Source organism: Rattus norvegicus, chromosome 2, assembly GCF_036323735.1.
Source record: "Rattus norvegicus strain BN/NHsdMcwi chromosome 2, GRCr8, whole genome shotgun sequence".
In the NCBI taxonomy this organism is placed as follows: domain Eukaryota; kingdom Metazoa; phylum Chordata; class Mammalia; order Rodentia; family Muridae; genus Rattus; species Rattus norvegicus.
In genome coordinates this window covers 92,240,556-92,384,734 of record NC_086020.1, presented here as the reverse complement: position 1 = coordinate 92,384,734, position 144,179 = coordinate 92,240,556, and the positions used below count along the sequence as shown (strand labels likewise).

At 35.8% G+C, this 144,179-nt stretch overlaps 1 protein-coding gene across 3 annotated transcripts; it reads right to left on the bottom strand.

The window, feature by feature from the left end:
- Nucleotides 1-40,942: 40,942 nt before the first annotated feature.
- On the bottom strand, nt 40,943-114,554 carry Tgap1 (GTPase activating protein testicular GAP1). Of its 3 annotated transcripts, none has more exons than XM_039101957.2 (29): nt 114,407-114,554; nt 102,526-102,705; nt 99,481-99,630; nt 96,423-96,464; nt 95,750-95,831; nt 92,136-92,213; nt 90,458-90,521; nt 87,273-87,455; nt 84,974-85,152; nt 84,405-84,566; nt 83,331-83,440; nt 82,750-82,939; nt 81,077-81,335; nt 79,998-80,137; nt 78,575-78,733; nt 75,544-75,653; nt 74,053-74,239; nt 70,569-70,806; nt 65,466-65,599; nt 64,066-64,224; nt 61,308-61,417; nt 60,035-60,221; nt 56,494-56,731; nt 50,660-50,790; nt 49,262-49,420; nt 46,749-46,858; nt 45,465-45,651; nt 41,899-42,136; nt 40,943-41,134 (listed from the first exon to the last, which is right to left on the bottom strand). In XM_039101957.2, exons 2-29 carry the CDS (start codon nt 102,666-102,668, stop codon nt 41,100-41,102), a joined length of 4,164 nt encoding a protein of 1,387 aa, XP_038957885.1. In that variant the 5' UTR covers nt 102,669-102,705; nt 114,407-114,554; the 3' UTR covers nt 40,943-41,099. The 3 variants fall into 3 exon arrangements, with proteins under 3 accessions (XP_038957885.1, XP_038957886.1, NP_001007636.3); XM_039101958.2 differs by lacking the exon at nt 114,407-114,554 and adding an exon at nt 104,526-104,668; NM_001007635.3 differs by lacking the exons at nt 99,481-99,630; nt 102,526-102,705; nt 114,407-114,554 and adding an exon at nt 97,417-97,516 and having other exon boundaries at nt 40,948-41,134.
- Nucleotides 114,555-144,179: the final 29,625 nt, after the last annotated feature.

Genomic DNA, 144,179 nt, shown 5'->3' with positions numbered 1-144,179 from the left:
CTTAGTTTTGCAGTTACTGAAACTATGTGTTCTCTATGAATGACATAATGGGTATATTTTTCTCAATGCACTTTTAACTAGCTGATGAAATAATGATAAACATGTAAGTGAATAGTAAAATTTTGCTCTTTAATTGTCTATAGAAGAGTTATAAATGCTTATCACCCTGTACAAAGCTTAAGTCCAAGTGGATCAAGGACCTCCACATCAAACCAGATACACTCAAACTAATAGAAGAAAAACGAGAGCAGCATCTCGAACACATGGGCACTGGAAAAAATTTCCTGAACAAAACACCAATGGCTTATGCTGTAAGATCAAGAATTGACAAATGGGATCTCATAAAACTGCAAAGCTTCTGTAAGGCAAAGGACACTGTGGTTAGGACAAAACGGCAACCAACAGATTGGGAAAAGATCTTTACCAATTCTACAACAGATGAGGCCTTATATCCAAAATATACAAAGAACCGAAGAAGTTAGACCGCAGGGAGACAAATAATCCTATTAAAAAAGGGGTTCAGATCTAAACAAAGAATTCACAGCTGAGGAATGCCGAATGGCTGATAAACACCTAAAGAAATGTTCAACATCTTTAGTCATAAGGGAAATGCAAATCAAAACAACCCTGAGATTTCACCTCACACCAGTGAGAATGGCTAAGATCAAAAACTCAGATGACAGCAGATGCTGAGGAGGATGTGGAGAAAGAGTAACACTCCTCCATTGTTGGTGGGATTGCAGACTGGTACAACCATTCTGGAAATCAGTCTGGAGGTTCCTCAGAAAATTGGACATTGAACTGCCTGAGGATCCAGCTATACCTCTCTTGGGCATATACCCAAAAGATGCCACAACATATAAAAAAGACACGTGCTCCACTATGTTCATCACAGCCTTATTTATAATAGCCAGAAGCTGGAAAGAACCCAGATGCCCTTCAACAGAAGAATGGATACAGAAAATGTGGTACATCTACACAGTGGAATATTACTCAGCTATCAAAAACAATGACTTTATGAAATTCGTAGGCAAATGGTTGGAACTGGAAAATATCCTGAGTGAGGTAACCCAATCACAGAAAAACATACATGGTATGCACTCATAGATAAGTGGCTATTAGCCCAAATGCTTGAATTACCCTAGATGCCTAGAACACATGAAACTCAAGAAGGATGACCAAAATTCGAATGCTTCACTCCTTCTTTAAAAGGGGAACAAGAATACCCTTGGCAGGGAATAGAGAGGCAAAGATTAAAACAGACACAGAAGGAACACCCATTCAGAGCCTGCCCCACATGTGGCCCATACATATACAGCCATCCAATTAGACAAGATGGATGAAGGAAAGAAGTGCAGGCCGACAGGAGCCGGATGTAGATCGCTCCTGAAAGACAGAGCCAGAATACAGCAAATACAGAGGCGAATGCCAGCAGCAAACCACTGAACTGAGAATAGGACCCCCGTTGAAGGAATCAGAGAAAGAACTGGAAGAGCTTGGAGGGGCTCGAGACCCCATATGTACAACAATGCCAAGCAACCAAAGCTTCCAGGGACTAAGCCACTACCTAAAGACTATACATGGACTGACCCTGGACTCTGACCTCATAAGTAGCAATGAATATCCTAGTAAGAGCACCAGTGGAAGGGGAAGCCCTGGGTCCTGCTAAGACTGAACCCCCAGTGAACTAGATTGTTGGGGGGAGGGCGGCAATGGGGGGAGGATGGGGAGGGGAACACTCATAAAGAAGGGGAGGGGGGAGGGGGATGTTTGCCCGGAAACCGGGAAAGGGAATAACACTCGAAATGTATATAAGAAATACTCAAGTTAATAAAAAAAAAAAAAAAAGAAATGTATATAAGAAATACTCAAGTTAATAAAAAAAAAAAAAGAAATGGAGAAGAACCTGAGGAAAAGAAGGTCCAGAAACAGGCCTAAAGTGGGATCCAGCTCAAGGGGAGGCCCCAAAACTTGACACCATTAATGAGCATACGGGGTGTTCACAAAAAGCGAACTATCATGACTGCCCTCCAAAAGACCCAACAAGCAGCTGAAAGAGTCAGATGCAGATATGTGTACCCAACCAATGAACCCTGACCCCTCTAGTTGATTTACGGAAAATGTGGAGGAAGCTGAGGAGGAGGGCAATCCTGTAGGAGGACCAGCAGTCTCAAATAACCTGGACCCCTGAGATCTCTCAGACACTGGATCACTAATCAGGCAACATATACTAGCTGAGATGAACCTCCAACACATACATCAGAGGACTCCTGGGTCTGTGTTCAGTCAGAGAAGAGGCATAACCCTCAAGAGATGGCAGGCCCCTGGAAGTTTAGAGGTATTGTGGAGTGGGTGGGGTGGTGACATACTTGTGGAGACAGGGGAGTGCAGGGTGAATAGTCATGGGATAGACTGGAAGGAGAATAAAATCAGGAGTGTAGAAATAAATAAACAAATAAATAAATTGTCTAATGGACAGGTTTTGCTTGAATATGAATGCTAATAAGGAATCATAAGATGTTGAGAGCCACTGAGATCTGATAAAAATAGTAGTAATCTGCTTTATATGGGCTTTTTAGGGTAATTTTCAAGTTATTAATTTGATTTTCCCATATTAGAATGCCACTGGGGCATGCCTAATATAGAGGTAAGTGAGCCTCTGAGAGTAAAAGACTTTTGAAGGCTTTCTGCATTATCAGAGGAACCACGTAGACAGAGGCCAATGTAGTTTGGTCAACTTTGTCTTAGGATGAAAAAGAGACAAATCGGGCATATATATAAAATTCCATCATTCCAGGGCTGTCTGAGGTGTGGCTGTCTGTCTTGCTGACTTAGAGGATTGATACAACCTGGCATATCCTAGGTTTTGAATTGCTGCTAGAAGACAGTTCATTGTATCCTGGAACTTCAGAGGAATTCCACAGTATTGTATAGATGCAAATGAAGGAGAAAGAAGAATAAAAGGAAGAAATAAGGAAAGAATCAAAGAAAGAGGGAAGTTTTCCATTTGAGAATATGAAATATATATATATATGTATATATATATATATATTACTCTCTGAGAATCATTAGCTGTCTTAGTTGATAAAAGTATTCAAAAGACTTATCAAGAGAGAGTTGGCTCTGTATTTCCAAATGCATAGACCAAACCATAAAATATATATGATATCACAGACACATGGAAATGCAGTCTAAATAAAAAGCAAAATGATTTTTTAGAAATACAGCTAAAAAACAGACATGTGAGTTGTGTTAAAAATGTTTTAATATAGCTACCATGAAAACATTCAATTAGCTCAAAAAAGAATCATGAAAAAACCACAACCAGAGAGATAGATAAAAATAATTACACAGCAATTCTGGATTTCAACACATCAGATCAATTATCCATCATGATCAAGTAAGCTTCATCCCAGGGATGCAGGGATGGTCCAATATAAAGAAATCCATTAATGTTATCCACTACATAAACAAAAGAAAAAAAATAACCCAAATGGTTATCCAATTAAATGCTGAGAAAGCATTTAACAAAATTCAACACCCTTTCATGTTAAAAGTGTTGGAAAGATAAGTAATTCAAGGCCCAAACTTAAACATAATAACAGCAATGTGTAGCAAACCAGTAGCCAACATCAAACTAAATGGAGAGAAACTTGAAGCAATTCCACTAAAATCAGGGACTAGAGAAGGCTGATCACTCTTTTCCTACCTATTCAGTATAGTATGTGAAATCCTAGTCAGATCAATTAGACAAGGAAAGGAAGTCAACGAGATACAAATTGCAAAGGAAGAAGTCAAATTTATCATTATTTGCATATAATATCATACTATACTTAATTGACCCTAAAAATTCCACTTCAGCAAAGTGGGTAGATATAAAATTAACTCAAACAAATTAGTAGCCTTACACTACTCAAAGAATCAATAGGCTGAGAAAGAAATAAAGAAAACGAAACCCTTCACAATAGCAACAAATAACATAAAATACTGTGGTATGATTCTAACCAAGCAAGTGAAAGATCTTTATGACAAGAACTTCAAGCCTCTGAAGAAAGAAATCAAAAAATACCCCAGAAGATGGAAAGATCTCCCATGCTCATGGACTGGCAGATTAATTTATTAAAAATGACCATTTTACTAAAAGCAATCTGCAGATTCAGTGCAATCCTCATCAAAATTCCAACTCAATTCTTCATAGAATTAGAAAGAGTCATTTGCGAAATCATTTGGAATAACAAAAAACCCAGCATAGGGAAAAATATCCTCAACAATAAAAGAACTTCTGGGGGAATCACCATCCCTGACCTCAAGCAGTATTACAGAGCAATAGTGATTAAAACCTGTATGGTGTTGGTACAGAGACAGACAGATAGATCAATGGGATAGAATTGAAGATTCAGAAATCAACCCACACATCTATGGTCACTTGATTTTTGACTAAGGAGATAAAACCATCCAGTTGAAAAAAGACGCCATTTTCAAATGGTGCTGGCTCAACTGGTGCTGGCAGTCATCCTATAGAAGAATGAAAATAGATCCATTTTTATCTCCTTGTACAATGCTCAAGTCCAAGTGGATCAAGGACCTCCACATAAAACCATATACATTCAAAGTAATAGAAGAGTAAGTGGGGGAAAACCTTGAACACATGGCAGAGGGGAAATTTCCTGAACACAATGCCACTGGCTTATGATCTAAAGAATTGACAAATGAGACCTCACACAATTGTATATATTCTGAAGGCGAAGGACACTGTCAATTGAACAAAATAGCAAACAACAGGTTGAGAAAAGATCTTTACCAATTATACATCTGATACATTGTTGAGCTAAAACCCAATATATACAAAGAACTCAAGAAGTTAGACTCCAGAGAGCCAAATAACTCTATTAAAAATAGTGCACAGAGACAAACAAAGAATTCTCACCTGATGAATATCTAATGGCTGAGAACTACCTAAAGAAAGGTTCAACATCCTTAGTCATCAGGGAAATGCAAATCAAAACAACCCTGAAATTCCACCTTTCACCAGTTAGAGTGGCTAAGGTCAGCATCTCACATGACAAGAGATGCTGGCGAGGATGTGGAGAAAGAAGAACACTGCTCCATTGTTGGTGGCATTGCAAGCTGGTACAACTGCTCTGGAAATCAGTCTGGATACTCCTTAGAGTATTGGACATAGAACTACCTGAGGACCCAGCTATACTACATCTGGGCATATATCCAAAAGATGCTCCAACATATAACAAGGACAAATGCATAGCGACCTTATTTATAATAGTCAGAAGTTGGAAGAACCCACTTGTCCTTCAACAGAAGAATGGATACAGAAAATGTGGTACAGTTACACAATGGTGTACTACTCACCTATTAAAAACAATGACTTCATGGAATTCTTAGGCTAATGGATAGAACTAGAAAATATCATCCTGAGTGAGGTAACCCAGTCACAAAAGAACACATATAGTATGCACTCACTGATAAGTGGATATTAGACCAAAAGCTCTGAGTACCCAGGATACAATTTATAGACCACATCAAGCTCAAGAAGGAAGACCACAGTGTGGATGTATCAGTCCTTCTTAGAAGGGGGAACAAAATATGGGAGGAAATACAGGAACAATGATTGAAGCAGAGACTGAAGAAAAGGCCATCCGGAGACCCCACCTTGGGATTTAGCTCATATATAGTTACAAACACAGACACTATTGTGGATGCCAAGAAGTGCAATGGTGACAGGAATCTGATAGCTGTTTCTTAAGAGGCTGTGCCAGAACCTGACAAATACAGAGGTAGACGCTTGCCACCAACTATTGGTCTGAGAACATCGTCCCCTATGGAAGAGCTTGAGAAAGGACTGAAGGAAGGGGCTGAAGGGGTTTTCAACACCATAGGAAGAACAGCAATATCAATCAGCCAGACACCCCAGAGCTCTCAGTGACTAAACCACCAACCAAAGAGTACACATGGAGTGACTAATGGCTCCAGCTGCATATGTAGCAGAGGATGGCCTTGTTGGGCATCAATGGGAAGAGAGGCCCTTGGTCCTGTGAAGGCTCAATGCACCAGTGTAGGGGAATGCCAGGGTCATGAGGAGGGAGAGAGTGTGTAATTGGGTGGGTGAGTTCCCTCGTAGAAGCTGGGGATGGGAGAAAAGGGTTAGATATGGGGTTGCTGGAGGAAAAACCAGGTAGAGGGGATAACATTTGAAATGTAAATAAAAATATCCATTAAAAGAAAAAACAAAAACCAAAAAGGTCACCAGAGTTATTGGGCATCGACATTTTCAACACGTAGTATGATCGGCAAACAGAAGGGCAAGGCAGGTTAGCATCTTCTGTGTAGACGAGCTTTTTAAAAATGAGAACAGCAGAAAGAGCCTTGAAGAGCAATAAGATAGACTGAAGTAAAGTGTGTTGTGTTAGTCAGGGTTCTCTAAGAAGCATAGCTGATGGATGGAGTTTGTCATTATGGAAATAGTTGTTACCAGAGTGGCTTACAGGCCAGGACAGTGTGGGGTGATAAAAGAAAGTATTAAAAGAAGAAGTCTGCCAAGTAATTTAATAAGAAAAATGAAAGGAATTCTTCTAATTTAAATCAAAGTATTTTACATGGCAGCTAAAATAAAACATTCACCTTTGGGAACAGCAAATTATAGAAATTTGTAATACTGAAGTACTAACATGATAACACACAAATTATCTTAAATTTTAGATAGAAGGCAAAAGGTCAAAAGGTAAAAATATGTTAATGGTTTCACACATAAAATGATTTAATTTGTGACATCTATAGAATATACTGCTATAAGAAAGAAATACTATGGTATCAATAGAATATACTTCTATGAAGAGTATGTGTGTGAGCTTAAAATTGAGTTATTAGTTTGAGATTAGGTGCTAAAATTATAAAATATTTTATATATATTGAACACAAGCAAAGCACTTATAGAAGATAATAAAAATGGTAATTGGGTAAAAATGTCATAATAAAAAATAGAATCTCTGGAAAGACAAAGATATACCAAGATATATGTCAATAACGTCAACTCAGAAAATTTTGAAAATCCCTTGAACATATGTGTTTTATAGTTAGCTTACATAGCAGACATATCAAAGGAAGTGATTTAATGATTAGTGATTAAGGAAGTTATAGCAAAACTATCTAATGCTTTTAAGAGTATCTTTTACTATTTGACAATTCACTTGACACAGCTTTTGTTATTATGGAATACAATTGCAACAGAAGGGGATCTTGGGAAACCCATACTTCCACACTATACCCCTCCTCTGTACCTATCCTCTCTGAATCTATAGGATGTAGCTTGATTATCTTACTTAACAAGTAATATCCACTTAGAAGTAGAAATTAAGGAAAACTGCTAATTAAAGTTGAAGTCTACCATTGACTAGATAGCCTTCTAGGGTCTAGTGCATAATGGAGGACTCCCTTCCTTAGCAGAGTTTCTTCTTTTCTGACCTTTTGCATTGAGTTCTAAGCCTCCATACTTGCCTCCTTCTGAGGAAGGTTATTTAGCCTCAATTCGTTCATAGTACCAATTTCCTCCTCTTGACAAGACTTGTTCAGCCAGCAACTGAAATTCCTGAAATGCATCCCCAAGTTAATGAGGCATTCAAAGTACCCTAAGCCCCCAGCCAATGACATCTGCCCATTCTAGATGTTCCTACCTTCAGCCCCTCAAAACATTATAAGCCATCTATCACCCTAAGTAAAGCTGATCTGCAAACTGACAAATGGTCTCAGTGTGGTATAGTCACTGTACAAGCTCACAGGGCTTCTTACCTTTCTGTTCATTTCTGTTCCCACTGCCCTTATGGACCCAATCAGCCGATGGGTCCACAAGAGTGGGGAGACTTACACCATATTTGTCTTTCTGAATGGAAAGAGAAATAGAATAGATTCTACAGGTTGACTGTGAGTAAGTGGGGTCAGGAGGGGAAGGGTCAGTTTGGGTGGATAGGGAGAGTGTACTGGGAGAGTCAGCTGGAATTAGGGGACATTTTGGAGATGGTGTGAAAATACAGTGCAGTGGAAACTTTCTGGGAACTATGGTGTTGACTCTAGTGAGGCCTCTGAGTAATGGAAGATACAGAGTTTGGACTGGTTGTCTTTTGTATCCAAGCATGGATTCCAGTTGTGCAGCTGGGCTGCATTTGGTTGAGTTGTTCATTGAGAGGTCTCTGTAGAGATCCCTCTACAACTAGGCTGATGTTAGGACACAAAATCCCTCTTAGATAATTGATAGTGGTGAGTGTGTGTGTGTGTGTGTGTGTGTGTGTGTGTGTGTGTGTCCCATTGCTGAGGATAATTATCATGCACATGCTCCTTGAACTTAGAGAACTGAGACTGGTGCCTGTAAGAAGCCTTCAATCTACTTTCTAGTCTTTTTGGCAGGGAAAGGTACTCTGCAGGATAAGGAAAGATAAACCTGGACACCAACCCAGTCACAAAGGCCTCCACCTATAATCTGTACTGCATACAAGATGTACTGGGGGCAATATTGGCTCAAAACTCTTGGGAGTAGGCAATGGTTGTTTTAACTTGAAGTCTCTGTCACAAGAGTAAGCCTATGCACTCTACTGGCAGGATGGTAAGAACCATAGTCTGGATGAGTCAGTTACATAGCTAGAATGAAACACGACTGGAAAGAAAATCAATAAAATGATTCCTAATGGTAGTCTGCTATGCTCAAAGATCAGCACCTTGTCCTCAGAGCATCATCAGAGCAACTTCTACCAGCAGATGGCAATGGGTGCAGAGTTACACAGCCAGATGTGAGGTGAAAAAATAGTCATAATTCAAGGTCTTGACTGAGTTCCTCCCCTTGGAGAATCCAGTAGAAGAGGGGAAGAAAAAAACTGTAAGGTTCACAGGGAATGGAGGACATCAGGAAAACATGGCCTACTAAATCAAGTAAGCAGTGCTCATATTAGCTCACTGAAGTGACAAGTGTGAGGCCTGCATGGGTCTGTGCCAGGTCTTCTGCATGTAAGTTATAGTTATTAGCTTGATGATTTTTGTCAGACTACTAACAGTGGGAGGGGGTATATCTCTCCTTCTTTTTCCTGTTCTTGACAATTTTTTCCTCCTACTAGATTGCCTTGTCCAACCTCCATATGAGGGATTTCTCCTTGTCTTATTGTATGTAGCTTTGCCCTATTTGGCTGCCATCTCTTGGAGACTTGCTCTTTTCTGAAGAGGAAAACAAAAACAAAAACAAAAACAAAATGAAAAAGTAAAAACAAACCTAGTGGAGTGGGTGGGATGGGGAGTATCAGATTTGGGTGAGAGAAGAGTTGGGGTTGGGGAGATAGGAGGAGTGGAGGGAGAGAAAAGGAGAGGGAAAAAATACACCCAAAGAAACAGATCTTAGAATTTCCATGGAAACTTCTATAAAATCTCTAAAGAAAATGGAACTCAATAATTTATTCTTAACGTTATGCTTTGATACCTCACAAATGCTAATATGCCAGTGAGAAAATTTCACAAGACAAAATAATGAATAAGTACGTTAATCCTTAAAATTTTAATCCTTTAAAATTAATTTTTAAATATTCTATAGCCATAAGTATAAGAATGCTGGTCATGCTTTGTTAGTTTTATTTTCAAGCACACGTGAGTGCAGGAGTGTGGTATGGATGTGTGCAAGTGTGTGCTAGTGAGCTCATCCAGAGCACAGGTGGACAGCAAGTGTCTGCCTCTAACAATTTACAACTTACATTTTGAACACTACCTTTCATTGAACCTAGAGCTAACCACTGTGGTTTGAACAGCTGGCCAGCCATTTCCTGGAACCTGCCTGCCTGCACTGGTGATACGCATACATATAACAATAGCCGGCTGCAATAGCTATATGGGTGCTGCAGATCCAAAGCCAGGTCCTCATACTGGCAAAGCTCTGACGGTTGCAAAATTCCACCAGACCAGATTTTTCTTCATTTTTACAACTGTATAAAGAGTTTATAAATTTTGGCAAATAGGGGTTGGGGATTTAGCTCAGTGGTAGAGCACTTGCCTAGCAAGTTCAAGGCCCTGGGTTCCGTCGCCAGCTCCGAAAAAAAGAAAAAAAAATGGCAAATAAAATATTTGGGAACAAATTGTTGACAGGTAGGGAACTGGAGGACATTTTTGTTGAGAATACTATAAGTAAGTATTCTGCACTCCTCAGGAAGAACAGACTCAACTAACATGGACCGTTGGGGTTTTTCAGACACTGAACCACTACCTAAAGAGCATACAAAGTCTGGACCGTGGTCCCAGCACCTAAGTAGCAGGTGTACATCCCAGCCTTCATAAGGAACCCCCAATAATTGGAGCGGGACTGTTGCCAAACAGTTGCCTGTCTGTGGAATCTGTTCCCCTATCTGGGCTGTCTTATCTGGACTCAGTGGGAAAGGATACACCTAGCCTTGCAGAGGCTTGATTTATCAGGATGGGGGATACCCCTCTCAGAAGAAACGGGGACAGTGATGAAGGGGAGGGGTTGTGTGAGGGGGGAGCAAGAGGGAGGCTGATATAGGATGTTAAATGAATGAATAAATAAATAAATTGAAAAAATATATAATTATAGAGTCCCAGATTTTAGGTAACTAAGGAGACTTAAGGCACATAAAATATTACTAGAAAGCAAAAGTGGCCATTTATGCCATTTCATGAAAATATGAGTGACTCTATAGTGTAATTGTATCAGTAAATGCTTCTTCATTTTCACTTTACAAAGGATTTTTCTCCATGATGTTGGTAATTAAAGGCAATGATTGTTTTTTTACAAAATAAAAATAATAAAAGCAATTAAGTGATAGGTAAATAAAGTGTTAAGACAATAAAGGTTGTGAAAAGATCACCCACGCTATCAGTTTATTTCCCAGAAAGGGGGGGGGGATAAAAATATTGATAGCATTAACATTCATTAGTATTAGCAACCTCGAGTTTTGCTCATTCAAGTAGAAGTTTGCACAATAATTTGGCTTTCTAAACTTTCCTCTAATTAAGTCTTGGGACCTCACATTTAAAATGAATACAAAGTTACTAATAAATAATAAATATTTATTTATCTGACAGTTGGTTGGCTTGATAGATTTGTTGGTTATAATCCATAGATTATATCATATCAACAAAAATGTAAAGATTTCTATTAAAAATAAAATAAGTAAATAAAAATTTTAGCCTCATTCCTGTAGCTGAAGTGGGTGAGACTTTCAAAGATATATTAATAGATGTTTCTAAAAGTGTAATATACTATTAAGATTATTAAATTTACAAACATGTAACAAGAACAAAACAAAAATAGAAAATTGGCATATGGATAATTTTTAAAATAATTATTTCCTGCCCTAATTGCTGCAATAACTACAATTTTAAATAAAATTTCATTTTAGAATTGTATTATGTAGAATTTAAGTAAAATTATATTATAGAATCCAGAAATTTTATCCTTACTGTTTTTGCTTTTCTATATATTTATTGTAGAAATATGTGCACATATGTTGGGACATCAACTAAACAGCTCTCCTTTGGATGCTAGATGAAAATCTGTAGTTCTCTCTTTGTACCATATGACTTCCAGAGATTGAATTTAGGTTGTCAAGCCTGGTAGGAAGAAACTTTACCTACTGGGTCACCTTACCAGGTGGTTCCCATAAATTTTATATTTAGTAAATTATAGTAATGTATCATAAATAGCATGATTAAATATATTCATTCTACTAACATCAATGATTTAAAGAAAAATCACTTTACTGATATTTTTAAAGGTTAAAAGTGATAAATACACAGATATACATATTTTCTTTTTCTTTCATATTATTTATTTTATTTATGTGTGTGTGTGTATGTGGTGTGTGTTTGGTGGTTTGTCTGTGTGCATATGTGTGAACCACATTCATGTCTCCTGCCCAAAGAGGTCAGAAGAGGGCTTCAGATCCCCAGAACATGGTTTTGAGAAACCATATAGATGTTGGGAATTGAACCTACATCTTCTCCAAGTATAAACTCACTCTAAACCACTGAGCTATCTCTCTAGATACTACTATAATTACCTCATCATTAAACAAAGCTATTATTTTATTTCCATTTAGACTCCCTTGAAGTCTAGAGATAAAGTTTGAATTTCATCTGATAATTATTCTCAATTGCCAAGACAAGTATTACGTGCCATCTAACTGAATACATCCTTCATTATTTGTAGATAAAGCCGAACACAGTATACACAACAGCATATTAGAGGCATCAACATCTATAAGGACTATAGATTAATTCTGTTTTATCTTTTGATTCAAATTCATATAGTCACTAAATACATATGCATAGGATTTTAAAGGCATCCAAAACTTTAAAATGACCAAGAGGAATCTAAATATATTGAATCAGAAATGAAAAAAGGCCCAGAAGTTTCTATAGTTTTATCAGAGTTGATAGCAGGACCAGTTGAATGGAAACATGAACCCTCAGCCCTGGACAGTGCCTTTGGCTTCTCCTTGCTTTTGTTTTGCAACTGATGAAACAAAAGAATAACTTCCTGTGTAGACATGAGATAAATTAACCTAATAAGAAGCAACTAAAATGTTGCTTTTTCTGATGGTGCCTTGAGATCCAAGCACAGGTGACCAGTACTCTTTCATGAAGTGAAGAGTTGGGATTTACTCTCTAGGCCAGAAACAACCTGCTTCTGAGGAAACATGCAACCACAGATCTGGAACTTCTTTCTTCTGAGCAGATAACTGATTGCACCTGTGTTTTTATGACGCTCTAAAAGGTTGATTGGCTTGTGTTTAAAATTAGATTCACTATTAGTAGTACTTCACAGTTCAAACTTGACTCTCAAATATTACATATCTTCTATCTTTAATGATGATCTGGATTTGAAAATATTAAAATTTAAAAAGTAAATCATGTTTCAAAGACTATTTTATGAGTTTAGTTGGTGAGTAGTATTTAGAAATCCTGGAAATAAACAGTAAAAATTAAAAAGGATGGACATAGAAAAATGAGAACGCAGAGTTCTGTGGACTCACAGTGGAGGGTGGATGTGGAAGGAAATAAGGGAGAAGGTAAAATGTTCAAAGCAAAATGTGTGGAATTCCACCCAAAATGATAAAAGCATCTTGAATATGACAATATCACCTGCTTCGTTCTATTCTCCTTGAGACTTAGGTGGGTTAATTTAAGCAGTTCTTGATGACAATGTTTGCAAGTTCAGAAGAACAATTTTTTCAATTACCTGTGAAGTCATAGGCAGAACACTGACCAATGAAGAATCTCACACTGGAGAACCAGGGGTAAAGTTTAAATACCAGACATTCTGTTTAGAGCAACTGGGCCTTGGTTCAGGGGACAGGATCTCTTAGAGCCAGATCATACCTTGTTCAGATACTGGATACTCCTGGGCCAGGTTGGTGCATAATACTGGCCATTGAAAGTCATATTTTAGGTCCTCAAGTTTTTCTGTTTAGTATGCATAAGAAAACTCGACTCAAAGTTATTTAAAGTGTTCAATGAGATTTAACACAAAAAATAATCTTATTGATTTTATTTCATAAAAGTATTAATTTTTCTTCAATCAGTTTTCTACATAACTTTATATGTTTTTCTTTTATTTCAATTGGCACATATTCACAGTATGTAGTAGCAGACTTCACAGGATGTTCTCATTCAAATACACCATGTATCTTGACCCTATTAATGCTGCATACCTTCATACTACCTATGGTGATTTTAATGAGAATTGCTCCCATAGCCTTGAATGCTTTGTCCTCAGCCAATGAACTGTTGGGAAAGATTAGGAGATATAACCTCATTGGAGTAGGTATGACCTTTGCAAAGGAGGTGTTCCAATGTGGTTGGGGTTGCAGTTTAAAGAGCACACGCCTGGTAGAGTAGCTCTCTTCCTATTCCCTGAAGATCAGAATGTAACCCCTCTGTACCTCCTACCAAGATGATTATGGACTAATTCTCTGAATCTGTCAGCAAGGCCCTCCAGTAAAGTGCTTTGTAAGAATTACCTCCATCATTCAAGATGTTGCTTCACAGAAACAGAAGAGTATGACACTCCCCTGCCTCATTTCTGCTAATAGCCTCTTTTCTTCAGCTAATCTGACCTTTTTTCACATCAAACACATATGTAGTGGAAATTTCTCATTTCTTTGGAGATTTGGTTGTGTCATGTGATGTATAGAGGACGTTGAGTTGAAACAGAGGATGTTTTTCTGAGAAGAGACATGTGGTGTTTTTACGGAAGCCGTCACATGAAAGGGCATGTGATGTTTTGCTAGAGTGGATATTTGAGAGGACACATGCTTGGAAAGAGTATAAGTACAACCCAACAGACAATGACTGACACTCTTGTAGTGATCTGCCTTGCTTTGCCTCACTGGTCTTCACAGGTGACATTGTTGCATTGCTTCACTTTGGAATGCTTTGCTGGTCTTTGCTGGTTTTTGCTTGTGATTTCAAATGTGGTTTTCTGGCTGCCTTCCTGGACTCATGCCAATTTGGCAGAGCCTTCTGGGTTCTATATCAAGCTACTGCTACTGATTCATTGTTTTGGACTGGACTGGTGAAATTGTGACAATGAATACTGGAATTACCTGAAAGACCTACTTCTAAAGAAGTCCATGTCCCCTGTTTCCTGTTAACCTTTCTTTCCCCCTACCTCTGGCAGACAGGCTAAAAGTGGGGAGAAAGCATCTACCTTTATTCAAGTAGGCTTTGAAAAATCTAAGCCTACAGACTTGCTTTGTTTTTGCATTTACATAAAATAAGGTTGATAAATATATTTGTCCAAGTTTGATTTATTTCACTTAGTATTCCCAGCTACATCAGTTTGCTTTTGAAAAACACAAGTTAACTTTTTCTTGTTACATAGTTTTCATTTTCCTTTTCTGTTTCTGTACCAACATGTATATAGGACTATCCCATCATCAGGATAAAGTGAGCAGTGGTACAATAAGCTTTGATGGGCAAGTATTACTGAGGTTTGCTTACTTGTGGTCCTCTGGGTATAAGCCCAGCAGGAAACAAATCAGTCATAAGGTAGTTCTACTATGTTTTAAAGACCCTCTAGCAAGATGTCCCTATTTGTGGGAGTAATCTACTTCCAACCAACAAGGTTAAAAGTTCTCTGTCCTTGAATCTTCACCACATTTGATAATTTTTTTATTATGATAATCATATGAAAGGGTTGAGGTAGGATTTCAGTGTGGGTTTTAATTTTTATTTTTCCTTACAGCTAATGTTATCAAACCTTTGTCAGATATTTATTGTTCATCTATAGTTCACTTTTTGAAAACTATTTGTTTATTTCATAGGCCCTTTATTGATTGGGTTGTTTGATGTTTTGTCATTTAACTGTTTTCCTTATAATTTCTAGACATGAAAAGATGCTGTCTAATGTACAGCAAGGAAATATTTTACTTCTATTCTATAGACTGTCTTTTTTTACATTAATTTTTATAATAATTTTGTTGTACATTAGCTTTTTAACTCAATATCTCATTTGTCTTATCTTTCTGTTATCTGAAACATTGGAATCATTTTTGAAAGCCATTTGTAACCTTGTATTTGGAAGTATTTTCATTAAAAGTATCAGAGCTTCAAGTCTCAACATTAACTTCTTTAATCTATTTTGGATTTCTGTGTAAAATGAGAAATAGAGATCAAGTATTACGCCTCTACTTTGGATGCCCATCTTACACAAAACCCTCTCTTTGATCCTCCAATTTCTTTTTTATTGTCTGAATGGGTTGACACATTTATCTTTTCTTTCATCCTTTTAAACATATTTTTATATTTAATAATTTTTAAATTTGAACATTTTGATCATATTCCTCTCCTGCCCCAAGTTCTTCAAGACCATCTTTCCCCTCCTTAGGGTAGCCTAAGCTTTTTCTCAAAACCTAACAAAAACTCAATACAATAGTGGTTTGCAACATTCCTAATGCTGAGACATGTTAATACAGTCCCTCATGTTGTGGTGGGCCCCAAAAGTAAAATTATTTTCATTGCTACTTTGTAACTGTAATTTTGCTACTGTTATGAATTATCATGTAAACATTTTTGGAGATAGAGGATTGTCAAAGGGGTTGTGACCCTGAGGTTGAAAACCACAGCAAGACCACACAAACTCCAATCAAACCAAGAAAACAAAATCCCAGTCCCCCACAAAAGACTTGTTGAGTCCAATTATATGTTGGTCTATTACTCTGGAATACAAAGTCTATCCTGGATATACTGTACCACTCTATTGAGAAAACTGATTTTCCCGCTCCCAGCAGGTGTAACAGCTCAGTTGTTAAACTTTGCTCCTATCAATTCATTCAATCATTTATTCATTTCTGTAAAATATAACAAAATAGTCCACTGCATATATATTATTGATTCTAGTTCGGCATTTCTAATGGGTGTGTAAACTGGGTCTCTGATTCTTGTGTCTTCTCCTTGGATCTTTACTTTCTGTTTGTTTATCTTGTCTAACATTCTTTTCTTAAAGTCCTGGTATTCACTCTTAGACATAATCATCTCTTGGTGAAGTTTTTCTTGAATTTTATTTTTGTTTAATAGACCTTGTCATTTCCAAACTTCAAATTCATTTCTTCATTATTTCTTTCGGCTGGAGGTACAGGGGAAGAGTGTATATGTTATATTTATGTTCCAAATGTCTTTCAGGGAGAACCAATGGGAAAATTCAGAAAGTAAGAAAGAGGAAACCATGGTAAAAGCAATATACATTTACCCTGTAGGTATGACCTTTAATAGAGTAAAAATGAAAATATATAATCCACAATGCTAATGGTGGCATTAAAAATGCCGCAATGCCAGAAACTATGGCTATAGGGTAGTATTTCGTGCCTGAGCTTATGAAATTGTGGGATGCTTTTAAACAAGCAATGAGGGAGTCTGTTGAAGTCTGGCTTATGAGGCTGTAGGACCTGGGAGAATATGGAATCAAACTGATTGCTGTGAAGGTAGAAAACCTGAGTAATATAACTATTAATACCTCCTTTAGACAAATGGGGCATAACCTGAGACAATGTGACAGAAATCACTCCCTTAATGGACTGGCTTATCAAAGCTATTAAGTACATTTGGTTATCTCTGAAGTCCTCATAAATGTCTTGAAATGGAAAAAAAAATTGGTGTCAGCCAGGTGCTATTGAGAGAAAAACTGTGTGTGGTCCTGAAATTTCTTTGCCATACTGAATTTAAGGGAGAATTAAAAAAAAAACAAAAACAAAAAAAAACAAAAACAAACAAACAAAAAAAAAAACGAAAAACAAAAAAATCTGTTGCTTTAACAGGGGCCTTGAAGGTTGGTATAGGGCTTTAGTAGGTATGCAGTCCTGCATGATCTAAACTGCTGCATGAGTTCATAAAGTGCTAAAGCACAAGGAAAGACATGAGGAGAATAGTAAACAGACAATGAGTACTGTCTGATTCACCTGAAGGTAAATGTTGACAGGAAGCAGTCTTCTATGCTTGTGTGTCCTTGGAAGACATTAAGGCCCGACTAGCACTTCACCACAGTATGAGAAGATGAGGAGTTTCTGGTGGTTCCCACAGTAACTTCTATTTAAGCAGAAGGCACTCCAGGATTGCCTACCAGTAGGGGCCACACATGGAAAATGGAGGCTTCATATTGTGTTACTGATCTATTGGTCCAAAACTGATGTTTAAAATACTTGGGCTTTGGCTTTGATGCATTCTGGAGCTAAGTGTGGCTTACTTACATGGCAACCCACAAAAGCATCTATGGACATTTGGCATCAGTAGATGAATATGGTGATAAGACAGTACAGGTGAAAAGGATTGAGTTGTTTCCTGGGGCAGGTAGTTTTTACCCACAAGAGTATACATTGTGGGGGTGGATATATGGGCACACTGTGTTTATCACTGTTCAAAGTTTTGTTATTCATAGCAGTGAAGCCAGTCATGAATGATCAGGCAACATGGGAACAAGCAAAATTGCCTATTCAAAATGGGGTGTTTGAGGTCAAACCATACAGAGTGCTTGGGGTGAGGGCATGATCAAATTACAAGAGTAAGGATCTGAAAATCACTAAAGGAAGACCACGGACTCAGACAGTATGCAAAGACCTTATATTCTGTAGAAACATCTAGCATGCAAGGGTTACTATTGTTTCTCAGTGGCAACAGAGATGAAGATATTTGAGTCCCTTTTGTAACAGGACTGCTTAGTTGCTTCTGAGATAACAGCAGACTTCTAAAGCTGAAGGCACATTCCAAGGGTTAAAGAAACCATTAACTGAAGGTCATAACGAAGATATACACCACAGGACCCTAGGTACTAAAACAGGTGATAAGATACTGACTGGGTTTGTCTAAACAAAACTTCAAGGAGGACTTAGATACAGTCTTAAGCTGTCCATGACCTGCAAGCTAGTAACAAATGGTGAAAGTTAAGCCAGATAATTGCTCCTAGTGTACATACATGTAGGCATTCTCTGTTATAACTTCTTATTCGATTTATAATCTGAATATTCAAATGTGCATTTTTACCATGTGAACACATTCTCTGAGAGGCTGCAAAAGTACTTTACAAATTCTGAGAACAAGTTCTCCCTTAGACTTCAACTTAGAGTCTTGCAAGTCCCACAATTCCCACATGATACTCCCTCTAGCCTCCCTCTGTGTCACTTTGAGGCACTTACTGGAGGCTGTCAGCTGCCAGAATAACTCAGACTGCAGATCAGTTGCTGCTGCTGCTGCTGCTGCTGCTGCTGCTGCTGCTGCTGCTGCTGCTGCTGCTGCTGCTGAAGCAGAGTATCTTACATCCTGGACAGATCACAAATGGTTCATGGCCTAGTGGAGATAAAATGGGATACGAAAAATAGACTCCTTATTCTTTCCCTGAGTCCTGCATTATCTCAAATCATTGAGACATTTTTCCTGAATGATCTGTTGTTAAAACCAGGCCATGAATGAATGGGGTAAGCCCCAGATACAAGACCACCAAGAATTCTCTGGGGGGGCAGCATGTATCCTGCAACAATAATGGTAGCAGTGTAGTCTCAGAGGTGGGAGCAGGCTAAGGTAACTTTATTTTCAATACAGAGTATCTGTCCTGTTACTGACTATAGGGTCAGTTCACCTCTACTGGTTGCTGCCATCTACACTGAGTACTATCTGCAGTCTGTAAACAGTCTCCAGGAATAGCTATTCCTTCAAAACAGGCAAAACCAACAGTCCTGTGTTAAGCCTTGGAGGGAGCAGTTAGTGGCTTCTAATATTGCAGGAGTCGTGACTCAGGTGATGGAGCGGGTGATGGAGGAAGTAGCATGGTTTTAGGGAGCAGTCAGTTAGGTAAAGTGGGACCTCATTAGGGCAAAAGGGTGGTGGGTCCTGGTGAGAGAGTGAGAGTGGGCAGCGATAGAGGTTGGGGAAGTGGTTAGTTTGGCCTTCCTAATGCCTTGTTGCAGCCTAAGGGAACCACAGTTCTCACAAGACTATATTGGAGCAATTGAGCATTCAATAGGCATCCCGGATCATAGCCAGGATAGGAGAGGCAAAAGACACTCTCATTAGGACAAAATGACAACCAACATATAGGGCAAAGATCTTTACCAATCTTACATCTGATAGAGGGCTAATATTCAAAATATACAAAGAACTCGAGAAGTTAGACTCCAGAGAGCCAAATAACTTTATTAAAAATGGGGTATAGAGCTAAACAAAACTCTCTCGGCTGAGGAATACCAAATGGCCAAAAAGCGCCTAAAGAAATGTTCAACATCTTTAGTCATAAGGGAAATGCAAATCAAAACATCTCTGAGATTCCACCTCACACCAGTCAGAGTGGCTAAGATCAAAAACTCAGGTGACAGCAGATGCTGGCAAGGATGTGGAGAAAGAGGAACACTCCTCCATTGTTGGTGGGACTGCAAACTGGTACAACCATTCTGGAAATCAGTCTGGAGGTTCCTCAGAAAATTGGATATTGCACTACCTGAGGACTCAGCTATACCTCTCTTGGGCATATACCCAAAAGATGCTTCAACATACAACAAAGACACATGCTCCACTATGTTCATAGCAGCCTTATTTATAATAGCCAGAAGCTGAAAAGAACCCAGATGCCTTTCGACAGAGGAATGGATTAAAAAATGTGGTACATCTACACAATGGAGTATTACTCAGTTATCAAGTTCATAGGCAAATGGATGGAACTAGAAAATGTCATCCTGAGTGAGTTAACCCAATTACAGAAAAACACACTTGGTAAGCACTCATTGATAAGTGGATATTAGCCCAAAAGCTTGAATTACCCATGATGCAATCCACAGACCAAAGGAAGTTCAAGAAGAAGGATGACCAAAATACAGATGTTCCTACTCCTTCTTAAAAGGCGAAAAAAAATATCCATAGGAGGGGATATAGAAGCAAAATTTAGAGCAGCGACTGAAGGAACGGCCATTCACAGCGTGCCCCACATGTCACACACACACACACACACACACACACACACACACACACACACACACACACAGCCACCGAAACTAGATAAGATTGATGAAGCTAAAAAGTGCTTGCTGAAAGGGACCGGATATATATCTCTCCTGAGAGACACATCCAGAGCATGTCCAATACAGAGATCAATGTTAGCAGCAAACCACTGAACTGAGAACAGACCCGCTTTGGGGAAATTAGAGGAAGGATTGAAAGAGCTGAAGGAGCTTGCAACCCCATAAGAACAACAATGCCAACCAACCAGAACTTCAAGGGACTAAACCACTGCCAAAAGACTATACATGGACTGACCCAGGGCTCCAACATATGCATATGTAGCAGAGAATAGCCTTGTTGGGTCACCAGTGGAAGGGGAAGCCCTTGGTTCTGCCAAGGTTGAACCCCAGTCCAGGGGAATGTCAGACTGGGTAACAGGTGTTGATGAGGGGAACACCCATATGGGGGAGGGGATGGGGGCTTATGGACAAGAAACTAGGAGGGGGAATAATATTTGAAATGTAAGCAAATAAATATATATAATTAAAAAAAAGAAAGATGTGAAGTCTTAGTTCCCATGTCTAACCAGTGGTCCAATAGACCTTCCTGCCAGCTGCTGTGAACCTGATGACAAGATTGTTGCTTCTCTGCTCCGGGGTTACCCAGATAGTAAGGGGGCCTAAAACAAAGTTCACAGGTTTCTTTCCTAGGAGAGTGGATGTCCCTTCTCCATTATCTTCTTTGCTGTTGTGGTCATTATGTTGGCAGTCACCTTCTTGGTGGAGTTTTTACTGTATTAGGCCTTACTAATGTGCTCTCTCACTCCCCCCTTCTCTCTATGTGTCTCTGTCTCTGTTCTCTCTCACTCTGTCTCTCTCTGTCTCTGTTCTCTCTCTCTCTCTCTCTCTCTCTCTCTCTCTCTCTCTCTCTCTCTCTCTCTCTCTCTCCCTTACTTGCCAAGTAACAAGACCAATTCGCATTCACATGGAGTAGTCAACAGTGGATATTCAGAGTACTTCTTCAAATTTACCTTCATATTCCCAATACTTGTAATGGGCTGATGGCCAAGGACTTTGCTCTGCTATTTGTTCATGCTCTGAAAAAGACAATGTTAAGCATCTGCAGATCTAGAATGGACATATACGTGCCTTTTAAGAAAGGAGGAGGTGAACACAATATGTGCAAGGCCAGACACAGCTGTAAAATTCTTGAGAATATTATGGTCCAGTGAGATGTGCGTGATGCCTGACACAGTTATTGACAGAATCCTCCCACAATCCACGTCTATAAATCTAAAGGAGATACAGGCATGTTTGTACCTCTTGGAATATTGGCATATTTCCACAACCCATTTTGCCCAGGCTTCTTGTCCTCTCTATAAGTTGATAAAGGACAAAAACTTAATTGGCACAGGAAGTCCCAATCAGTAGGCTTTTGAGCAGGCTACCATTTCTGTAGGACAATCAAAATAGCCATGTCCTCTACTACCTCAGTATACCTCTCTGTTAGGAGTCACCAGAAGGTCAGAAGGCTATGATTGGGGCAAAAACAATCTGAGTAAAGGGTTCCTGTATGGTTTTGATCTGAGTCCTCGAAAGGGGCAGAAACTTGGTGCAGAGCACTAGAAGAGAAACTATAGCAGTGCAAAAAATAAAGCATCGGGGCAGGTAGAATCTATACGTGATCCCACCTCAGTGATTATAAAACCAGCTTAAGCAGCTGGATTGAAGTTCTCCCCTTATGTGTCAGAGAATCAAACTCCAAAGATGGCATGCATAGTTACAGCAATGAGGTGTGGAAGAAGGGGCAGAAAAAAATGTAAGGGCCAAAGGACCGAGTGGTGTTGAGTGTCTGTTTCCTCAGAGATCTGAACTTTTCATCATGCAGGGTAGCTCCTTGAGTAGAAATGCAAACCACTCAAAACAGCTTCACAATTTCCCTGCAATTGATGATATAGATTATCCAGGTCTCTCCTTTCCAAGAGGCTGCCAAGCTACAAAGAAGACTCTTCGGCTAGCAGAGCTGCCTGGAAGAGGTTTAGAACTAACTGACTCACTTGGAAAGGATATTCCCCAATATTATGAACTCCCTGCAGGTGGCGCAGAGTGCTCCAATTTCCACCTTCTGTGCCCTGTTACATGTTCTGGTGAGCTGTGGTGATTCAGCTCTCTTTGAGACATTGTTGCTTCTCACTAGTGTTCTTATAAATAACCTCAATAAAAGCCATAGTTCACAAAGTCAAACAGTAGTGGCGTCTGTACTTTGGTGTGTTGTAGGCTTCCTATTTTGATAAGTAGATGTGGGTGTAACATCTATCTAAGAAAAGGTTTGTCACTCAACAGGAAATCAACAAGCTTTCCACTAGAATGTCTTCAAAGCCTAGATCCTTCAGGCATTTGCTTCTGCTATCCAAACCATGAGTTATCATAGTTTAAAATGCCATCTTGCCATTTATTCACTGATATGGCTAACAAGAGGATTTTCCCAGTATCATGATGATATGCAGGTTCCACTATTTCTGTCAGCTTTCTCCATATCTGTGGACCCAACTTCCAGGATAGCTTTTGTATTTTGCACTACCTTTAAATTATCTGCTAATAAACGTAAGGTAAGAATTTCTGGTCTCTGTTTTCCTGCAGCTGTGGTTCTGGATTTCTTGGGCTACATTCTGTATTCATTTGGGGTGCAGCTTGCTGGCTTGGGTGCTCTCTCCCATTCTCCTTTATAAAAGCAAATTGGACATTTTGAACTGTAAGAGGAATAAGACATAGAATATAGCGAAGAGTAAGAGAAAGATGGAGTTAACTAAATGTAAAACTTGTTAGAAGTTACTGTCTTCTCATTCTTAATTTAATGTAATTAAAACAGCCAGCTTTAAGATGGAAATACTCCCATTTGTTTAATACCTGAAAAGGCAGGATAGTGAGAGAAATCATTATATAATAATATGTATAAGACAGCAGAGAGAGGTGCAGACAGACAATAACAGTAGCAGCCTTGGTTTTAACTACTGCTTTAATATTGACCATTGTATAATTCAGTATAAATTGAAGATATTTTATGAAAACTGTCCTTTTTTATTTGTTAAACATTTAGATATGTCATTTTTAGAATGTTACCTCACATTAGAAAGATGATTTAGAATAAATGTAAAAATGTGATGTTTTATTTAGATAAAAATCATAATAGCTCATTCAAAGTACATAAAAAGCAAAAATATATCTACATATGAATATATCATAATATGAAAATTCATATTTAATTATCCTTAAAAGTTATGTAAATATGTAATACTCTATAAAAGTATGTACTATAGATTTGCTTCATGAATCAAAAATGAGGATTAATAAATAATTTCTGTTTACAAATGGTCTAAATGAAAGTTCTTACTAATAAAATATGTAATAATATTTTAATCTCTTAGTCTGTAATATTGTTTACTTTATTTCTATGATATATGAGGTTATGTGAGGGCAAAGGTATACATTGCTTCTGTCTTTTCCAACTGGGTTTAGCCTAGAGCTAAACTGGCATCCAGCAAGCCCCAGTGTTCCCTCTGGCTCTGCCCATGAGCATTAGGTTATAGATTTGTGTCTTTCCCAGCCATGCTCAGCAGTTCCTGGCTATATCCAGCACTGACTTTTTTTTTAATTTGTTTTCCATTTTAACATGGATGATGGCATTTGAAATTAGACTCTCCGATCTTTAGAAAGCACTCCTTTGGTGACCTTTCTGAGTAGTGCTTCTTTATCTTTGAGACATTATACATTCTGTTTGTAGTACAGTCTGGCGTCAAACTCTGCATGCTCTGAGTACTGAGATGAGAGGAGTATAATGCATAGGAGAATAATTCTATATCTAAATATAAATGTATGTTGGCATAGATTAAGAACAGAGTTAAAGTAAGCTGTTCAACCACAGTACAAGTGTCTGAATCTTCATTCTGATGTGTCGTCCTCTAATTCTTTGAAGTAATATAAATTCTCTGATACCTGGTTTCCCCCATGTATTAAATGAGAAGGCAAGGGCTGGTGAAATAACTTAAGGGATAAAAATGTTTGCCTTAAAGGCAATCCCCAACACATTCTGTTACCTCCAAACACACACAAACACACACACACACACACACACACCTGCTTATCTATCATCTGTCTGTCTATCTGTGTATAAATATGATACATACATCGTAAGTATTCAAACATTCTCCTCCAAATTATGAACATGTGGGAGTAAACTGAAATTATATAATTATCAAATCACAGGTTTGAAGGAGAGTTCCTTGAGGCAATATGGAACACAGAGGTCGAAGCAAACCATCCCGATAGTCCAATTTCATGCCATTTCCTTTGAAATGAATGTCCACTAACCACAGACAACATAAATCACACTCCCTCTGGGAGGCCCCAGCCACTTAGTCCTGGCAAATTACACTCTACTCAGTCACGTGAAAGAACAACTCCTCCATTAGACTGCACATTCCTCTGAATGAGTCCATTATTCCTCGTTTTCTCAGCATTTAGCCAGTTTGTGGTACTCTGTAAGCCAGCAGTACTGTTTATTAATCCTACTGGGAGGTTAAATATAAATGACGCTAATGTACAGAACAAAAGTTTTCAAATGAAAGTCCTTCCCAAATCCTTCTAACCCACACGCCACAGTGTCAAGGAAAAGTAGAACCAGTTACAATAATTTAAAGATTTGGATAATGAATAAGAGGTGTTTCAAATGACAAAAGAGGGTAGAAATGATCATATTTAATTTTATATGTGTGCTAATGTTCAAAAATAAGAAAAAAATTAGAAAATTTGAAAAGCAAATATTTTCTAATAATTTCTCTCATTACAGAGATGACTTATTTTCACCTATAAACTGCATTATAAGCTACAGGTATGAGGATGATGTATCTGGAATACTATGATGTCACCATAAACCTAGGAAATTTTAAATTTTTTAGGTAATACTGAGTTAGAGAGTCTTTTTTACAAAGATTCCTTTTATTCATTACAGTTACTGCCCCACTGCTTCTTTGGAAGCCTCACATTTCACTTGTTTTAGAGTTATTTTAAGCTTATATCCACTGCGTTGCAACACACGTTTATTTACTAAGAATTAATTCCACTGTGTCTCCTTTATTTAATGATTATGCTGATACAAAGTGAGATAGATGATTGAGGTACATGCTTTAGATGACAGGAAAACCTTTCAGACATGCATACCATGCATTCAAACCCACACATCCAAAAGTAACGCTACACAAACATTCTCTACTGTGCATAGCTGATGTTAAACTAGAAGAAAAATATTTCACATTTATATTTTCCTCCATAAAATATGAATTAATAAATAGATGCATTTCTTTATATACAATGATAAGTCATATGTGAAAGTTTAAAAGATTTGAATGGTCCAATATTTTCAAAATTATTGGATGGTTTAAGCTGCATGAGATTAAAGAAGCCATCACAAAGACACTGAGGGTGTTTTTGCTATTTTGTTTTCATTTCTATAACTCAAGAGTACAAGAAATTCTTCAAAGAACATTAAATTTAATATTTCTGTCCTATGTTTTATGGCTTTTATCTCTTATTGAATATTTCTTTTAATTTAAAATAGATAAAAGAGTTTATTTTGTTGCTTTTTCTAGAAATCTTTTTACTTGATTATGTTTTGATAAAGTTAGAATTTGAAAATATTTTGAAAATTTATTAATTTATGGGAATAACTATTTTAAAATAATAATCTATATATGTTATTACCTTGGAAACAAGAAAATGCACATTTTGAAGGGATTTGAAAAAGTAATTACACAACCCAGGAACCATTTCTAATTTTTTGTGGGATCCAAAACAGTCAAGGCTTTAATACCACAGTGTCCTCCTTTTGTAGATGATTGCTTTCAATGATGTTTGCAGATGAGGAAAAATGGCAAAAGTCAGCGGGAAGAGAGGAGAGTGAACCACGACCAGAAAGCCATTTAAAGGTCAACAACAAAAGATAATTCCCGTTACAATGTATGAAAAATAGCTTCTGCTCATGCATAAATGCCAGCGTTTGAAGAGCATTACTGTGATTATCAAAGGGGAAAAATGTTCTTTTTGGTCCTGTCAAAGTACTGAACAAGGAGTTTCTTTCTACAAAGTAAACCAGGTTTTTAAAACAGATGAATGAAACCTGGGAGATTTTAAGTTTCAATGTTTCTAGCTAGTGCTTTACAAACTGTAAGGTATATGGCAAATTCCTTCACAGATTAATGCTGTTCACTGGTACTTTTGCCTTAACTTGCATGGAAAATACTCCTGTAAACCCAGGTCAACATCTGTGAGCTTTTCAGGTAGATATGGCAAATGTAGACTATTTTCAGCATTCTCTCTCACCTTCTCTCTTTCACATGTATTAGACCAGAGCAAAGCTCTGGTTTGAACAGGGACCAAGGGTTACCTTCATTACATGAGCTCCATACCACACTTCAGGTCAAGAGCTGTCAGCAGCATTTGAAAGCACAGACATAAATTGTGCTCAACTTGACTGAGGGTCATCCTTAACCATGGTATCAACGCCCTTCTAAACCCTTCTAATCTTGTGATCTTGGGTAAAAATGTGAGGAAAATTATGTCTGCCAGCAGTGATGCTGGGAGCAGCATGGTGTGTTAACAATGGAAAGAAGCAAGAAAACTATTGAAGATTAGTGATTAAAAGAATGATAATCCATTGTAATTTCCTGCTCTGTTACAGGAATGCTGACCTCTTCAGATCACGTTCTATAATTATTTTAAAATTAAACAATAAATATGTTACTGTGTACATATGAACAGGAGTATACATGTGTGGGCATATATGCCACAGGGTGCAGGTGGAGGTCAGAAAACAACTTGAGGGTGCTCTAACTACTTTAACCTTTCCATGGATCCTGGGGATCAGATTCATGTCACTGGGCTTCCTGAACCAGTGCTTGTAATTCACTGAGCTATTTCTGCAGAATTTCTCCTAATTATTGAAACTAGTAGTATTTAACAGATTATTTTTCAGCAAAATGGTTTATAATTTTAATTGCATTCCTGCTCTGTCTGTCTGTCTGTCTTTCTGTCTATCCATCCTAACTTTGGATTTAGAAATATCCTCCGTTTTTTAAATCCTAATTGTAACATTTTATCAAGGCATTAATTATAGTTATATAAAAATCACAACACTTTTATATGAGCCATGTCATTAGTTTTCTTTCAAGATATTTTCTTTGAGGGATTTTCCATTTCCCTTGTCTTTGCATCTCTTTAGTGCCTGCTTCCTTCGATTATCTTGGAAACGATGCTTCTCACATACTTTTTGAGTATGATCTCAACGTTTGAATGTACTCAACTTGAATTTTGCTGATGTGTCCCATGACAAGAACTTACTTGTTCATGGATTTTTTTCCCAAGAATAGAACAGATATGAGTTATTCTCAGGAGATCCTACCAGAGATTAATTCTTCCAGTCTCTTACAAGTGGGGATGAGTACCTTGGTCATGTGATATAGGTTGCATTGGCAGAGACTCTTGCTTTATGTTTACTAACTGCAATTTGACCATTATTGAATAAACTAAGAGAGATGTTTCATCCTGTGTAAACTCAGTTCTTGTTTGCTTTCAAATTTATGATCTATTTTCATGATTGCATGCATATAACAGTTATATAGATATAGATCCTAAATATAACCTATTTAGTCTGTAAAGTGCTACTTACATGTATGTTCTCAGGGCCAAATTTTTAATGAAAGCATTAATTTGATTTTTAAGAAATGCATTTTCACACACAGATATGTGCTAATATGTATTCCTTTGTATACTTATGATGATCATCACAAACATACACACAGAATCTTGCTATAACATGCCAATTGTATTGTATAGACACAATTTCCTTTTGTGCTCATGGCACTCGGTCTCATTGTTACTTTTCTGATACAGATAAAATTTCTTGATATAAATTTTGTATATATGTGAAGTAGTTAGTTATTCATACCATAACATTAAAAACTAGAAATGGCAGGATATTTGACATATTGATTCAGATATACAAAATATTTGCAGGAAAAGAAAAATTATTTTCATAATCATTTGCTTAGTAGACATTTGAAGAAATAATTGAACATAGTTCTTTAGATATATTTTACTGAAAGCATATGTTTATCTCTTTCAGATGGCTTTTTGTATTTTTCAGTTTTGTTAGTATAATGACATGGTTTTTCTAAGTAAGAAACCAGCAATGAATATATGGATATTAACTATTCTGTATTAATAACTATGTCCCACTTTTTGTCTTATTTTGAGTTCTACTAACTCACTGAAAAAAAATAGAATCAAGGCTTTACTATATTAAAGAGTTGTGAAATAATGTAAAACCTTTCAGAGTTAGACTTCACATGAAACAGTCATTATTTATGAAATATTGTAAATATTCAATCTCTTTGAAATGTCAAAATCTTTAAAAATGTTAATTCCATATTTCAACATATAGTCTATGAGAATCATTGCAATGCATTGAAGTCATTTGTAAGGAATATTTATGATGTATCTCATGAAGAACTAATTGAAATTATTACTCAAAAATTCAAATACTCAAATACCCTGAAAGGAATAAATTCGCTCACTTCAAAGTGAAGAATTTTCCTTCTGTCTGTATTAAAACACTGTAGATACTTTTCACATATTTCAAAAGCTGAACCAAAGTATGGTAGTTTTTAATTTGAAAACAACTTTACATAAAAATCAATCATTTTACTAATAAAAATGTTGGGAAAGAATTTAGAACACATCTGTTTAATGTAAATTCACTTTGGTGAAATATTTTTTATACCTTGGAAACCTGAGCTTGAGATGGTTCTATTATCTCATAGTTAGAATATTTATTAGCTAATTTGAGGTTGTAATGATACTGTAGATTTGTAGACCTCAGAGACTGCAATTTTAAATTCTAACATCATAATAGAATGTGTCCCTTGTTTTGTTTCCCATGTATTCATATCAAAGCTTAATGATACTCTCTTGTTTATCTAGGTATGAAGTAGTTCATATCAAAAGCCCAGTGTGTTAACTTAGAAGTTCTATATTGCTAAATATGATAGTGATGATAAGACGATTGGATGAGTTGTGTTCTATCAATGTCTCCAATGAAAGAGTCATAGACTAAGAGACTGGATACATAAAGAGGAACCAGAATTTTGTTGCATACAGGAAACATAGCTCAGTGACAAAGACAGACACTACCTTGGAATAAAAGGCGGAAGAACAATTTTCCAAGCAAATGGTCTGAAGAAACATGCTGGAGTAGCCATTCTAATATCTAATTCAACCAAAAGTTATCAAAAAAGATAAGGAAGGACACTTCATATTCATCAAAGAAAAAAATCCACCAAGATGAACTCTCCATCCTTAATATCAATACTCTAAATGCAAGGGCACCTCCATTCATAAAGGAAACCTTACTAAAGCTCAAAGCTAACGAGATAGTAGTGGGAGACTTCAACAACCAACCGTCAGCAATGGCCAGATCATGGAATGGGAAACCAAACAGAGACACAGAAAAACAACAGATTTTGAACCAAATGGATTTAACAAATATCTATAAAGTATTTCATCCTAGAACAAAAGAATATACCTTCTCAGCACCTCATGGCACATTCTCCAAAACTGACCATATAATTGGTCATAAAACAGGCCTCAACAGATAAATGAGAATGAAATAATCCCATTCTTTTTCTCAGACCACCATGACCTAAGGCTGGACTTAAATAACAACAAAAATGACAGAAAGCCCACATATACATGGATGTTGAACAATACTCTCCTCACTGATAACTTGGTAGAAGGAGAAATAAAGAAAGAAATTAAAAATGTTTTAGAATTTAATGAAAAGTAAGGCACAACAAACTCAAACTTATGGGACACAATGAAAGCAGAGCTAAGAGGAAAACTCAGCTCTGAGAGTATCCAAAGAGAAACTGGAGAGAGCATACATTATCAGTTTGATTACAAATCTAAAAGCTCAAGAACAAAAAGAAGGAAATACACCCAAGAGGAGTAGAAGGCAGGAAATAATCAAACTTAGGGTTGAAATCAACTAAGTAGAAACAAAAAGAACTCTACAAAGAATTAATGAAACCAGGAGCTGGATCTTACAGAAAATCAACATGGTAGATAAACCCTGAGCCTGAATAACAAAAGGACACAGAGAAAGTATCCAAATTAACAAAATCAGAAATGAGAGGGAAACATAACAACAGAATCTGCAGAAATTCAAAACATCATCATATCCTACTACAGAAGTTTATATTCAAGAAAACTGGAAAATCTGGGTCAAATGGACAATTTTCTATACAGATACCTGTTACCAAAATTAAATCGGGATCAGAGAAAACATCTAAACAGTCCCATAAATCCTAAAAAATAGAAACAATTATAAAAAGACTCCCAATGGAAAAAAAGCCCAGGACCAGATGATTTTAGTGGAAAATTCTATCAGAAATTCCTAGAAGACCTAATACCAATATTGTCCAAAATATTCCACAAAATACAAACAGAGGAACACTACCCAATTCCTTCGATGAAGCCACAGTTATGCTTATACCTAAATCACGCAAAGACCCAATAAAGAAAGAGAACTTCAGACCAATTTCCCTTATGAATATCGACAAAAAATACTCAATAAAATTTTTGCAAACTTATCCATGAACACATCAAAATAATCATCCACCATGATCAAGGAGATTTCATCCCAGGGATGCAAAGATGGTTCAATATATGGAAATCCATCAACATAATCTACCAGATAATCAGACTCAAAGAAAAAAATGACATGATCATCTCATTAGATGCTGAGAAAGCATTTGACAAAACAAAACCCCTTCATGTTCAAAGTCTTACAAATATAGGAATTCAAGGCCCATACTTAACCATAGTAAAGGCAATGTTCAGCAAAACAGTAGCCAAAAATCAAACTAAATGAAGAGAAACTTAAAGCTATCCCTCTAAAATCAGAGACTAGACAAGGCTGCCCAGTCTCTCCCTACTTATTCAATATAGTACTCGACATCCTAGCCTGACCAATCAGACAACAAATGGAGGTCAAAGGGATACAAATAAGAAAGGAAGAAGTCAATATATCACTATTTGCAGATGATATGATAGTATACTTAAGTGACTCCAAAAGTTCCACCAGATAACTAGTAAACCTGATAAACAACTTCAGCAAAGTCCTGGATATAATATTAACTCAAACACATCAGTAACCTTTCATGAATAAACAGACTGAGAAAGAAATTAGGGAAATGACACCCTTCACAATAATCACAAATAACATAAAATATCTCCGTGTAACTCTAACCAGGCAAGTGAAAGCTCTGTAGGAAATTAACTTCATGTCTGTAAAGGAAGAAGATCTCAGAAGATCGAAAGACCTTTCATGTTCATGGATTGGCAGGATTAATATAGTAAAAATGGCCATTTGTCAAAAGCAATCTACAGATTCAATGCAATCCCCAAGAAAATTCCAACTGAATTCTTCATACAGTTAGAAAGAGAAATATGCAAGTTCATTTAGAATAACAAAAAACCCAGGAAGTGCAAACTATTCTTAACAATAAAAGAACTTCTGAGGGAATCAACATCCCTGACCTCAAGTTGTATTATCCAGCAATAGTGATAAAAAGTATATGGTATTGGTACAGAGACAGGCAAGTAGAACAGTGGTTTGGTTCAGCTAGATGTCAGCATGTATAATAATGCAAATCCATTCATTCTTATCACCCTGTACAAAGCTGAAGTCCAAGTGGATTTAGAACCTCCACAAAAAAACAAAAACAAAACCAAAAACAACAACAACAACAGCAACAACAACAACAACAAAAACAGATATACTCACAATAATAGAAGAAAAAGTGGGGAAAAGCCTTGAACATATGGAAACTAGGGAAAATTTCCCAAACAGAACACCAAACCGATGGCTTATGCTCTAAGGTGAAGAGTTGACCAGTTGGACCTTGTAAAATTGCAAAGCTTCTGTAAGGCAAAAAACACTGTCATTACGACAAAATGGCAACTAACATCTTGGGAAAAGATCTTTACCATCCTATATCTGATAGAGGGCTAATATTCAACATATACAAAGAACTCAAGAAGTTATACTCCAGAGAATCAAATAACCCTATTAAAAATGGGGTACAGATCTAAACAAATAATTTTCAGCTGAAGAATATCGAGTGGCTGAGAAATAATAATATGATAGTATACTTAAGTGACTCCAAAAGTTCCACCAGAGAACTAGTAAACCTGATAAACAACTTCAGCAAAGTCCTGGATATAAAATTAACTCAAACACATCAGTAACCTTTCATGAATAAACAGACCGAGAAAGAAATTAGGGAAATTAGGGAAATGACAAGAAATGTGCAACATCATTAGTCATCAGGGTAATGCAAATCAAAACAACCTCACACAACTCAGAATGGCTAAGAACAAAAACTCAGTTGACAACAGAGGCTGGCCAGGATGTGGAGAAAGAGTAACACTCCCCCATTGTTGGTGAGGTTGAAATAAGGTACAATATTCCGTAACTTAGTCTTGTGGTTCCTCAGAAAATTGGACATTGTACTCCCTGAGGACTTAGCTTTACCACTCCTGGGCATATTCCCAAATGATGCTCCAACATATAACTGAGAAACATGCTCCACTATGTTCATAGCAGCCTTATTCATGATAGCCAGAAGCTGGAAAGAACCCAGATGCCTTTCACCACAGGAATGGATACAAAGAATGTGGTACATCTACATAATGGTGTACTACTCAGCAATCAAAAACAATGACTTCATGAAAATCATAGGCAAATGAATGAAACTATAAAATACCATCCAAAATGAGGTAAACCAATCAAAACAAAAACAAAACACCCCCCCACACACTCACATACCCATACACAAGTTGTGCACTTACTGTTGAGTGCATATTAACCCAAAAGCTTGAATTACACAACATGTAATTCACATACCACTTTTAGTTCAAGAAGAAGGATGAACCAAGTGAGGATGATCCGTCTTAAAAGGGGTAACAAAATATTCAAAAGACGTGATATGGACATAAAGTTTAGAGCAGAGACTGAAGGAATAGCCATTCTGAGGATCCATCTGGGGATCCAGCCCACATACAGCCACTAAACCCAGACAATATTGCTGATGCCAAGGAGTGAGTGCTGACAGGAGCCTGATAAATCTGTCTCCTGAGAAGCTCTTCCAGATCATGACAAATATAAAGGCTGATGTTTGCAGCCAACCATTGAACTGAGAACAGGGTCCCCATTGGAGAAGATAGAGAAAGGATTGAAGGAGGTGAAGTGGCTTGCAACCCAATAAGAACAACAGTAGTCACCAACCAGAGGCCCCTGGGACTAAACCACTACCTTAAGACTGCACATGGACAGACCTGTGGCTCCAGCTGCATATGTAACAGAGCTTGACCTTGTTTGGTACCAATGGGAAGAGAAGCCCTTGGTCCTGCCAAGGCTAGACCTTCCAGTGAAGTGGAATGTCATGTTGGGGAGGCAGCAAGGTGGTGTTTTTGCCGGGGAGGGGACACCTTTATAGAAGACAGGGCAGAGGAAGGGGATAGGGGGCTTATGGATGGGAAACTGGGAAAGGGAATAACATTTGAAATGTAAATAAAAAGTATCCAATAAAAAAGTTTTAATTCTCTACGCAATTTATATTTTGATTTTAACTTGCATTACCATCTGAAAACCATCCTATCAAATCTAGAACATCTTCCTTAATGCTTAAGACCTTAAGTTGTATTATGAGACTATAACTAGTCTTTAACCCTCTCAGAGATCTGAAAATCAATTAACTATTACCTGAATATATATGTAGCACAAGTGTGTAGCTTCTAAAACTTATATAATCTGTAGAGACAGGTGGCTGCCTAGACAGTCTCCTGTATTTTTCATAAAGTTGGAGCATCTTTTTTAATTTTCTGACCTAGAACCATCCAATAGATACAGTGTGAAGCAAAAATTATGAATTTACCCTGTATTGGCAGAGTTAAATGTGGTGAGACAGGAGTGTGTGGATGGGTTGGGGAGCTCTCTCAGATTCAGGGTGGAGTGGGAGGATAGGGGCTTTTGCAGATATGAAATTTGGAAGGGAGATAGTATTTGAAATACAAGTATGTATGTGTGTGTGTGTGTGTGTGTGTGTGTGTGTGTGTGTGTGTGTATTTGTTTTCTAGTATGTGTATGCAAAAAAATACATTCAGGGCTTGAATGAAGTTCTGACTAGATCTGTCTGAAAGCCTGGCTGAACTAACTTCATCAGGAATCAGCAGCTATTCCTGAAGCTGTTCTGAAAGGGAGTCTCTAGAAACAGCATCAGGAGGCAGAGTCAGTCTGGGAGCTGCAAGAGTAGGTCTTTTCAGGATCCCTAAGGATGTATCTTGACAGAACATCAACTTGGTGCTTCTTTCTGCAATATAAGAATCTTACAACCAAAATTTTAGTTATATAAAGATACTCATATAGATTGTGTAAAGTGTACTGATCAGTTAAGTATGAATTTTGAACCCTGTTTGAGCAAATTAAAGACAATTGTCTTGTTATGAGTTAATTTGACCAATAACCAAATGTAATAGATCTTTACACATGCCGTGTGAAAGATGGCATGGTGAATCTTAAGGATTCTGTAACCAGTAAGTTTTACTGGGTAGTTTGAGCTGAAGTTTTGGCTAGAAACATTTTTTTTATGTCTAAGCCAGTTTTATGGCTGCTCCCATGTGAAGGAATCAGCAAATTATTTTACATGTCCTGTTTGGTCTTCTTGAATTGTTCTTTCCTTTTTGTAGTAAAAAACTTTAGGGGCGTCTTCCCATATCTTACCAATCAATCTCTCTTTAGGAGAAACCAAAACCTTTTCTTTCCTGTTAACACAAATACGGAGCATCTTTCTCAAAATAGCATGTCCTTGGCCCAGCAACCCAAAATCATCAAAAGTATAGACTGATTTACATTAGCAGCTTCTTGTTTTTTAGGCCTGCTATACTTTGACCTCTCTCATATTGTGTTTGTAATACCATAATCACCAAACTTGTACCCATCTGCATTTTGGAAATTGAAACAATTTAAAGCAATTTAAAGCAATCCTAAACAAATATTATCTGTTGAGAAAGCAGTCCTCCAAATTTCCTGCTGTTGATCCCCCCCACCCCTGGCACCTTATTTGGAGATCAAAGGCCTGAATTTTTTATTTATCCATACATAAAAACAAGTAATTTTCATTCATCTCTCCTTTGGGGATTAGTACATTGTGGGTATATATATTATATCACCATTCTCTTTATATGAATTGAACTAATTTTATTTCTTATTTAACTTCAATAAAATACCTTCTATTTACTGTATTCTCAGGCTGACAGTGTCATATGCCAGGGTAAACAAGCCTAGAATTCCTGTGGGATGCATGTTCAAAGAATCCAAGTGCTTGCTATAGGATAAACTTCTTAAATTCCCATCAATTTCTTCATTTCTGTATTTTATTTAGACTTGTTCTCAGTGTCCTACCTTCTCACAGCAGGAACTTTGAGCATTCACAGCATAAGCTTTTGCAGAACCTGAGAGTGGTTGAATCACTAGCCCACTGCTCATATCTCTGGGTCGACCTGGGTGTGTCCTAGGCTTAAGGCATAAACCCCAGAATATTCATGCCAAGCTAGCACAGTCTTTGGTCCTAGTCCATAACCCTTACAGCTAGGGCAAAAATCATGCAGCTCTGCTAAGAATCCAATTCTTCCCATCCCTTAATGTTAAGGCACAGGTGATATTTTACATTCGAGAATTTCCAATTAATTTTTAAGGGCGAGTTCTCACTTACACATTGAATATCATCTGTTGCTGTACCAGTGAATCCTACTCAAATGATTCCAGCAGCTGAGGGGCTGAGGCCCATTCCTCTCACTGACCCCAGTGCTTTATATTTGCAACTGAAGGCCACATACATACAGCCTTTATATTTTCATATGCCTTTAACAGCTCAATGGCAAGGCCACTTCCTAACCTCCATGTGGCTAAACTATCCCCCTCTGACATTCCCATGTTATTACTTGCTAAAATCTATACCCATCTTTTTTGCCATTGGGCAAGTCTTCTGGGTCTGCTTTTTCTCAGGCTCTTATTTGTCAGCTGCTTCTCTGTTCTGAACCACTCTCCTCTGCTTCTGTCCTGGTGAATCTCCATGCCTTCTTCCTCTCTGGTCCTTTGTCCAAGCATCCTGAAATTCCTGCCTTTGTCTGCCCTGCCTAGATACTGGCTATCAATATCTTTATTTACCAATCAGAACCAACTGAGGCAGGGTCCCTAATTCATAAGTTCAGGACAGTACAATAAGCATAAGAATAAAAACACCTACAATAACTATTTCTATGTGATTTGTCTGAGAACAATTTCCCCCAAATCAGTAAGAGCTACCTCTTAAAGTACTAGAATTATAGAAAACATCAAGTAGACACATAATAATCAAAGACTAACTAAACAGAGAAATAAAAATACAAAAAGCTATGAAGGAAAAAGACCAAGTCACACATAAAGCTGATCACATTAGACTAACACCAGAATTTTCAATGGATATTCTAAAATATAGGTGGGCCTGGATCACCGTTTAACATGTCAAAGAATACAGATACTAGCCTAGAATTTATTACTGAGCAAAAGTATCATTCATACCAACAAAAGAGGAGAAACTTTACATAGTATAATCACCAGTAAGCCATGTCTCTTCAGCAATCTTGGTCTAAAAGAGGGAAACAAGTCTGAAAACAAGGTATAAACTCAAGAGGACAGAAATGATAAATAACCCTGTAGTTATTCATCAAAAGAGGGAAAAAGTATATGGCAACAACAAAATAAAAGACCCATAATACTCATCAATAATGCTAAGCATTAACTGTCTCACAGCAATAATATACAGGTTATCAGCTTGGATAAGAAAACAGGTTTCATCTTTCTTCTGCATGCAAAAAGTACACTTGTTTTAGATAGAATTGCATACTTGTGTTTAGGATGCAATTACCCATATTTCTTTGTGTAGGTTTCAAGTCTCATTTAGTTTTTCATGTTCATTGGTGTTGTCCTTGTTCAGTTAAAGTTTTGGAAGTCATGTTGGGGAGACTTTATAGGTGAGGTCAAGGGAACATGGTGGAAGACTGGGAGGAAAGAAGGTAAAAAAATCATTTCTATAATAGTGTTTCTCCGAATAACATCAAAAGTATAATAAATTTTATAGAGCTTTAAAAGGATAGCATCAAAATAGCATTATAGGACGGTCTAGGTTTTTTAGTATATAAAACTTATTGATCCATGAGCATAGGGGGAATCTTTCTATTATCTGATACCCTTTGATTTATAAGATTTTTTTGTTGTTTTGGGTTGTATTTTTTCAGGTTTTGGTCTGCTGCTTTCGGTTTTTGTTTTTTTAATCATAAAAGTCTTTTACTTCTTGGTTAGAAGTTCCCCAAGACACTTAATACTTTTTAAGGTTACTATGAATGATGGTGTTTCACTGATTTACTATTTAGTAAGTTTCTGATTTAAAATAAAGAAGGAATACACACTTTGAGTTAATTTGTATGTTGCTACTTGCTGAGTTTATAAGGTATATGAGTGTTTTTATGGAATATTTAGGCTCACTTATTTTTACTGTCATATAATCTTCAAAATGAGACACTGACTTCTTCATTTCTAATGTGTGCCCCACTGTCTTCATTCAGTTCTAATATTTTCCTACTTGTTTATAAATGTGGTGGAAAACAAGAGTCCATTGAGTATGACCAAAGATGAGCACAGCAAGTCATTGGTTCCATAATAGTTGATAAGTAACTAGATGATGGGCAGCATACACTATAAGGAAATTCTAGGTGATAGAATGATTGTCATCCTTGCAGAAATAAGGCACTGGCTGCTAAATATTCTTCACTTAACTCAGTATGGTAAGCATTCTCTTATACTATAAACATCAACTTTTAATGTTTCAGACTATAGTCAATTAAGGCTAATTGCAGATGTGGAAAGAAGAAAACTAAAGTAGTCAAAAATGAAAGAATTAAATATTTATATTTATTTTATTTTATATTATACTAGGAAAAGGAATTTATCCAGTCAGAGGAGTGAAAATGAGTGACTTGGACAAGTCAAAGGACCTGCACTGACAATCTTAGAGAGAAATAATATGACATAATACATTGAATTTTAAAGGGGTATTTAGGTTTCTGAGAAACCAAGCAAAAGACCCAGAACTATGTTCAGTTCTGTGGTAATGAAAATACATTTAAGTCTAATCAAAGGGCAGTTGTTTACAGCTGAGCTGTTAGTGTCACTTATTGCACCTATTCTGATATCTTGCCATACTGGTTGTTGTCACATTTCATATGCGTTACAGGTGAGTACAACTATCAATTGCTTCCCTAACATGTCAACCAGCCTACTGTTTTATCTATCTTAGAACCTTGACTTAAAGCTGGAGGCTTCTAAGACATATCCAGCTACAATCAGGTGACTGCTGAGACATTCCTGTAAGATTTATTTGGCAACAGGCACTTAAGCCCCCAACTTCGACAGAAATCCAAGTGCTACCTAAAGCATCTATATTTTGGAAAAAGTCACATGAAATACTTTAATTGGAAGAATTTCTCTCAAAATGTATGAAATCATGGCTAGTGCAAGAAATCTAGTCAGATTTATGGAACTAGTGATGTCATAAACCTTAAAATTTATCACATTAATTTACTAAATCAGCCACAATTCTTACAGCATTCTAAATATTAGTATTATATTTACCAATACTGGGACCATCATCTCTCATCAAAGAAGCCTCTTTATACAGAAAATGGAAACCATTACAGGAAACAAAAACTGTATACAAAGTGCTTTGTGGAAAACCCATCACTTGTGAGTACATGTACATTATAGCGAAAATCTCTACAGCTCAGGGAACACTGTAGAAGAGGGATTACAAAGACTTTAAGAGACAGTGTACTTGAAAGTCTGTTTTCAAATTGCCTTTCATAAAATGGGTGCAAAAATAAAATGATAGCAATATCAATGCACTATTCAGACAGTGGAAAAATTTCATGTGTCAAAAGTTATAGGCAGCTAAAGGTGACTGTCAGAAGATTAATTTTTACAGAAATGACCTGAAAATGGATTGTATAATGCACAATGTACATCCTGGAAACTATATTCACAAACACAAGAAAATGGACTCAAGTTGTATCCATATTTTTAAGATACAAATATATGTGAATAAACACATATGTAAAACAATATTGAAATGAGTTTGAGATTGCAGTGACTGAAGGGAGAAAAGTCAGCCTATAGTGCTATAATTCAATTTTTAAAATGTATAGGGGGAATACACATATGGAGGGAGGGGGAAGGGGAGGGAATGGGGGCTTATGGTCCAGAAACTGGGAAGGGGAATAACCTTTGAAATGTAAGTAAAGAAATATATCTAATAAAAAATTTAAAAAACATTTAAAATAATAAAAGTAATAAATAAAAACATTTTGAACTTATAATAGTGGGAGTTGAGGATGGACCAAGAAACAGTTGATATGGAAATTATCAATGACATTACTAGAGGTGTTCTCTAAGATTTCCATATCTCAAAATTGTATTACAGAACATTTCCACATAGACAAACAATGAATAAAGAATATTTCATGTTGAGGTCTCAGATTATGAAGAAGGATAAAACAAATATGCTGTATGCTTCTGTATATTCCTGTGTATGTAATGTATGAACATGTGTATATATATATATATATGTATATATGTGTGTGTGTGTGTGTGTGTGTGTATAAAACATGTGTATATCATGTCACTGGCGATATATTTAGAGCTTATTTACATTGGAAAAGAGCCTCCAGCATTGGTCTTTCTCATTTTTTTTTGTTCCAAGGTATCTTTTGATCATTACTGAACAACATGTCAGAAATATCTGGCCAATAAGCTTCTGTTAATTACTGTCTCCGACTCCCATCTCCATCCAGGTAGAAGCTTCTGGTCTAGAGATGCTTGTGCAACAATACCCAGTTTTGTTTTTTAAAGTATGTTTCAATGACCCAAATTCATGTTGTAAAGCCTGTACTCAGTTGCATAAGAACTGATCTTTTCAGGTCATTTTGTATATTCTAAAAACCATGCTCCATCTCTAACTTCATCATGTGTGATGATTAAGTTTGATTGGTAATGGAATTTTATTTAGAACTTTGTATGGCACTGAATTCTAGGCACAACTCTGAGGGAATATTTAATGTCATTAGTTTTGGCTGCACTTTGTAAACTGAGGTGGGTAAGCTAGTACTATAACTGGGCTGTAGAGGCAGAGACAGAAAAATGCCACTTTCCAAAGACTATGGACAATCATGAACAAGGCACATTGAACTGTACGCAATAACAACACTTTTATTTATTGTAATGTTTATTATGATAGCAAACATTGAATAACATATGGCATAAATGCTGAAGAAGGATGTTGCAATAATTTGTTTGCTAAGATTAAGTGGAAGGTAGAAGGGAACATTAAAATAGAATGACCTTTTAGTGTCTTCAGTCATCCTCTACCACTTATACGTGGCAGTTTTTGTGTCCTGTCCTGTTAAATGAAACATAAAATGTCATTGTTAGAAAAACATTCTCAGATGATAGATTCACTTCACTTCAGATAAGAGTAATATTTCAGTATATTTTCTTAACTCTATACAAATAATTACTTGAATTATCAATGTATAGGAATTTGAGTGGTACTACCTTATTAATCAGGTGTGTTTTAGCCTCTTTATCTTTCTTCACATAGGTTTTGTAGTGGATCCTGTGCAATTTAATATTTATGCCAATGCTAAGCATTTGGCAAGATTGTCTCTCATAAAAAAATTAAACATTATTTTTGCATTAAAATAAAAAGCATGTTAACAGTGGTGCAGGGCTTAAACATGCAGAATGTCTAATGGATATATAAATTAAATCATTGTTTCTAAATGATCTTAGCAAAAATAATTTCATATGAAAGAAATCCTCTATGACTTAAAGACCATGGGAAGAAAGGCAATATTGTGGGATTCTTACAGAGGCTAAATAAAGAGTCTGTCATACTTACCTGTATATATATATATATATATATATATATATATATATATATATATATACATATATATACACACATATATATATATGTATGTACATAAGTGTGTATGTGTGTGTATACATATGCACAAATTTAATTAAAGTGTTGGTTAAAAAGTTTTTCCATACTCTAATACCATTTTGCACCCAAAACTGCTCTGATATTTACAAATTTATGAAATAGGTGAATGATATCATCCTTCCATTCATTTGATGACTAAATAAATCTTGGCTCACCTGTAGGACCTTCCTCCTGCAGAGCAATGGATGAAATTTTAAAATTTTCACTATTATCATATGTTTTCCTGTTGCGGCCACCTAGGAATTCGTTCATAATAGGTGATTTTCCAGAAGCATTTATTGAATCTGGACACGTCTTTAAATCCTCAGGTCTTTTGTCAATACCTTTACAAAATATACTGTCATTTCCAAATATTTGACTATAGTTGTCGATCATGATTTGTATAATGGACATCTGTAATAACACAACGCAAAACAAGATTGTGATTTTACATAGTTTACAAAATTGAAATTTAAAAATGAAATCCAAAACTATGAAGAAAATAACAGTTGCCACAGATAGGAACCCATGAAATGAAGTTTCTGAAATGCAAACTCTAAGTTCTCTGCATTTTACCAAAACTTGTCAAAATTTCAGACATGTTGCAAGGAATAGAAGAACTACTTAACCAAACCAACGTTTCAGACCTGATGTACCGCCAAGCACTGTGAGTGAATTAATGACTGTCGTTTGTTGATTTTTTGTGGGGGTAGGGGGGTGGGGGGTTCTGTTGGGATGTTTTAAATGGGGTGCCATTCTAGTTCCAGGCATGGCAATACCCTTTTGTGACAACTTTCTGATGGTTTAAGTCCCTTGGCCCTCCTGGTGGAAGTATGGCATTGCCCAGAATTTGTAGTTACAAAATACAGGTGCCCATTTTCAATGCACTTTCTCTGCTACATTTTTGCTTCCCAAGACAAGAGACATCAGGTCTCAGCTTGCTGTTTAGTTTTTCTTCCTTTCTGCAGCCATGCTCCTCTGTCATGACATTGAAGTACTATACTCTCTCAGCATTTCTAAGTCCCAAAAAACCACTTACTTGAATAAGTTTCCCTGATCATATTGTTTTATTTTTATTGGTTATTTTATTTATTTAGATTTCAAACCTTATCTCACTTCACAGTTCACCTCCACCAACCCTGTATCTCCTCCCCCTGCCTCTATAACAGTGCTCCCTCCCTCACCTGCACACTCAGGCCTCAACACCCTAGCATTCCCTAACCCTGGGTCATCAAGCCTCCTTAGGACTAAGCGGCTGCCCTTCTAGTGATTCCAAATAAGACCATCCTCTGCTACATATTCAGCTGGAGCCATGGGTGCCACCATGTGCAATCTTTGGTTGGTGTTTTAGATACTGGTGTTTTATTAAAGCAACACAAATGTGGCTGAAAAGAAGAAGTTGGTGAGAAAAGGGAGTTTAATGGAGAAAATGCCTCCATCAGATTGACCTATTGTATAGAGAAGTCTAAGGGATATTGTTCTGATTAACCTTGGAATTTGTAGGGCCCAGATCTCCAGGATGGTGCTACCCTTGAGCTATTAGTCAGAAAATGAAAGATATGAGGTACAAGGCAGGAGACAGAACTCCTACTCAGTTTCTACTTCAGTTCTTGCATAAAGGTTCATGCCTTGCTTCAGTTTGAACCTGTCTTCCATAAGTTGCTTTTTAAAAATGTTTTGTCACAGCAATCATAGGAAAGTATGACACCTCCTAAATTGAGCAACAGTGATAAGTTACTTTTCTTCTGAGATGATGGCTTAGGTTAAGTCAACTCTACTCATCACATACATTTCTTCCCAGCATGCACCTACTTTTATGTTTGAGCTGTCCCGCACAGAAGAGGAAAGAAATGATTCTTAGGAAAATCACATTCAAACGATTGCCTTAATTTACATGCAGATTGTACAGAATAGTTTTGCTTCTTTGTTTTCATACTTGACCATTCAAAAAAATATATTTGAAAAGAACTGCCAATAACAGAAGAATCATTAATAGTTAACAAGAGTGAAAATTAATTTTGTTGCTTCATTTGGACATGTGCTTTGATACAGAATTTGATTGTAGGTTTCCAGTAGCTTGGTAATTAGAAATTACCTATGAAAGGTATGTTTCTAGTCAAAGCCAAGTTGAGTCCTGTGTGAGAATCCTATTTAAGCTGTCACTTGGGCTATCTTCTTCCACTGTGTGTAACAACATCACCATACCTTCCTTCTGGTGGACCTAATCCCTAGAAACTACTAGTTAAAATGTAACCTGCTTTCTTTCATTTTTTACTTTTTTGTTTCCTTTTATCCTTTTCAAAATATATGTCCTTTTTTGAATCTCTTTAAATTTATCATCATGCTCCAAGTAACTCTCATTTTATTTTCAATCCTTCCATCTATCCCTTGGTATCAACCTCCCTTCCCAAAACTTCAAAAATTAAAATAAAATAAAGTTTTAAATTTAAATTAAAAATTAAAAATCAAACAAAAATTTAAAATTCTTTTAAAAAATGCAGTGTGTGAGATGTGTTGTGCTATACTATGTCACACATTATATCCTTTTGTCCAAATGGGTTTACTTGCAAATGTACATTGAAATAAGTCACTGGCATGCTTCAAGTCCTCTGGATTTTGCTACACCATCAATACTGAAACCTCCCAGACACGCCTCTCCTTCTATATCCTGCTATCTTCCTGTAGCCCTTGAACATTGTGATCCTTCAGCTTTGAATCTGCAGGACCTCCCCCTTCATATGCTCCAGCAGCAGGATCTAGGCCCCCTACATATATGTAGCAGATGTACAGTTTGATCTCAAGTATGTCCCCTAACTATTAGTATAGGGGCTGGTTCTAACTCTGTTGTCTACCATTGGATTGCTTTCTTTTAGCTGGGCTGCTTTGTCTAGCTTCAGTGGGAGGACATGCACTTATTCCTGTTGTGAATTGATGTATGAGTGTGAGTTGGTGTTCATGGATGTTCTACACTACTAAGATAAAGGGAAATGGAGGGAAGAAGGGGTCGTGAAGATGGGACTTAGAGGAAGGGACTGTAATCAGGATATAGAGTAAATAAATTAGTGAATAAATATTAATGTGTGTGGGTTCATAATAAAATTAACACTACAGTAGACCTGAAGAACTTAAAACTGCACCTGAATATATTAGTGGTAAAATAATTTAAAGTATACAAAATAGCATACACCAATTTGTCACCTACATACACACACACAGACACACATGCACACACACGCACACACACACACACACACACACACACACACATATATATATATATATATATATATATAAGAATGTACTTTTATATGACCATTAATTCAGTTGATGTGAATATATAATAATATAATGGTCTAATTACTGTGGAACAACTATTATATACTCCAAAAAATAGGGCTGGAATGAAAAAAAAAACGAGAAAACATAGATAATCAGGATTTTTTAAAACTTCCCTCTAGTCTTCTTTGACTACCATTATATGTGAAGCATACTGTTGGCCAAAATCAATATCTATGAAGAAAGGAAGAAAGAACAAAAGAATGTAATGGTTCACTTATTTTAAACTACATTAACAATCTTTCTTACCAAACCTTCCTGAAACAGATCAATACAGATTCCACTTTATTCCAGAAGAATGGAATCCTAGGGTTTCCTTTTATAGAAATGATCTTTCCAAAGTGTTCCTACTTCCTGCATTACAATGAGAATTTTGTTCCCAAAGGCAAAAGTCAGATCCCCTTACCTTTCTTGATACATCACTCCCAAACAATGTGTCCTTTGGAGTCTGATTCCACAAAACATAAGGAGCTATGCGGACAGATAAATTGTTACTGTCTAAGTTATTCATGGATGAGTCTCTTATTTTTACTAACACACAGATGAGATGCTTTAGAAGGATAAAGTTTGCCTGAGGAATCTTCAGTAAAAGTCTAAACAAAGAAAAGGGATAATTTTATTTTAGACCATCTGAAAACTAATGTTAGTTAAAAAACTAACTATGAAGAAAACAGGGCAAATGATTTGAAGACCAACTCATAGTATAATCAGAATTCAAATAAATATAATATACAGCTAGTGTACTACATAAAATATTTTCTGCAAATCATTTTCTGTATAAAATCATGGGAACATATTTTAAAAGTGTGAATGATTTTCTATGTAATAGATATTTGACTGCTACCTACAGAAGCTAGAGGAAGGTGTCAGGATATTGGTATTAGAATGAATGAGATTGTGGCAGACCATGTGGGTTCTGTGCATGAAAACATCTAGTGTTTTTAAACATCAATCCATCTTCCCAAGCACCATGGAGTGGAGAAACATTTAATATCTAATGTAGGATAAATCTATGTAACACTCTTGTGACACTCTAGAATGTAAGGAGCAGAAAGCACCCTAATGACCCTACACAATGCAATTATAAAAGCTTCTGCTACAGGTAAGGCAGAGATGCAGGGCTCCTGGGTAACAAGTGGAGCTCAACCCTTCTGTTACATACAAAATCATTCTATGGCATATCGCACAGAAAAATGATTCAAAGAAGTCAAAGCTATACCTGACCTAGACTGTTTGAGGTAGTTATAGTTGAGAAAGAAGTATTCAGTAATAGCTTCATGTTCTAATCAATGATATATATTTAACATATGATATATTCACAGTAACATGGTAATAATACTAGGATGCAAATAATCCACAGGTATTATACACACATAATTCTTTTAATTTGTTTCACACAGGAACTAAACCAATACTCTAGGCTGACCTGCACATGAGGTGTTGCATAGGCTGTCTTCTAAACTGTGAGAGTTATAAAGGAGAAGACTCTCAGGTGGGATTTCAGACATGGTTCAACACTCTAGTTTGAGAAATGAACATGTTTAAAGTGACAATACATGTCTGTGCTAAGGAAACCTCTTGGCATGGGACATCATTCCAGCTTATAATACTGTAAACACAAGCCTATGTACCTTACAAAAGCACTGCTTCTATATTGGTGTAGTTCCCCAAGTGCTTACTGTATCATTACCTTTGAATGGCATTAATTTTTCCAGCCAGTGTTCCCTCATCTGGGACGCTAAGCCAACTTTCATATAAGTCAGAAGTAAGTAAACTTCCTTCGATATTTGTAATGAAGTCCTTTTTTTAATGGAAACAAAGAAGTAATGGTCAATGTACATTTTAGAAAGAACTTGAAAAGCATTTTTGTTTAAAATTAGCATTTTAGACCAGTGATTCTCAACTTGTGGGTCATAATCCATTAGGTGGTCACATATCATATATCTTCCATATCAGATATTCTCTCCATTTTAATTTATAATTCTTATCAATAGCAAAATTTTAATTGTGAAAAAGCAGCAAAATGATGTAATAGTTAGTAATCACCAAACCATGAGGAAATATCTTAGTGTTACAGTATTAGGATGGCTGAGAATCATTGGTTGAAAGCATACTTCCATAAAAGATTCCCAGACTTCTATCTCCCCAGAATCTTAGATCAAATGTGGAACCTATATGCAGCATCTTGTGTTTTCTTACCGAAGACTAGAATCAATGAAGCAGAGTCCTAGTTGCTACAGCAATGAAATAAACCTACTGTCTGTTCAGATTGCCTCTCCCGACTTCTAGTCCACATCATGACTTGCAATCATAGATCTGCACTCCAATTCCCAGTCCAAAGCTCTCTCTGCCTTGAAAAAAGCCAGATGCTATGTGGAATATCCAGACAGGAGCCTATCATAACTGCCCTCTTAGAGGCTGCATGCAGCAGCTGACTGAAATAGGATATGAAGAGCCACAGCTAATCATTGGATCTTATCGATCAATCAAGGACTTGTGTGGAAGAAATGGGGGAGATTCCATGCCCTGAAGGAGATAGGAACTCCATAGGAAGAGCTACAGAATCAACTAAGCAGCAGCACTGGGAGCTATCAAGGACTGAATTACTATCTAAAAATCCTACAGAAGCTGCAGCGTGACCTACAGCACCATTTACAGCAAATGCTTAGTCTCCTTGTAGGTCCTCCAACATGTGGAACAGGGGCTATCTGTAAGCTGTTGACTGTGAAACCCTGTCCCCATCTGGCCTTAGAGGGAGAAGATGTGCTAACCCTGAAGAGAGTTGATGTGCTAGGGTGGGAGCATAACCCAAGGGCCCCTAACCTGCTCAGAGACTCTGTGAGGGGATAATAGGTAGGGAGGAGCATATAAGACATAAAATGAACAAACAAAATATGTAACATGATGATGATGATGATTATCATGATCATAATGACAGTAACTATTCAAAAATCCACCAAAACAAACAAACTAAAACCAAATTTCCTCTTCTTGGAAATAGGCAACTATTAAAAAATGACAGCTCCCAAAATTAACTCATCCTGACTGTATAATTGTTGAATCTATATTTTAGGCTCACACAGTAAAGCTGTTATATACATGTACACCTGGCTTAGAGACCCACCTGGAATAGTGGTGAAGCTTACTCATTTTCCACGTGAGAAGGACTCACAGTTTCATGTCTTTTTCTTAATTTGTAAATATTCAACTATTTAAATATAGTTGTAAGCATCAGATTGTTTAAAGAATAGAAACTGTCTTTTGCATGAAGTACCACAATGAACTTTCATATTGTACTAAGTATAGCAAACCATAAGGTGGACGAGTCCCAGGTGCCCTTGTAGCTGTAAATTGCTTTGAATACACATGGCTAACTTGAGTAAGGTCTCAAGTTTCTGGCAATGAGAACCAGACACACTTGGCAAACTCAAAGGCCAAGGAAGGATCATTCAGTACTTTTGCCTAATGTTAGTAAGCATAGTTAATCCCAGAGCATTATTTTCACTCTTTATGTCTGGGCTATAGCTCCACAGACTTCTGAAAGATGAAATCAGATCATGTCCTAAGTAAAAATAAAATAATGATATTTGCTCTAGAGTCACTGCAGCTCCCTGGCAAGTTACGAGTGTTAGACAAGTTAAAAAAACAGGTTAGGCGAATACTTGAATATTTGACATGGAATCAGAATGGCAATATCTGGCAAAAGTGAAAGTGCTGGATTATTTTTTGATTGAGAAGGAAAACCATTTCTTGTATATACAAGACAGAGGGTAATATTCAACATTGATAGCCTATTGTAGGTGAGTGTTGGACTAGTCAATTTGAACTGTTATTTGTGAAGGATATTTTTTGGTAAGTTTTATTTAATACATGCATTTGATGAATCAAATTTCTGCCACCATTATAACTTGTTCAGCTATTAATTCACATGGTATGTTTAGAGGTGAAATCAATGGAGTATTTATAAAGCCAAAATAAGCCCATCTGATAAATGAGGATGTTAGCTTCCAATAGAAGCTGTTCACCTGTGTCTTTATGATGAATCTTTGAGGCTGTCAGACTTTTACATGCCATGCCTCTTATCAAGAAGTCATGTGTCAATAGTTCTAAGAAACAGTCATCATCATGTAATCTCAAGGACAGAAAGCACATATGCATCTCTAGAGGGATGCTTAATGTTGGTGACGTGAAAACCTTCCTTACCTTTAAAACAGAGGCTATAACTAGTATGCCTTCTTCATTCCAGTCTATGAGTTCTTCACTCTCTATCCTCTCTCTGAGGCTCCAATGTGAATTTTCAGGTAGAATTGCAAATATCTGATCTGATTCTTTTCCTTTCTCTGCAATTATGGATAGCATTTCCTGTGTGGGATAAGGATAAGATTGTATTATTAGAGATCCACACATCTGAAGAACAAATATGTCTTTTATTATGAACCTGAGCAAGAACAGTTTTGGATGCACAGCTGAGAGGAATAAAGAAGTCATTGAACTTTTTTCTGTTTTAGCTTCCAAATACATTTTCTTCCCTAATCCATTTTTTCCCTAATTTGTAACATCATGGTTTTGTTGGACTTCTGTTCCTCAAAGCATTTTGGTGAATGGTCCTGTATTACTTTGTTTCCTTCTATGAATATCTTTCTCAAGCATGGCATCTTAAGTAAATATAGGGATATTTCCCTTTCTGAGATTAAATCACTATTTTACTTACTGTCTGTCCTGACCTCTATTATGAATCCTAACCTTTGGTTTTGAAGAAATAATTCTTTCACCATATTTCTGAGACTTTTATATCCTTATTCTGTGATTTCTTATTTTCAACTATGTCTACAGATGCTTTCACATTTGAAACCCAAGCATATTTCAGTCGGTCTTCCATAACTTACTCTATAAACATGAGTACCATACATAGGTTGATGCCATTTTAAATGATTACATGAATACATTCAAGGTTACCAGAAAATTCTGCTCTAAAATACCTAAAAAAATTGGCAGTAATGCTCATGTGTCTGACAGGATAAATTTGTTCACAAACAGCATAAATTCCTATCACAGCTATAGTGCTAAAATAAATGTTGGACACTAAAGAAATGTTTCCAAAGAAGTTTAATAATTCATTTAAAATAGATTAAGCCATATTAGATGGCATTTAAATATAGTCCACTAGCATAAAAGATGTTAATATATATCAAAAACAGTGTGTTCATCTAATTCATTAATAATATAAAGCAAAAACCTATAGATATTTTTAAGTATAAAAGATAGAGTAATTTCGGAGGCAATGGTATTAAGGGAGACTCCAGAGAAATGTGGAGTCTTAAAGAAGCTGCAAGACTTTCCAGTTGGGGAAATAGTGGGGCACTTCCATAGACTTATTTCCTCCAACAAGCTGGTGGGTTTGGATCTTTGATGCAGTCAGTGCAAAACACGGGAATGTTATTGCTTTTCTTTTTCTTTCAATTACATTATTCAAAATATAGCAGAACTTATTTCCGTTTTAAAATGATCTTTCCCTCATAGATAGGTTACCTAAACATTCCTCAGTTTGATTAATAGCTTACTGAGAACAAAGGTGCTGTAGATAGCCAAAATGATACTCACAAGTATTGGAGCAGGCAGCTTACTGTCGACATAAATGCTTGTAAGATTTTTGCCAAATAAACATTTCTTTCTTGATGGTGTTGGATTAGAATATTCTGGTGGCTTGGTATATATATTGCTTTTCTGTTTCTCTGAATATACGAAAGAGGGGTAATCATTTTTAAAACTGAACTCTCTTAGACCTTGCATATCCTTTGCATTTTATTGCACCAAATCAAAAAGAGATATGTGGTAAAGTACTAGAAGCATAGAAAATATTAAGTAGACACATAGTAGTGAAAGGCTAACTGAACAGAAAATAAAAATACAAAAAACTATGAAGGAAAAAGACAAAGTCACACATAAAGTTCACTACATTAGACTAATACTTGAATTTTCAATGGCTATTCTAAAATACAGTGGGCCTGCATCAACGTTCTCCATGTTTTCAAAGAATACAGACACTAGCCTAGACTTTATGACTGAGCAAAAGCATCATTCATATCAACAAACGAGGAGAAGCATTACATAGTTTAATCACCAGTAAGTCATTTCTCATCAGCAATCTTGGTCTACAAAAGGCAAACAGCAGTCTCAAGATAACGTACATATACATAAGAGGACAGAAATGATAAATAACCCTGTAGTCATTCAAAAAGGAGGGGGGAAACTATATGTCAACAAAAAATAACAAAGACCCTTTTATACTTCTCATTAATAACCCTAAGCATTAACTCTCTCACACCAATAGTATACAGACTATCAGTTTGGGTAAGAAAACAGATTCCATCTTTCTCCTGCATCCAAAACTACACTTGTTTAAGACACAATTGCATACTCGTGTTTAATATGCAATTGCCTATATTTCTTTGTCTAGTCTCAGGTCCCATTTAGTTTCTCATGCCCATTGGTGTTGTCTTTGTTCAGTTAATGTTTAGGGAGTGATGTTGGTGAGGCTTTATGGGTGAGGTCACGGGAACATGGCAGAAGACTGGGAGGAAAGAAGGTAAATAAATCACTTCTATAATAGTGTTTCTCCTAATAACATCAAGGGTGTTATAAATTTTATCAAGCTTTCAAAGGATAGAATCAAAATGTCACTATAGGATGGTCTAGGATGTTTACTGTATAAATCTCACTGATTCATGAGCCTGGGGGGAATCTTTACATTATCTGATATCTGTTCAATTCCTAAGATATGTTGTTTTGTTTTGGGTTGAATTTTTTTTCGTTTTTCTTTTGTTTTTGGTTTTGTTTTTTTAATCATAAAAGCCTTTTACTTCTCAGTTTGAATTTTCCCAAGAAACTTAATACTTTTAAAAGTTACTGTTAATGATGGTGTTTCATTGATTTACCTTTCATTAAGTTTGTAATTTTTACAAAGAAGTAGTACTCACTTTGTGTGTTAAGTTTGTATGTTGCTACTTCTGAAATAATTTACAAGATATCTGATTATTATTTTGGAATATTTAGGCTCACTTATGTTTACTATCACACGATTTTCAAAAAGACATACTTTGAATTCTTCATTTCTAATATATGTCCCCTTGGTCACATGCAGTTTTAACATTATCTTAAATGTTTACATATGCTGTATGAAACAAGAGTTGATTATGACTAAAGATGAGCAAGGCAAGCCATTGGTACCATAATATTTCATAAATAACTAGATGAGGGGCAGCACACACGATAAGGAAATTCTAGGTGACAGAATCATTATCATCCTTGCAGACATAAGGCACTCACTGCTAAATATGGTAAGCATTCTTATTGCTACCTAATTTCAACTTTTAACTTTTCAGACTATTGTCAATTAAGGCTAATTGCAGATGTGGAAAGAAGAAAACTAAAGTAACCAAAAAAGAAGGAATTATATATTTATATAACATTTATATCATATTACTTTAGGAAAATGAATTTATCTTGTCAGAGAGGAGTGAAATGTGTGACTTGGACAAGTCAAAGGACCTGCATAGATGATCCTAAAGAGGAATAAACAGGATATCAAATGTTAAACTTTAAAAGCATACAGAGAAGGGAAGGGGGAAGGGTTAGGGGGATGTTGGGCCAGGCCCGAAACCAGGAAAGGGAATAACAATCAAAATTTAAATAAGAAATACCCAAGTTAATAAAGATTGAAAAAAAAAGTGGATCACACACACACACATACAAAAAGCATACTTAGGAATAACATTATTTCTGAGAAACCAAAGGAAAGACCCAGAACCATGTTCAATTCTATGGTAAAGAAAATACACTTAAGTCTAATCAAAGAACAGTTGTTTTGAACTGAGCTGTTAGTGTCACTTATTGGACCTATTCTGTTGTTTTGCCATACTGGTTATCATCGTACTTTATAGGCATTACAGGTGGATACAACTATCAATTGCTTCCCTAACATGTCAACCAGCCTACTGTTTTATCTACCGTAGAACCTTGACTTAAAGACAGAGCTTTCTAAGATGTATCCCGTTAGAACCAGTTATTTGTGGAGATTCTCTGTAGATGTATTTGGCAACTGGCACTCAAGCCCACAACCTTGAACAAAATTCAAGCGCTACCTAATGCATCCATATGTTTGGGGAAAGTCACAGGAAATACTTTAACAATTGGTAGAATTTCTCTCACCAGGATTGAAATCATGGCTGGTGCTAGAAATCTAGCCCAATTTATGTAGCTAGTCTGGTCATAGACTTTAAAATTGATCACATTAATTTAATAAATTAGCAACGTTCCTTAAAGCATTTAAATGTTAGTCAAAGAAGCCTCTTTGTACAGAAAATGGAGACCATTACAGAAAAAAAAAAAAAAAACTGGACACAATGAAGAGACACTTGCATTATGGAAAATCCAGCACCAGCGAATACATGTACATTAGAGCTAAATGCTCTGTAGCTCAGGGAGCATTGTGGAAGAGGGGTTACAAATACTGTAAGACTCAGCATACTTGAAAATCTGTTTTGAAATCGCCTCTCATATAAATAGGTGCAAAATCACAATAATAGCAACGTCAAAGGCAATGCTCAAAATTTCACTTGTCAAAAGTTAAAGGTAGCTGATTATGACTGACTGAATATTAATTTTTCCAGAAATGACCTGCATATGGATTGTCCAATACACAGTGTATATCGTGGAAACCATATTCACAAACAGAACAAAATGAACTCAAGTAATATTCATGTTTTTAAAGATACAAATATATGTAAATAAAAACATGTGGGGTTGGGGATTTAGCTCAGTGGTAGAGTGCTTGCCTAGGAAGCGCAAGGCCCTGGGTTTGGTCCCCAGCTCTGAAAAAAAGAACCAAAAAAAAAAAAAAAAAAAAAAAAAAAAGTATAAAACTGTAAGTCGCCCTCCAGTGGTGAACAACGGTACTGCACATGCGCAGTTTTTGCACCTGGTGTCAGTTGGCAGGTAATATGCTAATGAGGGGCGGTAGCATGCTAGTGAGGTGATTCATTCTCCACCAATCCCTGGAGGACAAGTAGAGGGGTGATAGTGGGATGACAGTGGGGTGATAGTGGGGTGACCCGTGCCCCGCCAATCCCTGAAGGATTATTAGCATACTGTTGTGTATATAAGGCAAGCGCTTTTGCTGCTCGAGATCCCCGTATCAGCAATGAAGGTGTCCTGCAATAAAGGCTGTTGACAAGGATCCGACGGTGTTGCGTCTTCCTTGCCAGACGAGGTGGGCGAGACATAAAACAATATTAAAATGAGTTTCAAAGGGTAGTGACTGTGATGGACTTAAGGGAGAAAAGTCAGGCTACAGTGGTCCGATTCAATTTTTGATAAAAATTTAATATAATACTAGTAATAAATGAAAACCTTGTGAACTTATAGTAATGGGGGTTCAGGAGGGACCAAGAACAGTAAATATGGAAATTATCAATTTCTTTACTGGAGGTTTTCTCTAAGATTTCCATTTCTCAAATTTGTATTACAGACACTTTCGAGATAGACAAACCATGAATTAAGAATATTTCATGTTGAGGTCTCAGGCTATGAAGGGGAGATACAACAAATACGCTGTATGCTTCTGTGCATTTCCCAGTGTATGTAATGCATGCATGTGTGTGTGTGTGTGTGTGTGTGTGTGTGTGTGTGTGTGTTTGTATGTAAAACATGTGCAGCTCACATCACTGTGATATATTTAGGGCTTTATTTAGAGCTTTGAGCTTATTACTATATGAGAAGAGCCTCCAGTATTGGTCTCTCTCTCTCTCTCTCTCTCTCTTTTTTTTTGGGGGGGATCTCTTTTGATCATTACTGAACAATATGTCAGGAATACCTGTCCAATAAACTTCTGTTAATTACTGTCTCCAACTGCCATCTCCCTTCAGGTAGAAGCTTCTGGTTTAGAGATGATTGTGCTACAATACCTAGTTTTGTTTGTTTTTTAATATATGTTTTGATGACCCAAATTCATGTCCCAAAGCCTGTATTTCAATTGCTTCAGACACTGGATTATCTTTTCAGGTCATTTTGTATATTCTACATCCATGATCCACCTCTAAGTTCATCATGTGTGATGATTAATTTTGATTGTTAATAGAATTTTATTTATAACTTTCTATGGCACGGGATTCTATGCAGAAATCTGAGGGATTATTCAGTGTCATTAACTTCTGGCCACACATTGGTAACTGAGGTGGGAAAACTAATACTATAACTGGGCTGTAGAGGCAGAGACTGAAAAACGCCCTTTTCCAAAGACTGTGGAGGACCATGAAGAAGGCACACTGGAGTGTAAGGAATAACCCAAATTAATAACATTAGTTATAATAGCAAACAATGTGAAGCATGCAGCGTAAGATAAGTATAATGAGTGAAAACTATTTGTAACTAATATGGTGAACTATAAAACTAACATAGGATCTTGTAATAATTCTTCTTATATTATTAAACGGGAGGTAGAAGGGAACATTAAAAAACAATGACCTTAGACCTTTCTAAGTCATCCTCTACCACTTATGTGTGGTAATTTTTCTGTTTTGTCCTGCTAAATGAAACATAAAATGTCATCATCAGACAAATATTCTCAGATGATAGATTCACCTCACTTAAGATAAGGGTAATATTTGGGTATATTTTCTTAACTCTATAGAAAGAATTACTTCATTTAACAATGTTTTTGAATTTGTGTGGTACTACCTGATAATGAGGTGTGTTTAACCTCTTTATCATACCTCACATAGGTTTTGTAGTGGATCATGTGCAAATTAATATTTATACCGATGATAAGATTTTGACAATATTGTTTCTCATAGGAAATTAAACAAACATTAGTATTTTCACACTATGAAAACAAAGCATGTTGACAGTGGTGCAGGGCTTAATTTTGCAGAGTTTTTAATCAATTTTTAAATCAAATCATTGTTTCTAAATGATCTTATAAAAAATAATAGTTTTATATGCAAAAAATCCTCTAACTTAAGGACCATGGGAAGAAAGGGGGGAAAATATAGCAAACAGTATTGGTGGATTCTCTAAATAAAGAGTGTGTCATACATATCTGATTGTATCCAGATATATGTAAGTATATGTGTATATATATGTGTGTATATATATAAATATATGTAGAGATACATATATTCAAGTATAATTTAATTAAAGTAATGTTTAAAAACTTTTCCCATATTCTTTTTTTTTTATTAACTTGAGTATTTCTTATATACATTTCGAGTGTTATTCCCTTTCCCGGTTTCCGGGCAAACATCCCCCTCCCTCCTCCCCTCCCATATTCTAATATAAGCATTTTTGTCCGAATGCTTCTCTGATATTTACAAATTAATGAAATCACAGAATTATATCATCTTTCCATTCATTTCATGAATAAATAAACCTTTTCTTACCTGTAGGACCTGCCACCTGCAGTGCAGCATATGAAATATTGAATTTTTCATTCTTATCACAGGTTGTCCCGGTGCAGCATGCTATGACATTTGTCATAACAGGTGATTTGTCAGAAGAACTTTTTGATTCTTCATTCATCTTTAAATCATCAGACTCTTTGTCAGTATGTTTAATAAACATATCATCATTTCCAAATATTTGATGGTAGTTGTCGATCATGATTTGTATAATGGACAACTATAACACAAGGCAAAAACAAGATTGTCATTTGACATAGTTTACAAAATAAATTTAAAAATGAAATCCAATATTATCAGGAAAATAACAGTTGCCACAAACAGGAAGCCATGAAGTGAAGTCTCTGAAATGGAGACTCTAAGTCCTATGCATTTTACCAAACTTGTTAAAATTTCATGCATATTGCAAAGAATAGAAGAACTACTTAACCAACGCAAAATTTCAGAACAGATACGCTGCAAAAAACTGTGATTGAACCAAATTAATGACCCTTATGTGTTAATGGTTTGTGTGAGTGTCCGGGTAGCTGTTTATTGGGATGTTTTGAATGGGAGGCCTCTCTAGGTGCAGGCATCACAATACCCTCTCATTGACAATGTTCTGGTGCCTTGGCCCTCCTGGTGGAAGTATGCCACTGCTTAGAATTTGTAGTTACAAAGGTAGGTGCCCATTCTCAATGTACTTTCTCTGCTCCTTTTTTGCTTCCCAAGATAAGAACCATCAGTCTCAGCTTCCTCTTTGGTTTTGCTTCCTTTCTGAAGCCAGGCTGCTCTGTCATTTCACTGAAGAACTGTACTACGTTTGCATCTCTAAATTCCAAATAAGCACTTACTTCAGTAAGATACCCTGATCATGTTGTTTTATTTTTATTGGTTATTTTATTTATTTATATGTCAAACATTATCCTCCTTCACGATTTCCTCTCCACAAACTCTGTATCTTCTCCCACTAGCTACATGATGCTCCCTCCCTAGCCCACCCACTCCTGCCTCAACACCCTAGCATTCCCCTACCCTGGGTCATCAAACCTCCACAAATCTAAGAGGCTCTCCTCCTAGTGATGCCAAATAAGCCCATCCTTTGCTACATATCCAGCTGGAGCCATGGGTTCCCCCATATGTACTCTTCAGTTGGTGTTTTAGATCCTGGTGTTTTATTAAGGCAATAGAAAGGTGACCCAGAGAAGAAGTTGGTGAGTAGAGAGAGTCTTAATTGAGAAAATGCCTCCATCAGATGGACCTATTGTACAGGGACGTTTAAGATATATTGTCCTGATTAACATTGGAATTTGGAGGGCTCAGATTTCCAGGATGGTGCCACCCTTGAGCTATCAGTTAGCAAAAAGAAAGATACCAGATACAAGGCAGGAAGCAGTACTACTATTTCACTTCTGCTTCAGTTTGTGCCTCTATGTTCTTGCCCTGCTTGAGTTTGGGCCCTGCAATTTCTCAGTTTACTTTTAAGTGCAAGTATATCGCGCAGTGTAACCTGTCTTCCATAAGTTGCTTTATATCAATGTTTTGTCACAGCAATAGCAGAAAATTATGACACTTCCTAAATTGAGCAACACTGATAAGTTACTTTCCTTCTGAGATGACAGCTTAAATTAAGTCAACTCTATTCATCATATATGTTTCTTCCCAGCATGCACCTAAGTTTATGTTTGAGCACAGGATAGGAAAGAAATGATTCTTAGGAAAATCAGTCAGAACATTGTGTAATTTTATATGCAGATCGTACAAAATAGTTTTGTTTCTTTGTTTTCATACTTGACCGTACAAAAGGATGTTTGAAAAGAACTGTTCATAAAGCAAGAATCATTAACAGTTATTAAGTGTGAAAATGTATTTTATTGCTTCATTTGTACTGAACATGAGGTTTGATGTAGGCTTGTATTTTAGATTTCCAGTAGCTTGGTAATTAGAAATTACCTATAAAAGGTATGTTTCTAGTCCAAGCCAAATTGTGTCCTGGATGAAAATTGTACTCAAGTTGTCTCCTGGGCTATCCTCCTCCATTGTGAGTGATACCACCACAAATACTGTCCTGTGGACCTACACCCTGGAAACTAGTAGTTAAAATGTACCTTGCTTTCTTTTATTTTTTACTTTTTATTGCCTTTTTTCCTTTTAAAAAATGTATGTCCTTTATGGATTCTCTGTAAATTATTCACATGCTATCAAGTAACTCTCATTTTTCAATCCTTTTATATCTCCCTTGGTAACAATCCCCCTTCCCAAAATGTCAAAAAATTAAAGTTTTAAATTTAAATTAAAAATTAAAAAATCAAACCAAAATTTAAAAACATCTTTAAAAAATGCACTGTGTGGGTTGTGTTGTGCCATACTGTGTCACACATTATACCCTTTTGTCCAAACAGGTTACTTGCAAATGTACATTGAAATAAGTCACTGGCCTACTTCAAGTCCTCTGGATTTTGCTACACCATCAATACTGAAACCTCCCAGACACGCTTCTCCTCCTATATCCTGGTATCTTCCTGTAGCCTTTGAATATTGTGATCCTTCAGCTTTGAATCTGCAGGACCTCCCCTTCATCTGCTCTAGCAGCAGCATCTAGGACCCCTACATAGCAGATGTGCAGCTTTATCTTCATGTAGGTCCCCTGACTATTAGTGTGGGGGCTGGCTCTGACTCTGATGTCTACCACTGGATTGCTTTCTTTTAGCTGGGCTGCTTTGTCTAGCTTCAGTGGGAGGAGATACACTTATTCCTGTTGTGAATTGATGAATGAGAGTGAGGTGGTGTCCATGGAAGTTCTACACTACTGAGATAAAGGAGAATGGAGGGAGGAAAGGGTTGTGAAAATAGGACTTGGAGGAAGGGACTGTAATCAGGATATAGAGTGATTAAATTAGTTAAAAAAATCAATGTACATGTGTTTATAATAAAATTAATAGCTACAGTAGACCTGAGGAACTTAAAACTGTACCTAAAATACTTAGTGATAAAATAATGGAAAGTGTTCAAAATAACATACACCAATTATTCATCATTACGCACACATGTATATGCATATGTATATATATATACATATAAGTATATATATGTAATATGCTTTTATATAACTAGTAATTCACTTGGCATGAATATTTAATAATAGAATTGTCTTCCCGCGGTGAAACACAAGAGCTCTATATTCCAAAAATAGGCTCCAATGGAAGAAAACAAACAAAACCTAGTTTTTTTTAAACTTCACTCTAGTCTTCTTGGACTACCATTATAAGTGCAGCATATGGTTGGCTAAAACATCAATATCTAACATAAACATCTAAGTAGAAAGAAGGAAAGAACAAAAGAAAGAAATGATTCATGAACTTAAAACTACATCAACAATCTCCCTTCCAAAACTTCCTGAAATAGATCAATACATATTCCTCTCCACTCCAGAAAAATGCAATCCTAGGGTTTCCTTTTATAGTCATGATCTTTCCAAAGTGTTCCCAATTCCAGTATCACAATTAGATTTTTGTTCCCTAGGGCAAACATCACATCCCCTTACCTTTCTTGAGACATTTTTTCCAAAAAATGCATCACTCGAAGTCCAACCCCATAGCAAATGTGGGCCAAGGCGGAGTGATAACCTGTTAGTGTCTAACTTATTCGTGGATGAGTCTTTTATTATTACTAATACACAGATGAGGTGTTTTAACAATATAAAGTTCGGTTCTGGGATTTTTTGAAGAAGTCTAAACAATGAAAAAGGAGAATTTCATGTTAGATCATCTTAAGAGTAATGTCAGTTATAAAACTAACTACAAAGAAAACACAGGGTAAACATTTTCTAGACCAACTCATAGTATATTTAGAATTCAAAGAAGTAAGAATATATTGCTGGGGGTATAACATAAAATGTTTCTGCAAATCACGTTTCTGTATAGAATCAGGAAACTTTTTTAAAAGTATGTATGTATTTCTGTATACTAAATGGATGACTGCTACCTACAGAAGCCAGAGGAATGTGTCAGGATTCCTGGTATTAAAATGAATGAAGATTGTTGTAGACCTTATGTGTTCTGTATATTAAAACATCCAGTCTTATTAATCATCTTTCCGGCTACCACGGGGACACATTTAATATCTAAAGTAGTATGAATCCATGTAACACTCTTGTGACATTCTAGAACATAAGGAGCAGAAAGCACACTAGTGACCCTGCACAGGGCAGTTATAAAAACATCTGCTGTAGCAAGACAGATCCAGGGGTGATGGGTAGCAATGGGAACCCAAGCTCATGTTAAATATGTTATCATTTTATGGAGTATCGGACAGGAAAATCATTCAAAGAAGTCAAAGCTTTACATGGCCTAAACTTCTCTAGGTAGTTGTAGTTGAGAAAGAAGAATTCAGTAATGGCTTCATGTTCTAATCAATGACATATATTGACCATGTGAAATATTCACAATACCATGGTAACAATTCTAGGATGCAAGTAACGCACAGGTATCATATGCACATACTTCTTTTAATTTGTCTCACACAGGAACTAAACCAATACTCTAGGCTGACCTGAACACAAGGTGTTACATGGACTGTCTTCTAAATCATGATATTTATAAAGGAGAAGACTCCCAGGTAAGATTACAGACATGGTTCAACATGCTAGCTTGAGAAATGGGAATTTTTAAAAAGTGACAATACATGTCTGAGCTAAGGAAACCTCTTGGCATGGGGCATCATTCCAGCTTATAATCCTGTAAACACAAGCCTATGTACCTTACAAAAGCACTGCTACTATATTGGTGCAGTTCCCCAAGTGCTTACTGTATCATTACCTTTGTATGGCATTAATTTGTTCAGCCAGAGTTCCCTCATCTGGGACGCTAAGCCAACTTTCATATAATTCACATGTAAGCAAACTTCCATCTATATGGGTAATGAAGTCCTTTTTTAATGAAAATAAAACAAGAAAAAGTAATGGTCAATGTACATTGTAGAAAGTACTTGAAAAACACTTTTGTTTAAAATTAGCAGTTTAGACCAGTGATTCTCAACTTGTGAGTCATAATCCTTTTGGAGGTCGTACATCATATATCTTCCATATCAGATATTCTACCCATTTTTCTTTATAATTCAAACCAGTGGCAAAATTTTAATAATGAAGTGAATCAAAATGATGTACTGGTTAGGAATAACCAAATCATGAGGAAATATTAGAGTTATAGTATTAGGATGGCTGAGAATCACTGGTTGAGATCCTACTTCCATAAAAGATTCCCAAACTGCTATCTCCCCAGAATCTTGGCTCAAAAGTGGAACCCATGTGCAGGATCTTGTGTTTTATTACCTAAGACTAGAATCAATGAAGCAGAGTCCTAGTTGCTGTAACAATGAAATAAACCTACTGTCTGTTCAAATTGCGTCTCCTGGCTTCTAGTCCACACCACTCCTTGCAATCATAGATCTGCACTCCACTTCCCAGACCAAAGCTCTCTCTGCCTGAAGGAAGCCAGCTCCTATGTGGAATATCCAGATAGGAGCTTATCATAACTGCCCTCTGAAAGGGTCCACCCGGCAGCTGACTAAAATAGGATATAAAGAGTCACAGCCAATCACTGGATCTTATATATCAATCAAGGACTTTATGGTAGAGATACAGGAAAGAGTCCATGCCCTGAAGGAGATAGGAACTCCACAGGAGGAGCTACAGAATCAACTAACCATGTCCACTAAGAACTAACAAAGGCTGAACTACCAATGTAAAAGGCAACAGAAGCTGCAGCGTGGCCTACAGCACCTTCATAGCAAATGAAAAGCTTAGTTTCCATTTGGGTCCCCCAACTTTTGGAGCAGGGGCTATCCAAAAGCTGTTTTCTGTGAAAACCCTTCCCCAAGCAGACTCAGGGGCAGAAGTTATGCTAACGCTAAAGAGAGTTGATGTGCCAGGGAAGGAGGGTAACCCAGAGCCCCCTAACTGACTCAGAGAAAGAAAATGAAACTCTATAAGGGGAGAAGAAGTGGGCAGCAACATGTAAGACATAAAATGAACAAATAAATGTAAAGTAGTAGTAGTAGTAGTAGTAGGAGGAGGAGGAGGAGGAGGAGGAGGAGGAGGAGGAGGAGGAGCAGCAGCAGCTATTAAAAAAAAATCCAACAAAACAAACAAACCAAAATCACAGGCCACTTTTTGGAAGTAGGTCACTCTCCAAAAGGAAGAACACTAGAAAATACCTCCTTCTGATTATATAATTTGGTGAATCTGTACTCTTCGTTCACACAGAGTAAAGCTGTAATATACATGTACACCTCTGCTTACAGGCCCAGGTGGAATTGTGGTGAAGTTTCTTACTTTTTTGCCTTGTAAGAAGTTCTCACAGTTTCATATTTTTCTTAAAATTTGTAAATATTCAACTATCTAAATTTAGTTGTAAGCATCAGCTTTTGATCCCTTCAGACGCACCAGAAGAGGGCACTGCACCCCATTACAGATGGTTGTGAACCACCATGTGGTTGCTGGGAATAGAACTCAGGACGTCTGGAAGAGCAGTCAGTGAACACTGAGCCATCTCTCCAGTCCCTAGCATCAGTCTTTTTTAAGAACAGAAACTGTCTTTGTGCATGAAATATCAAAATGAAGTTTCGTGTTGTAATAAGGATAGCATGCCATGAAAATGGAAGAATCCCAGGTGCTATTTTACCTGTAAATTGCTTTGAATACACATACCTTTAGTCACTGATCTTCAACTTTTCTCCCCATAATGTGGTCCCAAGTTTCTGGCAATTTGAACCAGACACACTTGGCAAGCTCAAGGGCTAAGGAGGGACCATTGGGTACATTTGCCTAATGTTATTAAGCATAGTTAATCACAGAGCATTATCTTTTCTCTTGATGTCTGGGCCATAGGTCCGTAGTCCTCTGAGGGGTGAATTTAGATCAAGGCCCAAACAGAAATAAAACAATGACATTTGCTCTAGAGTCACTGCAAGTCCCTAGCAAATTAAGAGTGGAAGACAGGCTAAATGTAGGGTAGGCTAATTCTTGACTATTTGACATGGAATTAGGATGTAGCTATCTGGAAAAACTGAAAGTGTTAGATTATTTTTTGATTGAGAAGGGAAACAATTTTGCTTATCTACTGGACAGAGGGCAATGTCAAACATTGACAGCCTATTGTAGGTCAGTGGTGGACTAGTCGGTTTGAACTGTTATTTGTGAGGGATATTTTTTGGTAAGTATTATTTAAAACATGAATTTTGTAAAACACACTTTTATCACTATTATTACTTGTCCTCCTATTACTTCACAATGTATGGCCAGAGGTGAATCAGTGGTAATATATGTAATGCCAAACTAAAGCAAATCTGATATATGAGGATGTTACCTTCCAACAGAAGCTGTTCACCTCTGTCTTTGCGATGAATCTTGTGACATTCTAATCTTTGTCAGACTTTTATCTGCCATGCATCTTATCAAGCGATCATGTGTCCATAGTTCCAGGAAACAGTCATCATCATGTAATTTCAAGGACAGAATGCACATATGCATTTGTATTGCCATGCTTAATGTTGGTGATTGAAAAAAACCTTCCTTACCTTTAATACGGATGCTATTACAAGCACGCGTTCCTCATTCCAATTGATATATTGATAGGTGTCTATCTTGTCTCTCAAGGACCAATGTGAATATTCAGATAGAGTTTTAAATATGTGATCTGTATCTTTTCCCTTTTCTGCAATTATAGACAACATATCCTGTGTGGGATAAGGAGAAGTTTGCATTATTAGAGATCTATACATCTGAAGCACAAATATGTCATTTATTGTGATCCTGAGCTTTGGCAGTTTTGAATAGAGAGCAATAACGGAGAGGAATGAAGAAGACATGGAAACTTTTCTGTTTTAGCTTCCAAATACATTCTTTCCTAATCCATTTTTTCTCCAATTTGAGGCATCATGATTTGAACTTCTGTTCCCCAAAGCATTTTGGTGAATGGTCCTCTATTACTTTTTGTTTCCTTCTATGAATATCTTTCTCAAAGAATGACATTCTAAGTAAATATTGGGATATTTCCCTTTCTGAGATTAAATCACTATTTTACTTCCGGTTTGTTCTGGTCTCATTATGACCCCTAAGTTTTGTATTTTTAGAAAGATTTTTTTTCTCTATACTTATGAGACATTTATTTCCTTTTTCACTGACTTCTTATTTTCAACTATGTCTAAAGATGCTGTCACATTTAAGAACCCAAGTATATGTCAATCATTCTTCCATAATTTTTTGTAAAAATGACTACCATATACAGACTTGGTTCATATTTTCTCTATTTTCATTGATTGCATGATTACAAACATGGCTTCCAGATAATTCTGCTCTAAAATACTTAAGAAATGGACAGTAATGCTCATGTGTCTGAAAAGATAAATTTGTTCACACAAAGCATAAATTCATAGCACAGCTATATTACTAATGTAGATGCTGGACAGTAAATATACATTTCCAAAGAAGTTTAATAACTCATTTAAAATAGATTAAGCCATATTAGGTGGCATTTATGTATAGTCCACTAGGATAAAAGATGTTAATATATAGAAAAAAACAGTGTGTATATTTAATTCATTAATAATGTAAAGTAAAGATATATGGATATTTTTAATTTTAAAAGATTGAGTAATCTCAGAGGCAATAATATTAAGGGAGACACCAGAGTAATATGGAGTCATAAAGAAGCTGGAAGACTTTACAGTTGGGTAATCAGCAGGGCACTTCCATAGACCCATTTCCTCCAACAAGCTTTGAGGTTTGGATCTTTGATGCAGTCAGTACAAAACATGGGAATGTTATTTGTTTCAATTACATGATTCAAACTTCAGTGAAACTTATTTCTATTTTAAAATGATCTTACCCTCATGGATAGGTTATCTAAGCATTCATCAGTTTGATTGAATAACTTACTTAGAACAAAAGTGCTGTAGAAACCCAAAATGATACTCACAAATATTGGAGTAGGTATCTTTTTGTCTTCAAAAATACTTGTAAGAGGTTGACCAAACAAACATTTCTTTGCAGGTCGTAATGGAAATAGACAACGTACTGGTGGGTTGGAATATTCATTGTCTTCACATTTCTCTGTATTTAAGAAAGAAGGGAAATCATTGTTGTAACTGAACTCACTTACCCTTGCATACACTTTTCATTTTATAGCCCCTAAATCAGAAAGAGATACCTGTTTAAGTATTAGAAGCATAGAAAACATCAAGCAAACACATAATAATGAAAGACTAACTGAAATAAGAAATAAAAATACAAAAAGCTATGAAGGAAAAGACCAAGTTACACATAGAGCTGACCGCATTTGACTAACACCTGAATTTTCAATGGCTATTACAAAATACAGTTGGCTCTGGATCAATGATCAACATGTTGTCAAAGAATACAGATATTAGCCTTGACTTTATTACTAAGCAAAAATATCATTCATATTAGCAAAAGAGGAGAAACATTACATAGTATAATCACCAGGAAGCCATTTCTCTTCAGCAATCTTGATCTACAAAAGGCAAACAACAATCTGAAGATAAGGTATATATATATATATATATATATATATTCAAGAGGACAGGAATGTAGCCTGTAGTCATTCAACAAAAGAGTGAAAAGTATATGGCAACAACAAAATAACAAAGACCCATAAATAAATGAAATCTAATGATAGATAATCTGTCTCACCTAGTAAAATACAGACTATCAGTTTGGGTAAGAAAACAGATTCCATCTTTCTCCTGCATCCCAAAATACACTTGTTTTAGACACAATTGCATACTCTTGTTTAATATGCAATTGCCTATATTTCTTTGTCTAGGTCTCAGGTCCCATTTAGTTTCTCATGCCCATTGGTGTTGTCTTTGTTCAGTTAATGTTTAGGGAGTGATGTTGGTGAGGCTTTATGGGTGAGGTCACGGGAACATGGCAGAAGACTGGGAGGAAAGAAGGTAAATAAATCACTTCTATAATAGTGTTTCTCCTAATAACATCAAAGGTGTTATAAATTTTATAATGCTTTCAAAGGATAAATCAAAATGGTATTATATGATGGTCTAGATTTTTCACTATATAAGTGTTACTGATTCATGAGTATGGGGGAATCTTTCCATGATGTGATATCTCTTCAATCTGTAAGATTTTGTTGTTGTTGTTTTGGGTTGTAATTTTTTGTTTTTCTTATTTGTTTTTGTTTTTGTTTTGTTTTCTTAATTCTACAAGTCTTTTACATCTTGGTTAGAATTTCCCCAAGTAACTTAACACTTTTGAAGTTTACTGTGAATGATGGTGTTTCATTGACTTTCTTTTCATTAAGTTTGTAATTTTTATAAAGACGAAAGCTCACTTTGTGTGTTAATTCTGTATGCTGCTAATTGTTGAGTTTATAAGATATCTGAGTATTCTTATGGATTATTTAAACTCACTTATGTTTATTATCATATAATCTTCAGAAAGAGCTATTTTGACTTCTTTATGTCTAATTTGCATCCCCTTAGCCTCATTCAATTGTGAACATTTTTCTATTTGTTTACAAATGCTGTATGAAACAAGAGTCCACTGAGTATGACTAAAGATGATGACAGCAAGTCTTTAATTCCCTAATAGTTAATACATAACTAGATGAGGGGCAGCACACACTGTAAGGAAATTCTAGGAGATAGAACCATTATCATCCTTGCAAAATAAGACAGTTACTGCTAAATGTTCTTCACTTAACACAGTATGGTAAACATTTTCTTATTACTTGATATTTCAACTTTTAACACTTCAGACTATAATCATTTAAGGCTAATTGCAGATGTGGAAAGAAGAAAATTAAAGAAGTAAAAAATGAAGGGATTGTATATATTTCAATTTTTTATATTAAACTAGGAAAATGAATTGATCTTGTCAGAGAGGAGTGAAAATATGTGACTCGGACAAGTCAAAGGACCTGCATGGACGATCCTAAAGAGAAATAACAAGAGATCAAATGTTGAACTATAAAGGAGTACCTAGGAATAACATTTTTTTCTGAGAAACCAAGCAAAAGACCCAGAACTATGTTCAATTCTGTGGTAATGAAAATATATTTAAGTCTAATCAAAGAACAGTTGTTATGAACTGAGCTCTTAGTGTCACTTACTGCACTTATTCGGATATTTTGCCACACTGTTTATTGTTGTATTTCATATGCATTACAGGTGAGTACAACTAACTATCAATTGCTTCCCTAACATGTCAACCTGCCTACTGGTTTACCTACCTTAGGACCTTGACTTAAAGCTGGAGGCTGCTAAGACGTATCTAGCTAGAATCAGTTGACTCCTGAGACATCCCTGTAAGATTTATTTGACAACTAGCACTCAAGTCCCAAATATTGAGAGAAATCCAATTGCTACCCAAAGCATCCGTTTTTTTTGGGGGGGGGAAGTCACAGGAAATACTTTAACAGACAAGAATATCTCTCACCAGGATTGAAATGGCTGGTGCTATAAATCTAGTCTGATATATGTAGCCAGTTTGGTAAAAACTTTAAAATTTATCACATTAATTTACTAAATTTGCCACATTCCTTACAGCATTCTAAATATTAGTCTTACATCCACAAATAAGTGGGGCCATCATCTCTCAACACCAATGCCTCTTTGTACAGAAAATGGAGACCATTACAAAAAAAAAAAAAAACTGGACACAATGAAGAGATACTTGCATTATGGAAAATCCAGCACCAGCAAATACATGATCATTAGAGCTAAATGCTCTGTAGCTCAGGGAGCATTGTAGAAGAGGGGTTACAACTACTGTAAGACCCAGCATACTTGAAAGTCTGTTTTGAAATTGCCTTTCATAAAAATAGGTGCAAAATTACAATAATAGCAACATCAATGCAGTGTTAAGGCAATGCTCACAATTTCACTTGTCAAAAGTCATAGGGAGCTAATTACAACTGACAGAATATTAATTTTTCCAGAAATGACCTGCATATGGATTACCTAATACACAGTGTATATCGTAGAAACCATATTCACAAACAGAGCAAAATGAACTCAAGTAATATTCATGTTTTTAAAGATACAAGTATATATATAAATAAAAACATGTATAAAACAATATTAAAATGAGTTTCAAAGGGCAGTGACTGTGATGGACTTAAGGCAGAAAAGTCAGGCTACAGTGCTAAAATTCAGTTTTTGATAAAAATTTAAAATAATTTAAAATAATTCTAGTAATAAATGAAAATCTTGTGAACTTATAGTAATGGGAGTTCTGGAGGGACCAAGGACAGTAAATATGGAAATTATCAATTTTTTACTGGAGGTTTTCTCTAAGATTTCCATTTCTCAAAATTGTATTACAGACACTTTCGAGATAGACAAACCATGAAAAAGAATATTTCATGTTGATTTCTCAGGTGATGAAGAGAGATAAAGCAAATATGCTGTATGCTTCTGTGCATTTCTCAGTGTATGTAATGCATGTGTGTGTGTGTGTGTGTGTGTGTGTGTGTGTGTGTGTGTGTGTGTGTAAAACACGGGCAGCTCACATCACTGCTGATGAATTTAAAGCTTATTTAGAACTTTGAGCTTATTAACATTTTAGGAGAGCCTCCAGTTTTGGTCATTTTCAATCTCTCTCTTTTCTTTTTTTTTTGGGGGGGGGCAGAAGCTTCTCTATTGATCATTATTGAACAATATGTCAGGAATCTTCTGTCCAATAATTACTATCCCCAACTGCCATCTCCCTTCAGGTAGAAGCTTCTGGTTTAGAGATGATTGTGCTACAATACCTAGCTTTGTTTTGTATGTTTTGATGACACTAATTCATGTCACAAAGCCTGTATTTCAATTGCTTTAGAAACTGGATTATCTTTTCAGGTCATTTTACATATTCTACATCCATGATCCACCTCTAAGTTCATCATGTGTGGATTAATTTTGATTATTAATGGAATTTTATTTATAACGTTCTATGGCACTGGATGGTACGCAGAAATCTGAGGGATTATTCAGTGTCATTAACTTCTGGCCACACATTGGTAACTGAGGTGGGAAAACTAATACTATAACTGGGCTGTAGAGGCTGAGACTGAAAAATGCCCTTTTCCAAAGACTGTGGAGGACCATAAACAAGGCACACTGGAGTGTAAGCAATAACCAAATTTAATAACATTTGTTATAATAGCAAAGAATGTGAAATATGCAGCATAAAGTAAGTCTAATGAGTGAAAACTATTTGTAACTAATATGGTGAACTGCAAAACTAACATAGGATCTTATAATAATTCTTCTGATATGATTATATGGGAAGTAGAAGGGAACATTAAAATAGAATGACCTTAGACCTACTTAACTCATCCTTTACAACTTACATGTGGTAGATGTTCTGTTTTGTCCTGCTAAATGCAACATTAAATGTCATCATCAGACAATCACTCTGATCATATATTCACCTCACTTCAGATCAGAGTAATATTTCAGTATACTTTAACTCTATACAAAGTGCTACTTGAGTTAATAATGTATTTGAATTTGCATGGTATTACCTGTTAATCAGGTGAGTTTTAGTCTCTATCATAACTCACTTAGGTTTTGTAGTGGATCCTGTGCAATTTAATATTTATGCCAATGCCAAGCATTTTGCAATATTGTTCCTCATAGGAAGTTAAACAGTATTTTTGCACTAGGATAACAAAGATTGGTGACAGTGGTGCAGGGCTTAATCTTGCAGAATGTTTAATGGATTTTTAAATCAAATCATAGTTTCTAAATGATCTTATCGACAATAATAAATTACTATGCAAGAACTCCTATATGACTTAAGGAGCATGGGGAGAAAGGGGAGAAATTATAGCAGACAATATTTTGGGATTTCTCTAAATAGTGTATCATTCATACCTCTATGTATCCATATGTATGTAAGTGTATGTGTGTATACATACATATATATGCATATATTTAAGTATAATTTAATTAAAGTGATGTTTAAAAACTTTTCCCATATTCTAATATAAGCATTTTTGTTCCAATGCTTCTCTGATATTTACAAATTAACGAGTAAATAAATCTTGTCTTACCTGGAGGACCTTCCTCCTGCAGAGCAGCACATGAAATATTTAATTTTTCATTGTTATCACAGGTTGTCCCGGTGCAGCATGCTATGACATTTGTCATAACAGGTGATTTGTCAGAAGAACTTTTTGATTCTTCATTCATCCTTAAGTCATTAGACTCTTTGTCAGTATGTTTAATAAACATATCATCATTTCCAAATATTTCATGGTAGTTGTCGATCATGATTTGCATAATGGACAACTATAACACAACAAGGCAAAACAAGATTGTCATTTCACATAGTTTACAAAATAAATTTAAAAATGAAATCCAGTACTATGAGGAAACACAAACACAGATAGGAACCCATGAAGTGAAGTTTCTGAAATGGCGACTCTAAGTTCTTTGCGTTTTACACAACTTGTTAAAATTTCATACGTATTGCAAAGGACAGAAGAACTACTTAACCAACGCAAAATTTCAGAACTGATCTGCTGCAAAAAACTGATTGAACCAAATTAATGACCCTTATGTGTTAATGGTTTGTGTATGGGTGGGGGTAGCTGTTTATTGTGATGTTTTGAATGGGAGGCCTCTCTAGTTCCAGGTATCACAATACTCTCTCATTTACAATGTTCTGGTGCCTTGGCCCTCCTGGTGGAAGTATGCCACTGCTTAGAATTTGTAGTTACAAAGGTAGGTGCCCATTCTCAATGTACTTTCTCTGCTACATTTTTGCTTCCCAAGATAAGGACCATCAGTCTCAGCTTCCTCTTTGGTTTTGCTCCTCTGTCATGACATTGAGGTGAGATACTAGCTCAGCATTTGTAGGTCCCAAATAACCACCTACTTCAATGTTTCCCTGGTCATGTTGTTTTATTTTTTATTGTTTATTTCATTCATTTACATTTCAAATGTTATCCTACCTCACAGTTCCCTTCCACAAATCCTATATCTCCTCCCTTGCCTCTATTGCAGTGTTCTCTCACTTGCCCACACACTCCTGCCTCAACAACCTTACATTCCCCTACCCTAGGCCATCAAGCCCCTCAGGACTAAGTGCCTCCCCTCCTAGTGATTGATGCCAAATAAGACAATCCTCTGCTACATATCCAGATGGAGCCATGTGTTCCCCCATGTGTTTTATTAAGGCCATAGAAATGTGACTGAGAGAAGAAGTTGGTGAGGAGGAGTCTTAATTGAGAAAATGCCTACATCAGATTGACCTATTCTATAGTGAAGTCTAAGGGATATTGTCTTGATTAACCTTGGAATTTGTAGGGCCTAGATCTCCAGGATGGTGCCACCCTTGAGTTATTAGTCAGAAATAATTAGGCAGTGTTCCAACTAGGCTTCTGCTTCAGTTCTTGCCTCCCTGTTTCATTTTGGGTTCTGATGTTTCTCAGTATTTAACTGGTAACTGCAAGTATATTGTGAAGTGTAACCTGTCTTCTATAAGTTGCTTTTCATCAGTGTTTTGTCACAGCAATCGTAGAAAATTATGACACTTCCTAAATTGAACAGCACTGGTAAATTACTTTTCTTCTGAGATGATGGCTTAGGTTAAGTAAACTCTACTCATCACATGTTTCTTCCCAGCATGCACCTAAGTTTATGTTTGAGCAGTCCTGCACAGGATAGTCCTATTTTATATGCAGATTGTACAGAATAGTTTTGCTTCTTTGTTTTCATATTTGACCATACAAAAGAATATGTTTGAAAAGAACTGTCCATAAAGGAAGAACCATTAATAGTTATTAAGAGTGAAATATGCATTTTCTTGTTTCATTTGGACTAAACATGCAGTTTGATATAGGCTTGGATTTTAAGTTTCCAGTACCTTGGTAATTAGAAATTAACTAAAAAAGCTATGTTTCTAGTCCAAGCCAAGTAGAGTCCTGAGTAAGAATCTTATTCAAGCTATCCCTTGGGCTATCATCCTCCATTGTGAGTAACATCATGATATCTTCTTTTCTGTGGACCGAATACCTGGGAGCTACTAGTTAACATGTATCTTGCTTTCTGTCATATTTACATTTTCTTTGCCTTTTATTCTTCTCAAAATATATGTCCTTTATTGATTCTCTGAAATTTCTAATCATGCTACCAAGTAACTCTCATTTCATTTTTCAATCCTTCCAGATATCCCTTGGAAACAATCCCTCCTCACTAAATTTCAAAAATTAAAATTAAATAAAAATTAAATCAAATTAAAATTAAAAAATTAAAAATACAATGTGTGAGATGTGTTTTGCCATAAGTGATCACACATTATATACTCTTGTCCAAATAGATTTTTCTTGCAAATGCACAATGAAATAAGTCTGGTTTAAGTTCTCTGTATTTCACTATACTCTCAATGTTGGAAACTCCTTGAGATGCCTCTCCTCCTATATCCTGGTATCTTGCTGTAGCCTTTGATTATTGTGATCCTTGAGCTTTGAATCTGCAGGACCTCCCCCATCATATGCTCCAGCAGCAGGATCTAGGCCCTCTACATATATGTAGCAGATGGGCAGCTTGATCTTCAGGTATGTCCCCTAACAGTTCGTGTGCAGACTGGCTCTGACTCTGTTTTCTACCACTGGTTGGTTTCTTTTATCTGGGCTGCTTTGTACGGCTTCCGTAGAAGGTGAAGCACATATTCCTGTTGTGCATTGATGTATGAGAGTGAGTTGGTGTCAATGGAAGTTCTACACTACTGAGGTAAAGAAGAATGGAGGGAAAAACAGGTTGTAAAGATGGGACTTGGAAGAAGGGACTGCAATCAGGATATACAGTAAATTAATTAGTGAAAAATGTTGATGTATGTGTGTTTATAATAAAATTAACAGCAACAGTATACCTGAGGAACATAAAACTGTACCTGAAATAGGTTAGTGCTAAAATAATGGAAAGCATACAAAATATACACCAATTATTCATGTATATACATATACAAATACATGTACATGTACAAGTACACTTACACTCATAGACACACACACTCACACACATACATATATGTATACATATATATACACACATATATATGAAATGTGCTTTAATATGACCAGCAATTCACATGATGTGAATATTAAGTAATATCATGTTCTCACCACTATGAAACACAACTATTCTATACTCCAAAAATAGGGCTACAATGGAAAAAACAAACAAAGCTTAGGTAATCTAGGTAATCTGGATCTTTTAAAATTTCACCCAAGTCTTCTTAGATTACCATTACATGTGCAGATTATTGTTGGCTAAAACATCAATATCTAAATCAATATCTAAGAAGAAAGAAGGAAAGAGCAGTAGAAAGAAATGATTGACTTACTTTAAACTACATTAAAATAAATCTCCCTTCCCAAATCTTTCTGAAATAGAACAATACATATTCTACTCCACTCCAGAAGAATGCAAACCTAGGGTTTCCTGCTAGAGAAATAATCTTTCTATAGTATTACCAATTACTGAATAATAATTAGACTTTTGTTCCCAAAGACAAATTTCAGATTCCCTTACCTTTCTTAAGACGTCAGTCCCAAATAATGAGTCTCTCGAAGTCTTACCCCACAGTACATGTGGAGCTATTCGCAAAGATAACCTGTAACTGTCTAAATTATTCATGGAAGAATCTTTAATTATTACTAATACATACACGAGATGTTTTAATAGTATAAAGTTTGGTTCTGGGATCTGTTGCAAAAGGCTAAACAAAGAAAAAAAATTTTAGGTTAGACCATCTTGAAAATAATGTAAGTTAGAAATCTAACTATGAAGAGCAAATATGGTAAATGTTTTGTGGACCAACTCTTAGTATAATCAGAATTCAAAAGAAGAAAGAATATATAGCTAGAATATTACATAAAACATTTTCCGCAAATCACATTTCTGTACAGCATCACGGAAAATCATTTTTAAAATTATTTATGAATATCAGTGTACAAGATGTATGACTGCTACATACAGAAGCCAGAGGAACATGTTAGGATCCCTGGTATCAGAATGAATGAAAATTGTTGCAAACCATGTATGTTCTGTGTATGAAAACATCCAGAGTTATCAAACAGCAAACCATCTTTCTTGCCACCATGGGGACACCTTTAACATCTAATGTATTATAAATCCATGACACAGTCTTATAACAATCTAGAACTTAAGGAGCAGAATCCCACTCCTGACTCTACTCAATGCCCTGGTATTAGAATGAATGAAGATTTTTGAAGCCCATGTGTGTTCTGTGTATGAAAACATCCAGTGTTATTAAACAGTAAACCATCTTTCCAACCATCGTGGAGTGGAGACACATTTAATATCTAATGTAGTATGAATCCATGTAACACTCTTGTGACACTCTAGAACATAAGGAGCAGAAAGCACACTAGTGACCCTACACAATACAATTATAAAAGTTTCTGCTACTACAAGACAGAGATGCAGGGTTCCTGTGTTGCAATGGGAGTTCAAAGCTCTGGTTAAGTATGAAATGATTCTATGGGGTATCACACAGAAAAATGACTCAAAGAAGTCAAAGCTATACCTGACCTAGACGTTTCTACATAGTTATAGTTGAGAAAAAAGAATTCAATAATAGATTTATGTTCTAATCAATGACATATATTGACCATGTGAAATATTCACAATACCATGGTAACAATTCTAGGATGCAAGTAACCCACAGGTATTATATGCACATACTTCTTTTAATTTGTCTCACACAGGAACTAAACCAATACTCTAGGCTGACCTGAACACAAGGTGTTACATAGACTGTATTCTAAATCATGGCATTTATAAAGGAGAAGACTCCCAGGTAAGATTACAGACATGGTTCAACATGCTAGCTTGAGAAATGGGAATTTTTAAAAAGTGACAATACATGTCTGAGCTAAGGAAACCTCTTGGCATGGGACATCATTCCAGCTTATAATCCTGTAAACACAAGCCTATGTACCTTACAAAAGCACTGTTACTATATTGGTGCAGTTCCCCAAGTGTTTACTGTATCATTACCTTTGGATGGCATTAATTTTTTCAGCCAGAGTTCCTTCGTCTGGGATGCTAAGCCAATTTTCATAGAATTCCAAGGTTAGTAAGCTTCCATCAATATTAATAATAAAATCCTTTTTATTGAAAATAAAACAAAAAGTAATGGTCAATGTACATTCTAGAAAGTACTGGAAAAACATTGTTTAAAATTAGCAGTTTAGACCAGTGATTCTCAACTTGTGGGTCATAATCATTATGGGGTCACATACATTTTACATATCAGATATTCTATCCATTTTTCTTTATAATACTATGAGGAGCAAAATTTGAATTATGATGAGAAGAAAAATGAAGTACTGGTTAAGAGTCACAAAGCCATGAGGAAATATATTAGTGTTACAGGATTAGGGAGGCTGACAGTCACTGATTGAGAGCGTACTTCCCAAAAAGATTCCCAAACTGCCATCTCTCCAGAATCTTGGATCAAATGTGGAACCTATATGCAGGATCTTGTTTGTTCTTACCTAAGACTAGAATCAATGAAGCAGAGTCCTAGTTGCTATAGCAATGAAATAAAACTACAGTCTGTTCAAATTGCCTCTCTTGGTCTCTAGTCTACACCACTCTTTGTAATCATAAATCTCCACTCCACTTCCCAGACCAAAGCTCTCTCTGCCTAAAAGAAGCCAGCTCCTACATGGAATATCCAGACAGGAGCCTATCATGAGTGCCCTCTGAGAGGCCCCATCCAGCAGCTGACTGAAATGGGATATGAAGAGCCATAGCCAACCATTGGATTTTATGGATCAATCAGGGACTTGTATGGAACAAATGAGGGAAGGATTCCACACCCTAAAGGAGATAGGAACTCCACAGTAAGAGCTACAGAATCAACTACCCAGAACCACTAGGAGATACCAAAGGCTGAATTACCATCTAAAAAGCCTACAGGAGCTGCAGCATGACCTACTGCACATTTATAGCAATCTAAAACTTAGTCTCCATGTGAGTCCCCCAACATGTGGAGCAGGGCTATCTGCAAGCTCTTGACTTGAAAACCCTTCCCCAACTGGCCTTAGGGGAGAAGATGTGCTATCCCTGAACAGAGTTGAGGTGACAGGGTAGTAGCAGGGGCCCGTAACTGGCTCAGAGAAGGAAAGAGACTGTGAGGAGAGAGTGGGGGGGGTGTCAGCATAGGAGACATAAAATGAACAAATAAATAAATTTAAAGTAAAAATAATAATTATAATAATGATGATGATGATGATAGTAACTAATAAAACAAATGAACAAAACAAAGAACAAAAAAAAATCCTATTCTTGGAAATAGGCAACTATCAAAAGATGGCAGCACCAGAAATTACCTGATCCTGATTGTATAATTTGGTGAATCTGTATAGTACACACAGAGTAAAGCTGTAATATACAAGTAGACCTCTGCTTACAGACCACTTGGAATAGTGAGGAAGTTTCTTATATGTTTTCCAAGTGAGAAGGTCTCAGTATCATATCTTTTTCTTAAAATTGGTAAAGGTAAAACAATATAAATTAAGTTGTAAGCATCAGTTTGTTTAAAGAACAGAAACTGTCTTTGCTCATAAAATACCACAAATAACTTTTGTGTTGTACTAAGGGTAGCAAGTCATAAAATTGGAAGAATCCCAGGTGTTCCTGTAAACTGCTTTGAATGCACATGGCTACCTTCAGTCACTGATCTTAACTTTTCTCCCCATGATGTGGTAACAAGTTTCTGACAATTTGAACCAGACACACTTGGCAAGCTCAAGGGCCAAGGAGGAATAATTGGGTACCTTTGCCCAATGTTATTAAACATAGTTAATCCCTGAACATTATCTTTTCTCTTGATGTCTGGGCCATAGTCCACAGTCCTGAGAGGTGAATTCAGATCAAGGCCCAAACAGAAATCAAACAATGACATTTGCTCTAGAGTCACTGCAGCTTGCTGGCAAATTAAGAGTGGTAGACAGGTTAAATGTAGCTTAGGTTAATTCTTGATTACTTGACATGGAATTAGGATGTCAATATCTGGCAAAAGTGAAAGTGCTGGATTGTTTTCTGATTGACAAGGAAAACAATTTTGTTTATCTACTGGACAGAGGGCAATATCAAACATTGATAGCCTATTGTAGGTCAGTGGTGGACTAGCCATTTTGAACTGTTATTTGTGAGGGATATTTTTTGGTAAGTATTGTTAAAGACATGAATTTTGTAAAACACACTTTTATCACTATTATTACTTGTCCTCCTATTACTTCACAATGTATGGCCAGAGGTGAATCAGTGGTAATATATGTAATGCCAAACTAAAGCAAATCTGATATATGAGGATGTTACCTTCCAACAGAAGCTGTTCACCTGTGTCTTTTGGATGAATCTTGTGACATTCTAATCTTTGTCAGACTTTTACCTGCCATGTGTCTTATCAAGAGATCATGTGTTCATAGTTCCCGGATACACAGATGATATAACAAGCATGCATTCTTCATTCCAATTAATATATTGTTCAGTGTCTGTCTTATCCCTCAGGGACCAGTGTGAATATTCAGATAAAGTGAAATTGCTGGTTTGCTTTTTGATTAGGACTGAAAACAATTTCATGTATCTACTGTAGAGAGGGCAATATCCAACATCGAACACCAATTGATCAGTGGTGGACTAGCCATTTTGAGCTGTTATTTCTGAAGGACATTTTTTGGTAAGAGTTATTGAAACATGTGTTTTGTAAAACACTCTTTTACCACTATTATAACTTGTTCCGCTATTACTTCAGAGGTGAAATCAGTAGGAACTTTTGTAAGGCCAAACTAAAGCCCATCTGATATATGAGGATGTTAACTTCCAACAGATGATGTTCACCTGTGTCCTTGTGACGAATCTTTGAGGTTGTCAGACTTTTACCTGCTATGCCTCTTATCAAGAGGTCATGTGTTCATAGCTCCAGGAAGCAGACACCATCATGTAATCTCAAGGAAAGAAAAGGACATATGCATCTCTAGAGGGATGTTAATTTTGGTGATGTAAAAACCTTCCTTACCTTTAAAACGGATGCTATTACAAGAACGCATTCCTCGTCCCAGTCAATGTGTTGTTCACTGTCAAGCCTATACCTCAGGGACCAGTGTGATTCTTTAGGTAGAATTTTGAATATGTGATCCGATTCATGTCCTTTCTCTGCAATTATGGATAGCATATCCTGTGTGGGATAAGGATAAGCTTGTATTATTAGACATCCACATCTGAAGCACAAATATATCTTTTATTGTGAACCTGAACAAGGACAGTTTTGGGTGCACAATAATAACTGAGAGGAATAGAAAAGTCATTGAACTTTTTTTCTGTTTTAGCTTCCAAATACATTTTCTTCCCTAATCCATTTTTCCCTAATTTGTAACATCATGATTTTGTTGGACTTCTGTTCCCCAAAGCATTTTGGTGAATGGTCCTGTATTACTTTCTGTTTCCTTCTATGAATATCTTTCTCAAGCATTCTACGTAAATATTGGGATATTTCCCTTCTAGAGATCAAATCAGTATTTTACTTCCTGTCTGTCCTGGCCTCTATTATGTATCCTAAGTTTTAATATATTTATAAATATTTTTTCACTATACTTCTGAAACTTTTATTTCCCTTTTCTGTGACTTCTTATTGTTAATTATGTCTAAAGATGCTGTCACATTTAAGAACCCAAGTATTTGTCAATCATTCTTCCATAATTTTACTCTGTAAAAATGACTATCATACACAGATTTACCCAATATTTTCTCTATTTTCAATTGATTACATGATTAAAAACATGGTTACCAGAAAATTCTGCTCTAAAATACCCAAGAAATGGGCAGTAATGCTCATGTGTCTGACAAGATAAATTTGTTCACACATAGCATAAATTCCTACTCAGCTATAGTGCTAAAATAGATGTAGATAGTAAATATATATTTCTAAAGAAGTTTAGTAACTAGTTTAAAATAGATTAAGCTATATTAGGCAGCATTTAAATATAGTCTACTATATAATAAAAGATGTTACTATGTAGCAAAAAACAATGTATATGTCTAATTCATTGATAAAGTAAAAGTCTATAGAATTTTTAATTTTAAAAGATTGGGTAATCTCAGAGGTAATGATATTAAGGTATTGACTCCAGAATAATATGGAGTCATAAAGAAACTGGAAGACTTTACAGTTGGGTAATCATCAGGGTCCTTCCATAGATCCATTTCCTCCAACAAGCTGGTGGGTTAGGATCTTTGATGCAATCAGTGTAAAACGTGGGAATACTATTTCTTTTTCTTTTGTATTTTTGATTTCTTTCAATTACATGACTCAAAATTCAGTGGAAATTATTTCTATTTTAAAATGATCTTACCCTCATGGATAGGTTATCTAAACATTAATCTGTTTGATTAAATAACTTACTTAGAACTAAGATGCTGTAGAAACCCAAAATGATACTCACAAGTATTGGAGTAGGCAACTTTTTGTCTTCAAAAAGACTTGTAAGAGATTTGCCAAACAAACATTTCTGTTTTGCTTGTGGTGGATTAAGAGATGGTACTGTTGGTTTAGTATATACATTGACTTCGTGTTTTTGTGAATCTAAGAAAGAAGGGAAATCATTGCTGTAACTGAACTCATTTGGCCCTCATTTAGCCCTAGCATAGCCTTTTCCTTTTACTGCCTGCATGCCTTATGCAATATCACAAACACACAGAAAATAACTAATTAGTATTATAACATTTATAATGATCTTGATTCATAAGGCACTCGATATATAGTTGTATACAGCCTGTACTTCATGTATAAAGAGTAAGTTCTTGTATTTGCCTTGAAAGCTATGCCTATAGGTATTAGAATCAAACACTCATGTAGTACCAATCTTTTCATCTCCTTATGTGATTTTCTGACTGCCGTAGACAACAGTAAAGTACCAGCAGTATCTGTCCTTCACAACACAATTTGCCTGACTGCACTTCTGTTACAGTCTTTGGCTTTCTCCACAGGTCTGTGAGTTCAAATCTGAGATCATAGTGTCTATGTCAACCATATGGGTATATTATGCTATATTTTCAGATTTTCATAAGAGACTAGCATGGTGGCACATGCTTTTATTCCTAGATCTCAGGAAGCAGAGACAAGAGGATGTCTGTAAGTTTGAGGTCAGTTTGGTACACCGAGCAAGTTCTATGACAGCCAGAGCAGTTACATAGAGAAAATCCAATTTGCTATTAAGTTGCTATTTTCTTTATTTTAAGAATCTATGTTAAGAATCAATATATCACTGTAAGTATGGTTTCTTTACATATTCTTAATTTCTTAATCTCATTTCTGGGTTTAACCTCTAACATGAACTCAGGACCAGTGGAAAGAGGTACTAAAATTTGGAAGCAAATTCTAACAATAGGATAATACCTATAATGCATAGGTGAATTTATCCCTCACATGGTTTAGTAAATCCTTCATTGTTGTTTGGTATAAATCATATTTTCAGTGCTCAATGATTTAACTAAGTTATGGCAGTAGAACAACTATACATACCTATAATGCCCTCATGGGGAAGAAGAGCAGCTGATCTTCTCCGCAGTGTATTATAGCCAGGAGTGCATGTCCTGCCACTGGGGGAGCTGCTGAGTCCATGTTTGGTTTCCTTCACGTTCCCACTATTTGTTGGAGTACTCTGGGGACACAAGGACTTTGCTCCGGGACGATGATATAGTGATGCTCCATGCCACACTGCAGCCAAGTCCTCGCCAAAAAACTGTGGCGAATTTTCGATCATAAACTTCACTAGAGAAATCTGTGACAAAACAGGGCAAACACAGAGGGTCTCTGTCATTTTGCATGGTTGCAAAATCACATTTTATTGTTAGTCTTGGAGGCTAAAAATATGCAGTTCAAAATTCTGAGAAAAAGTTAGCTTTTATAAAATATAGGTGCAGGATTTTGTCAGAAATTTAAAAGATTGTGAGATCAGATGATCAAGTGTGATCATCACAGTGCAATGTTACATAAGAGGATGATTTCCAATTTTTACATTGTGATGGCCACTATGTGATACATACTGTCCATTGAAATAGCTTTGGTTACATTTGACACATACATGTGTGAGCATGATTATAAGGATGCTTATAGAAAGGCAGAGCTAAGGAGGGAAAATGCCTCTGAATGTGGATACCATTGTACTGAAAGTTCCCATGGGCTGTCTAAAAAGCAAGGGAGAGGCAAACCCATCTGAGCAGTAACACTCATGTGTCTCAGTGCAGTGCAATGGTAACAGCTGCATCAATATATCACTGTAGGTGCCATTTCTTCACATATCTTTAATTAATTATGTAATCTTAATATAGTGATGACTCAGTACAGATGCAATGGTAACATCTTGATCTTATGGTTCATTATATTGGGAGGTATTTGAAATAAGGTCGACTGGGAGGAAATGGGATAATTATGTATCTTCAATGGCAGGTACATTGGAACCCTGTCTTCTCCTGATCTTTCATTCTACACAATATGAGGAATATTATTGTTTCTCAATTGAGTTGTTTTGCAATATGTTCCTTACAGGTCCAAGGACAATTGGTCAATTAATAATGGATCAGAAACTCAAATACTTAGAGTCAAAATAACCATTTGATCACTGTAATGCATAAGTTTTGGTAGGTTAATATAGTTCTTGAAAGGTGGCTAACATAGAAAAATATACTCAATAATTTCTGTAAACCAATAATAACCAGCATCCTGAGGCCAATGGTATTTTACTCACATTAATCAGGAATTCTTAAGGACCATATAAGATTAAAAAATCCAAATTGCATTGCCTTTTTTTTTGGTTGGGGAAACCACCTTGAAAACAACTGAATATGTCAGAATTAAGTCTTGATTGCTGAACCCAGTACCCAGGATTTTTTTTATTTTTTGTATCATTTCACAGCATTTGTTCTCACTGGGTCAGTCTAAGGATATTATAAATGATAAAGACATAAGACTGAGTCACTGAGCTCAAATGCCCATTTATATTTTACTTAAAACGCACCAATGATTCCCTCCCTCCAGAAGAACACCTTTCAAAGCTGTACTTACTTTACAAAATGAAACGAAACAAAAACCAAAACAATCAACAACAAAATAACCAAGATTCTCAGGATAATCCTGTTTTCCTGTCTCATTGTAAAGGCTTATCAACGCTAGGTGTAAATTTCTTGTCTAATTACCTTTTTGCTAATATCATTTGTCATTCCATTATTGCAGGAGCTGGGCACGAATAAGAGACATGGGGCTAACCCAACAGATAGGTGGTAAGACGACATTTCATTAACAGCAGAATTATTTTTAATTTCATATAATATACGAAAAAGTTGCCTCAGAAGAGCTGCATTTTCAGGTGGCATTTTATCTAAAAGACTGAACACAGAGACAGTTATTTTAAAACAAGTATACTCAATTTGTAAATATTAAGGAAGGGAATGGAGTAATCGTATCGTAAGCAGGATGCTCTGAAAATAAAATGAAAGAATTTGTACTCAAATTATTGCTTGAAATATTTACCCAATTCAGAAAAAAGACAAATCTAGTTGGAATATGAAAGATTATAATTGTGGGCTACTGTAATTCCCACTGTAACTCATACTGTTTGAAAAGTGTCTTTCGTGTTTGTGAGCATTGTGAACAATTGAAACCTTTTGCTGTCTGTCAGTGTTCTTAGAAAATATTTCTGTGATATATAATTTATAATGTGTGTAAGCAAATGTTACTTTTATTTTGTGGATGTTGTTCACAGTTTGCCAACAATTACCTCTGCACTGCGACTAATTTCTCTTCATCATTGACTTTTTCGGTTACAGCAATCCACTCATCATATAGTTTTGAAGTCATTAGACTTCCCTCGATGTTTTGGAGGAAGTCCTTATAAAGAGAGGAAAAATATTTTTGTGGAAAAAAACTAAACATGGAAATTATTCAAAGTACATTCACCTGTAAATTTCAGTTTAGTTCCAACTTTCTTCACAGTTCCCCAAATTTCCCCTAGTTAAAACGTTCCATGATATGTGGGCCCAGTAAGTTTCATCTATTCAAGCTAGAGACCAAAGAGTAAATTTTTAGATTTACTTGGACTATAAGATTTACTTGGAAAACCTTTCCTTAGCTAAGCATGCCTCTAATGGACAGTTGAGCAAACTAGCACATATAAGCAATCGAATACTTTTTTTGAATACTATTTTTAAATGATAGAAACATACAATTATGATAACCATGATAAAGACAACCATAGGAAGTTATATTTCTCAGGAGCATAAAGGGACGTCTGGTACTGGAAGCATGGAGGCACATGTGGTCATGGTTCTTAGAAAATGTCCTAATGTTCACTAAACAAGTGTAACTCCTAACTCTATTATGTTTAACTTAATGTTCACAGATATTATAGCCCTTACCCATCAAAAAAGGTTCTCTTTGAAATGAATGGAGACTATTACTGAAAACCACAGCTAGTCAAGGTACAAAGAACAAAATATCCTGTGACTCTAAGCCCCAGTTTATACATATACATAATAACTCCTGAACTGTGGGCTCCGAGCATAGGCTGAGAGTGTTAGAAAAATTGTACACCAGAGAATAGGGACATTTGCTTTGTGATTGGGTCGCCTAGAAATGAGAGGAGGGTTCACTTTTGATAGTCCAACAATCACATTGCCTAAACAATTTCTGAACAAAGCATCATCCATGTTATTAACACTAACAGAGGAGGCTTTGAGCATATCATATTTCTCTCATATGTATCTACTGTCACTCAAGGGAATGCAAAATGAAGACAACTACTCCCAGAGACACAGAGGAATCCTGAGGTGGATGATGGAAGGACATTCCCTACCTTAAAGATCCACGCCACTACATGAACTGATTGCTTCTCGATATCCACCTCTTCTCCCGAATCCAATTTGTCCTTTACTGTTTGGAACAAAGTTGTACTTGGAGGTTCTATAAAAACACCCTTGGTTGTGGGCCCTTCCTTTTTTAGTAGGTACAGCATGTCCTGAGAAAAAGAGAAATACATCAGGCTTCACACAGCACAGAGCACTAGTTGCTCCTTGGGAACCAGACCAATGGTGTGCACAGGTGCAGTGCAAGTGCTGGCATGGACACAGAGGACCTCAAGCTGGTTTTGTGCTTCAATCTTTTGTTATACACATCCCACCCTAATGTTAAACCTTAAAGATCAGGTAACATTTCTTCATATCAGATTTTCCAAAGTAGTTAAGGGATTAAATCCAACTTTTCCAGTAGATGGTTTCTGAATAGCCCTCTCTCATCTTCCTATTGGAAAGCCAATGATTTGAGACACAATTTTTACTCCACATGGTGATAGAAGTGAAGGGGTCAGGTATTTAAGAAGCAGGATTTTGTCTTAGGAGAGCCAGAGAAAAGCCATGTGAGACATACCAGGATTGCTGAGGGCAGGTCGCCATCCTGACAAATGGAGCTGAGTTCTCTTCCAAACAGTTTTCCTCCCTTTTTAACTTGTGGGATGGTGCATACTTTGTCCTGGTGGGGCACAGAGCCCCTGTCCAACCACGATGTTATAGAAGTTCTTTGTTTCTTAAAAGTTTTTTCCTTCATATCTGAGCAGGAGTTGAGATCATTACATGGGATAGTATAATCTATAAAGATCTTTTACAAAACCAAATTTCAATTGCAAAATGTCCCTATTATAATGGGTTAATTATCCTGTTGTGTTTATGCAACCTTCTTCCCATATGCCCTACACTGTTACTAATCTTAGTGATGTCTCTAAGACATGGTCTTGTGTTCTGTAGTGGGAATTCTCACAAGATGATGCTGTCTAACTCCATACTGTATCATGAAATACTAGATACATTGGTTGAATAAGTTCCCTGAACTATGAACAGGTTGTTGCTTCAATAGTTACATCCATTTTCATAGCCTCCCTCACTTTTATTCTCATTTAAAAATTTTCTATTTTTTCAAATGTCATATGAAGGTCTTTTCATCCTTAGTTTTCTTGTTCAGCATTTTGAAGACCATTGTTAAGTTTATTTCAGCAGCAGCATGTCCCCCTCATGAGAAAATATACATGACTATACACTATAGTGGCAGTTCAGAGCTGAAATTAAGTTTCTTTTTCCCTTCTGAGTTTTCTTTTAGAATATTAGACTATAATACAATTTTAAATGTTACTTAAAACAAAAAAATTAAAAGTAAACAAATGAGTCATATAACACAATATAAATAGTTTTCTTCACTGTAAGACATATTGTCTGCCTGGCTATCTAATGCAAAATTATGAGGGCTGAAATCACAAGTAATATTATATAGATGGACAGAGATGTCTGAGTGTGTGTGTCTGTGTGTGTGTGTGTGTGTGTTTATTTATATATATGTATACCAAAACACATATCAAAATTTTTGACTCAGAATTATTTCTGTCTAAAGGAAATCCATGGACAAAACCTGGAGCAGAGACTGAAGGAAGGCCATCCAAAGATTGCCTCAACTTCTGATCCATCTCATGCATAGATACTAAACGATGATAGTGTTGATGATGTAATGATATGCTTGCGGACAGGATTGTCCGCAACTTGACAGGGTTGTCCTCTGAGAGGGTCTACCAGCTTCTGACTGAGAGAGATGCAGATACTCTCAGCCAACCATATGACTGAGTCCTGGGACCCCAATGAAACAGTTAGGGGAAGGAATGAAGGAAGAGAAAGGGATAGCAACCCCATAGGAAGCACAATAATATTAATTAACTTGACCCCTCAGAGCTCCCAGGGTCTTAGCCAACAACCCAAGAGCATACATTGCCAGTCTGCAGTCCCTGCTACACATATAACAGATGGCTGTCTTGTCTAGCCTCAGTGGGAGGGGATGTTTTTTTCCTGTGGAGGCTTGATGCCCCAAAGAAGGGGGATACTAGAGGGGTAAGGTGGGAGTAGCTCGGTTGGTGGGGGAGCACTCTCTTAGAGGCAAATAGGAAGAGGGATAAGGTGGGGTATTCTTGGTGGGGGGACCAGGAAGGGGACAACGTTTCAAATGTAATTAAAATTAATAAAAAATAAAAAAGCAAAATTTGAAAGAAATCAAGGGTATAATTGGGAGGTTTTTAAGAAAAAAATAAGGAGAAATAATAAAAGTTATCATTTGAAAAAATAATTCAAAAGGCCCAGTCTATCAATGTTAGGGCCATTTCGAATCTAGATGTCGGTCTAAAAGATATTTGTTATATGGCTTGAAATGAGATTAGGGAGTGGCCTACAAGCCTAAGGTGATTTCTAGTCAAGCCTGCAACAGATTATCTTCAATCCCATACATCTAGTATTTCTATGTAGATTTCATTGCAATAGATTGTCAAAATGTAGTTCATAAGTAATTTTGTGCTCTAATCATGAAACCACTTGATGGGAACATATCAGGATCCATGTCTTAGACCTGCTTATTCTAATGGGGCAAAAATGTGTGTACGCAGCATCTTGGCATACCAGTTTATGGCAAATATCTGCCTGAAAAAAATGAAATGTTCTCCCTATAACCAAGATTAGTCTTCACATCAGAATTTAGAGTTCTTTTAATATGGACCTGAAACTTATTGTTTTAGTATGCTAATATGTTTTTTTTACAGTGTCTCTTTCCTAAACAAGAAAACTATAGTATGCTGCGATATTTTATGACAAATTAAAATGGGAACTAAGAAAAGCCACCTGAAGGAGGATGGCAGACTCACTTTTTTGTTGCTGGCTTCTTGTTGAGTTTCTGGGCTTTAAGATGAATTTCCCATGTACATCAGCGTTTAGATATTTCATGATTACCCCAGGTAGGGAAGGGACTGCTGTAAAATTTCTTAAGTCCCGTGAACTGAAGTTCTTTTGAATATTTATCATTCTAATGTCATGTGGATATTCATGCCCTATGAAAAAATAAAACATGAATTGTAACTACTGTAACTGAATATGGGCAACCCTTCTGATACAATTTAGAATGTTTTGCTGTATTTCTTCTCCTCCTCCTCCTCCTCCTTCTTCTCCTCCTTCTCCACCTTCTTCAGGAAAATATAGACTGTACATTCTAAAACATTAGAACCCTTACAGGGATACTATAAAAATTAAGCTGAGAACTCTAAAAATAATGAGAAAATTTTCAGTGTATCACTTTGTTTAGAGAATATAGACCTAAGAGTGCACTGTATAGGGGGACTTTTGCTGTATTCTTCTCTAACCATTTTAAGACATGTCTGTTGGAGTATTAATACTAATTAATATTTTTACATCATAAGAATCCTACTTCACTCCTCTAGCTTTATATTAAGCAATTTAAATATTTCATACTGCATATATAAAAGAAAATATGAGCACTAATTGTCTTCATAAAGGTAATTGTAAAAATCTATACTAGCAACTTAAAAGAACAATGAAAAACCTAGATCAAAAAGAAGAAAACACACCAAAGAGAAGCAGACAGCAGGAAATAATATTAAGTCTGAAATCAATTAGAAACATAATCCATAAAAACCAAGATCCTGTTCCTTGAGAAAATCAACAAGACACATAAACCTAAAACTATCTAAAAGTCTCAGAAATAGTATGCAAATTAACAAAATCAGAAATGAAAAGGGAGACATAATGGAAATTGAGGAAATTTTAAAAAATCTTCAGGTTTTACTACAAAAGACTATACTTGACAAAGCTTGAAAATCTATATGAAATGGATGATTTTCTAGACAGATACCACATACCAAAATTAAATCAAGATCAGATAAACTGATCAGTCCCATAAACCCTAAGGAAATAGAGCAATTCATTAAAAACAACCAACAACAAGAACAGTAACAAAAAACCTAGGGCACGATGGTTTTAGTGCATAATTCTACCAGACTTTCAAATAAGAGCTAATATCAAAACTCCTTAAACTATTCTCAAAATAGAAACAGAACTACAGAACTTGCTGATGAGATTGTAGAGAAACAGGAATGTTCCTCCATTGCTGGTGGGATGGCAAACTTCTACCACCACTCTGGAAATCAATCTGGCTGTTCCTCAGCAAACAGGAAATAGTTGTACCTGAAGACCCTGTTATACTGGTCCTGGGCATATACCCAAAAGATGCTCCATGGCCGCAAAGACACGAGCTCCACTATGTTAATAGCAACCTTATTTGTAATAAGAAGCAACCCTGATGTCCTTTAACCAAAGAATGGATATAGAAAATATGGTTTACTTACACAATGGAATACTATTCAGCTACTAAAACAAAGGACATCGTGAATTTTGCAGGCAACTGCATGGACCTAGAAAATATTCTGAGTGAGCTAACTCAGACTCCAAAGGACATGAATTGTATATACTCATTAATAAGTGATACTACCCAGAATGTACAGAATATCCATGACACTAAAAGTTAAACCATAAGGAAAGCCTAAGTAAGGATGCTTCAATCCCACTTAGCAGAGGGAAATAAATAACCATGGGAGGCAGACAGAGGGAGAGATTATGTGTGAGTGTGGAATGGGAGGAGAACAGGTCAGGATCAGGTATGGGGGAGACATGAGAGAGGCCAAGGGACCCAGGAGAATGAATGGAAATTTACAACTTTTGGGGTTAGTGGGAACCTCTAGAATATCCCAGAGACATGGGATAGGGGTGCTCCCAAGAGTCAAGGTAGAAAATTTTGCCAAATCATGCAGATGTGAAATTTGAAGAGACCACTTTTTAATCAAACAGGACGCCTGTGGATGGACAGGGACACTAACACGCCTACAAAACTTTCAACCTCAAATTGCTCCTATCTAAATGTAGTGCAGGACAAACTGGAAAAGAGTCTGAAGCAGTGACCAGTCAGTGACAGGTTCAACTTGGGATCCATCCCATGATTAGGCACCAATCCCAAACATTATTACTGATGCAATGTTGTGCTTGCAGCCAGTAGCCTAGCATGGTTGTCTTCAGCATGCAAGCAGCTGACTAAATCAGATGTAGATATTACATCTAACCATTGGACTGAGGTCGACAACCCCTATGGAAAAGTTGGGAGAATTGAAAGACTGAAAGGATTGGAAACATCATAGAAAGACCAGCAATATCAACCTGGACCCATGGGAGCTATCAGAGACTGAGCCACCAACTAAAGAGCATACATGGGCTATTCAGAGACCACAGGTACCTATGTAAGAGAGTGTTTTCTTATCTGGCACTAGTGGGAGAGCATTCTCTTAAATCTGTCGAGACTTATGTCATTTGTATGAAGGTCAACTTTATGAGTTAGAGCTTCAAATTTTCAGTAGCTTTTAAAAGATCAGCTTTGCAAGCATATTTGGTGATCTCAAAATTTTAATTCTTATTCAAACTTTTCTGATAATTTTATTACTATTATTTATTTATTTATTTATTTATTTGGCAATAATCTAGTGATAAATAAAAGAAGGCAACAAATGGAATAGCTGTAATTAAGTCAGGTTGTCTCCAGAAATCAGAATATGATTTCATATTCAGTTGCAGAATTACTGGTCATAGGAGATGTGAACTGAATACTTTACATGGATTCAGAAAATGGCTACATTTCTAAAAATCATTACAAAACAACTATAGAATTTGGAATAAATAAAAAAAATTGAAGATTTTTCATTTTAGATTTAAACTTGTTTCTGTGCGTATGTCTTTTGTTCACATAGATACCTGTTTACAATGTTAGACTTGGTGTTTGTGCAGGTCAGATGTGGGAATTAGATCACCTGAAACTGGAGTTATAGATGGTTGTGAGCTAGCATGTGAGTCATGGAAACCCTTGAGATACATAGCTAGGAGGATTTTCTGTAGTGATCACCAAATGATTTTTTTTTAATTTTTTTAAAAATAATGAATATATTGACAATTCACCAAACTCAGCTAGTCCCTCCTTAGATTTCCCTGTTATTACCTTGGAGTAGTCTTGGAGCTTTTCCAGGGCCAGGACAGAACCACAGTTGGTAATCTTCAGTGTTCTGGGAGGCAAAAAGAACCAACCATCACAAATAAACTGACATCAGAGTCTTGAAGAGCCTAGCGATTTCCTTTAAGTATCATTTCTAGCTCTCTAGCAGGGAAATTATTTAGACCAGTATTAAAGATATTTCTTCTAACCACAGGTTTGAGTAAACAGGACTGATTTCAGGAGAAAATCTTTGGGTACTTGCCTTTCCTCTTGGGGGGAGCCTTGGTCTACTGATCCACAATAGAATAAGAAGTTGCATTCAGCCATTACCACTAACCAAGACTAATAGTATTATGAAATTTCTTATGTCTGTGCAGACTGTGTGTGGTGTATTGAACTTTGACTTAACATGAGCACAAAACCTAGTGTCCACAGAGGCATATACTCATGGTGACTATGATGAGTTTAACAAAGTTAACATTCAAAAGATATGATAACTTTGACAACAGTGAACACAAGAGTCTTTGAGGGTGCCTAGAAGTGAAAACAGACTTTGGCTTTCATTGAGAGGTGTCCAGTCTGTGGAGATGAAGGACATGTGTCTATCCTAGAAAATAGGCTGGATGCTCAAAAGAAGTTCTAGGACATAATTACTGCACACAGTGTTAGGGTTCCATTTGAATCGCTTCTCGACCTTTTGGCTAAGATCAAGTGTAGGGTTCCATTTGAAACAATCATCTGAATAGAACATTCTGTTGAAATATTGAGCAGCCTCCAGGAGTGGCTCTAACTGGAATTATTATTAATTTCATTTTCTTGTAGACTCCTATTTAAAACCAATGACATTGTCCCATAGAGTTTTTAAGTTCTAAACTAGCAGACAAAGACACTCAAGCAGACACACCACCAAATACCCATCTACACAACAACATACAAAGAGAGGTGATAATGAAACAGAAAGAGAAAAAGAGAGAGAGGGAGGGGGAGGTAGAGGGACATAAAGACAGATATGTGGATTCTCATTGTACAAACTCACAGAAAGCGATAGACAGGGATGCACAAACACAGAGAAACACACACACACACACACAGTTACAAAGAGATACACATGCACAGTAAAAATAGAAAGACAATATATACACAGATATGTATGCATAATAGACATAGAAATGTAGACTCATTTATTAAAGATTTATTAAAAGTTAAAAGTAAAGGCACTAGAACATGTATACTTACACATTCACACAGAGAAATAAAAACAAGAAGAAATGGGAAAGACTAAAGAATTACATACCAAATAGGGAGTATAGCCTAATTTTCAAAAAAAAGAAAGAAAAATATTCCCTCTAACATTGGCATCCTTTAAATTAGCTGTGAGCATATGACAAATTAATCACAATTTATTACAGTGGATATGTATTATCTAGTGAAACTACACATACAGCTCAAGCCATTGGGCTATGAGTTTCATTTCACATAAATCTAGACACGAATTCAAGAAAAAATGTCACTCAAAGGACTATTATTATGTCTTCAATAACTTCAGATTAAAAAGGAGGCATTTGTAAAATATGATTTGTAAATGTATCATGATCAAATTTCATCTGTATTTACACATTTCCACATATGTGGATCTCAAAAGCAAAATTCAATTTTATCTCAAAATAGACTGAAAGTAACTTACATGTTTTCTTATCATTGGCAGTAACTTGCTGATTATGTCATTCACTGTATCGAAGTTTGTTGCTGTTACATATAGAGGCTATAGAATGTACAGAGAGAAAAAATGCTATAAAATAACCTGAAAGCTCATGAATACAAAATTAATATGATCTAATCATTATTTACAATTTATAATCTGTAACAACTCCTCTAATGTATACCTTATTTTCTTCCCATAGGTTAAGGCTGGAAGACACTCAGTTTAACATATTTATCTTAGAATTTAGTTCTTGGTACTGAGAAATCAAACATAACTCCTACAGGTTGTGTATGATAAAGGGTGACTGAGAAGCTATGGATGCTAGAGCTCAGCATCCTGGTTTCTCTTTCATTATGGTAGAAGGTAGTCAGGGAGGGCACTTAAAAAGAGAGCAGAGAGGTTTAATTCCTCTCCAACTGGACTTCCATCATTACAGCCTTACTTCCATATGCTTCATATGCACAGTTCTAGGAAAATGAGGTTGAGAAGCAGCACAATTGTTTTTATAAAAATGAAAAGTAGTGAGCACTCTTATCATGTCAGGGTTTGTAAATACTTAGATGGCATATAGATATAGAGTGTTGAAATCTTTTATGGTGATAGATCTGGGAATCCAAAATGAATATTTTAGAAACAAGACCCCATTTCTTAACACTCCCAGGAAAAAAAACAAGGAAACACATACACACACACACACAAACACACACACACACACACACACACATACACACACACACACACACACACACGCACACATGGTGAGCATAGAACATTTAAAGAAAAGTAAAGCTTCTGATATTTTGATGAATATCTGAAAACATCTGTATAATTTTAAGACAAGAAAGTTTTATTATAAAGAATTCTGCACATGAGTAATAATTTACGTAGGACTTTAATTCACATTATTGTAAAATATTTTGTTTTCAGAGCATTAGAAACATATTAATGTCCAGTTAATGATTGCAAAGATGTGTACATCTCTGATGGTGATTTTCTTTATAAAACAGATTTCAAGGCAAAGAGACTTTTTAAATAAAATATTTCTACAAATAACGTTTTAAAGCATTAAAATTAAAATAGAACTGGTAGTTTTACTATGTATGCTAAAATATTTCTTGAGCCAAGACGAACCACAGAAATGTAAGCAATTCTTAAGAGAGAAGATCGACCTTACAATAGCTCACATGTTCATTCTATGAGAAATAAAATGTTTTAATTGTTCAAAGATAAATAAAAAATGTTTAATGTAAATATATTTAATTATATCTTCAGATAGAAATAACTTTAAATATTGAAATTACATATTAATAGACTAAATGAGATGATATTATCACTAACAAGGTATGAATTTTAAAACACATTACTAAAATCATGTAGGCATGTAGTAAAATGCTGTCCCCGAGCCATGGCATAAGCATTGACTCATGAAGACAGTGAGTTGTTTTCTATACAATGCTAAGACCAAAAGTCAAAATTTTATACATTGGTAATTACTGAGGTCAAGAAAAGAAAAGAACATGAATTTAGGGAAAGGTTTGGGGATATCTTGCAATTGTACAGGTGATTTGGCATTTCTATACTTACATGAAATTATCAAATAAAGATAATTCTAAAATCACCTGCATCAATCTATTTTAAAATATAAGCAGTGTCTGACGGATATACATTCAATCTTAAGAGTAAAGAAAAAAGAAAAATTAGGTGGAAAAATCCTAATATAAAAATAGTTAAAACATTTTCCTAATTTATCCATAGAAAAACTTTACAGGTTTATCTTAAGTAATGAAATACGTTGATGATTCAAAGAATTTTTCTAACTATAAAAGAAAGACTAAATGATAAAAAATCAAAGAAAACTAATAAGAAATTGATATATATATAATATATGAAGAATTATTTCTGAATACTGACTAGAGAATATGGAGAAAGAAAAAAGAGAGGATATTTAAGAAAGGTAGAAGAATGTTTTGATGATCTGATAATATCTCTTCAAAGACAAAAAGGAAATAAACATATAACATGAATAAAAGTTAAAAATTATCTATTACTAATCTTCTGAACTACACAAAGGTTTTTAATAATTATGGTTGGATAAAATATTAAAGCATTAGAGTTGTGGGAGAGAATTAGTAAAAATGTTCATGTTAAAGGAAATGGATCTAAGTCACAAAAGTGTACAATGCTCAGCAATGACAATGTACAATGACAGCTGAAGTCTAACAGCAGAGGCAAGAGAACATTTTCCTATGGGACGTTCTGCTCTTCTGCTCTTCTCTGTCCCAAGGACACATACGGTTCAGTCAAGCTAATGAGTGTTCCCTGATTTATGTCACTGACTCAAAATCTATTTTACACTATATTTAATTACTGTTTTGTATAATGTAGACCTGATATGATTAAGAAATTGCTTTGTGATCTAAAATATCTTCATTATATTCACCTTTGTAAGTCTAGTGCAGTGTCCACAGTGACATGTTAGAATACTGACTCTAGGTCCATTTTATACCCATTAGCATTTATGAAAGACAGAGAGATGTTGATCCCTGAGCCACAGTCTTTTCTGCTTTACATGAGGAAATGTCTTCAATGCTCTACATGCTACATAGTAGTTAAATTTTTGATCTATGTTAAACCCAATACTGGAAAGTAGACAATAATATAAGCATTAGAAAAATAGACAATTATTCCATAGATATTTATGTTTAACTCAATGATAGAACACTATAGTATTGTGAGGTTGTGAGTTTTATCCTAAACACTATACACAAAGATGAACACACATACACACACAGACACACACACACACACACACACACACACACACACACAGAGAGAGAGAGAGAGAGAGAGAGAGAGAGAGAGAGAGAGAGAGAGAGAGAGCACTGTTAAATTTATAAGGGTAATTTCTGAACAGAAGTTATGTGCAAAGATACCCTCATGACTAGATTATTCAAATAAACATGAGGAGGAAAAGCCATGACTTTGTAGCTGGTATTCAAAGGAAGGTATGAGGATGCACAGTAAGAGACCTAAAGAGCACAGAATGGAGATAAAGAGCTAATATATCACTGAACACTTAAGTATGGAGAAAAATTGTAATGCTTTATGATAATATTACATAATAAAAATTGTTTACTAGACATAAATATTTTAAAATGAATAAGGAATAGTGGAAACAACATACAAGTCTATGTATAAGCAATAAGGCCTCAGGAGGGGGCAATTTAATTGTAGTAATAATACTTCACTTGGAAATATATGCTGTTGGAATTATTTGGTTCAATTTTCAGTGATATAACAAAAAGTATTCCTCTTTTTGGATCTCTAGTACATGAATCAGTCTTGTTTCATGTTACTCTCTACATATCAGGTATGAGAATCCTATGTCTGCATTGAATACAGATATAATTTCCACATAATACTGTCTAAATTCTCTTCTCTCTCTGTCCCTCTGTCCCTCTGTCCCTCTCTCCCTCTGTCCCTCTGTCCCTCTCTCCCCATCCATGCTCTTCTTATGTCTCCATCTTCCATTACTTTGCAAACTGACTCTCTCCTAGTCATGAACATGGAAGAGTTTTGGTTTTGTATTCACATACAGTGTCACAGCATGCAATGTCCTCAGTAAATATCTGCATGGGTATTTCTATTTTGTTGTGCTTCTTGGCTTCACGAATGGATCTGCCAAATGAAACAAAAACATACAATACAGCAACATTAATTAGTAGCTTATTACAAGCTAATCCCTGTTAATATTTTTTTTCAGAATCATCTTAGCTTTCAATATAAGAAAATAAGTTCAGCAATATTCATTGTTCGACTGGCGAATACTCAAAGATGTTTCAGAAACAGATATAGTCAGGTAATAACACATTGACCTAAGTAGTATAGCCAGTCCTCAAAACAATGCCTGAAACAAACAGAAGGGTAGAAATCTGCTTGACCTCAAAGGAGGAAGCAACAGATGGTTCGAATGTGCATGCTAGAGTGACATCTACTTAGTGGAATTTAAAATAAGACTTGAGAGTACTGTTTACTACAAAGAGGAAATAATAAATGCAGAACTTCCACTAAATTAAATACAATAAGGATTGGACAGGAGAATGCAAAGCATTATCCATTGACCATCTAATTAACTACTGATTTTGAGACAGAATATCAAGTGTATATATATATATATATATATATATATATATATATATATATAAACTGAAGCACATACTGCCATTCCTATATCACCAAGGAATTAAAATATTAACACAAGTAAAATACCTTTGTAGAAAGAAATACCACCAAATGGTCTGTTCCATGGAACTGTAAAATTGAAAAAAATTAGAGTCATGATAAATGGTAAGATTTTTAAGGTTGTTATGCATGAAAATATCTTACGTCTGTGGCCGTCAATTATGGTATAGGTGTATTTGGTAGTCTTCACATGACTCCACTTCTAAACGACCTAATTTTTTGTACTGTCATGCTGTCATGTGACACTTTACCACCCCTAAATATAATACTTCTTTTATTTGATAAGAGAGAAACCCTATGCATTAAATAACAATCTTTAGAGATTTTACCAGAGGAGTAGAAAATATTCAGAGAACAAAAGGTGATCTCTTTTGTCAGAGTCTATGACAAATGCTTTTCCATATAAAGAGCAAAGTCACAGAGCCTATAATGCTCAGAAAACTCGTGTTTGTGTTATTTGAGTCAACTGTGTGATGACACTAAGAGTTTGGATAGAAGAATGAAAAGAGCTCAAATTTGGAGTATGCACAAACTTTTCATGTGGAAAAAATTTGAATTTTGGTGTATGCTTGTTTAGAGCAGAAGGCATATGCTGCACAATCCCTGTGAGTCCATCAACTACACTCAATATAACATCAATATGCCATGAGCACATCTCATGAAATATTAGAATGCAAATTTGAAATTTTCCAGAACTCTGAAAATTATACCTGATTCTGATGGTCTAATGACACTAGTCCTTTTTAATTGACTATAAACACCAGTGATATTCTGCTACAGAGACATTCAAATACTTGAGTATTGCATGAGTAACTTTTCATCATTCAATTAAATACTAATTTTTAAGAAAATATAGGAGTATAGAAAGTATTTGTCAAATTTAATTATACTACACAATATTATTGGAAACAGATAAATCTGTGTACTTTTAAAACACAAATAAAATCAGATCATTTTGGGAAGAATGTCTAGGATAAGTAAGATCTTGTCCTGTCCACATTCTTCTTAGAAGACAATGCACCTCTGTCCTGTCCCATGGATCTTGTAGAGTCTTGATGTACATCGCAGATCAAAACATAAAGGACGCTGGTGCTGGGTGGAGGAGCCGTTGGTCCGGCCCTGTGGGCTCACAGGAGGTTAGAGGTAGCTCGCGAGGTCCTGCTGCGCAAGCGCGTTCAAGATGTTGTACGTGCTTCCGCATCTACACATGACTGGCAGGTAGACCAGGCCATTCTTTCAGAGGAGGTCCGCGTGGTCGTCATTCACTTCAGACACGACTGGGGCCCCACTTGCATGAAGATGGACGAAGTTCTGAACATCATCGCCGAAATGAAATGGAAGATAGTGAGAGATCGTCCTCATCTTGTATGAGTCCTGTTTGGATAACCCAGCTGTCTTAAAGCAAATGGTGCTGGTGTCCCTGTGGTCTGTGGCATCCTCTCTGATTCTCCCGAGTCTGGTAGGTCTTTCTGCAGCCAATATGAACATCTGTTGGACTCGCCCATATGACTTGATGAACATACAACACTGCAACCTGCTCTGCCTGCCCGAGAACTACCAGATGAAGTACTACTATCATGGCCTCTCGTGGCCCAGCTCTCCTACATTGCTGAGGATGAGGTTGGGAAGATTGTGGGTTATGTTCTGGCCAAAATGGAAGAAGATCCTGATAATGTCCCTTATGAACACATCACCTCACTGGCTGTTAAGCGCTCCCACTGACGTTTGACCTAGCCAAGAAGCTAATGGACCAGGCCTCCCAGGCCATGATAAAGAACATCGACACTAATAAGTCTCCCTGCATGCCAGGAAGAGCAACCGAGCAGCTTTGCACCTCTATTCCACACCCCAAACTTCCAGGTTAGTGAGGTGGAGCCCAAGTCCTATGCAGATGGCGAAGATGCATATGCTAGGAAGCGAGATCTCTCACAGATAGCAGATGAGCTGAGAAGGCAGCTGGTGCTGAAGAAAGGCAGATACGTGGTTTTGGGTTCCAAGGAGAATCAGGGTAGCACACATCCTGGTTCCAAAGAGGCCTGTCAGCAGGAGAACCTGGCTGGTGGTGACAGTGGCAATGATGGCAAAGATAGCACTGATGTCCAAGACCTTGGGGGCCACCTCTTACAACCTGATTGAGCACTACAGGTTCTTGTATATTAATCATATTGTTCTTGGGAACCTTGTTCTGCAGTCCTGTGAGTCGAATGTCTCTCCTTTCGATGCTTAGGAACCGTCTGCATAACCTGTGTGATCATGGAGACACACCTGGACACAGAACCTATTGTGCGGGAGTCAAAGAAGCCTGAGGACTTCCGTGCAGCGCCTTCCTTGGCTTCTTCATGCTGCCATCAGATTCTGTTCAGTGCTGTACTGGTTCTGTATATCCTGCAGGTTTCCAAGTCTTGGAATGCTAAACAGGAATTGGGACAACTTAAGAATACCCCAGCGTCCTGCCTTTGCCATTGTTTATCTGGGTTTTCCTTGGAGTAGAACTGTCAAGATAGTCCTCATGCCCTCTGCCTTGTGGGGAGTTAGCCACTCATGCTTTCTGTGGGAACTGCCTGGCCTTGCCCTCCCTCCTTTTGAAGAAGAATGTTCCCTTTCCTGGTGGGAGACAGTGATAGGTTCTGGACTAATATGGGAGCAGAATTTGTAGATCTTAAGGAAAGGATAAGCAGAAATTAAATGGCAATTTCTAACCTTAACAAATAAAATATAAGGAGAACAAAAACAAACAAAAAACAAAAACAAAACAAAAAACCATGAAGAACCTACCTATATGTGGAAATAGATATGGCGAAGAGTATAGAAAGTCTAGAGTCATCATAGAAGGGGAAAATTGAGTTGGCCTCCTGTATACAATCAGACTAAAATTGATGCTATTTTTGTAAACATTTTGGGATGATGAAAGCCTTTGGTGAAAGAAGTTACTAGATACACACCCTTCAATGGTCACCAATAGCCATTATTAGATTATTAGAATGAGTATACTCATTCACTGGGAAGTGAATTACACTCCATTAATTTGACCCACAATTTCTGAAGTTATCCTCTTGTGATCACAGATCTGAACTCTAGTTCTTACCGAAAGGTGGCAACAACATGTCCCATCGGCCAGTATAGGTAAATCGATTTGGAAGCAGCAGTGTTGTCTGACCTGAATGCATCCACTTCATCACCAACCCACAGGTAAGTCAATGGAATGACATGTTTTATCTTAAATTTCTTCTTATTCCTATAAAGAGAATCAAATATCTGTTAGATTAATTTGCATTGTAGTTGGAATTGTGGTAAAACCCAGTTCTTCCTGCCCCAGAGCAAAAAAGGACACATCCATTGCTAAATCTAAGCACAGCTACATTTACAGAAGGCCACCTGTTTCAATAGTTCTTACCTGGATTTAGTTAAGGAGTAACTATTTTGCCTTGTTTTTTCTCATAATACACAAAGGAAATTATTTCAAGATTTTTTTATTTTAATTAATTATATGTAAAAATCTTTCCAGAATAAAAACAAAAATATTGTTTGACTTAATAAAATTTATTTTCTGTTCTCTGTCTCCCTGTATTAAATATTCAATAACCTCATTCCAGTAGCTCCTGTAGAAAACCTACAAAGTACATATCACACAAGTAACCAAAAAGGCAATCCTTTTTTCCAATAATTTAGACAAATAATTAGAATAATGTCTTCCTAACACGCATTCTGATATTATTAGAGGTGTTTTTTAGAAACAATAATATTTGAAGCATACATTTTCTTCTTCTGTCATTCTTTTTCTGAGTAATTTGCTCTCTGGGAATTCTACATTAAAATATAATGCATTTAATGATTTTTTTGGTCACTTTCTCCTTTCCATTCTCTCTCCTGACAGATCTCCTCCCCACACTCATGATTTTTTTTGTATTTTTTAATGATGGACCTAATATTATGTAGTGCATTTGCTGTGTAAACCTAGGTATTGAATTTTCCTTCGGATACTCGTGAGCTAATATGTGGCTACATAACTGAAGATAATGACTCCCTCTCAAATTCAGGGGACAGAATATAACAAGAATAAGTCATGGTTCAAAAATCGTATATATAAACCGTTAATATTCAAAACATGGGAAAACTAATTGCACTACAGAGAAAGATTCCTCATATAATCTAATGTAACATACTATAGTCAAAATACAAGCCATCATGTCATATTTACTTCAAGATATACATACATACATGTCTCAATGATGAGATGTTCATATTTACATTTTATATTCACCATTTAAACATCTAAATGTATATATATATATGCATATATAAAAATCAAAATTCCCAAGAAATGCTTGAACCTGAAACCTCTAACTCCAATGTCTGATAAGAGATAATTTTTGAAAATGGAAATAATGATAATCACTTCTTATAAGCTTGATAACTTTCTTTCCATAATGTGAATGAAAATCTAAAAATAGTTTTAATTACTATTGCAATATGACAGAAGGGACCATATGTACTGCCTTTAAGAAACCAACCATTTCCGTTTCCTTTATTCTCAACACGAAGTTAAGTTCACTTTCTTCTATCAACTACACTTATATGGTAAATGATCAGTTTGTTTCTTTTTACATTTCAGATGAGTTGATTACTATCTTTTTTTTTCAGAGCTGGGGAGCAAACCCAGGGACTTCTCTACCACTGAGCTAAATCCCCAACCCTGATTACTATCTTTTAAAATAAAATGTGAAGATTTCCCACTATGGAAAGAAAGGAAGCTGTGTAGAAAAAAACAAGAAAGATGGACAGATTGATAGACACCCAGTCCATTCTTTTATTTTCAGCCTGCCTCAGACACTAACTACCATTTTCTATGAAGGAGCAAAATGTACTCAGTTGGTGTATTTATAATGCATAGAAGAACTATCACCTGTATATTTTATTTTTCTCACAATCTGTGAAATGGATCTTCTGGAAAATGATTCACTGATGATCCAAAAATTTAACCCCTGCCCCCAAAAATGGAATAGACTATTTTATTGATGTCTGTCTGATAAATTTATGAGAACATCACCTAAGACATTTACTTGATAATATCAATACCAGCATCACATCTTTTAGAATAATATGAAGGCTATGATCATAACTAGTGGAGATTATTATTTGATGTGGTCCCAGAAAATATCTCTATGGTCATAAATTCTAATATAACCAAATACACAGTTTCATTCAATCACTTCAGTTTTCTCTAGTGTCTGCAGAATCACCAAGCAAGACTTAGTGCCAGCAGGTTCCCTTGTTAGTGGAGGGATAGAAGCTGCTTCCTGTCTCTTCATGCTAATGTGGAAGCTATGAGGTCAGTAGCCCCTTATGACCAACAATCTTGCTTCTGTAATCTATTTGTGAACACCAAGAAAGAAGGCTCCTGCTTACCATGAACTTAATATTTTATTTAGAGAAATGTGTCACAGGGCTCTCATTATGAGTTGTAATACTCCTAAGTTAGTTTTAAAAAATGCTAGAAATGTGGGCACATGCCTGCATAACTGTCTTCTTGGTAGCTTGTCACTAATCTTTCACCAGATTCAAACAGCAGAGTAGTACCTTAATTAATTAATTTTTTAAATGTGCCCAAAGAATATGTCAAAACAAATTGAGAAATATATAGGAGTAGTCCAGTAAGCATCAACCCTACTCAAAGAAGTATATGCCACTAAGGAAACTTGAGAGTTAGAGAAATTCCCCCTAGGATTGGCAATTGCATCACTTAGCTAATGCCAAATACACATTCCTGAACACACCAATACAAGCAATATTATTGACTGTACAGGTTATATTTAAGTACTTAGAAACTATACATATATATGTATCCACTCATATCTATTATATGAGTGTATCTTATGTTAGCTTATATATAAAATAATGTGTAAGAATAAGTAATAAAAAGCCATGATTTTAAAAGAGAGCAAGGAGGGGTATATGGAAGGATATGGAAGAGGTAAAAGAAGGAGAATAGTGAAGTAATTGTAATCTTATAAAATAAATAATCTTATAAAATTATAATCTTATAAAAATAAAGGAAGTTATAATTTTGTACCTTAAGGACTTTCCAATGTCTAACCTCTTATAGTAAGGAAAGCATGATACGTATACTTACAGTTTACTGGATATTACCAAAACGTCATTGAACAATGTCAGATATCTCTTCTTTCTCATCCAGCCTCTTCGGATAACCACAGCACCTTGGCAAACCACGGTTCGATTTTCTTCTCCTACATCTTCCTCCTCAGTCATGTCCATGTTGAAAAAAACGAAATCTCCTGATTAAGATCTCCACCTAGAGAACAAGTATTCAGTGGTAAGTTATAAAACCGATGTTCATACTGTATTTCAAAGGGTGAACAGTGTTAAAATGCAGACTCAGTTTTCCAAGCATGATTCTGTTGAGCTATAGACAGCTTTAAAATGTAACAGAAAATGTGTCATGTATGAAGGGAACTATTGGGAATGTATTGAAGAAGTAGGATCTTTTCAGAAGTGGGACCTTTTTCAGAAGTGTCATGGGAATAGTTTGAAGAAGTGTAGTAGGATATAGAGCAATGGTTCTCAAACTGTAAACGCTACAACACTTTAATGCAATTCTTAAAGTTGTGGTGATACCCTCCAATAAAATTATTGCATTGCTATTTTATAACTGATATTTTGAAATTTTATAAATCCTAATGTAGATATACATTATGTCAGATATCAGATATGATACTCTGAGAAAATGCTATAACTAAAAGTTTAGGAGCTAACATTGTAGATGTGCTGAAAATAATCAGGTTATCTTGATTTAAACCAGTTAGGTCTCTGGGAGAGTCTCAGAAATGCCAGGCTTGGTCCAGCTCAAGATACAGGAAAGAAAGATTCCTGATAGTTACAAACAAACAAACGAACAAAAAAACAAGAACAAAAACAAAAATGAAAAAAATGCAAGCATTCATCAAAAATTTGTGAAATTGGTCTTGTCTAGCAAGGGTACACATTTCCCTTGACTGTGGCAAAAGGGACATATGGCTCTCCATTGACTTGTTCATTTTAGGATATCAATTTCCATCCGATCTTCCTTACTCCTGAAGAGGGTAATCATACTTGTAATAAATTTATAATCCCCCATCTAGGTTACAGACATCTTCCAATATCCTCATCTCCTCCTTCATTATACTAACTCCTAACATGTTCTAGAACCCCCCTCCTTTCTTTGTGAGTCCTTATTTGGTGACCAAGCTATCTCCATTTTCTCTTCTAATAGTATTCCTTGTCTTTACCCAGACTTGGTCATATCAAGCCTGTTTCTGTTCTCGATGTTCTGAAATTTTCCATAATCCTCTGAACATTTTTCTCCCTCATCCATAAAAAAATTGTTCCCTGTAATAATGGAGAGGCTTCTGCTTTGGTGGTATCTTTATTGTGCCCTGCTCTTTCAGTTTAGATATTTAAAATATATAGTTACTCAAGTGACTATAATTCATCCCACAATATATGTTACATCTTTCAAAAAATATGTCCAGAAATGTCATAACTTTCACTTAGAAAGGACTTAAGAATCACATGAATCAAAGAGAACAGTCAATAGTTGCCATCACATATATCAAGCAATACTGTAGATATGTTTAAAAAATAGTACTACCTCAGCTTCATGAACAAAATTTTAAGTTAATAATCATGTTATGAAAGTTGTGCATGTCTAATCTGTGTCAATGTTAAATTCTGAGCATTAGATTCCAAAGGGAACAATGTGTGTTGGAAACAATAACAATTTCTTAAAATTCAGAGAATTCTTAGATTGTGGGTTAGATTTACCAGTTTCTTAAAAAATTTTTTCAGTCATGGGGAGAAAAGAAAGTGGATTGAGCATAAAATAATCCTCACTTCTAACTTGTACAGTTTTTAAAACTTTACAGAAATATTCTCCTGTGTAGCACAAAATATACCCCTCTCCATGTGATAACTTTGTTTCTCTAGAAGACTAGTACTGAATAGTGCTACAATTATTACACAATCAAGAAACCACTGTTGAGTTGAGAGTTATTTCATATGATCATGAATAATCAAGACAGAACACTTCGTGATACCATAAGTCTATCATGAGAATCAAATTATATAAATATATACCTTTTTAGTAGAGCCTGGGATGAAGAACTTATCAAACAATGTGAAATTTTCCTTTGTCTTCCTGCCTCTAGACACCAAACTGGTGACTGCAGTGGCTAGAAAACTACTGAAGTCTGAGGTTTCTGTAGCTGTCAGGCTGAAGGACCATTGTGATGTCAATATTCTAGGGCACGTGTCATCTGGCAAAGTGACATGTGCATTTCATTTACTCTCTCTGTGGCTTTAAAATATAATATTTGTACACAGGTGGAACCACAAGTGTTTGGAATGAATAACATTTTCACAGCTATAAATATACATATATCGAAATGTATATAAGAAATACTCAAGTTAATAAAAAAATATAAAAAAATATATACATATAGATGTAGATATACCTACATGATATAGATGAGATAGAAGACAGATACATGGATGGAGGGAGGGAGGGAGGGAGGGAGGGAGGGAGGGATGGATGGATGGATGGATGGATGGATGGACAGATAGATAGGTAGGTGAATGGATGAATGGATGGATGGATGGATGGATGGATGGATGGATGGATGGATGGATGGATGGATGGATGGGCGGACAGTCAGTCAGACAGATAAATGGGTAGACAGACATGTGTATAAGAGGATATTTGTGTAAAATACTGCCAAATGCATATGAATCTTCAAAAATTGTCGTTTCTTATTTTTTCAACATAAGGTTCCTTCTGAAAAAGGTAGCATGGAGTCTTCTTTAACACTGAGAACCTTAAAGCTGAGTAGATACAAATTAACAAGGAACTTTGAACTGTAATGTGCTTTACTGACATAGAATCAGAAACCTTCACACACTTTTGTGAAGCTAGACAGCTTTGAAGCATACAGAAGGGGACACACAACTATCAATATATAGTAAATTTTACAGAGTAAAGCCTAGAGACAAAGAATTGTTACTGAAACAACCTGGGAGATACTCTATAAATCTCAGAATTAATTATATAGTATACCAGGGAAATGCAATGATCCTAGAAAGATCATGTAAGATTCTAATGTCTGTATCTTTAAAAATGGAATTTTGATGAGAGTAATAAAATATACATTCTGCAATCTACATAGTTTCATTGATATATGTAATAATTCAGTACTTATTAAGATTAAAATTCTATCAAATTAAAGTTTTTGTAAAGATTTGCTGCTGCATAAACCTGATTTCAAATGACTGATACATTGAAGTCCAGTAAATAAGAGAAAATCATAAAGAAATTTATGTATTCAAATGCCACAAATAACAAATTTTTAAGCTTACATGAATAGGTGTGAAGAAAATCTTTAGTTTTTAATTAATTATTTAACTAGTTAGGTCTCAAAGATTTTAGATATCCAGATGCCAGACTCAATCTCCCATCTAGATACCCATCCCTTTCCAAAACTTACTGTCTTGTTCTACAGTTGGGAAACTCTCAAAATATTCTAAAACATTATTCTTTATGAAGGCAAATTTTTTTCTGGCCCAACTACTTTCAATTTATCTCGTAAGTTTCTCCCTTCTCTACCAGATAGACTTGGTCACATAAATTTGTTTTTCTCTCTGCTCTGAGCTCTGTATATTTACATTCTCTCAACTATAATGAAAGCCTTTCCTCTACTAATATAGTCACTAATAATTTGCTGGTTCTCTACTGTGTCCCACACACACAATTTGAATATTTAAAATATGTTTATGTAAGTGAATAAAATTTTGATTAAATCGTATGTTCCCTCTTTCAAGAAATGTCCAGAGACACCATCATTTTTATGTAGAAAGCCCTTAAGATCCCTGAGAGTCAGAGTCCTTATATGCATCCAACAATAATGTAAAGATAAGGTAATAGAAATAGGAACAAGTCAGTTCTATGTTATAATTGAAAGCAAATGAGCATGCTTGGAGCATCATTCCTGTCTAATTGGAATAATGGTAAATTTTGTTGAAAACAATTTGCAGAAAAACAGAGATTTCTTATATTTTGGGTTGTAGTCTGAGCAGTTACAAAAAATATTTTCATAATCATGGTATGTAAATAACTGGATTGAGTACAGAATATTTCTCACTCATAACTTGGACAGATATTTTTGAAGTTTTACAGAAACCTTTCTCCTATTTAGGTCAATGCATTCTTCTTCTCACATGATAACTGTCTTTTTGTAAGGAATTCGTAGAGAAATATTCCTAACATAAATAGCTTCTCAAGACACTTGTGAATTGAGTTACTTCACATGATCTGAACTAATCAAGCAAATCACTTCCTCATACTATTAGTCAATCATGAGTATCAAATTCGTCATTGAAATTATCTTTATGGTGAGATGATATAGAATGAAGAACTCTCGATGTGAAATATTCTTCTGGCACTGAATACCAAGCTACATACAGTAGTTAGTAGACCAACTACTGAAGTCTGAGGACTCTGTAGCAGTCATGCTGACAGAAAATTATGATACAATAGTAGAGGTCTCATGTACTGTCTGAGCATGTGACACATGTGCTTTTCTTTCTACCCTTTGGTTTTAAAGCATATATATATACATAAATGTATGTGTATATATATATATATATAAATGTATGTATATATGTACATATATATTCTTTCTTTACTATATATACATATATATATATATACTTTCTTTACTGTATGTATGTATACACTTGAGTAATGATAGTTACTCAAGTGACTATAATTCATCCCACAATATATGTTATATCTTTCAAAGAATATGTACAGAAATGGCATAGTTTTCACTTAGAAACGACCTAAGACTCACATGTATCAAAAGAGAACAGGCAATAGTTGCCATCACACACATCAAGCAATAATGTAAAGATATGTTTAAAAAATAGTACTACCTCAGCTTCATGAACAAAATTTTAAGTTAATTACCATGTCATGAAAGTCGTGCCAATGTTAAATTCTGAGCATTAGATTCCAAAGTGCACAATGTGTATGGTAAAAAATAACAATTTCTTAAAATTCAGAGAATTCTTAGATTGTGGGTTAGATTTACCGGTTTCTTAAAAAATTTTTTCAGTCATGGGGAGAAAAGAAAGTGGATTGAGCATAAAATAATCCTCACCTCTAACTTGTACAGTTTTTAAAACTTTACAGAAATATTCTCCTGTGTAGCACAAAATATACCCCTCTCCATGTGATAACTTTGTTTCTCTAGAAGACTAGTACTGAATATTGCTACAAATATTACACATTCAAGAAACCACTGCTGAGTTGAGAGTTATTTCATATGATCTTGAATAATCAAGACAGAACACTTCGTGATACCATAAGTCTATCATGAGAATCAAATTATATAAATATATACCTTTTTAGTAGAGCCTGGGATGAAGAACTTATCAAACAATGTGAAATTTTCCTTTGTCTTCCTGCCTCTAGACACCAAACTGGTGACTGCAGTAGCTAGAAAACTACTGAAGTCTGAGGTTTCTGTAGCTGTCAGGCTGAAGGACCATTGTGATGTCAATATTCTAGGGCACGTGTCATCTGGCAAAGTGACATGTGCATTTCATTTACTCTCTCTGTGGCTTTAAAATATAATATTTGTACACAGGTGGAACCACAAGTGTTTGGAATGAATAACATTTTCACAGCTATAAATATACATATATCGAAATGTATATAAGAAATACTCAAGTTAATAAAAAAATATTAAAAAATATATACATATAGATGTAGATATACCTACATGATATAGATGAGATAGAAGACAGATACATGGATGGAGGGAGGGAGGGAGGGAGGGAGGGAGGGAGGGAGGGAGGGATGGATGGATGGATGGATGGATGGACAGATAGGTAGGTGAATGGATGAATGGATGGATGGATGGATGGATGGATGGGCGGACAGTCAGTCAGACAGATAAATGGGTAGACAGACATGTGTATAAGAGGATATTTGTGTAAAATACTGCCAAATGCATATGAATCTTCAAAAATTGTCGTTTCTTATTTTTTCAACATAAGGTTCCTTCTGAAAAAGGTAGCATGGAGTCTTCTTTAACACTGAGAACCTTAAAGCTGAGTAGATACAAATTAACAAGGAACTTTGAACTGTAATGTGCTTTACTGACATAGAATCAGAAACCTTCACACACTTTTGTGAAGCTAGACAGCTTTGAAGCATACAGAAGGGGACACACAACTATCAATATATAGTAAATTTTACAGAGTAAAGCCTAGAGACAAAGAATTGTTACTGAAACAACCTGGGAGATACTCTATAAATCTCAGAATTAATTATATAGTATACCAGGGAAATGCAATGATCCTAGAAAGATCATGTAAGATTCTAATGTCTGTATCTTTAAAAATGGAATTTTGATGAGAGTAATAAAATATACATTCTGCAATCTACATAGTTTCATTGATATATGTAATAATTCAGTACTTATTAAGATTAAAATTCTATCAAATTAAAGTTTTTGTAAAGATTTGCTGCTGCATAAACCTGATTTCAAATGACTGATACATTGAAGTCCAGTAAATAAGAGAAAATCATAAAGAAATTTATGTATTCAAATGCCACAAATAACAAATTTTTAAGCTTACATGAATAGGTGTGAAGAAAATCTTTAGTTTTTAATTAATTATTTAACTAGTTAGGTCTCAAAGATTTTAGATATCCAGATGCCAGACTCAATCTCCCATCTAGATACCCATCCCTTTCCAAAACTTACTGTCTTGTTCTACAGTTGGGAAACTCTCAAAATATTCTAAAACATTATTCTTTATGAAGGCAAATTTTTTTCTGGCCCAACTACTTTCAATTTATCTCGTAAGTTTCTCCCTTCTCTACCAGATAGACTTGGTCACATAAATTTGTTTTTCTCTCTGCTCTGAGCTCTGTATATTTACATTCTCTCAACTATAATGAAAGCCTTTCCTCTACTAATATAGTCACTAATAATTTGCTGGTTCTCTACTGTGTCCCACACACACAATTTGAATATTTAAAATATGTTTATGTAAGTGAATAAAATTTTGATTAAATCGTATGTTCCCTCTTTCAAGAAATGTCCAGAGACACCATCATTTTTATGTAGAAAGCCCTTAAGATCCCTGAGAGTCAGAGTCCTTATATGCATCCAACAATAATGTAAAGATAAGGTAATAGAAATAGGAACAAGTCAGTTCTATGTTATAATTGAAAGCAAATGAGCATGCTTGGAGCATCATTCCTGTCTAATTGGAATAATGGTAAATTTTGTTGAAAACAATTTGCAGAAAAACAGAGATTTCTTATATTTTGGGTTGTAGTCTGAGCAGTTACAAAAAATATTTTCATAATCATGGTATGTAAATAACTGGATTGAGTACAGAATATTTCTCACTCATAACTTGGACAGATATTTTTGAAGTTTTACAGAAACCTTTCTCCTATTTAGGTCAATGCATTCTTCTTCTCACATGATAACTGTCTTTTTGTAAGGAATTCGTAGAGAAATATTCCTAACATAAATAGCTTCTCAAGACACTTGTGAATTGAGTTACTTCACATGATCTGAACTAATCAAGCAAATCACTTCCTCATACTATTAGTCAATCATGAGTATCAAATTCGTCATTGAAATTATCTTTTGGTGAGATGATATAGAATGAAGAACTCTCGATGTGAAATATTCTTCTGGCACTGAATACCAAGCTACATACAGTAGTTAGTAGACCAACTACTGAAGTCTGAGGACTCTGTAGCAGTCATGCTGACAGAAAATTATGATACAATAGTAGAGGTCTCATGTACTGTCTGAGCATGTGACACATGTGCTTTTCTTTCTACCCTTTGGTTTTAAAGCATATATATATACATAAATGTATGTGTATATATATATATATATATAAATGTATGTATATATGTACATATATATTCTTTCTTTACTATATATACATATATATATATATATACTTTCTTTACTGTATGTATGTATACACTTGAGTAATGATAGTTACTCAAGTGACTATAATTCATCCCACAATATATGTTATATCTTTCAAAGAATATGTACAGAAATGGCATAGTTTTCACTTAGAAACGACCTAAGACTCACATGTATCAAAAGAGAACAGGCAATAGTTGCCATCACACACATCAAGCAATAATGTAAAGATATGTTTAAAAAATAGTACTACCTCAGCTTCATGAACAAAATTTTAAGTTAATTACCATGTCATGAAAGTCGTGCCAATGTTAAATTCTGAGCATTAGATTCCAAAGTGCACAATGTGTATGGTAAAAAATAACAATTTCTTAAAATTCAGAGAATTCTTAGATTGTGGGTTAGATTTACCGGTTTCTTAAAAAATTTTTTCAGTCATGGGGAGAAAAGAAAGTGGATTGAGCATAAAATAATCCTCACCTCTAACTTGTACAGTTTTTAAAACTTTACAGAAATATTCTCCTGTGTAGCACAAAATATACCCCTCTCCATGTGATAACTTTGTTTCTCTAGAAGACTAGTACTGAATATTGCTACAAATATTACACATTCAAGAAACCACTGCTGAGTTGAGAGTTATTTCATATGATCTTGAATAATCAAGACAGAACACTTCGTGATACCATAAGTCTATCATGAGAATCAAATTATATAAATATATACCTTTTTAGTAGAGCCTGGGATGAAGAACTTATCAAACAATGTGAAATTTTCCTTTGTCTTCCTGCCTCTAGACACCAAACTGGTGACTGCAGTGGCTAGAAAACTACTGAAGTCTGAGGTTTCTGTAGCTGTCAGGCTGAAGGACCATTGTGATGTCAATATTCTAGGGCACGTGTCATCTGGCAAAGTGACATGTGCATTTCATTTACTCTCTCTGTGGCTTTAAAATATAATATTTGTACACAGGTGGAACCACAAGTGTTTGGAATGAATAACATTTTCACAGCTATAAATATACATATATCGAAATGTATATAAGAAATACTCAAGTTAATAAAAAAATATTAAAAAATATATACATATAGATGTAGATATACCTACATGATATAGATGAGATAGAAGACAGATACATGGATGGAGGGAGGGAGGGAGGGAGGGAGGGAGGGAGGGATGGATGGATGGATGGATGGATGGACAGATAGGTAGGTGAATGGATGAATGGATGGATGGATGGATGGATGGGCGGACAGTCAGTCAGACAGATAAATGGGTAGACAGACATGTGTATAAGAGGATATTTGTGTAAAATACTGCCAAATGCATATGAATCTTCAAAAATTGTCGTTTCTTATTTTTTCAACATAAGGTTCCTTCTGAAAAAGGTAGCATGGAGTCTTCTTTAACACTGAGAACCTTAAAGCTGAGTAGATACAAATTAACAAGGAACTTTGAACTGTAATGTGCTTTACTGACATAGAATCAGAAACCTTCACACACTTTTGTGAAGCTAGACAGCTTTGAAGCATACAGAAGGGGACACACAACTATCAATATATAGTAAATTTTACAGAGTAAAGCCTAGAGACAAAGAATTGTTACTGAAACAACCTGGGAGATACTCTATAAATCTCAGAATTAATTATATAGTATACCAGGGAAATGCAATGATCCTAGAAAGATCATGTAAGATTCTAATGTCTGTATCTTTAAAAATGGAATTTTGATGAGAGTAATAAAATATACATTCTGCAATCTACATAGTTTCATTGATATATGTAATAATTCAGTACTTATTAAGATTAAAATTCTATCAAATTAAAGTTTTTGTAAAGATTTGCTGCTGCATAAACCTGATTTCAAATGACTGATACATTGAAGTCCAGTAAATAAGAGAAAATCATAAAGAAATTTATGTATTCAAATGCCACAAATAACAAATTTTTAAGCTTACATGAATAGGTGTGAAGAAAATCTTTAGTTTTTAATTAATTATTTAACTAGTTAGGTCTCAAAGATTTTAGATATCCAGATGCCAGACTCAATCTCCCATCTAGATACCCATCCCTTTCCAAAACTTACTGTCTTGTTCTACAGTTGGGAAACTCTCAAAATATTCTAAAACATTATTCTTTATGAAGGCAAATTTTTTTCTGGCCCAACTACTTTCAATTTATCTCGTAAGTTTCTCCCTTCTCTACCAGATAGACTTGGTCACATAAATTTGTTTTTCTCTCTGCTCTGAGCTCTGTATATTTACATTCTCTCAACTATAATGAAAGCCTTTCCTCTACTAATATAGTCACTAATAATTTGCTGGTTCTCTACTGTGTCCCACACACACAATTTGAATATTTAAAATATGTTTATGTAAGTGAATAAAATTTTGATTAAATCGTATGTTCCCTCTTTCAAGAAATGTCCAGAGACACCATCATTTTTATGTAGAAAGCCCTTAAGATCCCTGAGAGTCAGAGTCCTTATATGCATCCAACAATAATGTAAAGATAAGGTAATAGAAATAGGAACAAGTCAGTTCTATGTTATAATTGAAAGCAAATGAGCATGCTTGGAGCATCATTCCTGTCTAATTGGAATAATGGTAAATTTTGTTGAAAACAATTTGCAGAAAAACAGAGATTTCTTATATTTTGGGTTGTAGTCTGAGCAGTTACAAAAAATATTTTCATAATCATGGTATGTAAATAACTGGATTGAGTACAGAATATTTCTCACTCATAACTTGGACAGATATTTTTGAAGTTTTACAGAAACCTTTCTCCTATTTAGGTCAATGCATTCTTCTTCTCACATGATAACTGTCTTTTTGTAAGGAATTCGTAGAGAAATATTCCTAACATAAATAGCTTCTCAAGACACTTGTGAATTGAGTTACTTCACATGATCTGAACTAATCAAGCAAATCACTTCCTCATACTATTAGTCAATCATGAGTATCAAATTCGTCATTGAAATTATCTTTATGGTGAGATGATATAGAATGAAGAACTCTCGATGTGAAATATTCTTCTGGCACTGAATACCAAGCTACATACAGTAGTTAGTAGACCAACTACTGAAGTCTGAGGACTCTGTAGCAGTCATGCTGACAGAAAATTATGATAAAATAGTAGAGGTCTCATGTACTGTCTGAGCATGTGACACATGTGCTTTTCTTTCTACCCTTTGGTTTTAAAGCATATATATATACATAAATGTATGTGTATATATATATATATAAATGTATGTATATATGTACATATATATTCTTTCTTTACTATATATACATATATATATACTTTCTTTACTGTATGTATGTATACACTTGAGTAATGATAGTTACTCAAGTGACTATAATTCATCCCACAATATATGTTATATCTTTCAAAGAATATGTACAGAAATGGCATAGTTTTCACTTAGAAACGACCTAAGACTCACATGTATCAAAAGAGAACAGGCAATAGTTGCCATCACACACATCAAGCAATAATGTAAAGATATGTTTAAAAAATAGTACTACCTCAGCTTCATGAACAAAATTTTAAGTTAATTACCATGTCATGAAAGTCGTGCCAATGTTAAATTCTGAGCATTAGATTCCAAAGTGCACAATGTGTATGGTAAAAAATAACAATTTCTTAAAATTCAGAGAATTCTTAGATTGTGGGTTAGATTTACCGGTTTCTTTAAAAAAATCTGCAGTTATGGGGAGTAAAGTAATTGGATTGAGCATAAAATAATCCTCACTTCTAACTTGTACAGTTTTTAAAACTTTACAGAAATATTCTCATGTGTAGCACAAAATATACCCCTCTCCATGTGATAACTTTGTTTCTCTAGAAGACTAGTACTGAATATTGCTACAAATATTACACATTCAAGAAACCACTGCTGAGTTGAGAGTTATTTCATATGATCTTGAATAATCAAGACAGAACACTTCGTGATACCATAAGTCTATCATGAGAATCAAATTATATAAATATATACCTTTTTAGTAAAGCCTGGGATGAAGAACTTATCAAACAATGTGAAATTTTCCTTTGCCTTCTTGCCTTTAGACACCAAACTGGTGACTGCAGTGGCTAGAAAACTACTGAAGTCTGAGGATTCTGTAGTTGTCAGGCTGAAGGACCATTGTGATGTCAATATTCTAAGGCACGTGTCATCTGGCAAAGTGACATGTGCATTTCATTTACTCTCCCTGTGGCTTTAAAACATAAATTTTGTACACAGGTGGAATCACAAGTGTTTGGAATAAATAACATTTTCACAGCTATAAATATACATATAGATGTAGATATACCTACATGATATAGATGAGATAAAAGACAGATACAATGATGGATGGATGTCTGGATAGACAGATAGACACACATACCGACAGACAGACAGATAGGTAGATAGATAGGTGAATGGATGGATGGATGGATGGATGGACAGTTGGACGGACGGACAGTCAGATGGACAGACAGATAAATGGGTAGACAGACGTATGTGCAATAGGATATTTGTGTAAAATATTGTGAAATACATATGGACTTCAAAAATTGTCAATTCTTATTTTTTTCCACATAATATTCCTTATGAAAATGTAGCATGGAGTCTTCTTCAACACTGAGAACTTTACAACGGAATAGACACAAAATCACAAGGAACTTTGAATTGTAATGTGCTTTACTGACATAGAATCAGAAACCTTCACACACATCTGTGAAGCCAGACAGCTTTGAAGTATATAGAGAAGAACCCACAGCTATCAATATATAGTAAATTTTATACAGTAAATCCTACATTAATCTAATTTATTAGTAAATTAAAATTATTAATCTAATAAATTACTTAAATTAGTATTACTAAATAACTCAAAGTATTTGAACTTATACCCAATTTCTTTGGTCTTGCTCTGTCAAGTTTTTTAAAACAAAACACAGTAAAACAAAACAAAAAACAAAACAGAGGAAATTCAAGACCAGCATACACTTATGAAATTGTCATGTAGCTTGATTTTCCTTGTTTGTGTCCAAAGATTAACATCCACAGGTTATCTTGTCTAGGCATTTTCTGCCTGTCTGAAGGACCTAGATTTGGTTCCTAGTGTTGACTTTTGGTGGCTCACACATTTTATAACCCTATCTTCAACTGACCCTGCATCCTCTTTTGGTCTGTATAGAGAGATCCATGTCTGCCATTCTTTTATACAAAAATTAAAATAATTTATGAAAATATTATCACTCCTTTAGTCCTAGCTTATGGTAACATATCTAAAAAGTTATTGAAATGATTTGTAATTTTGTACTTTGGTAATTAAGTGAAGCTTCACTTAATAAAATACTATAAAGTTTCATAAATTCAGTATCCAGTCATAACTGGCACATCAGGCGTATAGAAGGACATTCTGGAGTATGGTGTTGATAATGATTATATCAAGAGAAAAAAACAGTTAAGTGATGATATAGTCAGCTTATACCAATCTGATTTTGTATGAGAATTTCAATGGAATATGTCTTCCATGATACGCTGCTTCTGGTTAAATGTAAGAAGTCCTATGTTTAATTCTATATTTTCTTTTCTAGCAAGCTTTGGATTACCTCATAGAGATCTCCCCCTTTCAAAGCAACATTATTTAAAGTCTAGATTTAACCTAATTTTTCAGTAAGTAGGAAAAATCTCTGCCTTGAAAAAGATAAATCATATTTTCCCATATAGAATTTATCTCCATGTTTTAAAGGGCTAATTGTGTCTATTCTAGAAAATACATATGATACATTCAGTGAAGCTTGGTTATCATTTTCTTGACAGCTAATATCCATGTGTAGGTGACATAGGACATACTTGTCTTTCTGGGTCGAGGATACCTCACTTGGGATGTTAATTTTCCAGTTCCTTCATTTGCCTGCAAATTACATGATGCCATTTTCCTTAACAACTGTGTAATATTGGAATATGTAAATTATCAAATTTTATTTATGAATTCTTCTTTAGAGAGGCATCTAGCTCATTTCCACTTTCTGACAATTGAGAATAGAGCAGCATTAAATATGGTAGAGAGAGTCTCTCTCTGATATGATGAAATATGCTTTGGGTATATGTTGAAGAGTGGTATAGCTAGATCTTGAGATAAATGGATTCCCAACTTTCTGAGGAACTTACATACTGATTTTCATAGAGAATGAAAAAGTTTGCATATTTTTATTGAATACCAATTTTTAAAAAATTTTTTATGTACTTTGTACATTTGTCCTCTATAGAATGTATTGTTGGTTAAATATCTTTTCCTATTCTGTAGGCTCTTGATTTGCCTGATGACAGTGTCTTTTGGCATGTATAGCTTCTTGGTTTAAGGAGGTCCCATTTTTATTAAATTTTGGTGTTAGCACTTTCACTAATAGAGTCTCGTTCAGAAAGTTTTCTCTTCTATCAGTGAGTTCAAGGTTATTCATTACATACTCTCCTATCATATTGAATATATCTGGCCTATTGTAGTTTTGATGCATTTGTAGTTGAGTTTTGTACAGGGTGATAAGTACAAGCCTATTTTAATTCTCCTGCATGCAGACATTTGATGAAATCTACCATAGGTATGTAAATTTATGTCTGGCTTATGACGTCAATTATTTTTATCACTGTGTCTGTTTTGTGCCAATACCATACTTATATTATATCACAGTGTTTTAGATATCCAGTTCTCTTTCTCTCTGTCTCTCTGTTTCTCTCTGTCTCTCTCTGTTTCTCTCTGTCTCTCTCTGTTTCTCTCTGTCTCTCTCTGTCTCTCTGTCTCTCTCTGTCTCTTTCTGTCTCTCTATCTCTGTGTGTGTGTGTGTGTGTGTGTGTGTGTGCGTGTGTGTGTGTATGTTCACTTCCATTTGAAGTTGAGATTAGTCCACTCAAGATCTGTGAACTGTACTGGAATTTTGATGGGGATCACCCTGAATCTAATGAGTACTTTTGGTAGAATGACCATTTCTTTTTTTTTTTTTTGGGACATTTTCTTTATCTACATTTCAAATATTATCCCCTTTCCTGGCTTCTCCTCCAAAAAACCCCTATTCCATTCCCTCAACCGTGCCTCCATGAGAGGGCTCCCACAACCTACCTACCCACTCGCTCCAGGCTCCCCAAACTGTCATTCTCCTATATTGAAGCATCAAGCCTTTATAGGAGAAGGACCTCTCCCCCTATTACTACCTAACAAGGTCATCGTCTGCTACATATGTGGCTGGAGACATGGGTCACTCCATGTGTACTCTTTGGTTGGTGGTTTAGTCCCTGGGAGTTTTGGGTGTCTGGTTAGTTGATCCTATTCCTCCAATGGGGTTGCAAACCCCCTCACATACCTCAGTCCTTTCTTTAACTCCTCCAATGGGGACCCCATTCTCAGTCCAGTGTTTGGCTGCAAGGATCTGCCTCTGAATTTCTAAGGCTCTGACAGAGCCTATCTGGAGACAGCTTCTGTCAGCATGCAACTCGTAGTTGCATTCCCAATAGTGCTTAGGTTTGGTGACTGCATGTAGGATGGATCACCATGTGTGGCAGTCTCTGGATGGCCTTCTCTTCAGTCTCTGTTCCACACTTTGTGTCTGTATTTCCTTCTGTGATTATTTTGTTTTCCCTTCTAAGAAGAACTGAAACATGCATACTTTTGTCTTTCTTCTTGAGCTTCATGTGGTCTGTAAATTGTATCTTGGGTATGCCAAGTTTTTAGATTAATATCCACTTCTCAGTGAGTACATATCATGTGTGTTCTTTTGTGACTGGGTTACCTCATTGTTTTTAATAGCTGAGTAATTATCCATTGTCCAAATATACCACAGTTTCTGTATCCATTCCTCTGTTGAGTGGCATGTAGGTTTTTTCCAGCTTCTGGATATTATAAATAAGCCTGATATGAACATAGTAGAGCATGTTTCCTTGTTATATGTTGAAGGATATTTTGAATATATGCCAAGGAATTGTATAGTTACTTTTCTGAGGAAATAACAGACTAATTTCAAGACCATTTCTTAATACTGTTCTAAGATCAAGAGTCGACAAATCGGACCTCGTAAAATTGCAAAGCTTCTGTAAGGCAATGGACACTGTCCTTAGGACGAAACGTCGACCAACAGATTGGGAGAAGATATTCAACAATCCTATATCTGAAAGAAGGCTAATGTCCAATACATACCAATAACTCAAGAAGTTAAGACTCCAGAAAATTAAATAACCCTATTAAAAATGGGATTCAGTGCTAAACAAAGAATTCTCAGCTGAGGAATTTTAAATGGCAAAGAATTACCTAAAGAAGTGTTCAACATCCTTAGTAATCAGGGAAATGCAAATCAAAATAATCCTGAGATTCCACTTAACACCAGTTAGAATGGCTAAGATAAAAATTTCAGTTAAAGGCAGATGCTGGTGAGGATGAAGAGATAGTAGAAGACTCTTCCATTGTTGGTGGGATTGTAAGACAGTACACCCACTCTGGAAATCAGTCTGGAGGTTCCTTAGAAAAGCTCTCGTGGATAGGGGTATGTAAGCATTCTTTTGGAGACAGAGTAGGAGGAATTGGATGAGGAACCATTGGAGAGTTGACCGGGAGGAGGATAATTACTGGACTGTAAAAAAAAAGCCTAAATCAACAACAACAATAATAGTAAACAATAATAATAATGAAGGGGAGGAAGAAGAGGAGGAAGAATTGGAGGAGGAAGAAAAGGAGGAAGAGGAGGAGGAGAAAAATAGAAAATCTTCATGGAAAGGGAGTGGTAACCTCAGGGCAAGACCCCACCCAGTTAATCTTCCAACGTTTGAAAAAGAATGTTTAAAACTTTAAAATAGCTGTATTGCTAAATACATTTTATACCAGCCCTTGAGGTGAGGAAGTAGCAGAGTGATTTCAAATCCAGCCTGGTCTGCAGAGCCAGTCAGGATTAAACATTGTAGGAAACCATCAAAAGCAAAAGGCTGGTAAAACTGTACTTAAACAATAATTCATGTCCCAATACTGGAAACCAAAACATTTTGACAACATTGGGTATATGCTTATAACTTTAGAGATAAATATGCAAGAATAGGGTTATGGAATCTCCCTCTGTGACTTAAACAAGTAAATAACCCCTAGGTTATGGCAGAGGTAACCCTGAACGAAGATCCATAGAGGTCATTGTATTAAGCTATGAGGATGAAGCATAGATTGCCTTGGAGACTCTAAAATGTTGATAATGTCAAAGTAGTCTTGGATACTTGCCAAAGCAAGCTGCTAATGGGGAATAAACACAGCCCAAAATAAAGATGAGTTTCAGAGTTAATGAAGTTGAAAAGAGGCGGAGATCCAAAGAATGCTTTGAAATTAAACAGAGTTTAGAGTTTGTCTGGCTGGGTTTTAGTCTTACTTTCATCTAGTATTTCCATATTATGTCCCTTTTCTCCCTTTTGGAATGGTGATGTATATTTTGTGTCACTGTGTGTTGAAAGTAAGTGAACTGCATTTTCATTTTGATTTACAGAGGATTACAGTAAGAAGATTGCATGAGTCTCAGAAGAGACTTGGAACTTTCAAACAGTGCAGACACCATGATAGACTATGAGGACCTTGAAGTTGGACTATGGAGGCCACAGAATAAAATGTGTGAGGGTGAATGAAAATGGTCCTTGTAGGCTACTTTGGAGGGTCAATATGAGGAAGTCTGCTTTTGATAGAGTAAGTGTGGCTCTCTCTTTTGCAAGAAGTGTTTTATTCTGGCAGAGATGGGTGAAGAGCTTTGATGTTTAAGAAGCACAAGCCATGCGAAATGTCACTTTTTTGTTTTGCTGCCTTGGGATCTGGATGTAGAATTCTAATCTCTCTCTCCAGCCAGCTCACTACGAAGTTTTTAGCCTCGATGATAATAGATTAAACTTCTGAACTGAAAGCCAGTCCTAAATAAATGTTTCCCATTAAAAGAGTTGCCATGGGTCCTGTATCTCTTCACAGCAATAGAACCTTAACTAAGACAAATAATATAAAATAATAAAACTTCACATCTTTGAAGAAAGAAACTGAAGAAAATATCAGATGGAAAGATTCCCTATGTTTATATTACCAGTAAGTTTATTATAGTAAAAATAGCCACCCTACCTAAAAGAATCTACAGATTTAATGAAATCCCCATAAAAATTGCAGCATAATTCTTTACAGACCTTAAAAGAACAATATGCAATTTCATATGGAAAAGCATTATGTCCAGGATAGCTAAAACAATTCAGTACAATAAAAGAAAATCCAACCCTATTACAATCCCTGATTTCAAGATCTATTACAGAACTGTAATAATAAGAGTCAGATGCAGATATGTGTACCCAACCAATGAACAGAAGTTTCTGACCACTCTTGTTGAATTAGGGAAAAGCTAGAAGTTGAGGAGGAGGGTGACCCTGTAGGAAGACCAGCAGTACCAATTAAGCTGGACCCCTGAGATCTCTCAGACACTGGATGACCAACCAGGCAGCATACACCAGCTGATATGAGGCCCCCAGCACATTTACAGCAAAGGAATCCCAGGTCTGGGTTCAATCAGAGAAGATGCACCTAACACTCAAGAGACTGGAGGCCCCAGTAACTTTAGATTTCTGGTGGGATGGATGGGGTGGGGACATCTTCCTGGAGTCAGGGAGGGCAAGGAGGAGGTATGGGATGTGGTACAGTCAGAGGGTAGATCGGGAGGGGAATAAAATATGGAGTGTAAAAATAAATAAATAATTTTAAAAGGACACAGGGTATGGGCATGAAAGAATACAGTTTGATCAATGAAATCCAGTCTAAGACCCAGACATAAATCTAAATACTTATGAACACATTATTTTTGAGGAAGAAGCTAGAAATACGCAGTGGAAAAAGAAAGCATCTTCAACAATATTTATGTTCTAACTGGATTTTTACATGTAGAATAATGGAAATAGAACTGTATCTATCATCCTGTGCAAAACTCAAGACCCAGTTGTTGAAAGAGCTTAACATAAAACCTGACATACTGAACTTTATAGAAGAGAAAGTGGGAAATAGTCTTGAATGCATTACCACAGGAAAGAATTTCCTCAACAGCACACCAATAAGACCAGCAATATGATCTATAATTGAAAAAAATGTTACCTTGTGAAATTGAAAATCTTCTGTAAGGCAAAGAACACTGTCAGTAGGAGAAAATGGAAGTTTATAGAATTGGAAAAGATTTTTCACCAACTCCCCATCTGACAGAGGACTAATATCCAAAATATATAAAGAACTTAAGAAACTAGATGTCAACAGAATATTCCAATTACAAAATGGGATGCACATGTAAAGAGACTTTACAACAAAGCAATCCTGAGTTTCTGAGAAACACATAAAGAAACGTTCAACCTCCTTAGACAACAAAGAAATGAAATGAAAACTATTAAATGCTATTTTATAACTACCAGAATGGCTAAGAGTAATAATAAAAGTGACAGTTCATGCTAGTGAGAATGTGGTGCAAGGGGAAACTTCTTGGTGGGAGTACAAATTTCTATCCCTACAATGGAAATCAATATAGCAGTTTCTTAGAAAGTTGGGAATCAATCTTCTAAAAGACCCAACCATACTACTCTTGGGCATATATCCATAGGATGCTCCATTCTACCACAAGGACACCCGTTAAACTACAGTCATCGTGGCTTTACAAATAATAAGCATAAACTTGAAACAATGTGGATATTCCTCAACCAAAAATTAATGAAGTGTATTAGATTTGTATAATGGAGTATTTCTCAGCTGATATAAACAATGGCATTATGAAATTGCAGAAAAATTTATGTAACCAGAAAAAAAATCTTGAGTCAGGTAATCTAGACCTAGAAGAACAATATAGTATGTATTCAACCATACATACATATTAACTGCTAAGTAAATAATAAGATACAATTCATAGACCTAGAAAGGTTAGATGAAGAAAAGGGCTATAGGAATCATGGATCTCCTTGGGCAGGGGAAAAAGGACAGTTTTTTGGGTGAATTAAGGGAGTGTGGGGATGGGAATAAGTGGGATCAGGTTGATGGGGAGTGATGAAGTGAGAGTTAGGCTTAAGAGAATTGGAATTGGATGCATATACAGTTGTGGTGTGGAAATCTCATTCAGAGGAAACTTCATTGACATTGATCCCAGTGAAGGTTTCAAGTTTCATAGAGTACAAACTCTGAACTGATCATTTTTTATAGCCAAACAAGGCTTACAATGGCTAAACTTGGCTTCAGGGATCTGCAAACATCCCATGATCATGATAGAACAGAGGGATGCACTCCACAAACGGACAGCATGACCTCATTGCCAAGGACAGCATCTACAAAGCTCATAAAATGTGAAAATATCAGGTCATGCAAGTTTTCCTACATTCCTACATTCTACCCTCTTTGGTGCAGGGAGGTACTCTGCAGGGTACCAAAACTAACACAAGAGCACCAACACAGCCACAAATCCTTTGAACCACAATTTGTCCTCCCTGAAAGATGTGCCAAGGCAATGTGGTGCCAGACTTGGGAGAATAGCCAACTAATATTTCATTTAACTTGAGGATCACACTAAGGAAGGAAGTCCACACCCAGCCTTGCTCTGATGGCCAGGAACTGGATACTGGATAGCCCAGAAACCTAGAGTAGAACCAAGGACAGCTAGCAAAATTAATCAAATAATCAATCAATAAATCAATGAAATGTTTCTCAATGATATTCTGTTATACACATACATCTGTTCCATGTCAAGTCAACATCATAGAGGCTTCCTCAAGCAGCAGAAAGGTATGAATGCATAGACACACTGAGAGTCATGATGGGAAGAAGGAGTCTAAATTGAAATTTTCCATCAAATTCCATCAGGGCAACTTGGGGAATCCTGCGGAAGAGAAGGAGAAGAAATTCTATTAGGGCTCATATAGGCTTTGTGACTGAAGTGGCATATGTCCTCTGCATATATTTTGTGTCTGTTAATTTGATGTTTCTTAGGAGTCCTAACAGTGAGACCAGGTGTGTCTACAACTCTTTTGCCTGCTCCTGAAACTATTTTCCTTCTATTGTGTTGCCTTTTCCTGCATACACATAAGTGCCTTTTCTGAGTCTCATTTTACCTGGTTTTGTTGTCTTTGATTGTTGTCCTTTGGAGGCCTGCCTCTTGCTGATGGAAGAATGAAAAGGACAATAGGGGGAGCTGGAAACAGTGGAATTCAGGGTGTATAAGAATAATCCATTTTTTAAAAAAGTGATTCATCCTAAAAATATAAACTTAGAAAACACTAAAGTCCTTTAATAATTATATTTTACATTTGTAATGTAAGTTATTAGAAGAGAAAAATTAAGGTTCAGTTTTTTGAGATAATAAAATATAGTGAAGAGTATTAATTTATCCACCTCCCATATCAATTTATGAATTGAATTTCTAAACCTAGATGTTGGAGATCACGCAGCATCTTCCCCCAACCCAAACATTGACATGCATTCTTACTCTCTTCTCATGTAGAAAGTGTTTATGAAGTTTACTTTTAAAGGGCTTCACTTTACAAATAAGGACTCGCTGAAAAACTGCCCTAGGCTATGACAAGATTCTTTTATAGTCTATACTCTTTGAGCATCCCTAACCTGCATATCAACTTCTAGACTCAGCATCCATAACTGCATATTAATACATAGATTCTCACAGTATCCCTAACCTACAGAGTTTTCCTGAAGTCTAGTTTCTTATATACACATAGTTTATATATCATTGCATATCTTTTTATTAAATTATTATATAATTTAAGTGGGTTGTGATTCACATGCTCAATACTGTTATAAAGGTCATCTTGTAGTTAGCCGTCATTATGAGCAAGGTAGCTTATTCGTTTAGTTCATGTTTCTTGCCTCAGGGGTGTGTAAATATCATTGGGAACACTATCTTTGAGTTGTTGGTTGGTAGGCCATGTGAGACTTGAGATCCTCACTTGACGATGATGGCAAAATGTTTTTTTCACACATTTCAGTGTAAGAAATCCTGCCTTATTTCTTCAACGATAGATACTCTAGTATATTCCATTCAGAAGAAATGTATCCATTCTGAGGTTATTCATTTATTTCTAGTATTCATTTTAGTTGTCATATTAGTGACCTTTGGTGACTAACTATCATATGCTTATTCATCTTGCGTTTATCTGTTGTTTCTTGTCCCTCACACAGGATCTTGGCATTCTAAACTAATTGTACTTTTCCCTTTGCACTCTACACTTAGAATGAATATAGACTGATTATTAGAGACCGTTCTGATTTATTATTAAAATTTTCTGACAGAGTATGAGTATCATTCATTTTACATTCAAGAATTAGTGAATTTCAGTGGCATCAGGTTGTGGGGTGTTTTCTTTCTGCTGTATGTGTCTGCATGAGTGTGAAAACAAAAGGCTTAAACATATCCTAATTTAATTTTTAAAAAAATTGTAGTAGCCTATTAAGAGAGAATATGACAGAGCTTGATAGTAATCCTGAGAGTCTAACATCAGAACTGAGCCAAAGGGACGCAGGGAGAGGACAATGGAAAGTGATGGGAACTCAAAATATTGGAGAGAGTTGACTTTGTCAGTTGTCAGCTGGTTTTTGAAATGACATTGACAGAACAACAGAATGGAGGTAGGGGTATTGAAGGAGACAGTTTAATGAATCAACATCCCAAAGTTTTGGAAAAAATTCATCTCAAGTATACATTGAAGATGGAGAAATAGATCACACCCATAATAGTCTTAACTGTACTTCTAGAACTTTTAAAAGTACAAAGTTGGAGATCATCCAGCATCTTTCTCCAAACTGAACAATGATGATATGCATTCTTTCTCTCTTCTTACAAAGAAAACATTTACTGAATTGGATTTGAGAAGGCTTCATTTCCCAACAAAGGAGACTCACTGAGAAGCAGGCCCAGATTAAGATGAGGTTCGTTTACAGTGTGTACTATTATACATTTGGCCATTGTTACTGTTTCTATGACTCTTCAAATGTGGGCTTGATTAGACTAGGTGCACTGATAATTGGAGGACATTTTCTGATCTGTGACATACTGTTCTTGTGTCTCTTGCCAGAGGATGTCCTGTGCAAGCGGAACTTCTCTCACTTATTTGTCTTCATATCAGAAAGGCAGTTGCCCTATGATGTATAGGCACAACACCTCCCCTGTTGTGTGATGTGCAGTGAGCCATTTCCAAAGAATGTCTCTGTGACTTGAGCTGCCAAGCAATCACATTCTGCTCCAGTAAGCCATGCCACAGCTAGCATGGCACCTCTGCTCTTCAATGCAACTTCAAGTGGGCAATTTCTTTTTCTACAAATGGCCAGCACTGTAACTACATTTAAGGACATTTTTTATTCTGTCATTAGTTTCTGGACAAGATTTTAGTTTTATTAGGTATGTTTCAGTCTAGGTCTTAGAAAGTCTTGTATAGTCTAATCTATAACATCAGAAACTTCTGAATTTACCCCTACAACATCCATTGGGTTAAGGAACCCAATGAGCCTTTTATTATTTTGGTCATTCTTACAAAGAATTTCTGTCCCGTCTAACTGATACAGACATGAATTGCACTGTTATTGTGTTGCCACCAGTGTCCCTTATTGCAATGCATCTGGACTGAGGGTTCACAAAAGGCCAGCTCTGTAGCAATTCTCAAGTCTGCTTCTTCCAAATACAAAAGAATCCCCATCCCCTGTCCTTGTGTTTCTCACTATCAAACATTCTGTTCTATTCTTCATATCAAAATTTATTATAGGTCACACATTTAATGTAGTCATCTTGAACTTTTCAGCCTTTTAAAATATAACCTGTATATCAAAGAAACAGAGGGGCAGGGGATGTAATAATTTGGTAATTATAAAAACAATCTTAAATATATATATATATATAATAAAAAAACAGGCCCTAACTATTTCTAACCATGCAACTTAGTTCAGCTACGTCCTGAAATGATACCACTATTTGTATTTTCAAATGTTTATTTTATTTATTTCTCAACATTTTATGCCAGGTTATAATTTCTGATTATGTGTAATCATAAAAAGAATGTATTACTCTTTAACTGTCTAGAAATAAAATAACTTATCTTCTGATATATCACCCTGAACATTCTCCATTTTTATGAGGAATAAAATAGCATATGGGTAAAATTATAGTGTCTGTATATAGATGAAAAGTTAAGCCTGTTACAAATATAAATTTGGGACAAGAACTTACCTTAGTGTGAAAGGCAAACTGAGCTTGTGTGAGCTTTTGTTCCCCTGTGAACAAAGATGCATCATCATCCTTTCTCATGTGTAGGTCTGATTTATAGACACTATTGCTAGATTTTTTTTTATGTAGGGACATGAAGAAAGTCAAATTAGTGTCTCAAATTATTATCTTATCTTAATATAAACTGTGTAGATGTTCCTGGAAAAATATACTGATACTTTTTAACTTTACATCATTCCTCTAGTGGTAAATTACTTTGCTTTTAAAAAAAATAATGGAAGGACATTCAAAATGGCTTTAAGATAAGAGTAACTGCTGTGCAAGTTTGATGACATCATTGGATCCATGGACTCCATGCTGGAAAGTTGGCCTCTAATCATCACATGTGTAGTGTGACATATACACGTGCAGACAAATATGCAAATGCACATGGACACCATACATACATGCAGGCACACACTACACACAAACATATACTTTTAAAGGTGGTCTTGTGGTTTTCAAGGTGGTTTAAAGGTGGTTTTGTTTTGCTTTTCTTGCTTTGCTTTCTTTTACTAGTAATGATGACGAATGCCTATAATTACACTACAAAACTGAGACAGGGCCAACAAGTAGGAGGCCAGAGCTTCACGTATGAGAGCATCAGAGCAGTTAGTTCAAGGCTAACCTGAAAAATGTGAGAACTTGTATCAAAATCCTAAGAGCTTGAAATATAGCTCAGGGCTTGCCTGGCACACAGTAGGTTATGATCTTGATCTTCAGGACTGAATTATTTTATCAAAATTTCAGGTACTTCTCTATTAAACAATTTTCATATCACCAAATTGTGATTAATTTTTAGAATTCATTTTGTGTTCAAATGCAAGTTTCCTAAACTGTATACTTTATCTCTGACTTTCTAAACCGGAACAAACATAGGAACATTCAATGTATCTGGTGTTATATGCTGTATGTTTTCATTTTAAATGGCTTTTTTATAGCATTTTAATGTTCCTGGGTTTTCCAGATTGCTTCCTTGGAATATTAGGGGATACAGACTTAGAAACTTTGAGTCAGACCTTCACTGGTGCTTTTACACAATTTATCATTCCTCTTTTAGGTGACATAAGTAGCTGTTGCTGAGCTGTGGGTAAGACTGAGTGTGGATTACAATAGTGTCGACTTCCTCCTCCTCTGTGAAGCCATATGTGTTCCTTAAACACATTCTTGAAAGACAGTTTCCCTTATTTATGGAGTTTGCATTAGACAGCTACGTTCTTTCCTTTTTGGTGGATGTTTTTCAAGCCTATTCTGGCATTTATGTCAATTGCTATCCCTCCTTTGTGGGAAATTTCTTTCTCTTTTCTGGATGCTTTTAAGAACTCTGTTTCTGCTGTTTGGCAGGTTCAGTATGATCACCTGGGTTCAGATTTGCTTTTATTTATCATGCCTGACATTTGTTTGGTTGAGTATTGTGTTGTGCTCATTCTAAAATTCCTTAATTTTTATGCCCGCATATTTTTCTTATTTCGACTTTTCCTCCTTATCGTCTTCTGTAGACCCAGGGCTCTTCCTTCTGCATGGAGCCTGGCTATTGCTCATCAGGGCTTCTCGTGTATGAGCTGTGCTATAGAGCTTATTAGTTTTCAATTTCTAATAATATAGATTTTAGGTTTTGGTATTTAAGAAATTTGCAGAGATCATAACCTCATAACCTCTAGAATAACATGATATCCTTACCTTTTCATTTTTAGTTTTTCTCGAAAGATTTAAAATAAACAATTTACAGACTATAACAAGCGTAATAAAAATATATATCATGAACATATTTCTGCAAGAGTTCTCATGTGATGATGTAGCTGAAATAAAGAGGTTTGCCAGGCTCTTTGTGACTGCTCCCACATGTGCCTTCTCCTTTCCCCACAGTGATAGTATTTCTCTATTTACTTTTCTTCCCCCCTTACACTTATTTATTTATTAGTTGTGTGCTCAAATGCTACAGTATGCTAGTGCAGATCAGAAGACAATTTTCAGGAGTCAGTTATTAGCTTCTGCTATGTGGGTCACAGGGATTGATCTCGGGGTTTCAACCTCAGCTTGGCAAACAACCACCCTTACCCAGGGAACCTTTTTGCAGTCCCCGAATTTCATAATTCCTAATACTGTCTGGCAGCATTTCTATGACTTCAGAATTAATAACTGGATTATTTTAGTGGAAATTGTGTTTGCGGGAATTAATTAATGTTGTATATTATAGCCACAGTGCTATAATGGTACCCAGTCTTCTATTTTATGCACTACTCATTACATTTGTACATGCATTTTAAAAAACCCTGCTTGGCCAACAAGCACACCCTCTGCTGACAATATTAAATAGCTTCCTTACATGGATGGCTATAGGTCTCTACATCATTTTATGTTCACTGTTATGGCATAGTGATTTCAGTTTAATTCATAATTGTGATTCATATTATGGAGACCCTTTTGGTTTGGCTGTTCGGATGATAGTGATTGCTCTGGTATTATTTCATTGAGAACACAAACACGTACCCCACATTCACACACTTCCATTTATACTGTATATTTTTGTCTGGTGATTTGACTATATTATTTGTGGTGAAGCCAGAAGTAAACTCTAGTGAAGTAAAAGTCAAACAGTGTTGAAAAATTGATTATCTGTATTCTTTTATCTATCACTTATTTCATAGTAAGACACAAATAAGCCTCTTTCAACCTAATGTATACTCTTATTCAGCTACAAATTAATAATCAAATTAATTAAAATTATTTTAGTGCAGTATTTTTCTATGCTTATATTTCCTAGACATAATACTTTTGCCATATACTTTCTGATCTCTCAAGCATACTGTACAGTAAATATATTTAATGTGCATTAGAACTCCACATTAGGAGCTGTAAAAATGCCTCAGCTGTTAAAGACTTGTGTCACAACCAACATGTCAGGGACACTGATATTAGTCACTGTATATTAGGTATTTCTATGGAAATGTTCACATATTAGCTATTTGTACTTCTCTATATCATATCAGGTCATAATTATAATGATAGCAAATCCATCAAATTACAAAAGTCACCATTATATCTAATACCTTATTTAAATTATTTAACATGTGTTTTGGTTTCATTTTCAAATTCTATGCTAAAGGAAGCATAGTTAGTTCTATCCTTTCATGATTATAGCCACATCATCTTGGGTCATCTGGTATATTAGAAGAGTATCAAAATTGGTTTCTTTAGTTCATTTACTTTGGAGAGATCTAATCTCAGCAGCAATGCTGAAATAAAATATAAATTACATAAACTCACTGAATAAAATATAAATATTTATAAAATATATATGATAAAGAAAAATATGTTATAAAAACACAGAAATGAAACACAAAATTCAAACTCAGATTAACCCCCCCAAACTCCTAGCTCACTGAAAATAAAGACCATGGCCCCATTATATAAGTAACTACCTGTGAGGACATGCTTGACAACTCTCTAAGTTCTTTCTCTTCCTTTACATTGGTTAAGATGCAACCAAAAAGTCTAGAATGCCTTTTTCAGGAAGATGTGCTTTTTTTCTTATTTGCATCCTTAATATATCATAATCTAAGAAATGATCAATACCAAGTGAAGGTTTGTTATATCAATAAATGATGAAACACATTCTATTTAAAGTTACATTGTAGTTTATTATAGAATTTTTCCACTCAATTTTGCAATCCATATTATATAATACAGACTCTGTCATTGTTCTTCACAGGTTCCAGTCAGGATGTAGCTTAATAGACCACACTTATTCCAGTGTATTTTGTATCTATTTGTATCCACCTCCCCATGTCACTTCACCCCAGCAATATATATTTCACATACAGGAAATGCCTGTCCTCATGATATTTCCATATATTAGAATGGTACTATCAAGAAGATGCAAGCTTCCTGTTTCTGGCTGCACCCAGAGGTGATGCAGTCCAATAGCTTGCTGTACCCAAATTCTGTGGGGGAGAAAGCTGTACTCTCAGAATCATGGGCAATTCTGAGAACTTAAAGGAAACCATTACCTCTGCTCACATTCCTGTACCAAGAGGAACCTGCCTAGAGTCCTATGGACACAGGAACCTAGGAAGAGTCAGGAAGAGGATCCTTCCAGTATCTACCTGTGCCCAGAGATGAAAGCCAGTGGCCAGAAAAACTAGCACAACTGAGAACAGAGATAAGACCAACTCTTCTACTTCAAGCAACCAGCCTGGAGCCCTCAGGACACGCAAATCAAGAGCAGTCTGGGACAGGACACTTCCTATTTCTGCCTTCACCCAGAGCTGATCTGGTCCTACAGATCTCTGTACCCACATCTTGGTGGGAGAAAACAGGTCTATAGGAGTGGTGACACAGAGGCTTACAGGAAGGTCAAGCCACTGTCAGAGACAGCAAGACCACCTAACACCAGAGAAAACCTGATGGCAAGAGTCAAGCACAGGAACCTAAGCAACAGAAACCAAGACTACATGGCATCATCAGAGCCCTGTTTTCCCAAGAAAGCAAATATTAGATATCCCAACAAACTGGAAAAGCAAGATTTGGATTTAAAATCATATCTCATGATGATAATAGAGGACTTTATGAAGGGTATAAATAAACCGCTTAAAGAAATACAGGACAGCACACGTAAACAAGTAGAAGCCCTTAAAGAGGAAACACAAAATCCCTTCAAGAATTACGGAAAACATAGCCAAACAGATGAAGGAATTAAAAAAATCCAGGATCAATAAATGGAAATAGAAACAATAAAGAAAGCACAAAGAGAGACAACCCTGGACATGGAAAACTTAGCGAAGAGATCAGAAGTCATAGACAGAATCATCATGAAGAGAATACAAGATATAAAAGAGAAAATCTCAGAGGCAGAAGATACTATAGAAAACATTAACACAACCATCAAAGAAAATGTAAAGCTCAAAATGCTCCTAACATAAAACATCCAGGAAATCCAGGACACAATGAGAAGATCAAACCAAAGGATAATGGGTATAGAAGAGAGCGAAGATTCCCAAATAAAGGGGCCTATAAATATCTTCAACAAAATTATAGAAGAAAATTTCCTAACCTAAAGAAAGAAATGCCCATAAAAATACAAGAATCATACATTACTCCAAATAGATTGGACCAGAAAAGAAATTTCTCCCTTCACATAATAGTCAAAACACCAAATGCACAGAACAAAGAAAGAATATTAAAAGCAGTAATGGAAAAAGGTCAAGTAATATATAAAGCAGATCTATCAGAACTATATCAGACTTCTCACCAGAGACTATGAAAGTCAAATCCAGAGTGGATTTTATACAGATACTAAGAGAACATAAATGCCAGCCCAGGCTACCATATCCAGCAAAACTCAATTAACGTACATGGAGAAACCAAGACATTTTATGACAAACTAAATTTACACAGTATCTTTTCACAAATCCTGCCCTACAAAAGATCATAGATGGGAATCTCCAACACAAGAAGGGAAATTACACCCTATAAAAATCAAGAAAGTAATCCTCTTGCAACAAACCCAAAAGAAGAGAGTAACACAAACATAATTCCACCTCTACCAAAAAAGAATAGTAACAGGAAAGAACAATAACTAGTCCTTAATAATTCAGCATCAATGAACTCAATTCCCATGTATTCATAACAAAGCTTAATGATACTCTCTCGTTTATCTAGGTATGAAGTAGTTTGTATCAAAAGCCCCATGTGTTAACTTAGAAGTTCTATATTGCTAAATATGATAGTGATGATAAGACAATTGGATGAGTTGTGTTCTATTAATGGAGGCTTTTGCCATTCATTTTGTTGATAGTGTTTATTAACTAAATGTGGATGCTGAAGATGTGAAGGCTATGACAATTACCTTGTGTGAGACTTTTAAGTTTGCAACATCTGCAAACTGGTCTCTTCATCCAGGTTTTCTCAGTAACTCATTATTTTGGGGCAGCATTTTACCCACAAAGGACTTTATTTCAACCAATAAATTAAATTTCCCAAATCTGCTGCTGGTTTGTGAACTTCTTGTTACCCAAAGGTACTTCAACACTGTCACATAATTTCAACAGGAGCAAATTCTATATTCAGAGAGAGAGATTAGAGAAAGAGAGAGAGAGAGTGGGGGGGGGCTGTCATCTGTGAGTTCCATGGCTCTCTTCACTGAAAAGAAAATTACTCAGAGTTCTCCAAAAATTTGAAGTCAACTGCTTCCACATTCTTAGGAACATGCTATTTACAGAGCACAGATGTGTTAATAGAGCCTAGGACTGTCACTTCTTCCAGAAAGCTTCTCTTGAATCAGTGGAAGCGCCATCTTTGGCAGCTTTAGGTTTATAAAATGTCTGTCTTAGATCAGAAGACTGGCAAGTCACAATTCTATTTTGTTCAGGGAAGCTGTGTGAGCTGACATGAAAACAACTGGATGTGCATGGGTCTGCACCAGACCTCAGCATGTAGCTTGCAGTTTAGTACTTTGATGGGATCCTGGGTGGGTAAACTAGGGCATCTCTGATTCTGCAAACTTCACTTGGTTTTCTTTTTGGTTTTCTTACTTTGGTTTGGATGGCTTGTTCAACTTCAAAATGACAGTTATGTTTCATCTTAGATTTATTTTGTAAATAAATAAATAAATTATAATCATAAAAATAAAACATTTGTTGTAAATTTCTCAAAGTTGGGTTGCCAAGGTGGAATTGCCATGAGGAATAATTTTGGCAAATATTTTACATTTAAATTCTTTATTAATATTCTTTATATATACCTGTGTGTCTGTCTGTCTGTCTGTATGTGTGTATGTATATATGTATGATTGCCTTATATGTGGCAGACATTCATTCCCCTAGAGCTAGAGCTACAGACATTGCTAGCATACCAACATGGGTACTAGGGACCAAACTCAGGTCCCTGAGAAGAGTAGCAACTGCTTTTCCTTTGTGAGTCATCTCTCTAGGCTTTTGAAATTGTTTTATATTCTTGAGTGTTCTGCTAATTATACTGTGAACATATGTCATGTTCTATATGTTTGCTGTTTTATTCACACAGCAGAGAAAAATGTAGGCTCCTTGCCGTTCTTAGAGACCATAGGTTTTAAGGAATGGTCAATGATCATTGGTGTTAACTTCGTGTCACCAACTATTCTGATTTCTCCCATCTACCTTCAGTTTTTTGGTAGGGTGAGTCAAATATACTTTTACTCAGGAGTACTGTGAACATATCATTTCTACCAATTTTCCCTAGGTTACTTTCAGCCTTCACCATTGTTAGTGCCATGGATATTTAGCTGGACATGCACAGTGTACAGTTCTTTCTTTGGTTTTGTGTTTGATGTAAAATTCCAGCTTGCCTGAGGCATGGTTGGTGTGGTAGCTGCATAAAAAGAGTTAGACTTGGGAGTGTGGAGATAACATAGGCAGACAGGTTCCTAGAGGGACTTACCAGGCTAGGCTGGTACACACAGTTCTTGTATTATATAGATGGTACGAAAGGCCTGGGGTTGTGGTATGACAGAAATCCCGGAGAACTAGGTGAACATAGTGTATGTACGTGCCAGAGGGAGTACTGGAAGTAAGGTTAGAGACTCAGGCTGGAATGTCCAGTGAGAACTTTCTAAGAAAGTCTGAGGTTAATAAATTTGATCTAGCCCCACATGTGGCCCATATATATACAGCCATCCAAACTAGATAAGATTGATGAAGCTAAGAAGTGTATGCTGACAGGAACCAGATATAGATGTCTCCTGAGAGACACAGCCAGAGCATGTCAAATACAGAGGCAAGTGCTAGCACCAAACCACTGAACAGAGAACCCCCGTTGGAGGAATTAGAGGAAGGATTGAAAGAGCTGAAGGTGCCTGCAACCCCATAAGAACAACAATGCCAACCAACCAGAGCTCTCAGCGACTAAACCACTACACAACAACTGTACAAGGACAGACCTATGACTTTAGCTGCATATATAGCAGAGGATGACCTTGCTGGGCACCAATGGAAGGAGAAGCCCTTGGTCCTGCCAAGGTTTGACCCCCCCAGTGTAAGGGAATGTTAGGGGGGCAGTAAGGGGGAATGGATGGGGAAGGGAACACCCTTGTAGAAGAAGGGGAGGGGGAGGGGATGGGGGCTTATGGACAGGAAACCGGGAATGGGAATAACTTTTGAGATGCAAAGAAATATCCAATAAAAATATGGATTAAAGGAAAATTTTAAACTTTTAAAAATGGAAGATAGTGATAAAACTATACTTAATTTAAAATGTCCCATTACCTGGGATCAGTGACAACTTGGAGGTGAAGCTCTTAGGAAACTGCCAGAGGTCTTACTTTAGGTACCAGCATTATTACTAACTATATGCCTTGCTAATATTTTTGTTCTGTATTAAGTAAAATGCCTCCTTAAAAATCTTAAAAATAATAAATGATTATTTTTACTATATTTACAAGTATATAGTTAAAATTTCATGTAGACTATATATTTACTGAAATTATTGTAAATAGAAGTATATTCTATGGTTGGGGTGGGAAAACATGAGATATTACTGCACTGAGAGGAAAATATGTTAACAAAATTTATGAACTGATATTTTTACTAACATCAAGTACCATAAAAACAAAGAAGTCGTAAGATAATTCTTTTTCATATATACTGTAGGAAAATAACTTTTCTGCTAAAACATACTATGTTTTTGAGAAGGGAATACTGCAGATTCACTATTTTAAATATAGTCATAGTATTCAATAATTTGAAAAAAATGATAATATAAATACAATGTAAATAATGAGATATATTTTCCTATCATGTAAATACAGACATAGAACCTAGTAAATCTAGAACAGTTGTTTGGTTAATAATGGTTTGTAAATAAACTTTCAATGTATTAACCTATGTCAAAATACTACCTGCTATTACGTTAAATAAAATTAACTTACATAAATTAAAATAATAAGTTTGGTCTATAAGTTTCTGTAAGTTTTATCATTAGGCACCATCCGAATACTATCAGCTCTATATAACCCTTTCTGAATAAATAGTATAATATAATTGTGTGTATATTTTAACCCCATTTAAATCTTTTGCAGAGTTTTCAGTAACCATGTAGCGAAGTAAGTCAAATTTGCCATTTATTACTATAATATTTTTGTCCCTTGTAATATCTTGTGGTTGTAGTTGGATAGTATTTAAATAATGATGTAAACTAAGTTAATTACATTACATAAAAAGTAAAGAGTATCTTATCTTATATCAATAATAAATGTTAGCTGTAACATTTTCTCAGAACCTTGTGGCAAACAAGATTTGAAGACTGTTTCAAGCAACCCAATTTGCCCTATTTCTCACTGAGGAAGAGTTTGGATACACTCTTGGTGTTTTCATTTTTCTCTATACTTATAGGTCAAATAAAAGATTGAAATGTAGTTGAGAACTAAATCCTGACACTGAAAGCCCCTAAGTTAAAAATTAGAAATGACGAGAATGTGAACCCTTGAGACTCTTCTGATATACAAATTTACATTCCTTTAAAAGTCAGAAATAATTCTCATACTGAGTGATTATTAATATTTTTCATAGGGCTCTTACTCCAAGGGCATATAGAGTCCGGCCGTATAAAAAAGGGAAAATTTAGTAATACTTAGTATACCAAGACAGTGTACTTGAAAGTATTAAAACAACAAAGTGCATCTATTATCTCTTCGTACTATGTGCATAGACACAGATCCTTTATATCTCAACAGAGGGAATTCAGATATTAAGATGGTCACTTATATCACACAAGGGTGCAGCTGAAATTGCCTTGAGTTTTAAGCTTCCAGCAGTGTTCTGATAGAAATCTGCATCAGCCCAGGGAGTAATCCATAACCATCAGATGACCTAATACATCCCCTAATGTAAACGATCAAAATTCAATTTGGCGATTGTGCAGCCCATAATTTAAACAGAACACCTCTGAGATTTTCATAAATTTAAACTACAGAGCAAGTGAAAGGAGAATATTCCTTTTTATCACTTAGGCATTCAGATTTGGGTTATACTAATTTCCAAAATCCACCATTTTTATTGGATTTCTTCTCAACAACACTATAGTTTCAAAAGTTCTTAAACACAACTTGATAAAGTTATTTTTGTTTTACACAAAACTAACGAGTATTATGTTACGTAAGAGCAGAATTTATTTTTACATGGAAATTTTCAGGTCTTTTCATTATATGATTTGAACATCCTTATTTTTAACATGTCGATATGCTTGTATGTCAAAGTGATACTAAACTAAGAAAATGGAGGACTTGTATATGAATCTTTTCATACTTATATTTAACTGCTCAAATGGAATTAACAAAACGCAAGGAGAATTCCTGAGATATAATTAATGATTAATGAAAACCCATACATAAAATAAACCCAAATAGTAGAATACAAGTAAATATAAACTGGATTGCCATGTCTTGTTTTTCTTATTGACTGTGCAAATATTTTCAAAGTATATGATTTAGTACAAGGATTGTTACGTAACTGCTCTTATTCATTCCTGGAAATGAGACTGCTGGAAGGGCCCTTCCCTGAATCTTGTTCCATTAAGGTTGTTTTGGTGAATATGTTCCGTTTTAATCTTAGTGAAATGATGAGAAAGGAATGTGCAGAAGTTCATTCAAATTGTTTTAGTGACAACAGTGGATATACACCTACTCGAAGACTGTCATGTTGGTGTATGAATGAGCGACCGTGAGGATCACTCTCATGAGACATTTACCCTTCTTAGCAATCTTTATTAACAAGAAAATATATTCATATAAATATGCAGTCTAACAATTACTCAGTATTGTCCACTGGGTATTACTAAATTCTTGGGAAAGATTTGAAGGACACAGAAATGTGTTCCTAGTATTGAGTTTTAAGTACTGAGTAGAACCCAGATCACACGTGAAGTGGTGGTAAAACGAGAAGTTACACTGAGAAATGTCACTTGTTATTTTTCTTTATTTTAGGTATTTAATTCCATTCACTTGTTATTTCTCTCACTCTACATATTTATCATTTACATATTATGTATCTGTCAATAGATATATGGAATATATACATATGTCTTTACAAAATCGCATGTCATTATAAAATTCTCTAATAATGATACATGTAGAATTAAATGAATAATTATAGGCATGGATAGGCATATATATATTCACATTAAATATATTTTTAATTACAAGAAAACTGAGTATAAAAAAAACTACAGCTAGTCACAAAATAGATAAAAGTTAAAACCTGTGGAAGAGGCATGGAAGAATTGAAGGAGACAGAGGGGTAAATGGCATCACAAAAACAAACAAACAAACAAAACAAAACAAAATCAAACCAAACCAAACAACAGCAAAAGTCCTACAGAATGAATTAAGCTGGGCCCAATCAGGGCATAGACAGACTGAAATACCAGTCAAAGAGCATGCATGGGATGGACGTAAGTCCCCTATAAATATATAACAGATGTGCGGCTTGCTCTTCCTTTGCAACCTTTAACAACTAGATCAGCAGTTATGTCTCCTTCTGCTATGTGCCTTCAGATCCCTTGCCCCTAACTGGGCTTCCTTGTCCAGACTCAATTGGAGAAGCTGTGCCTAGTCCTACTGCAATTTGGTATGCCACGGCAACTTCATATCCTTGGGAGGCTTCACCTTATCTAAGAAGAAAGGGGCAGAAGATGAGGGGAAAGGGAAAGGAAAAAGAAGGACTAGAAAAAGAAGAGGGAGGAGAAATTAATTTAAAAAGAGTTAAACTCTTTCCTTCTATCAAGCACTTTCATTTTTATTCATTTGAAAAAAACTGAGAAAGGAGGCTGAGTGATTCAATATTTAGTTCCAGACAATTAGAACACGTGGTGCTCATATAAAACTTGGTAGAAGAAATCTTAAATTTTATGAACTCTCACAGCAAGGCTTGGACTGCTGTGAAAGAATTCTGTGAGAAATGGCTACTTATTAATGTAAATTTTTGATAAACAATTAATATTTGTTATAAATATTCCAGTCATAAATTATTAGTTCTTTTTAGTAGAGCAGTTTTTATTATTTTATAATATAAAATATGCTACTATTTTTTAAAAGATGATCATCATGATGGTTTATATATACTTAGCCCAGGGAGTGACACTATTAACAGGTGTGGCCCTGTTCAAGTAGGTGTAGCCTTTTTTGGAGTAGGCATGGCTATGACTGTGCGGGCTTTAAGACTGTCATCCTAGCTGCCTGGAAGCCAGTCTTCTGCTAGCAGCCTTCAGATGAAGTGCTAGAACTCTCTGCTCCTCCTGCACCATGCCTGCCTAGATACTGCACGCACCTACCTTTATGATAATGAACTCTGAAGCCAGCCCCAATTAAATGTTGTCCTTTATAAGACTTTCCTTGGTCATGGTGTCTGTTCACAGAAGTAAAACCCTAACTAAGGCAATCATAACATATACAAAGGCATACAAACCTGATTTAATTAAGTGTAGGTTATCGTAAGTTTTGTAGTAAGTTGATTTGAAACACCAAATAAATGAGATGAGTTTAAAATGCATACATGAATGGAAACTTGGTTTTAATTAACATGTGTGAAATTTCACATACATAAACCAACACACATATTTATTATATTAAAAGAATTATCACTAGCTCTTCCTATGGCTGTGGGTATAAGGGCTACTTTTAGGGGTCCTTCAGAGGTCTAACTCATCCATGATTGCTGAGCTACCAAAACTAATAACAACCCAACCTAACAACACAATAGGAGGTGTGCCTTCCACTTCAAAACGTTTATCCTCATGTTTTCAAACATAGGAGTTTGGGGTGGACGCACATTGATAAGCTTCACTTTTGGATTATCACACTAGTAATTTGTTTATTTTGTGCTGTGGTTGCCCACCCATTCATTTATTGTGCCAATGTTTGTTTCACCCACAAAATGCAATATAAGAACGTATATCCCATCTACGAATTCAAAACGTTAATGAGAGAAGACAGTAAGCAATACTGCCAAGCACACCATAAAGTTAACAAGACTGTGTCAAGGCATTCTGTATCAAGTCAAGCAAAATGAAATGATCTGGACTAAATTTTGGAGTGCATTTTAATTTGTCTTTCAGTGTAGACTGGGGGAATTCGACTTAAAAGATGTAATGGCATTTCACAGGAAAAGGCAGACATGATCACCTAAAAATAAAGCCAACACAGAGTGTAAATATCTATGTGTTTTATAACTCTTTGGAAAGAGAAAAATCACTGTGTCTCAAAAGAACTCCTTAAGGAGGTTCTCTGGGTCTCTATTCCAGGTGTAGCTGTCCGTGGGTTGCTTGGCAGAGGGCTCTGTGAGATGAGAATCTGCTGCAGTTTGCTGAATAGATCGTGATGCCCTTTAGAGCCAAGCAGCAACTAATGACCTCTAAACAGCCCAAAGAACTGGAGTGGAGAGAACAGTTCCTGAACTACAAACAGAAGCACAGGAAAAGTAGAGGATCCGATGTAGGTCAGCAGGTGTTAGGTTTCGACTTCAGAGCTTGATAAACCTGTCCTTGAAAAAGTTCTTTAAACTCTTTGATCATTTGTGTTGTTATATAAAACGGAAAAATCATTTTTGATTTTCTCAAGGCTCCTACTTGTGAAGTGTCTGTCTTCAGTGCACAATAACAATAATGACTATTATTAACAGAGTTCAGGACAATAGTTTGAATAGTTTTCCACGTGTAGATTTAAAAGATGTAAATCAGAGGTTCTGTAATATAAAGGAAGTAGCCATGACCTTGTCTCTGACGTGAAACTGTCCGTTTGACAGGCTCATTCTCCCAGAAAGTTCTGATTAATGTGTGCTCCAAGAAACACGAGCACTTAACAAAACATAAGCTACAGCATTTTATCATCTTGATAGACTGAATATTTAATAAAGAATGAGATGGTTAGTTCTCTTTCTTTGTATCCTTCTTTCCTTCCCCTCATTTCTTCTGTTATTTGGTGGATCTTGGCTCCTACATATGAGGAAATACAAAGAAATCAATGAGGACTACGTTCGATTTCTTTATGTATGAAAAACATTATATCATTATATGTATATCAGGAGAAATTGTATATCAGTGAGAACATGTAATTGTTTCATGCACATGCGCACACACACACACAAATACATACACAGACACAGACACACACACAGAGACACACACATACACATAGACAGACAGACAGACACACACACACATATATATATATATATATATATATATATATATATATATATATATATATACCAATTACAATTTCTTAGTGATACTTTATTCTAGAATCTTGTAGTGAAGAGTGATTGCATTTTAGGACTTAAGGAACTGAGAGAATTATCTGCCAAGCCATTTTTTCTTCAATAAAGGCACTTGACTGGTCAAGATTAAGGTCTTCAGGTTTTCCACTCATTAGCTCTTGTGAGACCTGACTCATCATCCTTGATGTTATTGGCAAAAGTGAAGCATGGCAGAGTGACTTTGAGGGCTGTAAGAAGTCCATCAGAGGGTCGCTATTTATCAGCGTATTTGCTGACTTCTCTTGGCTTGGCTAGAAGGGATATTTAACTGCTGAGGCACATAGCTGAGGCAATTGAAATTTATGATATTTTTGTAGGTCACCTTTAGCATAATTAAACTGGAGTTAATTATACATATATTTTATTCCACAGGTAATAAAGACAAAGTAGGCAGTCCATTCGAGATAGTATAAGCTGAGAATAGGCTCAGCATGTCGCGTGTACAGGTGCCTTAAGCTACCCCTCAGTCAGACTGATTTAATAACTTCACAAACCTACAGAAGCTGCTCAGGAAAACACTGAATTTCAGTACTGCTAGTGAGTTAAGTCTTGGAAGAAAGCTAACCTCTCCAGTTAATCCATCTCCATCTAAACCTTAAAAGAAACGATGAAGAAGGAAGATACATGGTCATGCCCTTCAAATCCAATAGTATCATCAGGGCAGCTCTGGTCTCAAACATTTGTTTTTACGCTTCTGATACTCTAAACTCTTAGTTGACTGCAACATTGTCAGAAACTGAGTTGATTACAATTTCTGCTGGATCTTGTCTTAGCTTTATAAATGCACATTTAAGTTCTTCAACCTGGTGATCCCAGATGTATAACAAAAGCTCTTTTCTATCTATTACTTTATGTTCTAATGTGGTTAATATTGCCATTCAATAATTCACAAAGTGAATTTGGATAATTTTGCTATAGTTTGTTAAGATGCTTCAGTGTCTACATGTTCATTTAACGTAAGAAGTGTCAATTTTATTCAACTTCATCTATTTTAAGTGTGAGTAATCCTGTAAAACCTAAGTATTTCATTAAGTTGCAATCATAAAAGGAAAGGCAGGTGTTGTATCCAAGAAACAACTTCAGTAATGACAAAGTTCACTGGAGGTGAGGAATCATTAAATGAATTCTTGCTAAAGACTTCTGAGGAAAACTCAAGTATAATGGTAGACCTCCTGCCTCAGAACGATATTTTGTCTCCATCTCTCTCCATTTCTGCTAGTTAATGGTACAAAGATCAAAATAAGCAAAGACATCATTCATAACAGGAATTTAAAAGTTTTCATTTTGCTCCATTTTCCTAGAATACACAAAACATCATTAGGAGTTTCACATTTTAAATAGGTTTGTGAGAGAAAAATAAAATATTATTCTCTGATGTCATTATTCTTAAAGAATTATATTGGGTGTAATTTGGGGATTTTTTAGTAGGAAATATATGTAATTAAGTATAAAATTAAAACAATCATCATCTTTAAATTTATTGTTTCTTCTTATACACCTGTTATTGTTCACATGTTTCTAATTGATTTTGCTTAAAATTAGAATGCTCTCTTAGTTGTCATTTTATTTTTGTAAAGAAGTCAAGGCAACTCTTATAAAGAAAGCATTTATTTATGGGTTGGGTTAGCATTTCAGAGGTTTTGTCCATTATTATCAAGGAGGAAACCATGGTGTCATGCTGAGCCAGTTCTGTAGGCAAGAGAGGGAGAGGGGGAGCTTGATGTGGGCTTTGTAACCTCAAAGTGATTCTCAGTGACACATTTCCTCTAACAAGTCCACAAAACTTAATCATTTTAATGTTTACAAATAGTTCAACACCCTGGTGACTAGCCATCCCATCCTATAAGCTTTATTTCAAATGCTATCCTCTTTCCTGGTTTCCCCTCCACAAATCCCCTATCCCATCTTCCTCCCCCCACCTGCTTCGATGATAGTGCTCCCCCACCTACCAACCCACTCCTGTCTCACTGCTCTAACATTCCCCTGCTCTGAGACATCGACCCTTCTCAGGACTAAGGGACTGTCCTCCCACTGATGCCCGACAAAGCTATCCTCTGCTACATAAGCATCTCAGTCATGAGACGCTTCATGTGTACTCTTTGGTTGGTGGTTCAGTCTTTGGTAACTCTAGGCCATCTAGCTGGTTGATATTGTTGTTCTTCCAATGGGGTTGCCCACTCCTTCAGCTCCTTCGGTCCTTCCCATAATGCCCCCATTGGTGTTCCCATGCTTAGTCCAGTGGTTGACTGCAAGCATCCTCACCTGTGCTGGTCAGTCTCTGGCAGACAACTGTATCAGGCTCCTGTCAGCAAGCACTTATAGGTATCAGCAATAGCATCTGGGTTTGGTGACTGCTCATGGGATGGATTCCCTGATGGATCAGTCTCTGGATGGCCTTTCCTTTAGTCTCTGCTCTACTCTTTGTCCCTGTATTTTTTCAGACAGGAGAAATTCTGGGATAAAAATTTGGAGATGGGTGGCCACATTCCACAACCTGGGGCTGTGCCTAACCTCTGCATATGGTCTCTACAGGTTCTCTACAGGAAACTCTTTGTTGGGTATTTTTGGCAAATGCCATCCCAGTTGGGTCCTGGGAACCTCTTGCTTTCCTGGCTTCTGGAACTGTCTAGTGGCTATCCCCAGTTCCCCATCACTTATTGCTACTCACTATTCTACTTCCTGACCCTCTGTACATCTCCCTTGTCTCCTCCTACCCCTGCGCCTGCCCCCATTTCCCTCCCCCTCCTTTCTCCCTCTTATTTGAACTACCACAATCACTATTCAGTTATTTTATCTTCAGTGTAGACAATCACTATTATTATTAGGTAGTACATTGTGTAAATTTTAATTGCTTACTGTTTAATGGTTAACATACCCACCTCTTAATCTGCATGCAACTTTCATTCATATACCACCTCATTTCATTGTTCTAAATTTATTTCTTTATTCCCAAATATATAATAGCTAATTAATAAAGTTACTATTTGTGAAACATTATGAATGATGAAATAAATATAGAATCTGAAAAAAGTAAAACGAGATATTTTCATAAATGTTAGTGTCATTTATTAAAACATTTTAAAATTTCATAGTAAAATAGTATACGTCTTAGCTTGGGCAACTCATGGTCGACAGTTCATTTTCCATTTCTTGCAACATAGCACCTTTTAATTATTTGCCTAGGTTTCTAGCCACTTCTTGCTTACACGTAATTCTGCTTTCCTGTATACT

Coding starts and splice junctions, on each gene's coding strand:
- Tgap1 (XM_039101957.2), bottom strand. CDS start 102,668: ATGGACATGACTGAGGAGGAAGATGTAGGAGAAGAAAATCGAACCGTG. Junction 82,940..83,330: donor AAATTAGTCGCAGTGCAGAG/GTAATTGTTGGC, acceptor CTCTGTGTTCAG/TCTTTTAGATAAAATGCCAC. Junction 42,137..45,464: donor GGAGTGATGTATCAAGAAAG/GTAAGGGGATCT, acceptor GTGTTATTACAG/ATGTCCATTATACAAATCAT.